Source organism: Cynocephalus volans, chromosome 11 (genome assembly GCF_027409185.1).
Source record: "Cynocephalus volans isolate mCynVol1 chromosome 11, mCynVol1.pri, whole genome shotgun sequence".
NCBI lineage: Eukaryota > Metazoa > Chordata > Mammalia > Dermoptera > Cynocephalidae > Cynocephalus > Cynocephalus volans.
The window spans coordinates 118542319-118686127 of record NC_084470.1 but is presented as its reverse complement, the minus strand read 5'-3'; the positions used below and the strand labels follow the sequence as shown (position 1 = coordinate 118686127).

General features: G+C 41.9%; 5 protein-coding genes and 2 pseudogenes across 11 annotated transcripts; 4 read left to right on the top strand and 3 right to left on the bottom strand.

The window, feature by feature from the left end:
• Window positions 1–15612: 15612 nt before the first annotated feature.
• On the bottom strand, window positions 15613–21710 carry C11H1orf116 (chromosome 11 C1orf116 homolog). The gene is made up of 3 exons (XM_063115062.1): window positions 21606–21710; window positions 18963–19140; window positions 15613–17533 (listed from the first exon to the last, which is right to left on the bottom strand). Exons 1-3 carry the CDS (start codon window positions 21708–21710, stop codon window positions 15867–15869), a joined length of 1950 nt encoding a protein of 649 aa, XP_062971132.1. The 3' UTR covers window positions 15613–15866.
• An 11813-nt stretch (window positions 21711–33523) lies between these two features.
• Window positions 33524–34234, top strand: LOC134390241 (isopentenyl-diphosphate Delta-isomerase 1-like; annotated as a pseudogene).
• Window positions 34235–43272: 9038 nt separating this feature from the next.
• On the bottom strand, window positions 43273–49871 carry YOD1 (YOD1 deubiquitinase). Its single transcript, XM_063114548.1, has 2 exons — window positions 49289–49871; window positions 43273–48277 (listed from the first exon to the last, which is right to left on the bottom strand). The coding sequence occupies exons 1-2, from the start codon at window positions 49629–49631 to the stop codon at window positions 47574–47576; spliced, it is 1047 nt and encodes a 348-aa protein (XP_062970618.1). The 5' UTR covers window positions 49632–49871; the 3' UTR covers window positions 43273–47573.
• A 1270-nt stretch (window positions 49872–51141) lies between these two features.
• Window positions 51142–76045, top strand: PFKFB2 (6-phosphofructo-2-kinase/fructose-2,6-biphosphatase 2). 7 transcript variants are annotated; one of them, XM_063113648.1, is made up of 16 exons: window positions 51142–51478; window positions 52582–52686; window positions 58802–58927; window positions 59451–59547; window positions 59958–60024; window positions 60166–60240; window positions 60601–60657; window positions 61550–61674; window positions 63532–63739; window positions 64176–64322; window positions 65132–65236; window positions 65959–66088; window positions 66867–66929; window positions 67203–67267; window positions 67904–68083; window positions 74406–74461. In XM_063113648.1, the coding sequence occupies exons 2-15, from the start codon at window positions 52599–52601 to the stop codon at window positions 68069–68071; spliced, it is 1521 nt and encodes a 506-aa protein (XP_062969718.1). In that variant the 5' UTR covers window positions 51142–51478; window positions 52582–52598; the 3' UTR covers window positions 68072–68083; window positions 74406–74461. The 7 variants fall into 7 exon arrangements, with proteins under 7 accessions (XP_062969718.1, XP_062969717.1, XP_062969716.1 ...); XM_063113647.1 differs by lacking the exon at window positions 74406–74461 and adding an exon at window positions 68600–70332; XM_063113646.1 differs by lacking the exon at window positions 74406–74461 and adding an exon at window positions 68600–70332 and having other exon boundaries at window positions 67904–68095.
• A 4423-nt stretch (window positions 76046–80468) lies between these two features.
• Window positions 80469–87386, top strand: C4BPB (complement component 4 binding protein beta). Its single transcript, XM_063113460.1, has 6 exons — window positions 80469–80526; window positions 81073–81243; window positions 82390–82566; window positions 85523–85616; window positions 86560–86674; window positions 87243–87386. The coding sequence occupies exons 1-6, from the start codon at window positions 80469–80471 to the stop codon at window positions 87384–87386; spliced, it is 759 nt and encodes a 252-aa protein (XP_062969530.1).
• Window positions 87387–92379: 4993 nt separating this feature from the next.
• C4BPA (complement component 4 binding protein alpha) lies at window positions 92380–138905 on the top strand. The gene is made up of 12 exons (XM_063113459.1): window positions 92380–92452; window positions 102537–102703; window positions 103788–103970; window positions 106764–106863; window positions 113873–113958; window positions 114118–114312; window positions 122557–122739; window positions 129663–129857; window positions 131762–131950; window positions 136790–136960; window positions 138032–138207; window positions 138732–138905. The coding sequence occupies exons 2-12, from the start codon at window positions 102541–102543 to the stop codon at window positions 138903–138905; spliced, it is 1815 nt and encodes a 604-aa protein (XP_062969529.1). The 5' UTR covers window positions 92380–92452; window positions 102537–102540.
• On the bottom strand, window positions 126667–129538 carry LOC134390883 (uncharacterized protein C17orf80 homolog; annotated as a pseudogene).
• Window positions 138906–143809: the final 4904 nt, after the last annotated feature.

Sequence of the window (143809 nt, the reverse complement as noted above, 5' to 3'; positions counted from 1 at the left end):
CTTTGCCTTGGAGCTGGCTCAGAACTGACAGGCTCCAACCAGTTTGTGGCTTAGCCTGCACTTCAGAATGGGAGGTGGCTGCAAGATTTTTCCCTGTCCCCACTTCAAACCAGGCTGTCCAACTGCAAAGGAAGAGAGTGGGTGAGATGGGAGGCAGCAAGCACACGTGGGGCTGGAGGAGAGGGTGCTCGGGACTGGAGGCCGCGTCTGCTCTGCTGGGCACCGGCCCCCGAAGTCAGCTTTCAGACCCACAGACACATCGGTCTTCGCTAAGAGTCTCAGGCGTCGGTGTTCTTTAACTCTGTCCTGTTCCTGAACCTGCCCTTGTGCTTTCACCTGCTCTTCATGTGGAAGCCAGAGCGAACTTCCAAAAGCACAGATCTGATCGGGTTACTCCCCTGGACCAAGACCCCCAGCGGCCCCCCACCGCTCACCAAGTCCGCGTTCCTCAGCATGGCCAGCAATGCTTGCCTGCCCCAGAGCAGCTTCAGCCTCACCTTGCCGCCTCCTCACTGCCTGCCAAGCTAAGCTCAGGTTCCTGGAAAGGGCCCTGTGTTTCCTTGCCTCAGAACGTCTGCACCTGCCATTTCCACTGCCCGGAATGCCCAGGGGCCCCACCCCTAAGCACTTTCCCCATTCTAGCCCCACTTATATTATTCAAATCCTTCAGATCTGAGCTCAGTATCTTCTTCAGAGAAGTCTACCCCAACACTGTTCCCCACATTAGGTCCCCTTCTGTGCTCTCATAGTACTCCATACTTTCACTGTCTCGCACTGATCACAAGTGTAATCAACAACAATTGTTGTTATTTATTTAATGTCTGTCTCATATTTGCTGGACTAAATGCTCCATGAGGAGAGAAGCATATTATAGCTCTACTCACTACAATATCTTCAGTACTGTGTATAAGTGACTCACTGGAATCAATACAATAAGCATTTATTGAAGGTCTAATACTGAGATTCAGCAAAGTCTTGCTGGGTACCTAGTATGTGTCCAGAATGGTGTCCCTTCACATAAATTCTTGATTTATTTAATCTCCACAAATTTCATGCTGGAAGCTGGATTTTAAAGAGGTGAAATAACTTGCCCAGGGTTACTTACTCAGTTAGGAGCCAGAACTATGCTTGTGTTTTGTGTCCAAGTCCAGCAACCTTTCCTCTATATTACAAGGTACATGCCAGAGTTTAGCAACCAGGGCTAATGTTATCCCGCTGAGATTATGAGGATTAGAGGAGCTCATATGTGTTGAGTAGCACAGGCCTGGCCCATAGTCGGTGCTCAATATTTCTTCCATGGACAAATACATCAACAATGCAAAATTTCTGACGAAGAAGTTAAATTATTCTTTTTACAGCTGAGAAACACAAGATTCCCAATCACAAAGCTAGTAAGGGCTAGAGCTGGGATTGGGACCCAGGCCTGGAGGCGTGAGTCCAGCTCTCCTCCCGTTTTCCCACCCAGTTCTGCTGACTGGGGAGGTGGGGGGAACTCGGAGAGGTAAAAGCCCTTGTTCTGCCTTCAAGAAACAGTCAGTACAGCTGGTAACAAAAAGGCAGACACAAGAAACAACCTGAAGGCATAGTTTGCCTCTGATTTCATCTCAGGAAAATTGATATGGACAGGAAGTGTAACTGGAAATGAGAACAGGGAGAGATCTACGGAGCAGTGAGGGAAGCTTCTAGGGATGGAGAGTGGGAAGGGCATTCCAGGGGGATGAGGCCACAGAAGCAAGAGCAGAAAGGAGTGAGTGGGCATGAACGGGCACCCCACGATCAGACCATGCATGTTCCCAAGTGGTGGGAGATGAAGCGTTTAGGGCAGGTGAGGGTCCTGCACAACAGGCAGAGAAGAGATCAGACCTGGAAATGGGGAGTCATTCAAGATTGGTGATCTAGGGAGCAGCCTGATGCAAGTAGAGTCCAGGGAAGATCAGCCTGGGAGTATTGTGTAGGATGAACATTAGAAAAGAGAACAGAAGAGAGAAAGGCAGGGAGGGGAAAGAGTGGAAAGACGGAGGAGGGAAAAAGCAGTAGCATTTGTTGTCCATCTAGCAGGCCCTTTCAGAAAGATTGTAATCTCTAGACAATACTGAGTGGTGCGTGTTATTATTCCCTGTTTTGCAGATAAAGAAGTTGGAGTTTAAAGAGGTGAAATCACTTGCCCACGTTACTTCTCCAGGTAGGAACCAGAACTAACGCTTGGGTGTTTTGCCTGCCAGTCCATCAACCTTTTCTCTGTATTGCAAAGTACATCTGACAGGGAGCCCAGTGAGAAGGTTATTGCAGCAGCAGGAAGGCCCTAGGGTAGTGGCTTTGGGTGTAGAAAGAGACTTTTCTGAGCTAGAACAAGTGTGCCTATCTCTGGGGCCCAGCTCTAAAATCATCATGGTGGATGTGCTGAGGTGGGCCCCACTCTAACAAGTCTAGTAGCTGAGGTCAGGTGCAGGGAAGGGTCAGCCCTGGGAGAAGTGTCCAGTGTGGGGCCACATGGAGAGCTGAATCCAAAGCAAAGTCTCAGGAGATGCAGTCAGAGGCAGGGAAACAGAGTCCTGGGAACACCACTTTGGGACTTGGGGTCAGTCACTTAATCTCTTGGAACCTCAGCTTCCTCATCCATAAAATCTCACCCTCCTCCTCATCTCTGTCTTGAGACCCAGATGAAATTGTGACTGTGGATGTGTTTTGTTTCCTGAGAAATGCCAGGCTGCTGGGAGAGATGGTTGCTGCTATCAGAGGGCAGGCGGGTGTTGGCCAGGCTGACCCAGGGCTGACGTGGGGCAGGGGCAGGCAGGCAGGGGGAGGCATTTCTTCACTTAGGACTCGACAAACACACTCATTGAGCTGTTGCATTGCCCTGGGTGTTCGTCACCAACCATTTCTCCAAGACTTTGTCACTTACTTCCAGTTAATTCATCACTCATTTATGACGTTCCCACCCTGAATCACTGTGCCGAGCAGTTCTTAGTCCAATCCTCTCAACACCTTTCTTTTTCTTTTCCTCTTTGCTGAATATCAGAAGAGGTAGTCAGATCAATCCACTGTGCTTTTAATAGAAAGTGAATTACCTATATACAAATATTGAAACATGGTAAAGTACTTCTTTTATATTTTCCTCAGCCCATCCCCTTCTCCACCAAATTCATCATCAGTGGCACATTTGTGTTATAAATTATGGATGTAGCTCATCAGATTCAGTTGTAGAAAGAAGAAAAAGGAACAAAAGTGCTTGCCAGTTTTCATGGCCGGTTAACTTTAAGATGTGATTCATTTTATATGTTATGAAGGAGTAAGCAGACACTATGCACTGGCCAACACAAGGGCTTGTGAATTTACTTTTTGAAAATGCGTTGGTGGGGATAGGTATTTTCATTTATTTGTGCCAAAGCCTCTAAAGAAAAATAAAAGTGCCAGTGTATTGCTCAAGTGTGTACCATTCTTACAAAACAAAATGACCACAAGATGTCTGGATGTACCAGATCCATCCCAGTAGCCTAGGGCAACAGTACTCACAGGTGTCTGTGGGAATGTGTGTCCCTACAGACATGCTTGCTGGGGGCTTTCACACTTTTGTCTTGCTGTCTTTTGCCTGTGCACATCTGCTCAGCCCTGAACACTTTGGAGGCCAGTGTGGGGAGGATCCTAGATACAGGATCAGGCCCATGATGTGGGGAAAGAGAGAGGGGAGGCAGAGAGCTTCAGGCACTGAGAGCTGATGGAGAGGCGGGGAGAGAGCAGCCACCATAGAAAGATGGGCCTCGAGGAAGCTCAAAAGGGACACTGCCCTGGGCTCAGGAAGGAGAGATTTTTACTTCATTGAAAAGGAAACCTACTCTAGGGGAGCCTTCTAAACACCCTTGCCTCTTTCCCACCACTTTAGCCCATTTGCATATGAGCTCTTTGTTTGGGATATTCTCTGCTCCTGGAAGCTGGGGATTGGGGGGAAATGAGACAGTAGCAAGGATTTCCCAGGGGCAGCCAGGTGTTTGCACAAATGGCTTATGAGGAAGGCCACTCCTCATACATGTTAGGAATCCTTTCATTTATTCATCCAACATGCATTTACTAAACTCCTGTAAGATGTGAGGCACCGTGCCAGGAGCTGGAGAACAGAGGATAATGAAACCTGTTACCCCCGTTATCTGTGAAAGCCCCAGAAATGGTAACTAGGGCTCCTGCCAGCCAGGCTAGCCTGTGGCTGGACTTGAGGAAGGAATTGGATCTCAGAAGACTCCTCTGTTTCATGGTTCCTGCATTTTCTTATTTGGGGGTTTTGTCTTTGTTATAATTTTCTATAAAATCCTTTGGAAATAATTCCAGCCTTGGCTCAGCTAAACCAGGGAGCAAACAAGTATAGTCTGCACCTGGTCTGGGTTCCTGGAGGACAGGATGGGCAGACGCCAGGCATGTCGGTGATGATACCCATCCCGGCATAGCAGTAGAGGAGTCAGGAGAGGAGCCGGGACTGCTCAGTTTTGCTGGCCTGCGCCCTTTCTTTTCCTACACCTCCTGGGTGTTGTACCTCCAAGCCTCTGGTTGCTTTGTCCAATGGCTGGCAGCAGCCCTGATGGCTGGAACTGGGCATAATAGAGTGCTGAGTAGTTGTCGAGGACCCTTGGGCCCTCCCAGCCTTCAGTGAGGCCACCTTCTCGCAGGCAACACAAGGCTCTCTCATCTCCCATCTGCGATTGGTGTGTCACCTGGTGCCCGGCACCCAAATCAATCTGTCTACTCCCCTGCATCTCTGTGTTCATCAGATCCCATCCTCCTGTGAGCAACTTATCACACCCCCTCCCCACACACAGCCCTACAGGACAGGGGGTCAGTAAGCTGCCTGCCTTCTTCAAAGCCTGCTGGAAGCGTAGAGGTGACAAAGCAGCACTCACTTCTTGTTCCTGAAGGGGAGTGTGCACAGCTTTCTGAGGCTCCTTATCCCCCACCCATACCTCCCTTGCTCTCCTGCTCACTTTCCTGCTCAGCAAGAGAGGCAAATGACAAGAATTCTTCCTCCTAGTTCAGCCAATCCTTCTACTTTCTTCTCCCCTCCCCAGAGCCCAGATCCCATTGCCCCTCTTCCATCCACCCAAGTGCCAAGCCAGGCTGGTCCCGATTCCGTGTATCCAGGGCAGCAGGTGCAGAGCAGCACTGGGGCAGAAGAAGGGGCTGGCGCTGACGCCAAAGGTGCGAGAACAGAGCACATTCATTTGTTCCTACATGACCACTTTTAAAGGTGTGAGAGAAACAGAAGGGCTGCAACTTTCCTCTGTGGCCCTCACATGTCCTTGTCCCCCACAGCGGCTCCTCCCCAGCCCCTCTTGCACATGCATGACTTCAGTCCCTAATTGCTCTGCTCCACCACTCGATAAAATCCAAATTGTCCCAACCATGGCTGCCCACCTGCAAGCACAGTTTCTCCCTCTTCTGAGAATCACCCCTTTTTTTAAATTTTAAAATTTAATTGTACATATTTATGGGGTACAGTGTGTTGTTTCAATACATTCATATATTGTGCAATGATTTACTTAGGATGGATAGCATATCCGTCATCTGAATGTTTATCTTTTCTCTGTGGAGATTATGATCAAGATCCTCTTTAGCTATTTAGAAATATGCAACATAAGAGTATTAGCTCTAGTCTGCCTAGAGCACCAGGACGTGTTCTCCTATCTACCCATAACTTTGTTCCTGTTAATCCCCTCCCCCATACCCACTCCCTTCCTGGCCCCTGGTAACCATTATTCTACTCTCTGCTTCTACGAGAACCACTTCTTTCTTGACCCAAACTCCTGAAACCAGCTGAACTTTGGCTGAGCCCCTGCTGATAAAGTCCTATGACATTCTGCTCTTCTTCCCTAAGCGAGAGGGGAATAAAGGCCTGAGCTAACAGTGCTCTGGAGGATTTTTTTCCACAGTGGACTCTGCTGACGTTTAGGGTACAGCATTGCTATAAGGGCCCAGAATTGGTCCTGCTGGTTTCCTGGTGATGAGATGGCCCAATCCCTGAGAGGGTGTTCTGTCTGTCCGTCCCCCTACCCCCCTAAAAAGAAGTCCTGGGGGTATGGAAAACATAAAAAGGGAGGAAGGGAAGATCATTCTGTGGCTTTGGGAGGGGTGTGAGAGCATGTTGGGGAGGTGGTTCTAGAACGGGGTGCAGGGGGCCTGGCGGGTACCACCTGTGGGGACTGGCCCTGGGGCCGTCTCTCAGCATCCCTCATGGCTGCCTCTTGCCGGCCAACCCCAGCACCCTGCATGGACTCTCCCCACCTCATCCTCAGCATGCTGTGCCCACCTCTCCAGCCAGCTGACCTGACTCACAACCACCACTTTCCAGTAGAGCTGCATGACACCTGTGTAGTTTTCTCTTCTACTTTCTGCTTTGGAAAGGCGGTTAGCTTAAATAACTGAGTCACCAAGGGAATGGTTTTTCAGAGGAAAACAGGCTGCTGGAAATGCTGGCTCAGAGTCTCTAACCCAAGGAAAGATCTTGATCCAGGCACACGTGCTCTGAGATCCCCAGTGTCGATGCAAGTCCTTATTCTCTCTCCACATGGTCACCTGGCTCCAGTCCCATCTCTTTCAGAGCCAGGTACAAAACTCCTGGGTGTGAAGAGGGCCTCGTTGGGGGGATTAACAGAAGCTTGAGAGCAGGCCAGGGTATAGACGGCACCCCCATTCCACAGCCATATGCGTCTGAAAGGACAAGGGGTCACTTACTAAGCACTGCTTTCTGCCCGTGCGTCCCTGAATGTCATCCAAGTTTATTCGCATAGTGAAAGAGTCTGCCAAGGTCTCTGAACCAGGGTCCCATCAAAGGGCCTTTTGTCTCCTGAGCTAAACATTAGCCCATTGTTACCTCCCTACCTGGACCCTTCCAGAAGTGGAAAGCCACCCTAGGTCTCCAGTTTCGGTTTGGGCCTCTGAATGCAATGGTGCGGAGAGCAGGAAGGGCAGGCTCTGGGCAAGAGAACCTGGGACAGGCTGAGGTGATGCACTTGCCCAGGGCTTCCCGTCCAGGGATGAAGGTTTTACATCTTTTCCTCCCTCCCTTCTACGCCAAAGCCTACTGAAGAATGCTTTCCCCTGGCTTCTCAGGTTAAGCGCTTCATCCTCCAAAGTGGAGTTCAGCATCCTTTGCTCTCAGTCAGCATCCTTCCATCAGTCCCACCAACACTCCGCTCCCCGCCCACTCAGCAATTGCATACCCAACTCTATGATGTTCGCTTGCCCTTTTTCTGTGGCACTGTTCATCTGTCTCCCACTTCGGAATGCTTTCTGAGGGCAAAATTAGTGTCTCCTCCATTTGACTGGGAGCTCCCTTCTTTCCTGCTCAAAGCTCAAACACAACACAGCCTGTACTTTAAATGTTTGCTAAACACTGATTCTAGCCACACCTCTCCCAAGGACAGTGTTTGAAAAGTCTCTGTGGAGGAAATAATAAGTCATAAAAAGGAAAGAGATTTAGAGGAGAAGGTGGAAAGAGGCAACTCCCAACTCTGAAACAGCTCTCTCCCTCTCTCTCTCAATTAGACATAAACAGCTTGTTATTTTGCATAGACCAACCATCTACCTTTCAACAAATTACAGCTTCGACTATAGTAAATGATACAAAATAATGAGTTTAGTTGAATTCCTACAAGCCTTGAAGGCAATTCCTTTTTTTTTTTTTTTTTTTTTTGAATGATGAAGCAGAATTTTATTTTATTTTATTTTATTTTTGGTCAATGGTGTGGTTCTGAGGGCTTTTTTTCTCTTTTTCTTCCATCATCTTTATTTTATTATTATTATTATTATTTTAACTTATTTTATTTATTGAATCAAAATTGACTATACATATTTTTGGGGTTGAACATTGAGATATGTTGATTAAATCAATATTACTAGCGTACATATTGTTACAAATCATAATTATTCTTTATGCCCCTTGTCCAATCTCTCCCCTTCCCCCATTCCCTCTCCCTCTCCCCTCTAATTGCCCTAGGTTTCTTCTCTCCTTCTGAAAGAATAATGGTTACTCTGTTAATTTGTTGCCCAGATGATCTGTCCAATGCTGAGAGATGTGATCAGGTCCCCCAATATTATCATAGAGCAGATGCTTCTTCTGTCACTCTGAAATGGGCTTTGTGGAAAGAGACATTCTCTTCTTTTCTTTGTTTCTGCTGCATTCACACATTCTTGTGTGAATGCACTCCAGTGGTTGGCAGACCCTCTGCGTGGTGGTTGTGGTGTCTAGCCACTTTCATGGCAGCCATGGTTATTGTGGTGGCTGTGGTGGGCCACCCACATGGAGATGCTGTTTTTGGTATGCTCCTTGGCACTGGCGGTATGCCTGGTTGTGGGTGTGTTTGGTCCCCTTCTCCATACCCTGGGTACCTGGGTGGGCCCCGAGGTGCTGGCACAGTGTGCCTGGTTGAGGGAGGGCGGTCTGGTCCCCTTCTCCATGCCTTGGGTACCCAGATGGGCCCTGAGGTGCTGGCGTTTTGTGCTTGGTGTGGGAGGAGGGTCCAGTTCCCGGCTCCATACCTCAGGTCACTGGGCAGGACCTGAGGCACTGGCATCATGTGCCTGGTTGTGGGAGAGAGGTCCAGTCCCCTTCTGCATGCCTCTGGACCATGTGGGCCCTGAGGTGCTGGCATGGTGCACCTGGTTGTGGGAGAGAGGTCTGGTTCCCTTCTCCTTGCCTCGGGTCCCCAGGTGGGCCCCAAGGTGCTGGTGTTTTGTGCCTTGTTGTGGGAGGAGAGTCCGGTTCCTGGCTCCATGCCTCGGGTCCCCGGGTGGGCCCCAAGGCACTGGTGTGGTGTGCCTGGTTGTGGGAGAGAGGTCCAGACCCCTTCTCCATGTCTCAGGTGAAGGCTATCCCTGTTTTAGTAAGGCAGAGAGTTTTTCAAACCTAATTAATGGCTTCCTCTTCCCCCGACACCACCCACTCTCATTAAGAGAAGTGCACACTTGGGAGGGAAGAATTTACTCCTAGCTCCTGTACTGCTGTGCGGGTCCAGACTAGTTTAACGTTGATTCCACCTAGGCAGGGCCTCTGCCTGTGCCCAAAAGGAGGCCCGCGACACCAGCATTCCATTGAGATCCTTCAGAGGTAGGAGATAGGGAACTCACACACGTCCTCGGCATTTCATGGAGTACAGCTTCTGCCTCCTGCCCTAATTGAAACATGCCTCCCCAGCCCTCCCACCACCCCATGTCAGGGGGCTGGGATGATACTGAGAGGCCGCATCAGCTTTCTCTTACCCCAGGCCATTTCCACAACATGCCTCTTCTGCCCCTGTGACTGTAGCATCCTCAGTGCTTTGAGAGAGTGTCCTAAATTCCTTTTGAGATCCTTCAGGGACAGACAGTTCCTTCAGGTACTGTTGGATGCTAGAGTGCATCTCACAGGTTCAAGGAATTAGCAAGGATGGCAGCAAGAGCTGTGGATTTAGCTTAATTGTGTAGAAAACCAGGGCAATTGTTTAGAACAGTTGTTTCTGCTGGGGGAGTTTTTATATGGTAGGTGTGGAATGGCCAGTGAGGGGGCCTCAGTCAAAGGACCAAGGACGAAGATGATCGTGCACTTCCTCAAGTCTGAGTCGGTCCCACCTTCCGTCCTCTGCACCTCTGCTGTCCCGAAGAACACATAGGTGCTCTCTGACCTCATCTGCGTCTTCAGTGTCGCCACACATCCTTTTCTGTTATTGTTTCAAGTTGACTTTATTTCTCATTCCCACCCTCAATGGCTATGCTATACCTTCTCTCATCAAGCTCCTTACCCTAGATCTGCTTCCCTCACTCTCAGCAAGTCACATTGCCTCAAAATTGAAAGAGAAAATACTATCCATTAAGGGGGAACGCCCTCCATTTCCCACCCTCTGCTCTCCATCCTTTCCTTCTTCTCTCCTGGCCTGGAGAATGTACTGACCCTCATTACTAGAAGAATTCATTTTTGTTCACTGGATCTTACCCTCAAGATAAAGGCTCTTTCCTTCAAGAACCTTTCTCTGTAGGATCACTTTTTCTATAGACTTAATTTTATCTTTTCTCTTTCGTTTTAGCATATAATCAAGCTCAAAATCTCTTCCCTCTTAAAGCAAACAATATTTTACAATGGGCCTTTGATCACCTTTTGTTAATTTCCCCAGCTTTCGTCCTCCCTTTATAGCTAAGCTCCAGTCTACGCTCACTGTCCCCACTTCCACTGACTCTCCAACCTGCTAAAATTAGGTTTCCACACTCAACTCTTCAGCAAAATTGTTTTTGCTGAGATTGTTAGTGACCTCTCAATTTCCAAATCCAATGGAAATGTTCTAGTCATAGTTGATGCTTCTGGGGCATTTGATACTGTTAACCACGTCCTCTTCTAGAAACTCTTTTTTCCCTTAGCTTTCAAAACATTTCTTTCTCTTTCTCTCTCTCCTGTGTTTCAGAGAACTCCTTCCGTAATAGCCATTAAACAAATATTTGTTGAGTGCTTACTATGTGCCAAGAATTCTTCTACGAGATGGACAAAGTCCTTGCTTTCATGGAATTTACACTTTGGTTGAGGGAAAGAGAAAGTAAATAAAATAAGCAAACCTGTAAACAGGAAAATATAGTAGGCCCTCCACATCCGTGGGTTCTGTGTCTATACATTTAGCCAACCGCAGCTGAAGATTAATCCAATCCTCACGTGGGGCCCAGATGGCACCTGAATGACATATTAAATGATAAAAATATTAATAGGTACCATGTATTGAGCAGTGTGCTATGTGTTTTTAATATGTATTCTCTCATTTGATTCTATTTTCATAACTGCAAGAGGTAAGTAATAATAATATTGCCTTACTTTATAGGGTTTCATCCTGTTATAATGTAAGTTCATGTTTCCTTCATTTTTAAGATAAACAATAACTGTAGGAGAGCATGTTATTTTCCTGAACCACACAACAGAGGAAGTTACAGGAAGCAAACTGAAATAACTAAAAAGAAAACCAAGAGCAAAGACCCTGGCAACCCGACTTCCGAGCCTGTACTCTTGGCTACTGTACGTTCTCAACCCCTCTCCCTTCCCTCTCCTCTCTCCACCCTCCTCTCCGCTCCTCTCCTCTCCCATTCATCCACCCATCCAGCCATCCATCCATCTTTCTGAACACACGCACACACACACGCACACACACGCACACACGCACATGCACACGCACACACGTGCACACACGCACACACACGCACGCACACGCACACGCGCACACATGCACACACGCACACGCACACACACGCACACACGCACATGCACACGCACACACGTGCACACACGCACACACACGCACGCACACGCACACGCGCACACGCACACACATGCACACACGCACACACGCACGCACACACACGTGCACACGCACGTACACACATATATATAAATAAATATATGTACACTTGTGTATGTATGGATGTATCTATATCTCCACCTATAGACATAATTCCTCTTTAGGTGAGAGGTTGGAATAGAGAACCTAAAAGTTTTCTTCTAGTTCTTAGGTTCTCTGAGGCGTAGTTTACCTTAGACTATATTGTGATTATTTCTGGCAGGGTGTTGATCTTCCTAATTAACTTGTCTGGCCTGAATACATTTCAGGGCTGGCATGGATCTAGAAGACAGTCCAGTCCATGTCCCCTACCTTATGACTGAGATGAAGTGACCTACTAAAGTTCACCTTTATTATTTTGAACTCTGGATACATGACAAGTGGTGAATAAGGACAATGATATAGCTAGCTAGTGAGCAAGAGAGAATGACAGCCTGAAATTAGCATGTCACCTGTTTTTACCTCACCTGTATGCTAAGAGTCAGTGATGACTGTGGCGATAATGATCGTGGTCATGATGATGACTCCTGCCATTCAGAGGGCCCTATGGTCAGAAGGGATTTAGAGCAGTCATCCGATACATTTCCTGTCTCCTGATAACCGAAGCCTGATTCATTCCAGAAAGATGCCTACCCTGTTTATTTTTAAAAATGCCCCAGGAATCTTGAAAACTTTTCTAGCTTCTACCTCTTTCTGATTTTAGCCAGTGTCCTCCTGTTATATCTTTATTTTCCCCTTCATTTAAAAAATGAGTTATAAAACAACATGTAGCTCCCTGAACCACACAAGAAAAGGAAGTTAGAGGAAGCAATAATAAGTAACTACATGATCGGGGGCAGCAAGAGACTGACAATAAAGGGGAAGCTGGGTTTTGAGATACAAAAGTTGGAAACAGCTAGTTTGGCCTTAACCAAACATAAAAGTCATGTTCATTCTGATCTGTTCCTTTTCAGATTCCAGAAGTGACAGTGTGGGTAAAGTTGAGTCACCTGGAGGGTGTGCCAAAGCCTAGTTTTACTTTGGACTTTTATATGCAGTGAGTTCTCTTCTCTTTCCTCTCAGAGCTGAGTTAGGTGAGTTCTTTGGCTTCCAACCCTCTCTGCATTTGCCCCCTTGGAGAAGGAAGAAATAAGACCCAGAAGATGATGCTATCACTTATTCAGTAGCTACAGTGTGTCAAGTACTGAGTTTTATACATTTCATATCACTTATTCATCCCAACAATCTTGAAAGGATGATATTATTTTTCCCATTTTACAGATAAGAACTCTGAGGTTCAGAAAGGCAAAGTGACATCCCCAGGGTACCCGACTGGTAAATGATGGAGGTTGAATTTGAGCCCAGGTTTGTAGGCTCCACAGTCACTCCTACAAGGAAAAGAGCTGTCCGTGTTCCTCCTTAGATTCTGATGGAGAGGGACATGATGCCTCCTGTGCACCCCACTGGTCCCCACCTCCACTAGTCTGTGCAATTACAGCTTCATATGCTGACAGTAGGACCCTTCTGGGCCTACACATGCAATCATGGATCAAGGGAACGAGGGGTTCGTCCCACACACTCACACATCCTGTGGACTCTTCACTTTTCACCTCCAGCTCAAACCCAGAACATTAACCAGGGCCTGCTCTCCAGCCCTTCGCCTGTCATTCCTTCCATTGAAACAAACACCAATGTCTGCACACCTGTCCACCCCCAGGTTCCAGGATGACCTCTGCCAATCACACTTCCCACTGTGGAGGAAGGCACGTGAGACGTGAGCGGGTCTGTCCCCTGACCTCTGTGTAGGATAGCAGAAGCCCCAGGGTGGCACACGAGTGGTGATTCAGAGGAGCAGCTGTCAACACATCTGAGGGCACAGACCCACTGTGCCGGGCTGAACTCAGCAGACGGTTTGTGTCCAGTGGCAGTGAGACTGTGGCAGGATATAGCAAAGATCCAAGGACAAGTGGAAGAAGAGCTGACACTCTGGTTTTTTAAATTAAATGAATGAATGGTCTTTATAAATGTTCACCCAAAGTGCTTCAAAAGGGGACAGGAGCAACTCTAACCTCACTCTCACCCCACACCCCATCAGTTCAAGCTGAATCAAGAGCAATCCTGTAGGACACAAGAGGATGGATACAATTACCTCAGGTGGATCGAGCGTCACCTTCTGGGAGGTGTAGGTCCTCACTGGGTCCCCTTGCCCCTCTTCAAAATGGGGACAGCTGAGTTTGGATTTGCTTTTCTATACTTGAATCCCAAAGGCCATCCTTAGAGTAGAAGGACGAGAATGTGGGTCGATATCTAGAAGGATGGTCTCTTTAAATAACAGGGAAGGGAGTCTCTCTGATTAGGAGAATTGGGGACACGGCCATGTCCCTGGGGTGAGAATGCAGAGCGAGCAGGTGCGGGCTGTGTGTAACTCTATTTTGTCTGGGAGAGGAATGGCCTTTATCAGGGGGAAGAGATTTAGCAGGTGGTACTCCTGACCACCCTGTGTTGGTCAGTCTTGTGTTGATGCCAGCTTCCTACCAAGTCTCACCTTATAGCTGGTTCCAGGTTTCCCTATTAATCAGGGCAATTGATAAATAAGGAATAAAGTGATCATTCCTTTGGCCATGTCTTGAAATGTGCACGTGAAGCAGCTCAACTGAACACAGCATGTGGAATCAGTCCTCCAGGTGGCCTTCTCTCTTTTGGGGAGTCTGTAATAAGATACAGCTTGGCCAGTTGTGGGAGTCTGTCCTCATCAGCTGGGACAGGCCGGCTCCTCACCCAGGGCCAGGAATGAGGCACCAGCCTTTCGGGCGTGTGTATGCGTGAGTGTACATAGAAACTGCCACACCCACACCCCACATACCATGACGGGGTGGGACCGTTTGTTGTTGTTACTTTAACCTTCTCATAATTTTCAGAAATTCTGAGCTTTGGTGGTGCTGGGACATGGCCCAGAAATGCTCAGCAGACCTAAAGGGCACTTTTCCAACAGCAGTTCCTTTGTCTGCCCCTCACGTCTGGGCATCCTGGACTCTAGCCAGGCCACAGCCATGAATACGACTTCCTAAGGGGAAGTGGAGTCATGTCTAGCCATGTCGAATCTCCAAGCTTGTACTCACAAGCCCTCACCACCTGCCCATAACATCCTCTTCTGGCATTTGCTCAAGCTGCACGAGTTGGTTAGGGAATTTGGGGAGAGAGGTATTCTGGTTAACAATGACCTACTAGATCACTGCTTTCCAAAGATAAAATAAAAAACCACAACACTAAGTATTACCCTGAACATTTAATCTCTGGTGCTTCAGAAGACACGTTAGAATCTTGAAGGGCCTTAGGGTTGGGTCTTTGACAGTGACCATGGATCCTTAGGGTGCCATGCAGATGCACAAGAGCCCTGGTCCAGGGGAAGCAACAGGGTCTGAGTGGAAGGAGAGTCAGGAGCCCCAGGTCTAGTTTCAGCAGAGTGACCATGGATGAGTCACTTTCCTCCTCCAACAGGTCCCTTCCAGCTCTGATATTCTATGAACAGCCAGCAGAGAATGTACGGCATTGTGTAGATTTTCCAACATTGGAACTGAGAGAATTTAAAAACTACCTGCAGTAGTGTGGGCAAGGTATGAAACAGTTCTTTGGTAGTTATCCTCTGTTGGCCCAGCCCTGGGGTCGGTCATGTGCAGACTGAGATAGGGAGCAAGAGAGCAGAAAGAATGGCCATGCCAGAGTTGGGGACCACAGCACAGTTTATTATGGAACTTATCAAGCCCATGAACAAGGATTCTTCCTGTGGAGGTGCAGGTTTGAGTGTGTGGTCACTTATCTTACCTTCTCAGACCCACCGGAGCTGTTCTGCTATCAGTCAACCTAGAGGTTTGGTTGCAGGGATGTGTCCTGCCCTTGGGACTGGTGATACTGAGAAGTCTATGAGTGAAGAGACTACAAACCAACTCCTCTTAGCCCTGGGCCTTATCCAGAAGGCCGGGACTGAGAGAAGTATCCAGCAAAGTACAAACCAGTCACCATCCATTCATAGGGACTCTGGGAGGCCCACATTTCATGTGACCCTGCATTTGCCCAGTGTAACTTTTTTTCAAGGCTCTGGCACATCCATTGTCCCATTTGACTTTTCTTCTCAGGCTTGGCCACCCCTCTCCACTTAGTTCTGGCTAGGGTGAACTCTACCCAATGTAAGAAACTCTCCAACGAGAGCAGAGCTCCTTGTGTTACATAAATAGCTTCAGTGGTATATACAGACTATGAAACACACACATGCATGTGTACACACACTCACATGCATGTGTACACACACTCACATGCACTCACTCCTGGAAATCATCTTCAGGATGATCTGTGCAGGCACTCAATGGCACAACCACTCTGGATATAAGCATAAGCCTGGACTCAAATCTCTCCCTCCCCTCACTTCAGAGAGCAGAGAGCATCTGAGAGAAGCCTACCCCTGCCCAAGCCCTGAGCCATGAGGTGGCAAAGGCTCCTCAGTGGAGCCCTGGCTCTCCTCCTGTGTGGCAGGGCACGTGAGATCTGGCAGGGCGGTGGCTCGGGCTACTCCTTTAACAGTCCCAGCTTCTTCAGAGCCTCCCTTCTGTGTTCATCAGGGACTCCCTTTGGGGAGATCTTGACACTGACACAGGGGGGTCGAGGAAGTTTGTCACGGCTCTGTCCTTGGAAGGACAGGCGCTTAGAACTCTGCCTCTGCTCCAGGTCAGCCAACTTGCCCACCTGGATACCTGCAAAGTCCTTCCCTGTGCCCAAAGAGGCAGGTCGGGGCCGGGAGTTACGCAAGACGCTGGGTGAAATTTTGTCCAAGAGGGAGCCTTTTCCCAGAGAAGTGCTGATTTGGGGGCTGGGGTCTTTCTCAGCTGAGAGGTAGCTGCTCAGCCCCACGCCTGAACGCTCCAGAGTGTTGGACTTGAAGTTCATTTGTCTCAGGCCAGGGACATTGCTCTCCTGGAGAGCCAGCCCAGAATCTGGCTTAGGCGGAGTCAATGGACTATTTACCCTTGGGGTCTTAGGGATAGGAATTGGCATGGATTTGGCAGGGACGAACTTCCCTGGAGAGGATTCCTGGGCAGGAATCAAAACCTTGCCTGGAGGAGACTCCTGAGCTACAGCCAGAGCTGGAGATTTCATTGGCAAAGGTCCCTGAGTTGGAGCAGGAGCAGGAGCTGGAGCTGGAGCTGGAGCCTTCACTGGTGAAGCTCCCTGAACTACAGCCGGAGCTGGAGCTGGAGCCTTCACTGATGAAGGCCCCCGAGCTGGAGCTGGAGCTGGAGCTTTCCCTGTAGCAGGAACAGCCACTGAGACCTGAACTGGAACTGCAGGCTGAGCCAGAGCCAGGGAAGGGGCCTGAGCTCGAGTTTCCTTGAGCCTGATGGAGCTGGTGGGCTTATTTAAGAGGACGCTGGGCTCCTCTTGGTCCTGGGGTAGTCCCAGCTTCTCCAGTGCTTCTCTGCGTGCTTTCCTTTGCTCCTGCAGTGAAGAGACCAGGCCGGAATCTCCAGGGGCAGCCTCAGCATGGCGAGACAGCCAGTTCTGGGGATCGCCATGGAAACTGCTTCGGCTGCTCTTCAGAACAATATTAGGTGGCAGCTTCCGGAGCTTGGGGGCTGTGAGGGGTGCCAGTCGGGCATCTGGATCTCCCCTTGATGGGAGGGGAGTGTCTTCAGGTCTAGCATTCTGACAGGACACAGCAGGAGGAGACTGTGATTGTCTTGGGCCCTCTCTTGAGCCTTTCTCATTGGCTTTTTGGGACATGGCCTCTGAAGAAGTTTCCTCTCTCTTCTGGGCACTAAAAGGCGTGTGGAGCTGGGGTGGGTGGGTCTGCTGTCCTGGCCCCACAGGCAGGCTGTCTTCCCCACACTGCGCTGGCTGAGTGTCCTGGAAAGCCTCTGGTGGGGGGATGAGCTCCACGTCCAAATCAAGGGCAGCCTCCTGGTGGCTGGCTGGTGCCTGGCTGGGCTCACTGCTCTGGCTGACCTGCTCTCTCACAGGCTCTGGTCCAAGCCCCACAGAGTCTCCAGGGATGTGGCTGTTAGTCTGGGTGGTGCTTTTCCTGAGGTTCTGGTTTCTTCCAATGTGGATATTTCGGGGGAGGCTGTAGGAGCCAGACCTGAGGCCCAGGCCTTGGGGCTCAGGAGGATGGGATGAGCGAGACTGAGTCACTCTCCTTGGTTCTGGCCCTTGCTGAACAGTTGTCTCCTCTGGACTTCCTGTGAAAGCAGGGAGAACAGTTAAAAAAGACCAGGCAGAGGTGAGAGTCCTGCTGCAGATGGGAAAGCAAATAGTTCTTTTTAAAAAAAAATTTTTTTAAAGATGACCGGTAAGAGGATCTCAACCCTTGGCTTGGTGTTGTCAGCACCACGCTCAGTCAGCGAGCCAACCGGCTATCCCTATATAGGATCCAAACCCGTGGCCTTGGTGTTATCAGCACCGCACTCTACCGAGTGAGCCACGGGCTGACCCGGGAAAGCAAATAGTTCTTGAACTCTGATCTCCAACTAGCAATGGATGGTTTTATTTTATTTGTTTTGTTTTGTTTGCTTGTGAAGGGGCAGCACTCTTGTCTGGATACCATTTAGACTCACAGGGGTCTAAATAATAGCAGATTCTTTTCGACTGAGGATTAATTTTTCATGATGGTTGGGAAGAGGTTGGCCCCTGACTGCTCTATATCCTTAACTCAGGCACTCCCCAGCCTTCTATAAGATGCACCAGTGCTGGAGGTGGATTCAGGACAGCTCCCTCTAGCTACCTTGGGGATCCCAGGTGACTGAGCCCAGTGGAAGCAAATGAACAAGTGACTTGCTCTCAATTTGGCCAGGCTTCTGCCTTCTACTTTCACTTTCTATGAGCACCTTGATTCTGTATTAACCAGTGTCCCTGCACCAGAGAGTGACATGGCTTCTTTTCCTCCAGTGAGCTAGGCAGGTGCCTCAGGCCCACTGGGCCAGTGAATCAGCCTTAAGGGGCAGTAAAGCCCCCCATCACGGCTCTGTCTCCAGGGAGGGTCTAATGCATTGTCAATAAATATCTGCTAAATGAATAAATGAATGATTGCAGCCCTGATACCAGTGCGACTGTACTCAGGAGTAAAGTGCTCTTCATACCCTGGGATATATGGCCCCACACTCATGGCCACACTTGTGTGTCATCCTGTTCCCTTCTCCTGAGCCTGAACACCACCAGCTCCCCACACTCAAACAAGGGCCTCAAGGCACCACCCACTATAGCTGGGGAGCCCTTTCCCCCTCTTATCTACTGCAGCCTGTCCTTTGGGCCACCCAGATTAGCTCCCCAGACTGACTTTCCAGAGCCAGGCACCCAGCCTCCCTGACTCCCTCCCCCACCTCTGTCACATCTCTTTAGAACTTCTCCATGACAGGATGGGAGTTGCTCAATCTCCTTTCCCTCCCAGGCCTTTGACACTTCATAGAAAGGTATAGAAAGCTGACTTGTCAGTGTTCCTCCTTCCCTCCAGGGATGAGGCTTTATTCTTTCCAGGAGAGTGGTGGGGAGGGCCGTTGTTCCTTCTTCTGCCTGTGACTCTTGCAGCAGAGGGCAGGCAAGTGGAAAGAGGCCAGAGGACATGCTGATTTTCTGGGTTTTGCTAGAGGGGCTGCCCCAGACCATCTGTCTTACCCTGGAGAGCAGGCTCGGTTAGGGGCAGCACTAGGGAACCTCGAGGGGTTGTGGCTGGTTCAGACTCATCAGTGGACAGTCCACTGTCAGCCTCAGTGTCCAATGAGCCAATGGTCTCCTCCAGGAAGAGCAGACACTCCTTCTCTTCAGCAGACAGGAAGTCGTAGCTGCTGTCACTCTGTGGGGAGCAGGAGAGAACAAGGGGAGGGAGAAAGAGCCATGAGAGGGAGCTCCCTCCACAGAAACTGGCGGGGCCTGAGAACCACCCTGCTGTGGGGAAGGAATGCTGAAGAGCTGGAAACCTTTTCCTGGTGCTACTCTGCAAACCTGCTAGAGTTGCTTTCTGAAACTGGAGGCACCGGGGAGGGCAGAGACGTCAGGCTACTGGCCCACTAGCGCCCAGCTCTGGGGGCCAGGCAGGCAGATGGCAGGGGGCCTTTCTTCTGCTCAGTCCTGGGTGGCATGCTTAGGGGCACAAATCAGAAGCATTCCCAGATTCTAACGCCAATCCTGTGTGGCATTTGTCCAGTGTTCGAGCTTGTGTGTTTCTGATTTAGCTTCGAATTATATGGGCAACATAATGATTTGGCCTGAAACTTCAAGAGTATTGCTTTTACCTTTTCAAAGTACTTTTGCATACTTGATCTGGTGTGTCAAGGACAGTATGAGGACAAACAGGAAATGCAGCCAACTACTGGCTGCCAGGACAATGGGAACAGTGGCATGACTGGCCACAGATAAATTCACTAAATAATTTATACTTGACTTTGAAATGCATTCCATACAAGATTTTTCCCCTTATGTGTTTACTTTCTTGCTGGCATTTGGTTCTGGCTAACATTCAAATAAGTGTGCATTTCTTAAGCAAATATTAACTTGTGGGGGGGTGGAGAAACTGGATGGTATAGGGAGAGGGGAAAGCAACTTAGTATTAAATAGTAAGTACATATTAAAGTAGGTCATTTTCATTATGAGAACTCACATAGGGGTATTTGGAAGAAAATGCATGACCATATCAAATGGTTACTGCCGTGCTCTACAAGCCAGGAAAATTGAAGGAACAGTTGCTTGTCAAAAGAGGTTGAAGGGAAAACCAAAAGGGCAAATGAGAATATATGAAATTTGGCCTGAGTCTCTTCTTGACATCTCTATCCCTCTTTCTAATATTTTGGATGCTTCAGAGTTGTACAAGGGTACTTCAAAAAGTTCATGGAAAAATAGAATTAAAAGATAAGATGAATGAATCTTCATGAACTTTTGGAAGACTCTTGTATGTTCTCCAGACCCACTCAGATGGCCAGAAAAGATTTCAAGACAGCCCTAAAAATATCCTGGGGGAGGGGAGAGGATTGTTGAATTACCCTTCCAGTTGCCCCTGCCCCTTAAAGAGCCATCTGTCAGCTGATTGACTGGGGCCTACATGTCAAGGGAAGCCCCAAATACAGCCCTCAGAAGCCCTGATGCCAACTCAAGGAGTTACTTGAACAAAGATCTTTTTTACTGCCCTCTTCTCCTAAAATAGCCTTGCTAAGAATAAGCCAACTCTGAATTTCTCCTTTATGGATGATTCACGTTGAAAACCTTCAATCCCTGTTATGTTCTGTGCCCAATGGTATGCGACTATTCATACTGGCCTCAACTTAACAGAAACAGAAAGATGTCTCTGTGGCCCCATCATCTAGGGTCAAAAAGAAATTATGTATAGGTTGTTTATGCTTTGGATTCGTGTGTATGTGTTGTTTTTTGTACCCCATTTTTACATGTCAAAACCCTGACTATATTAAACATTCCTGATATTAACTAGACATCTTCATAATACTTAAATATTCAAATACCTCCACAGAATATAAAGCAATAAAGTATAACCTCTCCAGGCTTATTATGCATATGATAAGTACGAACAACAAAAGAATACTTTCATTTGGACATAGGACAGGATTACTCTTTCACACCAGCCTACAACAACTGAGATTTAAATACATGCCACTTGCAAATAGTTAAACCAGTGACTTTGTAACATTCTCTGCTCCTAGATAGGTAGCTTTTTTCCTACATAGAGGCCTGTGCTAAGTGCTTTATATGTATCTATCTCATTTACTCCCCCAAGAACCCTATGAATTAGGTGTTAATATCATCCCCATTTTAAAACTGAGCAGACTTATGCTTAGAGAAGTTAAGTAATTTGCCCAAGGTCATACAACTTATAAGTGGAGAACCCAGACCTGTTTGGCTCCAGAACCTAGGCTCTTAATAACTCTATTCTCTTTGATCTTTGTAAAAGGCTGGAGGGACGCTGATCATTGCAGAGAACTTCAAGAATCCTTGTGCCACAAGGAGCTACATTCCACTTTCTACCATGACCTCCGATCACAGGCCTGCTCTCTCTCCTCAACTGAACCCCCCCACCTAACGAAAATTGGGGAAAAAAGTCTCATTGGTCCTATTGCTCTTGGAGGTTATCCTGCCCTATTCTCTACAGAACCAGGGGTGACTCAGAGGCAGAAAGCACCCACTGATGTTGTGATTCACTCCATGAGGAGGAAGATGAAAGAGAAGGTGCAGTGAGCGAGGACAGGTGGCAGGGTGGGCAGGGCAGGGCAGGTGTGCAGAGAGCGGCCAGGCTGCGGGAGGGAGAGTACGTACAGATCCAGAGCGGGTGGAGGTGGCGCTCATCATGCTGTCACAGCTGCCGATGCGGGTCACGGGTTCCGAGCCAGGCCCCGCTGGCCACAGCTCCCTCTCGAGCATCGCCCGAAGCAAGGTGCGGGGGTGGCGAAAGGGGCTCCCAGAGGGGAAGCGAAGGGAAGCGAAGAATGTCCCAAGCTGGGCCTGAAAAGAAAAGAATCAAAGCCACGTGTGAGCCGAGGCTTCTGCAAGGCAGCGTGGCGGCAAGGACACCAAGCAAGCAGAGAGCTGGAAGGGGCACAAACAGCCACTGCCCGAACCCCCGGCTGGCACAGAAGGACACACGAACCGGCTCAACTACATGCAGAAGGACGGACTCGGGTGGTGCAGAGGCAGCCTAGTCAAGAAGGAGCTTGTGTCACTTCTCTTTGTTATGTTATTCTCTGAAGCAGGGAGCTTAACCTACATTTTCATTACTGTACACACTAAACATTACAGAGCTCAATAGCTCGGGTTCTGGAGGTAGTTTAGTCTGGGTTCAAATCCCAGTTCAGCCATTTACAGTTATGTCACTTGAGGCAAACTACTGTTTGAGTCTGTTTTTCCTCATTAAATAGGGTTAATGAAAGGATTAAATGAGAGAACAGTTAGCACAGTTCAGTTGGTCGTAAATACTCACTTAATGAATAAATGAATAATTACTACTGTTCTTGTAGTAAGAAAAAAACAAGATCCATCTAGGATCAAACTAAATTAAAGCTAGGGAAACAAGACTTCAGAAAAGAAGGGTTGTGGCTAAATAGAAGACTACGGGCTTGAGAAAAGGAACAGGGTCCCTAATAGTACCTACCTCATAAGGTTGTCGTGAAAATATAATATAATGAAATACTCCATGTAAAATGCTTTGCCCAATACATGGCCCAATAATCATCAGCTGTTCTCATGGTCAACATCACCAACATCATCATAACTACATCTCCCTAGCCTTGGAGACATGAACATGGCACCCGCCGCGGTTGACACAAACCCAATTTCCCTCTGTGCATCACCTCCTCCACAAGAATTCCCAATGAGGTTCCCTAGCTGTGTTAAGTGAACCAGAGAAAGGCTTATGTAGCCTCCTCCCAACTTCAACTCCTTAGGGGGAAAAAGTTTCAAGTTCATGGTCACAATAGTAGTAGCAAAAAAAGGCAGTGTCGTCTTTCTTCCCTCTGAAAGTACAAGGATTTTTTTATACGTCTGATTGTGGGCAGTACTGTACCAGAGCTGGGCAGGCCAGGGGTAACTCTCCTATGTTAAAAGGAAATCCTAAAAGAATGAAGGTTAAAAGAAAGCTCCAAGTCAAACAGAGAGTTGGGGGAGAGCTAGAATTAGAATAAAGTTTGATTCTGAATCCATATTTTCCTCATAACACCATGCTGTATTTTCCCACCATCTTTTCCGCCTTACCAATACCAAGTAAAATGTCCTTGAAAAATGTGTTCAATTTGAAATCTGGGTGCTTGAGGTTTGGATACCAGAGCAGATGTGCCTTTGGCCACTGCCAATAATTGCTTCCAGTGTCAAAGTCAGATTTGGGCTGGGTTGGGTGAGTCAGCCTTCCAACCCTGTAGAGCTGGCAAGTATAGGCCATGTGGAGCTCCTCTTCTGCTTGGGAGGAGTCCCTCAAGTGGGGCAGGAGGGAGGGGGCAGGCCACTGGAGAAAGGGAAGGGAAGATCCCTAGTGAGACAGACACACGTAGTTCATAAGGGTCCAGAGCCTCTCAGGAGATAAGGAGGGGACCAGAGGGACAGAGACACCAAAGAATACCAATGATAAATCAACATCGGGTGAGATAACTCTTAGGGTTTCTTCATGAGGTTAGTTCTCCACTACCCAGAACCCCAAAGAAACAGGAACATGAGAGATCATATGGATGACGTTCAGTCATCTCAGCTATGCACTCCATTAATGACTGTCCAGGTTCAGAGAGTACCAGCCCATTCCTAACGTTCTGTAGGGTTGAGGGCATTATAGCGAAGACACATAAGCCTAGACAAACAGAGGCACTCAAAAAGTGCTGAATGAATAAACTTGTGATCTGTTCTAGTGTCTGTTGGTTGAGCTGTTGGAAGACTTTTCCCTGGCATCCAACCTATCACTGTAACTTTTTCCTTAAATATTTTATTTCTCAGAGAACATATGGCTCAGTTGAATTTGGGCAATCTTTTCAGTTAAACTAACATTTATGAACACTTGATAGGCACTGGGTTACAAAGCTGTATAAGACAAAGGCATTGCTTTCAAGTCAGTGTAGATCCAAGGGTCTAGTTTTTTTCGTCTTTCAGAGGAAATTACTACCCTAGTTCTTCCAAGTATGCTTCAGACTTTACAGTGACTTGCTAGCCTCGCTTTGCTCCCAGGGAAGTCTATCACACTCTCGTTTCAGAAACAAGGATGGCCTGAAGCAGCTGGCAGAGAGAAAAACAACAGGACAACAGGAGTAACACTGCTTCACAAGAACATAGCATGCTCTAGCTTAAAAAGTGTTCTCAGATAGGATAATTCAGAATAACCTGGTAACGTAGGCAGGATGTGACATTTTCTTCACTTTACAGATTAGAAAGTAGGGGATGATCCAGACCCCCATATACAGGGAAGCCTGTGGATCCTTGCCCCTCCAGAGGGCATCTCAGGGACTGTCCAGGTGCAAGAGGGACATGTACCTAAAGAAGGGTCCCTGATCACCCCTCACTAAATACTAAAAGCCCTAAGATCACCCTTCTTTTTCTACTTCATACCTTGAACTCCGTAAATTATCTGGTTCAACTTTATACCTTCAGGTCAGTTTATTGCACCAACAGCAGATATTTCCAGAGTAAAGAAATAACACCAAAAGCTACTGAATATCATGTTATCAAGCACTACATAATTGCTGCAGAGGTAAATCTGGACCCGAAAACAAAGCTGAGTGAGTTCTCAGGTTCTGGTACCTCATCTCCACACCTAGTTTTCGGACCCCAAGAGTCTGAATGGCAAAAAGAAGTCTCTTCTTTTTCCCACCCTTGCTCCCTCCCTTACCAGCTTGGCCCAACCTGGATGCTGCATTTCCTCTCCCCAGCTTTATAACCTTGAAACTTGGGCACTGTTACAGGGCAGTCATTGAAGCCTGTGGTATTTCTGCCTGATAAGAAGCCTGAGAGACAAGCAAAACACTCAAGGTGAGAGTTTGGTATCTATTAACCCTTGATCTCTTTGGGGAACTCAAGAAGAGGAAGGAATGGATTAAGAAAAATGCATAGTCTATACTCAGGGCCAATCATCCAAAGACACATTAAACATTAACTACTCCACTAAAACCAGCCAAGCCTTGGAAGAGAGTAAATAAATAGCATGTGGAGTTCTGGCATCTGGAAAGGCTGGGGTGGAGAGAGGGCTCCAGCCCCATTCCAGGTTGGCTTCTTCAAACCTTCTAAACAGACACAGGTCCCCCTTATCATCCTTCTCCCATGTCCACCCCCTTATCCTCCAAGAGCTCAGCCTCTCTCCGAAGTAGTCAAAGAGATTTCCTAGTTTTCTCTGACTCATGTCTCTGCTTTTTGTTGATCACCCAGAAATGTGCCTTGGGCTGGAGAACATCTTAAGAAAAATGCCAGGAAGACCAAAATTTGTACTGTGTGTGTATCCCTCTCCATGAGCACATGGGCAACACTCTGTATGTGCTCAGACAACACTATAATCTTCTCTTTCACCAGCGGATTTGAGGGAAGGGGCTGTTAGAAATACCCTCTGCACAAAAGAGCTTTGTTAGACACTGCAGGCAATCTGTATTGCTGACAGGTTCACGGTCTATGGCAGCCCCAAGTCAGTGAGTGTAGGGGGCTGGCTCTGCGATGGGGGAAGAGCTACAGCCTAAATCTTCAGCTATCAGGACTGAAAGCCCAGTCAGTCTATTCACTCAGGGTTGTGTGTGCCAGGCCCTGGGAGCCTGGCCCTGATGTCTTCCTACTTCCCTCTTCTCTACAGTAGGAGGCAAAGAGGCAAAGGTAGGAGCCAGAGCATTAACCCCAAGATGGATAACGGAGAGAGAGCTGACTTGCTACTCTGACTCAACTTCTATATCCAGCTTCTTTGTGTGGGTAAACCTGCCATGTAAACTGCCAACTGGGACACCTGAAGGAAAACAATGCAACACCACTACCCTGGTCTGGTTCTCCTCTCTGGGGACTCTGCCATACTACCCTGGCCTGAGCCCTGCTTGGAGCTCTAACCAGACTCGACATGCTGCTGTGAAATATTAATGTGGGTGAGGCTTGGCATAGCTGAGTAGCTTTCTGTTTACCGGTCTCTGTATCTAATAATAGCAAAGTTGGAAAAATAAATGAGTTGAACCCAAATAAACTTGTCTTTGAAGCTACATCTTCCATGGGTTTTCCAAAGATGAGCCAATAGCCTGAGTTGAAGTTTTCCCAACAAGCCCAAACCTCACATTCCCTTACAAACAATCTTGCGCAGCTCACACCTTACACACCTGTGCACAGAGAAGTCCATTATCAAACCACCATGATCAAACATACACACACTGCACCCCCTATTTAAATAAAGATAGACATGGAGTTGATAAAGCTATGGGAGAATTTCCTGTTACAAATGCAATGAGAAACCAAGGCACTCTACTCACCTGGGTGATCCCCCATTTTGACTCCCTCTGCTCCAACTATTTTCTTTCAACATCTCAACTCAATTTCAATTGCTCAGAGATGGAAATTTCCCAAACAAACCTATTTTCTTGTTGTTTGCACAATATGCTTATCTAATGTAAAGGAGTAAATAAACAAGATGTGTCCCAGCCCTGGTCTCCACAAATACTCCAATCTCAAGAAGCTATCAATCTGTTCTGATCCCAGCCTGGACTCAGAGAATTGAGGAACAGAGAGGAAATCTCCCTAGCTGGGGTGCAGAGAGATGCCCCCCTCTTTCTCCCAAAACCCTGTAGCTGAGTTCCCACGAAGCCCTCCTTCTGGTGCAGAATAAGCAATAGTTGGTTAGTGATTAACTCACCTTCACTGGGTTGGGGGCTGAAGAGAAGAAAGAAATACCCTTTTCTTTCAAAGGGCAGAGACAGAGACAGAGACTGCTTCCCCTGTCTCCTGCTGTTTCTTCTTTTGACCTCCTCCTGACTTACCTAGACAGGTAAATGCTTCATCTGTGTAGCCTGCCCCCACCCTGCCACTGACTCAGCCAATCCTAGCTTCCCCTCCCTACTTCTCATTCCAGCTGTTTCTCCAGGGAGGGAGTGGGAGGGAAATGGGCAGGGCTGTGCTGCTCTCACTTAGCCAATCATCCCTTGCCCTCCCCTGCCCCGTGTACAGCCAATAAAGAGCCCTTAAATGAGAAGGGCTGGAAGGAAGACGAGCTGGTTTGGGCTGACACCGGAAGAAAGGAGAGTTGGCAGGGAGGGAGTAAGCCAAAGATATTATTGTTTTCTTTTAAATCTTGATATAAAGGAACCCAGACCACTGGGCAGTATGCTTTTCTAAGGGTCTGTTTTAAACTTGGTTTCTAGAACAGCCTTCTTCCACTTGGAGCTAAGTATTCCCCTGAATTCTCCAAGCTAAAATCCTTAGTGGCCAGTGTTGCTACTAGCTTTTCTAGCTGTTCAGAATCACTTTCATCCTCAAGCCTTTTCCTAGCAGCTCATAATCCTAGCAACTCCATTCATGTCCACTGAGGAGGGGTCTTAAGGCTGTAGTTGAGCCACCCTTGCCCTAACGCTTGCTGACAAACTGCATGGCCTCATTTATTTCTGGGGGAAATGAAACCATTTTCTCCTCCAAAAGGTGCCTGTCCTGATGAAAAAGTGGCCAGACAGCCTTAAAGTAGGGAACATGCACTCTGTCCTTTAGGTCTCTGATCTCTTTTAGCTGATCATGGAAGGTGGCAATGCGTATTAAGAAATAAAAACAAAATCAGCTACCAACCAGTTCAGCAACTCCTGTCTTCTTTCATAGGCAGATTTTTTTGGCACCTGTAGGGAGAGGAGAGTAGGTGGAAGAATCTATTGTTTTCAGAAAAAAATATATCTCCAGGTACAGAGGCCACTCTTACCAGATGTGATTTTTGCCTGGAAGCTGGTTTTTCCTGGATGTAGGATATCCTCGATATCTATCAACTTTTAAGGTACTTCACTTGCTAGCATTAAAAGGACAGGAACATTAAAATCAATGCACACAAAAATTGCCAAAATTTATTAAAAACTCTTGCTATGTGCTAGGTATTATATTTCCATGCAACATTTCAATTTATCTTTGTTTCAATTTCAAAAGTTAGGCACTATTAATATCTAAATTTTACAGGGAGGTTAAATAATCTACCCAAGACCATTGGAGCTAGGAAGTGTCAGAGCAGGGACTTTGATTCAGGCAATATGACATCAAGGTTGCCATGCATCAGCATGATGCCAATCTGTCTTTTGAAGAAAATCCCAAGTGGGAAACAGGAAATACTCAGATAATGCGCAGGTCTAATTCTAACAATTGGAGTCACCCTTTCCTATTTCATTTCTGACTTCTAGCTACTCATATATTTTATAACAAGATGACACATGGCTTTTATCTTTTCTCTTTCTTGATTGTAGTTGGGTGGGAAATAAGAAGTGCAATGATCCTGGGGTCAAGGTAAAGAAGAGGCAGGGCAGGAGTAACAAGCAGGAGCGAGGTCTGAGGAAACTGGGATAACTCAGTAACATATCAGCAGCATATAGATAACAGAGCTGACTGAGCACTTCAGGGCTATGACCTCTCTTCCTGGTGTGTCATTCAAACATGTGTGATGTCATAATACTAACAAAGCAGGAAGGGCACCTCCAAATCAGGCATACAATGCAACTAGAGTTACACCCATGGATGAAATCACTGAAGCTGATTTCATTAGGTGTGTGATTTGAACATTTGCTAAAAAGACTAATTGACTTACTAGCATTAACCTCAAAAAGTATCGTAGGCACAGTCTTGTTTGTGAACAGACACAGCTTTTCAGTTTATAATAAAATTTAGATAATCCGGAGGGGCCCCTGTTTTTTCACAGGTAGAGGCAGAGCCATAGACTAAATAATATTTCTCTTCCTCTCCTTTCAGGCATTTCTTTTTGAAAATTATAAAATTTTTCAGATACCCTGGCATAACAAACACTACCATACCTAACATTCGGTTCAGAAATAAAACATCAATATTACAAAGTTATTTACAAGCCTCTACCCCCCACCCCCACCCAAAACACACATACATCCTAGCTGAAATAAATCACTATCCTGAATTTGGTATTTCCCACTCTCCACATCCTTAAATGTTTTCACTGGAATCGATCTTGGTTTTGCTTTACCTTATTTTTGCTTGGAAAAATGACAAGTCTCTAAGTTTCCAAGAGAATTTGGGAAGGAGGCTTAGATTGCAGAAAAGGGAGGAATTCCAAAGTCAGAAATACCTGAAACAATGAGGCTCCCTGGTTGATGTAGGTCCTGGCGGGATGAGGGGGAGTGCATGTCGTTGCTCTTTGTATATGCATTTCTGATTGATGACCTGACTCTGAAACAGCCCAGATCAGTTGACTCATCTATGTCCTCACCCTTTTCCAGCCCTGTGTGCTGTCGTGTGCTACAGTCAACTCCTTGACTGTCAGAGGCTATATACTATTTCCTTTCTCAGTACAACCTTTCCACTGAGGTACCTCGCTTCCCCTACCCAAGTGTAAACACACACACACACACACACACACACACACACACACAAACACACACACACACACACACACACACTTCGAAACCGAAATAGACCACAGACAGTCACTGGTCAATCTTCCCTCTTTGAGCCCCTTGTAAAGCTGGACTGTCTGCAGAGTAGTTGTGGACCTCCGTTCTAATCATTCATGATTCTTATTTATTCACACTAGTCACATCCCATCAGTGTCTTTCTTCTATCTTTCCTCTCCAAAGAGACACTAAATTACTTTGAACATATGTTATCACCATCCTTAGGAAACATTTTAGTGCCTACTATGCTCATGTTATTGGGCATGATATGCTGTGACCTCTGAAATACCAAGGGGAGATAGGGGTTAGGGAGAGAACATAGCTAGGTAAGATTCCAGAGGAGGGTAATTATAATTTGGCTGTAAGACGTGGGACTGACAGGTCAGATTAAGACATAAAACAGATCATCATGTTCTCCCCAAAGTGATATTAGTGTTAAGCCTAAAGTAATCAGATGGGAACTAAAGTGTGTAATTAAGTGGATTTCAATGAAGGAGTTCTGAAATTACTTAATTGTTAAGTAGTTTCTGGAAGTAGGTCTTTCTTCTTTTCCTTTTTGAGAACAGTGCTTCCTTGGCCCACCCACCATGGAAACTTAGAGAATTCAGCTCTCCTTTTCCTCCAAGTGCTAATCCAATTTTGAGGGCCGAGATCATCTGTTAGTATCACAGCATTTTGTAAGGAACACCAAATCTTAACACGGGCAAAATTGAACTCGTGTTGTCCGTGTGCATAACTCAATCCTGTCCTCTCTCCTCTCTCCCCATCCCAGCTAATTATATGACGATACCTCCTCTCAGCCAGGCTCAACACCCCACAGCAATCCTTGAATATCTCCTGTGAGATAGGTCTCACGTCTGTTTCCAACCCTTCATTCTCTCTACTCTGGTTCGGGACTTCACTGTTTGTGGAGGATCGTGGACCATTAGAGATGGAAGAGACCACAGAAATGACTTGTTAACGCATCTTCCATTTACAGATGCACATCTGAGTTGTTAGGCTGCTCCTTGAAATACTTCTTCTTAGCACTCGGGATGAAATTCAAAGACCCTATCATGACATAAAGGGACCTCACGAGCTGGCTCTACATGCTTCTCCTAACACATCTTCATTTATACTTTTCAATACAGCCACATCCATGTTTTTCTGAAACTGCCATGCTCTCACACTTCTATTCCTTTGCATGGGCTGAACCCTTTGCTTGGATTTCTTCCCGCTCTTGTGCTCCTGGCTTAACCTTATCCTTCCTTCAAGGTTCAGTGCAAGCACCACCTTCTTTTGTTAGGTGCTACTTCACTGTAATCTCTTAATCCTCCTTGAAAGGAAGTAACTGTCCTCTTCCTTTCCCTGTAAATTTTGAATTCATGAAGGGCACCAGCTTTTTCTACAGATATCTCTTCTATTATCAGACTTATATATTAATGCCCAAACTGATGATGAACTTTTTGCAAGCGAAGTCCCTTACTTAAGAAACTTGCCCGAAAAAATTCATTCTTTGAGATAGTGTTGGTAGATAATCCATATGCTGCTACAATTTTGCTTGTTTTTTCCTAAATTTTATCCTCTGACACTCTCTTAAACTGAGCTTTGTTCTAGAAGTAATGGGCATTGGCTTTCAGGAGTTTCAGAGGTTTTTGGCCTTTTGATGTCATAAATATGCCTGTGAGTCTGAGATTCCTGTTAAGGCCCTTAGTTGATGGTGCTGTACTTGGCAATGGTTTAACATGTATCTAGCAATAGGCTGACTGATTCCCTTTATCTTTCTTAAAATGCTTCTAACATCCTTCATGTTCTTTACTCATGACTAAGGATATTTAAAGTTGTTTAATAAATAAGAAACATCAAGTTTAATAGTATTTACAAAGAACTATAGTTTATAGCAAATATTCAAATAGTGGAAATGCCAGGGAACATTACTGGATAACATTTGGATTTCCTAGCAAACACCTGCTAGCTCTACTCAGAATCACTTGTTGAAATGGCCAATCTAAGAATGTATCTTGCTTCTCAAGTTTATTTCTTGGAACACTTTTCATAGAATTTGCATAAAATACACTATCAGTATACATTTATTAATATTTATTATATTTGCTATAATGACTCTTTGGCAGTAGACAGGGCCACGGCACACACACTTACAACATGGCAATAACAATAAGCAAGACACACTGATTAGACGGTAAGCACTTGTCTCCCACCTGCTCTGTCCTGATTCCCAGAAACGCCAACTTAAACCTTCTACTCCACGTGTCAGCATTTCCTGCTCTTGCTTTTGATTTGATAATTATTGGATTCCTTCAAGGCACTAAAATCTCTATGTCGATCATACTACAGGCAGATTGGTATTATTCTGAATTCATAAGTACAACCTCAGATGGGTACCCTATGCTGCCAGGCAATTATCACATTTCTCTAGGAAGCTGGATAGGTTATTCTCTAGGCTGTTCAATGGCTGTCATTTTGATATCTGTCTTCATCCATACTACTGGAAAAATCCTTTCACCTCTCTCTTTTATAGGATTATCTGGATCTCATACCTTCCTCTTTCTTCAGCTAGCCCTCTTCTTTTGGCAGAACACATTCTCCAGTAGTTTCCTGAGAAAGACTGCATGAGATTTTGGATGTCTGAAAATATCTTTACTTTATCTGTACATTTTATTGATAGTGTGGCTGGTTATAGAATTTTATGTTAATGTCTGCTAGATTTCAGCTGTTGAAAATTTTTTAAAAAGTATTTCTGATTCTAAATTTTAGGATCTTCTCTTTGTTTCCAGTATTCTGAAATTTCCATGATGATGTGTTTATGTATTTTGGTATAGATCTATATACTGTGCTGGGTATCCAATAAATCTTTTCAATCTAGAAGCTCAGGACCTTCAGTTCTAGGGTATTTTCTTGAATTATTTCTTTGATGAGTTTTCTGCTCTCCATTTTCTTTGTTCTTTTTTTAGAACTTCTGTTATTTTATTTATTTATTTATTTTAAAAAGATGACCGGTAAGGATCTCAACCCTTGACTTGGTGTTGTCAGCCCCACACTCTCCCAAGTGAGCTAACCGGCCATCCCTACATAGGGATCCGAACCCGTGGCCTTGGTGCCATCAGCACCACACTCTCCCAAGTGAGCCACGGGCCGGCCCATAACTTCTGTTATTTTGATGTTGTATAGTCTGGACCTCCATCGCTCTCTTTGCTTTGCTACTGGGATATTTCTAAAAATGTATCTACAATCTACTATTGCTTTTTCTTTCTGCTATTGTATTTTTTAATTTCCAAGAATTATTTTTTGTTCTCTGAATTTTTATTGCATTTTGCTCTAGTTTCATACATGCAAAATCTTCTGTTATTACTCAGAGAATACATACGTAAATATATTACTATTCTTCTTTCTCCATAGTCTCTGTTTTTCCAAGTTACTTTTCTCTGTTTTGGCTTTTGTGTTTTTTATTAAAGGATCTCTTCAGATGTCTGATAATTCTTGGCAATCCACTAAAATTTAAGGATGTGGAAACAAAAAGCTAACTAAGTAAGTCCTTGCCTTGGATGGAGTTGATTGACTATGGATTTCACTGTAGAGGGATCTTGTAGGGATGTTTGTTTAGGAAATCTTTTATATTGATAACTTTAGTCTTTTTTGCTGGCCTGGTTGGAATCCTTGGAGCAGATTCCTCAGAGAAGAGTTTATCAAAATCCTGCTTGAAGGACATAATTCTGGCTGTTAGCATTCTAGGAGCCTAGTGGTGAAAGAAGGTTGTCAGTCTCAACATCCGGTATGTAAAATTTCAATTAATCCTCTTAGTTTTAGTACAGAAACCTCTGTTTTACTCTCCCAGTGAAGGAATGTGTCAAGTTCTTAGTTGTTCAGAGTGTGAGAGGAGATCTAACTGCTTCTTAACCAGACTCTTCATCCACCTTCCTGATTTTTTCTATCCCTGTTTTCACTAATTCTTGAACTTTTTAGGGGAATAAATAGGGTGGCTGGCTTAGAAGTCAGCTTTTTCAAATCTGCTGTCAGTTTCCACACATCCAACTTCTTGCCAACTTTCAACATTTGGTTGCTTTGTTTGTCCTACCATCTCTTTGTCCTTGAGAGTTTTTATGACTTTTAAAATTCCATTACTGGACCCAGAGAATTAATATACTAGGTCAGATCAGACATTTATAACAATGCCTGAAATAAATACCCACCATCTCGATGAGCAATAGTTTCAACTCCTAGCAGAGATGTGTATTCTTATTGATGCAAATGAGAATAAAATTGGAGCTGAGACCAAGAACGTCACCTGAATGAAAACACTGAGAAAGGATTGTTGCATCGAGTTTTCATGCCTTCTTATTCAACACGGAAAATATGCCCCTGCTATAGCAGAGATCAGATGCTAAAATTACCTTTCCGGTTTGTTTTACCAACACTTGTTGCAGCCGTCCATTAAGCAATACAGGTGGGTGTGAAGAAAGTGAAGCCATGGGAATCCGGAAAGGGACACAGAGGTGCTTGAAAGCCGAGTTAGGGATCGCCTTGGAAGAGGTTCCTCCAGGAGATATTAATTATCTAACAAGAATTCACTACAAGGCTCAGTCTGACGGTATCTGGGGTGAACATGAAATTGATTACATTTTGTTTGCAAGAAGGAATGTAACTTTGAATGCAGATCCCAATGACATCAAAAGCTATTGCTACATGTCAAAGGGAGAACTAGAAGAACTTCTGAAAAAAGCAGCCAGTGGTGAAATTAAGATAACTCCATGGTTTCAAATGATTGTAGAGACTTTTCTCTTTAAAAAGTGGGATAACTTAAATAATTTGAATCAGTTTGCTGACCATGAGAAATATTTAAAATGTGAATGTGGAGCTGAATGATGACCGAAAAATTTCTCTACTTAGTAAATCTAGAATGATTATTTTTTGTTTTTAATTTGGTTCCCTATTAGGAGAACTTTCAAATAATGAATTGATACTTTATAACTTGTGTGGAAAAAAAACTAAGAATTTTATATCACACACCCTGTATATATGTACTGCCGTTTGCAAAAGACGTTTGTGAGAGATTACTGTAAAATGGGAGAGAGAGCAAATGAAACTTAACCTGTCCAAATACATGGTTATGACAAATTTGAATAAGCAAAGCTCTTCGTTTTTGATATGTTGTTATAAAACTTTTCAGAACACTTGTACAGCACTTTGCTATTTGCTAGGTGCTCTATGTATCGTGAAATTTTTATCATAGTCCAGAACAATGTACAAGGGAAACTATTTGCTTAGTTACTTCATTTCGAAACCGTTCTAGTTAACTTTCCATATTAACAGATTAAATGGGAGAGCAGGTTCAGGGAAAATTAAATGGTATATATCCTAATTTCTATCATTCTAAGTTGATTTTCTGGTTTAATCATTCTGGAAGTACCATTTTGATACTTACAGTCAGCCATTGTTTTGATAGAGATATCGGTTAGGTTAACTCTTCTTTGAAATAGCATTCGCCAATTAGCAAAGTCTGTGTTTTCAGAATTATAGGGGGCAGAGAGGCTATTCACACAATGGGAATTGAGTCCTATTCTACAACAGGTTTCTTAACCTTGGCACTATTGACATTTGGGCTGGATACTTCTTTGTTGTGGAGGCTCCATCCTGTGCATTGTAGGGTATTTAGCAGCATCCCGGGCTCTGCACACTAAATGCCATTAGCACCCCTTCTCCCATGACAACCAAAATTACACCAGATATCACCAATGTCTCCCGGAGGGCAGTTACCCTCAGTTGAGAACCACTATTTTACTAAGTCAGACCATACGGTCGGAGGGAAAAATAACAGTGAGATAGGCTAATGTTCATGTTACATAAGTTCAGGCTACGGAATATGTGTATATTAATATTGAAAATTGTACCTCGATTAATGTACTTGTAAAAACTTGCCATATATTTCTCAACTTTGAAATCTTAAGACGGTTTTATTATTCTTAAATGCTATATAATAATGAATAATAAGGAAAGAAAAGTGTTTCTTACAAAGCTAAATGTTTTATAAATTCAGTAGAATAATTCATTTCTTGTTAACCCTGAACAGGTAATTTACAATTTTAGGTAAGACTATGTAGCAAGTATTTATTTTATTGAAAAGTAAAAACAATGAAAATTAAAATTACCATATTTTAATACTGTTGTATTTTAATTTGCCTATAGTAGTTTAAAAATGATAAATGCCAAATGGCTTCAAATATGTTTTGTTGTTGTTGTTCTTTTATTTCAAGTTTATTTATAATACTTTTTCTAGTTCTTTAGTTTTATTCTAGGAAGTTTTAGGCAGAAAGCCACACATAATAAATTACTCAGTAGCTACATGTGACTAGTAGCTGCCAAATTGGACAATGGAGTCTTAGACTGTTACCTGGCACTTTGTAAGTACTTAGCAAGTTTTATATATCACTGTTGTTACATTACTAGAATGCCATTCCAGAACATATATAAGCATGAATGTTTTTGACCTGATAAACTCCCTAGAACTCCTTCGTCTTTTATAAAGAGTAATATTCCTCTCCTGAAATACAGCTGATTCTGACCCCAAAGGCAAGAACTTAGACATTTGGTTTTGAACTTTAAAGCTAATTGAAACTTAGTTTTTTGTTTTTGTTTTTCTTAAGCTGTTTAAAAATCTTAATCTCCAAAATATACAACTTTGATTCTGGCCAAACAATTGCCAACTCCTTTAAGGACAAAGCGGAGGCGGCCTTTTATAAAATTGCTTATTCTGTCCCTGTACCAATATTATCTTAAGAGCAAAAAAGAAGATATTGTGGGAGGAAGGAAAGCAAATTATGTTTTTCTTACTTGGCCCTAGCAGATGGCATTAGGCACAGATGATAGGACAAGTCCAAGTAGCTCCCCGAAGCTCAGAGGCCCATTAGCAGGCAACTGGGTCCTGCTTCAGACAGCTCGGGGGGTTCCTTCCACCTGCTCCCCTGGGGATGCTTGTTGAATGGTTTTATTCCCTCAGTTGAGTCAGTCCCACCAGTTGGACCCTTACCAGGGTTGGGAGTCCCCTGTGGGGTGAGGTACCCTGCATCCCTTCTCTTGATAGATGGGTGGGTTTTGTTTGTTTGCTTTAGCATTTCAGATATACCTCTTCCTCACCTTCCTCATTGGGTGCCTTTTCAGCCCTAAACATGTACTTCTCACTCAAGTATTTACAGAGTGAACTTGAGTGTGTATTTGTGTGCATTTAGAAGTCCTGACAGATAACTTTCTACTTTACAATTTTCACATATACTGTATACTTATCATCTGCATGCTTTAGACTCCCAAATTTTAATCTCCAGCACAGAATTCTCTCCTATTTCATATTCATATAGGCGAATGAATAAGTAAACTGGTACATCCAGACAGTGGAATATTCAGCGCTAAAAAGAAATGAGCTATCAAGCCACAAAAAGACGTGGAAGAAAGTTAAAGGCATATCACTAAGTGAAAGAATACAATCTAAAAGGGCTATATTCCACATGATCCAACCACGTGACATTCTAATAAAGAGAAAACTGGACAGAGTGAAAAAATCAGTGGTTGCCAGGGTTTAGAGGGAGGGAGCATTGAATAGGTGGAGCGCAGAGGATTTTAGGGCAGTAAGACTACTCTGTGTGACACTGTAATGGTGGATACAAACCATTGTACATTAGTCCAAACTCACAAGAATGTCTAGCACTGAGAGTGAACCCTAATGTCAACTCTGGACTTTGGGTGATAATGATGTGTCGATGTAGATTTATCAGTTGTAACAAGTGTATCACTCTGATGCAGGATGTTGATAACATGGAATGCTATGCATGTTTCCAGGGCAGTGGGTATGTGGGAAATCTGTACCTACCACTAAATTTTGCTGTGAATCTGACCTGGCTTAAAGAATAAAGTCTATTTTTTAAAAATTCAAAAAAAATTCTATTACTATTATTTTATTGCAGTTTGGGGAGAGTGGAGACTAATAAGTATGTGAACCTGCCATCTTTAACCATACATCCCTATTTGCTCTTCGACTCACTTCCACCTGGTTACTTTCTCCACTACTCCCCTAAAACCGCTCTTGTTAAAGTCATCAATGAGCTCCAGGTTGCCAAATCCTATAGTCTCTTCCAATCCTTCTCTGACTTGATGTTTCTGTAACATCTAACATAGGTGGTCACTTTCTGTTTCTCAGAAAACTATTTTCTCTTGAATTTCATGACACGAAATTCTCTTGCATCTCTAACTTCTTCCAAACTCTCAGTTATCTTTACTGGCTCTTCCTTCCTTAACTGACTTCTAAATGAATTTAGAAAAACATTCTTTACCTGACTTCTAAATGTTGAGAGTTACTTGCAATTTGGTGCTGAGCCTTTCTCCCTCTACACACTCTCCAGTTAACATCTTCCATCCACACAGCTTTTATTTACAGGTCAACAAATCCAGAATTTAGATCTTTACCTTTAGATGCATCTTTTGAACTTCAGACCTGTAGATGCCTACATGACATCTCCTTTCAGACGATTCACAACCATCTCAAACTTAACGTGTCCTAACTCTTATTTTCTCAATTTTCTTCAAATATCCTCCCTCTAAATCTTCCATGAGTCAGTGCATGTCACTTTTACCCACAAGCTACTTAAGTAAAAACTCTGGGAGACATTCTAGAGTATTCCCTCTCTATGACTCCCCATGTCACCAAATCAGGGAGATCCTATCTCCAAAATATATATTTCATCTATCCTCTTTTCTTCACATTTACATAGTCCAAGCCATCATCCACTTATTAGCTGTGTGTTTTTGAGGAAGTAACCTAACCTCTAAACTCCTCAATAGCCATATGTATAAAAAAAGATAATAATAGTATCTATATTATAGGTTTATTGTGAAGATTACAGCAGTAATCTCCTAACTGAATACAGTAATAATAAAAGTCTCTGCCCTTGTGGAGCTTACAAACTAATTGGAAACACAAATGTAATATAAGCAAATAAAACCTGGTAAATATGAATTAGGGTAAATGCTTAATATAGCTTACAGGTGCTACAAATCTGGGTCTTTGCCCACTTCTAAAACTTCATCTCTTGTTCCTCTTCCCTTGCTTACCACACTAAAGCCAGACTGGTCTAGAAAATATTTCATTTCCTCCTGAAAGATTTTGTTTGCAAATGCTATACCCCCTACTTGGAATGCTTTTCTTACTCTTCAACAGACTAAGTCATATTCAAGTTTCAGGTTTTAGCTTAAATGTCACCTTCTCAAAAAGGCTTTCTCAGATCCACCAATTTTAATTCAGTTCTTCTACCTCATTATTCTCTTCATAGAACCTGTATTTTAAAAAATTCCTTTGTATAATTTTCTGTATTGTTTCCCCCCCGCAATGTATACCCAGCACCTAGGGCAGTTCCTGGCATAACATTGGCATCCGAAAATGCTTATTAAATGAATTGGTATCTTTGTAATCCTGAGGTATTTGACACTATATCTTGCAAGAAGTAAATGCTCAATAAAGATTTATAAATTAAAAAAAAAAACTGTTTAACAATTTATCTGAGATAAATGATTACTTAAGCTTCTCCTAACCAAATTTAAGATCATTCTCTCTCAGTCTTCATTGTAAGAGTAAGAAAAACAAAGCTGGATCTTTGGATGTGAAAGGATGGATTAATGGGGGGGTCACTTTGGTAGAAAGTCAACATAATTCGAAGTCTGCTACTTAGTTTTGTAAGTTTAAAAACTAGATTTGCTCAGTTTACTCCATACTATTCAAGCTCAATTAACAGGGAGAATTAACTCAATCCATAAAATTCATAAAAGATTTCTCAACCCCAATACAAAGTAGTTAAGTAGAAGGAAGTTTGGAATTCTAATAGCTGTAAAGTTGTGTCCACAATTAGGATGAATAATTTTGTTAAATATCCCACATAATAGACTCTCAAAAATGATTCTTATTACATGATAAAGAACACATTTCTATTTAATTTGATAAAAATTCCGACAGGATGGAAATGAACTGTGCCATAAATATTCATGGTTACTTGATAAAATGCCTTTTCTTTTTGGAGAGTTCTAAATAAACACTGATGAATTCTTACTAATCCCTCGGTTCCTCCATTGTTGACAGAAAAACTGTTATTAAATCATTTGCTTCATACCTGATAGTTCCATTTCCAAAGTTATCTTTTCTATAAACTTTATGGTAGTTGTTTCTTGATTCATTCAGAAAAGTGTTGCTAAGGACTTCCATTTCCTTTAATGCTGAACTAGGTAACTCAAACAAACCCTCCTGCTGTTGAAATAGAGAGCCAAAAAGATAGAGAAGAATTTGGGAATTACAAGGCCTGGATCAGGACAAGGATAGAGGTCTGGTGTGGTGTGCCTAATATTTGGGGGCCACTTTTTCCTTTGGAGACATTTGTCTATTGCAGAATGGGTGGCTAAGAGTCTGAGCAGTGCTTCTGACAGCTTAACAAAGGAAACAAGGATTAGAGTTCAGAGTCCACCAATGGATGGGCCCCAGTGAACCATGATTACTGTAGGTTGAGACCTTAGAGAGCTGCACCCCAGGAATGAGGATGAACTCGTCAAACACTGGGGTGGAGACTAGCTATACTGGACTCACTAAGTTATGGTAATGTTCATATAGTTTAATTTATGAGACAGGTAAGGGGTTATCAGGAATAATTTTGTCTATATTTTGCATTTAATTTCAGCAATGATTTCAAACTTGACTCCTGAGTAAGCTGCAACTCCAGGCAACTCCAAATTATAGCTTTTAGCCTGTTGCGATATTCCAGACGACCATGTTTAGGGTTTTAGAACATGGCCAAGTCACTGTGACACCTGCTTTAATGAAGCCCTTCAACTGAATACAGAGAATCCCATGACAGTAAGATCAGAAAAGCAGGCCAGAAAGGGAGAGAAGTTGAGAGAGGGAGGGTGCTACTAAGGCAAAGAGAGAGAGAGCTATTCATTCTCTGGGAGCTGGTTTCTTATGATTTCTTGATTTTTTTTTTCTTTTTTTTTTTTTTAATACTCACACATGAGGAAATCATAAAAGGTTTTGTGAGCTTAGAGAAATAACATTTGTGATGACCTGGCACTTGATTTCACCCGATAAATACCCTCAAAATCTATAAACACAGCAGAGACAAAGACAATCAAAGTCAGAACAAAACTTGAAAATAGAAAATATATTTGCAATGCCTGCTTTTCTATTCTTGAATGTCTCATTTCAAGCTTAGAGATACAAGAACATAAGCATAGATCTTTAATCATCCAACAAGTATATACCTTGTCAAATATGGAAGTCCTGCTTTGCAGCTTCCATCATATAACTAAGAGCACAGCCACCATTCCAAACTCTAATATAATAGTAAAGAGGAGGGGAAAAAATAACCACAGGCTTTTCTACTTTTTGTGTGATTATCATTTTATAATTAGCATTGGAAACAGATTTCTCAAGATGGCAAGGACCTAATGACTACACTAATGACTACCTAATGACTACTGAAATAATAGAAATATTTCTATTTCTACATTCTCGCAGTGCAGGAGACTACATCACAATACCTGAACTTGAAGCAGCCTTTTCCATTCTTGCTAGGACTTTGCATTATTCACCCCTTATTGGTCTGAGTTCTTTCGTGTAGAGCTCCAGAGAACAAATCTAATTCATCCTTCACACATTTCACAAAATTTTAAGTTAGGTATCATGTCAATCTGAGATCATTTTTCTCCAGTTTCTTCAGCTGTCACATGACAGTTGCCAAACCTTAAGTTTTTCATCATGTTTTACACGTAAAACCCACACCCCAAACCCCAATGCAACATGACTATCAACACTACTGCTTCCTTTCTTCTAATCATTTAATTATTATCATGCGGCTATTTCTGCAGCCAAATCATATCACCCTGTTGGGATCCAAATTAGAATTAAGTACTATTGCTACATCTTTGTCAAATCCACCACAAAGTCAGGTTTTTCCCATGACGAAATCCTGTCCTTAAGTTCTAAAACAATGATGGATAAAACTCTCTGGAGTTATCTGTAAATTTAACAACTGTAGTGGAGGAACATGAATTGCATGAGGCCAAGGACACAGGACTGATATTAACCATCACAGGTCTTTCAAAGTTGATTAACACTCCATTTAAACAACTGTGATAACAGCCATGGTTCTCAAACTTTATCATGCATCAGAATCACCTAGAGGGCTTGTTAAAACTGATTGTTCGGCTTCATTAATTTCTGATTTCTTTTTGAGAATTTGCATTTCTAACCAGGTAATCAATGACCAACTTTGAGAAAGACTGCTTAATGGGAACAGTTATTATTCAACAAGCTGCCATCACACAGCTCATGAGACTCCTTATAAGCTTTTTAATATGAGGTTTGGCCTGACTTATTTTTATGTTGGATTTAGGCTGACTCCAGAGATATATTTTGTCCTAGTGTACAAATGGATTAATTACATTATTATGGTCCCATTTCAATAATATTTAAGCTTTCAATGAGGAAAGCATAAATATTTCAACGCAGTTAGAGAGCTTACTCTGGCCAATAACCCCAGTGTTGTTTCAAATAAATGTTTAAATGCTGACATTGTCAAAGATAAAATAAATTCTCCCACAGAGATGTTGCCATTTTAAAACAGATCTAAGTTCACACAGATCTCAGTCTATTATAAATGAAAGGAAAATTCAGCTCTTTTATTTTGACAATTTGGCAGCAGCAGACAGTGAATTACATCTTTCAGGAGCTGACTCAGAAAAAAAAAGTTAGTCAATGAAGGGAAATTTCAAATGCCCTCTGGTGTTAAAAAGGAGAAACACTTCAGCTTCTTGTATAATTCATTTAGAGTCCACCTAAAGGGTAAGATTTAGCTGATTTGGGTACACCAGTTAAAGGTGTGGTCTATTAGTTTTTGATAATAAATAGGTAACTTGAGTGTAGTAGCTGGTCTTCTGCCCTGATCCCCAAATACACTCAAACAACGTTTTCACTTCATTTATTCCTTTAAAACAAGTCACTTCATACAGCATTTAAATATTTAAAATCGTACACCTCATAAATAAAGTCAATGCATCTTAATGACAATGGCAAAAATCACATAGAAGTTGTACAAAATGAAATTAGACATCTTCCAGGTAGCAGCAGTGCATTAACTTTGAAAAAATACTGGCAACAGACAAAAGAACATTTCAAAAACAAGAAAACACTATCCATCTTAAGAAAAAATATTTTCTTATGCCAAAAAACCCAGAACTTTGTTCAGTTTTGCCCTTCCCAACAACTTTTTCAAGTCAAGTTCTAAAGTTCTAAATCTGACAATCTTAATTTGTGGTTTTCTTCTTGCTTCCGGAACCTCTGCCTCTACTACTGCATTAATATGGGAATTATAGGACTATTGTTATCCTTTTTGACAAGGTATATATATATATATATATATATATATATATTTTGTATTTTAAGCTGAATTCAAATTTTTTATTTTTGTCTATTTATTTTTTGGCATCTGGCCAGTACAGGGATAAAACCCTGGACCTTGGTGTTATTAGCACCATGCTGTAACTGAGCTAGCCAGCCAGCCCCAAATATCTTAAAGGAGAAAAATTACTTTATTAAGTACATATTTCCTGTAAACAGCTTGAGTCCTGAATGGCACCAATGTGAATTGGAAAACTGACAAGAATTAGGTCCCCTGGTCCTTTAAGTAGCTTATGGGCTATAATTAACTACATATTCTATACCAGTTATAATTGTAATCTTGGTAGAAATTCTAAACCTAAGGTTAACTTTTCTGTTTACCTACGACTTAAACAAATCATATCTTTACTATTCCTAAACTCTTACATAAAGGTTATTCTTTTAAAAAACATAACTATAAAATAGCATCACTGCAAAATGCTTGTAATTCATGGTTTTACACTTTAATGACAAGCTTTTCACCTATGGCCCTACTACATTCTATGCCAAGAAATGGGGGGAGAGGGGGGTTGAGGTTACACAAAGGCATTGCTTGCAAAATTTTCTGAAGAGCTTAATTCATGACTAGGGATGTATCCATTCGACAATCTCTCCTTTTTTAATGGTACTTTATCCTCATTCCCCTTCCTAACTTCACTCTAAAATACAATGGGAGGGTTAGCAACCTCCTTTAAATACATATGAATCAAGACCTGAATCAGTACCCCACAATTCAATTTTGATGTGATAATTTTTTCTAAGTCAAATATTCAAAGTACTGTAAACACAATGCTAGCTAATTTTTGGAGAAGATAAAATAACACACTTTCCCACAATCAGGGACGTTTTATATTCTTTTCAGGTTGGGTAAAATGTGCTGAATATTACAATGCTTAATAAGAAAACATCTGTAGTTAATATAAACATTTCACTTCAAGTGTTTCACTTTAGACTTAAAAATGATGTTGCTTGTATATGACAATTTTAAGGCCTCTGACTCAAAAATCAGCTTCCTTAAAATAAGTTTGCTTAGAAACAAATGAAGGGTTTTAAGAATCTTTTAGAAATTGTCAATCACCTTTGTGCTACAAGGACAAATTTGAATACTGCACTGTATAATGAATGATAAAGGACAATCACATTATAGTAGTAACATTTTAATGCTAGGGCACAGACCATGCTCCTAATAGTTACTAAAATTGAGTTTTAAGGTTATCAAAACACCAGAATATTGTACCACTAGATACATCATACACTGATGGCAATAATTAAGAAGAGTTGATGGTTAGCAGCTCAAGAATGGTTGTTTAACGCCCTTAACAAAATTCCTAGAGAAGGCTAACATGTAAAATGTTATTTCATATTTTTTAAAGTGCTGCAAACAATAATGTGTCTCAACACATAAAAGAACATGATTCTTAATATATGTAAGTTTAGGAAGGTCACCTGATTTGTCCAAAAAAAAAAAAAAAAAAAAAAAAAAAACCACTCTGTTGCTTAATCTTGCATACTCCCTATTCTATTTTTTTCAAAAAGACATAGAAAACTATGTTTAGCCAGGGCAACTGACAAAACCCATGTTTTAATCCCTACATAGGACAGAAGGAGTAAGCTAGATAAGCAAATTAAGCATGAGCACTTAGGAGCATATAGAAAGATAACGTAAGTAAATTAATTCCTGATTATGATTTTGCTTGGACTTGAACTTCACGGAATAATAAAGTGGCATGACTACATTAGTTCTTAAAAACAGTATTAAGCTGACCAGCAGTGAAGCTTCAAGGGTACCACTTGACTTTGTCCATTTCTCATTCATAGGAAACAATTAAGAAATTAACCATGAACCATTATTAGCAAAAGAAGTTAATATAATGATGTCTTCATATGGCTATGGCATCACAAAATTTCCAGGGATATTAATTTTAACTTCTGAAATCACTCTAAGAGTATATCTTCACAGAACTACACCTAATCTTTAATCCAAAGAAAAGTAAGGAAAAGGAGGAAGAGGGATGATGTGGGAAAGCAGTCTTTATTCAATCTGCCACTAATGTAAACTGTCCTCATTTTAATTAAAAAAAAAAAAAATTCTTGTATGGCAGGGAAAAACTGAATAGGAAGAAGGATTTCATTTTGCTCCAGTGCAAACTTAAGACAGTTTCTTTTAATCCTGCTACAAGGACTAAATCCACATATTCTTAAAGTTCTCAAGATGAGAATTTACTCACATAAATTACTAGTTTCAAGTTTAATATTTGCGGTAAAAAAAAAAAAAAAAAAAAACTTTAAACTCTGTGAGGCTTCCAAGGTTGAGTTTAGAATGAGCAGAAGTTTAGGTTTTTAAGTCTTAATAATTAAATCAAGTAATCTGAAAATAATGCTTCATCTTGAATTTTCCATGATCAGAACACTATTTTAAAATACTAGTGCTGAATTTCAGCAGATGATTACTTTAAAAGGTCATTTTTGAAAGCAATTTCACTGAGTATCAGTGTACAATTGGTGAATGGACAACCTAATAGCAGATAAACTAAGATCCCCTGAATAAATACTTGATATTTATTAATATGTAAACAAAACACTTAAAATGAAGGGGTTTAATTTTGTAAAATGTCAGTGTTCTATTTCTTTCCATTTGTTCAATTAATCCACTGTAGATAACATATACTCAATTTTAAAGTGACAAAAAATTATGTTGTAAAACATATCAAAACATGCCTGGCACATTATAAATTATTCAATAAATATTTGTTGCATGAATAAACTTCTAGATCTAAAATCCCAGTAAGCAAATGTTAAATTTGGCTCCTGAATTAGCAAGGAAAGGAAGGCAAGCTTTCTGAATAGTGATGCATAAAGGTCAATTTGATGGATGTTACCTAATAGTATAGACTTAATTTACAGTTTTAAATTTAATATTTTCTGGGGGAAATAAGAGATACCATCTAGACCAGATGACAGACAGATATGAAAATATTTTCAATCATATTCATTTGTACATATTATGATTGCCAAACATTAAGTATCATAAGCTCACAAGTGCTATTTTTAAGGCTCAGGAAAATAGAAAATTAAACACTTTAAGTTATACTGACCATAATAGCTATAATGCCTAAAAAGCTATGCACACAAAAGGTACTCAAGAAATGTCATCTGATGATTTCAAGCATACTCTGTGAATTGTTCATTAGAGGTACTTTTTCCCTAAATTGCTCACATTTTCCTTAATTTTACATGGCCACCTTCATCAAGTGAAAGTGCTAAAAGTAAATCTCAATTTTAAAACATTTGCCAAGAAGATATGCTGAAAAAGATATAAGTGCTTTAAAGTACACCACTGGTTTTCTAAGATAACCAAAAATTAGACCAAGATAACAAAACTTCACAACATTAAGCCTTTTCACATTATGTGAGAAAATACATAACAAATTATAATTTAGCATCCCTGATCTTTAGAAGAATTAAGAAAAGAGGTAGAAGACTTTATCTGGAAGATCTTGTAGTGAAGCTAAATTTTAGAGGTTGTGCCTTGCGGATTAGTCCACCAAGCAAATGGCTACATATTTAGTATTAGGAAGAAGCAGAATTCTGAGATCTGAATAAGGCAAGGATTTGAAAACTTTCATATTTTGGAAAAGAAACAAATTCATTCAACAGTATTATCCCAATTACTTAAAAATTCTTCAAAAGCCAAAGTAAAAAGATCGCAGATAAGCAAAGTGCTAATTTGCAGAAATGTGGAATTATTCAAAAGCGCATTAGTGGAGAGATAAGGCTACCACAAAAACAAATACTGTTTAGGTATGCAATAGAGTGTACCAAAACCAAACCAAAGCATAGCATTACCACTTTACATGAATATTTTCTTTTGGAAGAAGTGCTCTTACAAAAAGCTGAGGAAATCAAATCCCTTCAGACAAATATTCACGTAACAAAGCAAAAATCAAGCACTCAGATTTCAAGGAACTTCAATTAAAAAAAAATACCCTGCTTAATTTAAAATTTTATGCAATGTGACTAAGATCAATACATAAATTGCATTAAAACACGAGGCCAATGGTCTTTTAAAGCTTCAGTAAGCTGCTTCAGGCACCTTTTCCCTCACACATTCTACTTTTATACACTAGAAATTTTAAACAGGGTACTATCAGTTCCTGTTTAAAATTCTTAAGGAATAGACTTATCCTTGTAAAAATTGCTTGTTATATACTTATAAGTGGTTAAGTACACATTTATAAAGTCTACCAAATTGCAATATAAAATCAGTTTTACAATTCTGAGTATCTTCATTTGATCAATCAATTCATGATTTAGAAATATTAACTCACAGTTATTATTAAAAGAACTCAAATTACTGGAGACACTGTGGTATATGTCCAGTGGCCCCATGAGGCATTCCATATTACCCAAAATGTGATGTTTTTTTCTTCTACAAGTTAAAGCTGCTGGGTGCCAGTTCATAATACTACAACTCAATCTTCAGATGTCCATAGGTGGTAAGACCACCTATTCTGTGACCTCAGCAGAAAGAGGGCATGTATCACCACCGTAGACACACATCTGTAAACTTGCACACTATTTTTAATCTTAACAAGGAATTTCAGTGTCTTAGTGATTTTAAGTTAAAAGGATGGTTTCAAGCATTGTGTCCTTTTGTTTTTTCGGATTATGAATAGCTTATTGGAAAACCCAGAGCCTTCTGGATCTGTGAGGTAGTAGGCTTCAACCCTCATCATGCATAGATCACACTTCTCCGAAGTTGGTATGGCCTGTCTCCTTGGCATGATCCCTTGCTTCTGCTTGTCCAGTTAATCCCTTCTGACACACCATGCATCTCAGGGTGAAGCGGTTTACATCAGTAAATTGTCTCTTCCTTCTAGCTTCATCTGCTAATTCCAGTGCTTGTACAAGAACAATATCATCATTAGTGGAGAAAATGGTCAGAGGAGGAGTATCTGGATCAGGGAAGTTACGCTGAAGTGGATCATAGTGGATGCCATCATAAATAAGCAGGACCCTTTTAGTATACCCCGCATCTTCCCCAAAACGATCAATTCTTACTGTCTGTGTATCCACTACACATATTTCACATTGATAAAACTTAGACAAAATCGATATCTCAATTGCTCCTCCCCAAGTATCATCCCTTCTGATCCAGTCACAGTACTCTTGATTTGTTTTTCCCAGTATTGCCTCACTATAGAAGTCTGGATCACTTGATACAATTTGTGCTATGAGGCGTCTCATCTCAGGGGCACAAGCTGGATTCAAAACTCCTCCTTCAACCACATAGAATACGCTGGTAAAGAGGCAAGAGTTGTCTGCTGGGACCGCGGATCTAGTAAGCACAGGCAAAGTTTCCCTGACGTAACTAGGAGCACCATGTTTTGTAAATGCAGGTGAAGTTTTGGGCCTGGTTTGGTCTTCTTCAACGATCAGCATGTCGCCTGTCAAAAATAAAACAAATCCAGAACTGCAGAGAAATTGCAGATGATACTGGGTGTTCACTAGCCAAGTCTATAAATTATAAACAGGAGTTGAAGCATAAACTGGGATTACTAAGAAGAATACAGTTTTACAAACAAGTGAACAGTAACACTTTTTGTTTACTTTATCTTCATAAAGATGAGAACAGAACAAAGAACTCAACACTTTAGGTTGCATCCCAATTTAGTGAAGGGGTCTGAAATATACACCTTTATACTTACTTAAAAAGATACATTTCAAAACCAAAATTTCTTTATACTTGCTCCCTGCCTTTTCAGAGCACTTGTCTTTCAGAAGGTGCTCACCATAGATTAGGCCACTAGGGGGTTCACCTCCTTCTGAAACTAAACATATCTACCCTTTGGCGTTTACAGGGTGCTTGACACAACAACAGAAAGCTTTTAGTTACCAATGTTGACGTTCAAGTTTTAATACTGGACAGAAATACCTGCCGTTGGTTAGAACTCGAAAGAGTTTTTAGAGGCTGGCTTAAAAGCTAACTTTAAGATGAATATACTGTACCTGTCAAACTAAGTATTTATGAAAGGAACTGCATAATCGAACCAGGAAAGCCAAAAAACAAACAAACAAAAGTATCCTGCACCCTTCAGACCTGCTGATCAGTGATATAAGCAAAAGGAGCCACCGGGATAGAGAAAATAGGGCCTACTTTTTTATACTTTTGTGGATGCAGAGGGAAAACAAAATGAATATTTTCAAGGTAAACCAGAAAGCAGATTGGGAAAGAGGCATTCCAAGCCTTTGAGCTTCTCTTTCAACCATGTGTAAAGACAAGGAATTGTCAGACTCCTGTCCCGGTCTCCGTGAGGGTTGTCTGTTCTTTAATCAACCCTCACCCTTATTCTCAGAGTCCCCCACTGACCGCAGCCGCCTTGCCTTGCCTCTGTTCTCTCTTACGCCCCTCTCCGTCCTCCCAGGACCAACTCTGGCCCCAGCCCTGATTCCCGTACCTGATTGGATGGGCAAATCCTCCAAAATGGTATCCGCGTTGCTCAGATCCAGGCTCTCAGGCGGGAATCCGACGAGGATGCGCTGACCGCCGGGGGCGATCCCAGTGATGGCGGCAATTTGGCCTTGGAGTTCCCGCACCCGGGTGCGACTGGACAGCCCCTGCAAAACATGGGTGCCATCCTTGGCCTTGCAGCGGAGCCGCCACATCGTGTTGGTCCGGCCGCCCACAGGCCAGACACCGGCGGGGCCAGCTTTGGTCCCGGCAGCAGGTTGAGAGACGCCGCCGGGGCAACCAGCCGCCGGATGGACTCCAAAATGGCCACCCTTTGCGGGGCCAAACATCGCGAGAAGTCGCCGGTAGTTACAGTTCTCGCGACACTTTGGTACGGCTTCCGCCTCTACCCTTTCAGAAGAGCGAACTCTTTTAAAGCGACAACTAATTTTTCCTCTCACCCTCCCAAGCCAAAGGGTGAAGATTTGTCCGTATCCCTGAAGTACTACGGGTCCTGCTACCTGTCGAGCGAGTGAGGTGCCCTCCGCGTCGGTGACATATATGCTCAAGGGAAGAGGGCGGGCGAAGGAGTTCCTGAATCAGATAGAGTGGAATGTAACCTTGCACTTAGCGAGGTCGGAAATTATTAAATCGGAGCTTCCAAACTACACCCAAACTACACCAGCAGTAACAGAATCATAGTTCAGGACGCAAACGAATGCCAGGAATGGTCAGTGAGTCAAAGGACCCATCGAAAACAATCAGGTACACGTGACTAGACTCGTGGCTGCACCAAACATTGACTCACTGGGGTTAAGGGGGTCGGACGACTGGCCATTCCACCTCCGTGGGACTGTAACCTGAAAACGTCAATTTGCCACATCAGAAAGCACAGTATGAGGTCAGCATCTGGCACTAGGGCAATTGCCTCATCCAGGTGGTGGCAGGAAAAGGAGGAATGAAGAAGATAACGCGTGTCATCCGGATTCCAGTTCGGTTCTTGGGTATACAAATAGAAGATGACTTCATTCCTGCCTTTAGTATAACAAGTACTCACTGTAATCGTGAGAGAGGATGGGGTGTAAGGGACATAACCACTGAATTTCACAGCAACGTGATAATGCTAGATTATAAGATCGTTTTCAACCCTGTATGCCTAGAGCCCAGCACTGTGCCTGGCAAATAAAAAGTGTTCAATAAATACTCGCTGAATGGGTAAAGACGGAGTTGTATAGGCACAGAGAGGGCAACTGTAACACGCTGGGAGTTGTTAAAAGCTTCAAAGAGGAGACAGTTATTTAAACTTTGAAGGATGAATTCCTAGATGAAGGAGGAATCAAGACATCCCCGACTTTATCTCTCTCTTCCAAGAAATCCTTACTTATTGTTATTTATCTATCCTGGATCCACATAGCAAGTCCTATCCTGCCTAGAATGGGTGTATCAACAGAATCAAGCATCAGTCGGGCCTGCTGGGGCAACTGTGAAAAGTGTGCTTCACTTGGAACGTGCAAACTCAGCTCCACTGTAAAAGCCTCCATCTCAATAAATTTTATGGACACTTTGCGTCTTTTCACGTCTTTCACGACACAATTTTCGGCTGGTGCGATTTTCCTCCTTGGTTCTTCAAGGTGACCATATCAGATGATATAGCTTGGGGGGCAAGAAGAGGAATAAAGAAGGGGTTAGAAGAAGTTCACTGGAGAATGCGGATGGGTCCAGAGAAAGTCCTGGTTCAGCAATGCGACTAAGTTGACTTTCTTAGAATACAGTGTCTGACCTACGGGACGGATCTGCAAACACCCTAAGTCACAATCGGCTTGAGTACTGTGGTAGCTTACTCTAGCAAAGTATCTTTTAAAGCTTACGTTCCAATTTATGGGTCTAACGAGGTTCCGCTGGGACTCAGGAACGAAAGCGTTAATCTTCGCAGTGTTTTCTGTCACCAGAAGGTCACACCCTCCTAAGACGGCTACTTAATATTCCACTCTCGCGAGACTATGAAAAATGTGAGGCTTTCGATTAACCCCGCCCCCAGCCCTATTAGTTACCGAGCAACGCTGCAACCAACCTCCACAGTGCTGAGAAACGTAGGAGCTCGTGATCTGTCCCCTTCAGGAGCCGCTGTCGGTGATTCCGACTTGAGCCCCGCCCCCTGGATCCTGCAGGTGCTTGATTGGTCCATGGTTCTCTCCAGGTGAGGACCGACGCGCGGGTGGGCGGAGCCGGGCAGGACGCCAGTGCCGCCCCCCGGCCACAGTTAGTCGGCTCGGGTCGCAGCGTTACAGGGGAAGCTTCCGGGCCACTGCTCGGAGGGATCTGAGGAGAGATTATAGGGTGAGCGAGAGCTGCGAAGCCCCGGGAGGGTCTGGGCAGGCGGGATGAAGGAGGCACCCAGATGAGGTACGGGCCGATGATGCCTCCCCTTTTCGGGAAGTGCCGGCCCCGGGCATTGCCGGGACTGCAGACGTTCCCGGACGGGAAGCTGCAGCTGGTGTTCGGGTTGTGTGGGTTTGTGGAGTGAGCTGGGGTCTCTCCCAGCCCAGTTCGAGCCAGGATTTACCGCTTATTCTGTAGGTGACCTTGGGGAAGTCATTTACAACCTCTGCGTCCCATTGTTCCTTCTTTAGACGAGTCCCAGGGAATGAATAAGGAGAGGGTGCGGAGCAGGGTTTGAGAGAAATCAGGAGAAATGGTGACGTGCTAGGGCTGTCTCATGGTCCACTTACAGTTTTTCCCTTAGGGAACATGTTTGAGATTTTCCCACTTATCTCATTTTTTTATTTTTCAAGACTGAGTTCTACCATTGGATTGTAATTACTTTCTTGACGATGAACTTTTTCTTTTCCCTGTCCACCCTACCCCCGATTGCCACCACTACTCTCCCAGATTCTTAAAACTAGAATCTGAGCTTATGACAATACTTGGACAAGCCACTTAATCGGTTAACCTCATTTTTTCAATCTGTAAAACGGGAAGAAGTAATAATGGGAGCAAAATCTGACCTATTACAGTATTATTGGAAGAGTTCAGGGAGATAGTAACATATGGGAATGTAAACTCCAAAATCATCAAATAAATGCAAGGTTCTAGTGCAACTCTTCTTATATGTGAGGAAACAGAGGGCTAGGGAGTTTTATGACTTATTCAAGGACAGGTAGTTATTAACTGGAAGAAAGAGGGCTAGGCTTGATTCTTGGCTCAGGAATCTTTCACTTATACCCTGCTGATCCTCTGCAGTGAGTGTTTTGAGGGACGTCTCTTCCCTTCCCTTCCTTACATTCCTTTTCTCCCTTCCAGACATCTGAAGAGCTGCCATGTCTGAGAATTGTGCATCTTCCTCAGAACAGAACAACAGCTATAAAACTAAAACCTCAAATCTTCGAATGTCAGAGAAGAAATGTTGTGAGTTCTGGGAAAGAGGAGGAGCTGCTCTCTTCCAGGATTTTCTCTTGGGAATATTTGTGATCTTAGACTCTGTTGCTCCATGGGAACGAGAAATAATCCTCTGACATGGGAATTTAAAACAAAGTCTCCAGGGAGCAATTTCCTTTCTAAAACAAGTGGACTCAGTGAAATGTCTGTCCTTGGGGCTAGACTGCTGGTGTAACCCCACGGTCTCTTATTGCTTTATTTAACAAAATCTCTATATCTTGGGGGTATCCTCATATTCACTTGATGTTGGAAGTTAGAGCGAGCATTATTGTACACACAGTGAGTAAGGCAGAGTGGCAGGATGCAGGAATTACTTGGGGCCGGTACTGTTAGCAGTTTCCCTTATCTGCTGGGCTGAGTTTTGGGAGGGCATCGGTCACTGCAGTAATTGGACATACTAGCTAGTGCTGCCTTGCCCCATTCCTATAGGCATCAGGGGAATGAGCCTTGACATTTGACTTCTCACAGTGTCTTGGGCACTTTACTTTCACACAGGTTGAGCTTTTGCACTTTACAAACTGTTTTCTCTCTCAGGAGCATTTCCGGGCTGATCTTTTAGGAGAGACAGCAGGAGATTTGCAGGGAGAAGAAGCGGCATTTCCTGTCCCTATGCATCTGCATTCCTTAGCAGTATCATAGACTGCATAACTTCCCAAAAGGTCTGGGACACTGGTCCCATATGTTTCGGTGAGCCTCAAGGAATGCTAAGTCTTGCCCGTGTTTCCAGATTGCACCTTTCCTTTGAAACCCTATCAGTCAGTTCTTCTCACTTCAGTGGCTATATATAACAGCAGGTGGAAACAGCCGACCAGCATGAGACTGGGAATCGGCTCATGTTCAAAGCTTTCCCCAGATCCTCGACCTTGATGTCATAACCTTGTCAGTTTCATGATGAATATGACAATGTCTCTTCACCAAGCACCAGTGAGGCCTGCTGGACAGAAGCAGCTGGTTTGGATGTGATACTGGGGTTAGCACACCTCTATGGTTAGGGTCTCCTTTCTCTGCCAGGGCAGGAAGCCAGGTACCAAAGACAAAATACCCCATGACAGATAACTAGTACAGCACAATGTTTGAGTGCAGCCTCTGGAACCTGAATTTGAATCCCGGCTTTTCTACTTCCTAGCTGTGTGCCCTTGAACAAATTGCTTATCCTCTCTATGCCTCAGTTTACTTCTTTTTAAAGTGATGTGAGATTTAATGAGTAAATATAGGAAAGTACTTAGAAGACTGTTGGGCACATAGCTAATGTGTGTTATTTTTCACAGGTGGCTCTGTCTGCATGTTGTATTTATTCCTGAAACATTGTATATAAATTGAATTACACTCAAATGCTGTGCTGGGAGCTCATTATTTAAAAGAGCTCTCTGAAGTATTATATTTTCAGTAAAGAATATTTTCTCCTCTTGTTTGACAATAGTGTGACCTAGATTTGGGGATCCGGGATGCACCTCTTAAAAGGGGGTACATTTGTGTAACTAGGATGCTTGATCCAAAAGAGAGTGGAGAGCTGGGGTTGGGGGGTAGAGTCGATCATTGTGGGACTCTGCCCAATGCCAGGTGTCAGTCCTAACTCTGCTTTATTCTCTGCTCTAGGAATCTCTCCTACCTGCCTTCCTAACTCTTCTCCTGCAGTTTTTCTGCCTTGAGAGCTTTTGATTAGTTGAGGAAGCAGTTATCCCAGTTCTCTATCCTGTCTGCTAGACTCTAATTCCTGCTCTGGGATCTGATTTCTCCTTTCCAAGCTCCACCTTCTTCCCCAAATGGCTTTTTCTTCCCTGCTGGAGGCCTCTGGGTGTCCTAAAACCACCTCATTTATTTATCCCACTCTCTTCTCACCTCACAGTTGGACTGTGAGACTGTTGAAACCATAGTCAAAGGTGAAAGTAAAGTTATGAGAATATATGTTCATTTATTTCCATTTTCTCTTCTCACTTTGGAACAAGCTCCTGGCTCCTTAGTGTTCACACCAGCAATTACTTTATTAAGAGCTCTGCTGTTATTCCCTTGCTGCTAATTACACCTATGTTGGCTAACTTTGACTTTGGAAAGTGATTGGCTTGAGGACTTCAGGGCTGAAGCATGATTTTCAGGAGCCAAAAGCCAAAACCTCCAAAGGAGCATTACTGGAACTTCAGCTGCTCCACGGATGGGGGTGAAGAGGTGGTGCTGGCTAAGGTGCCTTTAGGGTGCTTAGATGACTGGTTTCAGGGGTCTGTGAAAGCAGGAGATGGGGGGGTGTACATGCTTTTTTTGTTTGTTTGTTTTATTTATTTTTTGATAGTTTGAGTAGATCTGAAGCAAACAAGTTCCTACATGTACCTTTCCCTAAATACAAAAGCAATACATGTTCATGAAAAATTCAAACCATACAGAAAGAATACAGAAAGAGAAAAGGTAAAAAGTAAAAAGCTCTCTCACAATCTTTCCTGTCTTTGTGAAGTTTGATTCTTTTAGACACTTTATTCCAGCGTATCCTATTAATGACAATAGGTTCATACGGTACATATTCTGTTCAGTTGCCATTTCCTTTTTTCTAAAAACTTACTATATCATGGACATCTTTTTCATGTTGTTAAATCCAGATTTACCTCATTCTGCATTGTATGGATAGGCCAGTTTCCCTCTGAAGGACATTTGAATTGTTTCCAATTTTTCACTGTCACAGAGAATGCCACAGTGAACATCCTTACACACTTGCCAGCCACTTCTCCTGCAGAAATTACAGGGGAAAAGATAGACAAATTGGAATGGTGATCAGTATTACTAATTTGCTCTCCTAAATTCTATATTGTAAGTCATTTTTAATATTTCAAGATACTTAAAAATTAGGCATTGTTAGCTATAGCTACACTGGTTAACTAAAATATCAACTTTCCTAGTGTTTGGCTGCAGTTATGTGAACTTGACTATTTTGTGCCTCTCTGTCAACCAGCAGGGGATAATTGGCAGTTTTTATGACGTCTGATGAGTAAAAATAAGATATCACTAATGAAGCATGCTTTATAGGTGGCATATTTCAAAATGTTAGATCTATTTAGAACAAATAATGGAAGAAGACCTAGGTCATGAAAAGGCTGGGAACCTTTCATGAAAGGCTCTGCTAGACCATCTGTTTCATTCTGACAGATCCACAGCTAGAATTGCCCCAAAAGTAGCCCCAGGGGAGTTCCCACAAGGGGGTGCCCCAAACTGTCCTAAGATGGGGCCAGCTGGGATTCCAAAGAAAGAAGCACTAAATAACAGGGTGACCAGTCCAAAGCATTTGTTGGGGGAACTTACATACAGAGTGCTGCAGCATGTCCTGACAACAGACAGCCAGAGAAAAGGGATGTTCTACCTAGGTATGTCCTCACTGAGGAGTTCAGGGTGTGGAGTTTATGTGAAGATTTAAGGAATTTGCCTCAGGGCCAGGGCCACTTTCTTTCAGTGTTGTGGGCAACAACCTAGACACCTTTATCAGTGCCTGGGAGTGTTCAAAGCTGGGGTTTTGTTTCAAGCCTGCTGGTAAATACTTGCAGCTGGCTGGGTCACAAAGGAGGCAAGGAACTCTGATTTTCGGTCAGGACACAAAAAGCAAGCAAGGTAACAAGGGGTCCCTATACCATCCTTCAGGATTAGGATGGAGTGCATAGTTGTGTTTACTGTGGGGTACCTTTGTCAAGTGCTAACATGAGGCACAAGGGCTCATGTCAAGCTCTTAAATTCTCTGCGCTTGAGTTTTTCTATTTATACAAGAAAAGTTATCAGTCCCTCATTTTGTCTAAGCACTATTATGAAGAGAAAATGAGTTTGAGATTGAGGGTGAGTGAAACCTTACCTAAAGAGAAGAGAATTTCAGGATTGAAACAGCTTCCCATTGTATGTCAAGTGATGCATTCCATTGTCTCTGAAATTAATCATTGTGAAGTATCTACCATTCAAATTAAGGTGGCGGTGGCAGTAGTGGTTCTGTTTTTTCACAGGCAGGACAGAATGTTCCAAGTTTTGACAGCTTGGCAATTTGAGATAGTAAATGTGGTTTCGTTTTGTACCCCAGAAAATGGCAAGCCTTGGTTGCAGCAGGTGTGTGGGGGTGTGTGTTGGGCAGAGGTGCGAGGTGTGGCACTGAAGGGCATCTTGCGGAGTCCCTAGTGGCCCATGTTTTCCGGTGTTTTCTTTTCTTCTTAGCATTCTCTGTCCAGTTTGGTAAACACAGAGCAGCTGCTTCCCCTTTGCCTTCAGAGCAGCTCCCAAGTGTCAGTTCATTTTAAGCTTTAGGGAGGGTAACAGGACCTTTGGGGGAAGTGCCTAATGGGCTGTAAGGTGTGAACAAAGCAGGCCTAGAAGCACAGGTAATGAGCCAAATCATGCGGGATGGAGGAGAGTGTGGCGCTGAGCCGAGCCGGAGAAAGTGAACACTCAGGGGATTTTACTACTTAAACCTGAGGCAGCTGATCCCATGCAGAGTCTATCTGGCTCTTAAGGGTCAGTGATTAGGTATTAATGCCAGCCGAGGCCGCAGGGTTCTGTTTGCTTGCCTTTGAGCTCCCTATTTGGACAGAGATGAAAATCACTTATGTTGCTCCATTACCTACCTTGTTGGAGGCTCCTGCCCAGATTAAGGAATTTTCCATGAGCACGGTGGGTAAAGGACTAATAGCCATGCCCTGGCCCCGAGTCTGAGCATACACCCCTCCCTCACCAGTAGGGCTACTCTTTGGCTTCCGAGTACTTCTTGCCCAACACCCTTAGGAAACTCTCTTCCTTCCAAGGTCGGTTCTCTACCCGGGCCCTTCTACCCACTTCTCCTCTGAAGTCTTTTTACATTTCCTTGTCAAAAAGTGAAAGACAAATTTGCCAACCAAGTACCTCCATTTTACCGAATTGTTTCTTAGTCATGAAGGGTCACCTTGTGCCTTACAGAGAAGAAGGAACAACTTGCAAGCACCTTCCTGAAAGCAGTGCCGAGAAGCAGAGGGTGAAGGGGTTTTTTTCCTTCAGCCATTCCTGTGCAGGGCATTCCCTCATCAGAGCTGGCAAAGCCCAAGCCCTCCCAGATGACCTCAGTTTGGGTGTTGGCCCCAGGAACATGGCTGGCAGCAGTGCAGGTCTTTCCCACCTCTCCTCTGTGGCAGGATGGGCAGGGAGGAGCCAGTACCTGTGAATGAGCTGAGGAGGAGCCTCTTTTTTATGGAGAAAAGCTCCTGAGGAAACACAAGATCTGGATTCCAGTGCCAGCTCTACCCTTGACCCATGTGTCCTGAGGCAAATCACCTGACTTCTGAGCATCTATCTAGTTTGCCCCAACCTGTGAGACTTATCTCTATAAATGAGCATCCCTGACATGAAAGTTTACTAAGGAAGTGTTGACTAATGGCTCTTCCTGCTTCTTAATTGTCTTGCTTTTATACGGGCTATTGAGGCAGTCTGGGCCTGATGCCTTTGTGGGCTAACTCTACCTTGAAGCTTCCTGAGGTCTATACAGAACCTGTATCAAGTAGGCTTTGCCTACTAAATTTCACTACAGTTTAGAAATTCTGGCTTAAGGAGGATCTCATGGCCTGAGTACAAAGGCCAAAACAGCTTGAGGCAAATCTGTTTTTGCAGTGGACAAGCTAATTCTTGCCCCTGGCTCTGAAGGGATGGGTGGGATCCTCAGGATAGAAACTCTGTGGGACTTATTACAGAAGCTGGCTCAGTTCTGCACTGGTGGAATCTCCAGGCACAAGACCTTCCTTCACAGTGGATATCATTTTTGTGCTACTAGGCATTCTCATGTTAAGGAGGGTGCCATGGCTACTTGCTTTCTAATCTTTGCCATTTTTCTCCCTCTTTCCACCTTGGGTACCTCTGTGAAGACCTCAGACATATGAGGAAGACATGTCTTGGTTTGGTTACTCTCTAGAAAGAAGTCTGTACAACCCTTTAAATCTATTTCAGGAGGGTCTGCCTGTTTCTCTCTTTTGCCTTCACACTCTTCCTGGACCATTTTCCTATAGGTTTATGAGGATTAAACGAGATATGACTATGCGCTTCCTAGCCAGTGTATAAACTGTACTTAGCCCCTAGTCATTTAGTTCTGTTTTGTTTCATTTCCCTCTAGCATGGGCCTCCTACATGACCAACTCCCCCACTCTCATTGTTATGATTGGTTTGCCAGCCCGGGGTAAAACCTACGTATCCAAGAAACTAACACGCTACCTCAACTGGATTGGGGTGCCCACCAAAGGTAGGTGTGGGTCATCCCTTGGGAAGGAAAATGGTTAGCTCCTGGGCCTCACAGGCCTCTGGGAGACTTATTTTCCCTGGCATCAGGTTATAGGGTGCTTCTGGTGGAAATACTAGTTGCTTCTTGATTTACTGGAATTATTCCCAGACTTGGTTTCCTCCTGGCCTTGGCAAATTGGCCTAATTTTGAGGGAATGCCCCTGATAGGAGTATTAAGAATTAAGTGGGCGTAGAGCTTTAAGTTTTCAAAGCCCTTGCCTATGCATCATCTTATTTGGCCTTAGCAGTACCTCTGTGAAATAGACAGAGTGGCTGAAGAAATTGAAACTCAGACAGCTTAGGACTTGTATAAGGTCTAGTAAGTGAAGACTTGACAGCTGTTTTGACTCTTAATCTGGTATTATTCCCAATGTCCCACGGTGCCTCTTTCATCCCCTTGGCCACTCTGACATTAGGCCAAGAAGTCTCCTTTGGTGGGGGCATCATATTGCTTTGCTGTTGAGAGATTTGGGTGTCTTCTGCAGTGTTTAATCTTGGGGTGTATCGGCGTAAAGCAGTCAAGTCCTATAAGTCCTATGACTTCTTTCGGCATGACAATGAGGAGGCCATGAAGATCCGCAAGTAAGTCTTGTTTAAGGCCTGACCTCCAGTCAAGTCTTTCTCAGCTGTCATAAGACTGGATGTGTCCGGGCTTTGTTTTCCTCCCATTAAGTATTGTGTGGGAATTTTAAGTGGAAGTTATCTGATGGGCAGGTCATCTTGGGCTTGGGTGGGTAGAAGGACAGGGCTCAGGGAGATGCGTGTATGCCTGTAAGCTAAGCCTAAAGAGGGATAAGATATATGCATTGGGGCAGGGGTAGGAGGAAGATGTAGGATGGTGTAAAAACCTCAGTGGGAAAGTTGAAAGATCTAGTTAGGGAAAACCTTTGACCAGTGGGAAGGGATGTGGCTGCTATAGCAACCCATCTGTTTGTGCCTCGGGCATGTTTGAACCTAGCTCTCCCTGCTGGTTTCCTTTGCTCTTATGGCAGACAGTGTGCTCTGGTGGCACTGGAAGATGTGAAGGTGTATCTCACTGAGGAGAGTGGGCAAATCGCGGTAAGCCTCACCTGCTTCTTGCCTTCTGAGTCTCCACCCTGTCATCAGCCTGGCTGCTCAGCCCCACCTTGGGCCTTCCTTGGTGGGGGGGGGTTCCATTTCTCTGTCCCCACTCATTCATCTTGTGTGCTTTCTTCCCAGGTGTTTGATGCCACCAATACCACCAGGGAGAGAAGGGACATGATTTTGAACTTTGCCAAGGACAATTCTTTCAAGGTAGGACTTTGACTCCATGCTGGAGGAAAAAGAGTGAGTGGTGGTGGGGAGTTAGGAGGGGGGCATGGATCTGTTTGACTCTGGGTGAGGACAGAATTGGATATCTGATTCTCTTCTTTTGGGGCATGCCCCCAATCCTTGAGTGTTTTTTTTTCAGGTCCTTTCTCAGACCTTTAGCCTGTATGTTTGAGGCCCAGGGGATGTGGTAAGAACTATTTTTAAATGAGGAGGCCTTGAAGGCCACTTTGATGATGAAAATCCTGGGAGATGTGGTGGCTGGGTCGGGTAGATGAGCACATGCTCTTAGGTAACAGCATGGCATTTCTGATTTGTTTCTCACTGCCTTCTCTCCATGGCCAGGTATTCTTTGTGGAATCTGTCTGCGATGATCCTGATGTCATCGCTGCCAATATCCTGGTGGGTGACACCCCTACATGCTACCTCCTCTTCACCTTTTGTGCTCTGCGTGTGCATGTTGGGGGAGGGGGTTCTGTTTATTAAAGAGAGAAATACATGTTTAATATCACAGAGATCTTTTCTATCTGTCAGTGTACCATTTTGTACCTCCGCACTCTCCCTTTGGGAGAGGAAACCAAGGCTTTGAGGAAAAAAGTAAGAATTAGTTGGTGAATGGCGACCAAGACTTGGACTGTAGGAGTCCTTGCCCTGTGTTCTGGGTACCATCTGGATGTTGAGACCTAGAAATTAAATAGATCAGAATCTTCATTACTTGTCAGGGCCACCTTATAGGAAGGTCATCTGCCTAGCAGTTGTTCTATATTCGGTCGGCATTCTATCCATTGAGCTTCTCATGCTGTGTGGGGTCACAGCATGAGACAGAACCCATTTGATGGGTTGTGCTGTGCTGCGCCAAGTAGATATCTGTGCATGGTCTTCTGGGGATGTTCTCCCAGCAGCATAGGAACTTTGGATTATCTGAGAAAGAGGCATCTGGTCCCAAGTCCGGCATTGGGTCACACACCCTACTGAATGGTAATAGGGAAAAATTAGAGCCCATATTGTCTTCCCAGGAAAGTACATAAAGAGATTGGGCCCAGGAGCAGCTTCAGCTGCATGACTACCCCTGTCCTTCAGCCAAGGGCAGACACGTGACTCCCCCGATGTCTTTCCCTTCTTGGTTGCCAGGGTCATAGGATGGGGGTGGGGGTGCTCAGTGAATGGGAGTGCCAACACTCCAGTGAAAGGCCACTTTTATGGACTTTTTTTTCTTTTTTTAGCAATGGCTGTTTGTAGGAGGGCTGGTGAGGGCAGACCTCTGACTAGGCCCTTACTGTTCCTGTGATTTCAGGAGGTAAAGGTGTCAAGCCCTGACTACCCTGAAAGGAACAGGGAGAATGTAATGGAGGATTTCCTGAAGAGAATTGAGTGCTACCAGGTCACCTACCGACCCCTTGACCCAGACAACTATGACAAGTAAGATTTAAGGGTGTGGTTTGAAGGGCCTGAGGCAGGGGTCTTATCTGGGAAAAGAGCCTTTCTCCCTCTGCTGCCTAACTTCCTTCTGGTAATCCAGATCTATAATTTTTACATCATTCCAGAGAAACAAAGTATAGGTTTGTGGCTTTTATGTGGGTTGCATCTTATATTTGAACACCGAAGTATTTTTTAATCAGTAGTTTTTCCTCTCTATTCTCTGGAGCAAGATTTCTCAATCAGCATTACTGACATTTTGAACTGGATAATTCTTTGTCGTAGGGGCTGTCCTGTGCATTGTAGGAAGTTTAGCAACGTCCCTGGCCTCTGCCTGCTAGATGCCAGTAACACCTCCAAGCTGTGACAACCAAAATTGCCTCCAAACGTTACCACTGTCCCTTGGGGAGGGGGGCAAAATTACCCCTGGTTGAGAACCGCTGCTTCAGATTAGTAGTTATGAACTAGGGTGTGTTAGGACACCCCTCAAAGATGTGTCACCAGTTCTGGATAAATTTTTTAAAGTTTACTATATATATATTATATAATATTATATGTATTATGCATATGTTTATCATATATATTATAATATGTTATAACACACTATATATAATATATTACATATTGCATATAACATATATGTATATATGTATATACATGTGTATATATGTATATGCATATATGTAAATATAAATATACTGTGTGTGTGTGTGTGTGTATGTATGTATATATTAAAAAAAAAAAACATGGAAAGCCCTCAGGGACATTCTTGACTCAGAGAAATGTCAGATCAATGCTAGCCATCATTACTATGGCAGCGTTTCTTGGCAACGTGGTATAGAATCTGGATTAACTTGCCATGCGTGAGGTATAAGAGCCATAGCAAAATGTCAAGTTTGTGTTGAAGAAAGATGGTGTGCACATGGAAACCTGCAAGAATATGGCCTTGTGAAAGAGCTTACATCCAGGACAGTTAACAGTTCTATTCCAATAAGGATATAGACCTGCAGCCAAGAAAATGGTGAGACAGGTGTGCGTGGCACACTGTTAATTTGCTGCCGTGGTATGTTTAACATTTTGAACCTTTCCATTCCTTCAAGTGGGTTGCCCAGAATGGCAGTATTTAGAAAAGTGTTCCCTTAATACAGAGGTTGAAAACCACAGCCCTAGACATGGCATAACAGTGTATTCTTCAGTTAGACAAAAGTCCTATATAGAAAAACACTTCAGAAGGGTGTGTGTGTGTGTGTGTGTGTGTGTGTGTGTGTAGATATATGATACCTCTGGTAGAAGTATTCTGAATTTGTTTTTGGGATAAGCATTTATTACTTTTATAGTGTGAAAAATCCCGTGATGGCCACAAAGCAAGTAGTGTGTAGAAATGTCTTTGGGAAGGGCTTGCTTCGGTAGATGCAGGGAGTGCGTGGCCATCTCTACCTGTGATTCTGCTGCCTCCCCCCATCACCTCGTGGCTGGTGGAACCACATTCTGGCCAGTTTTTGACCACCTCAGATGGGGCCTCTGCTTTCACCTTATTTTGGGTTTAATAAAATCTTCAGGCCATCCAGTCTAGCCCCTGATGGGAAGCCTGAATTCTGTTGACCATATTTATCTGTATTGCATGGCATAGTATAGGCACTGAGGAAATGGTGCAGACTGACTAGAAGTTCAGGAAATTGTACTTCATTTTGGTTTTGAGGGGGAATCTGTCTCTTACCATTTGATTCCATAAGCAGGGTAGAAGAGGAGGAGAGGAGGAGCTCTGTGAGCCTGTAAGTCACTGTAGAAATCCTTTCCCCTCCTACTCTTTTTCTCAGACTTTCACACACAGGGAATTTTTTTTTTCCTGCTCTGCCCCAGGGATCTTTCTTTCATCAAGGTGATAAATGTGGGCCAGCGGTTTCTAGTCAACAGAGTCCAGGACTACATCCAGAGCAAGATTGTCTACTACCTCATGAATATCCACGTCCAGCCTCGCACCATCTACCTTTGCCGGCATGGAGAGAGCGAGTTTAATCTTTTGGGGAAGATTGGGGGTGACTCTGGCCTCTCGGCACGGGGAAAGCAGGTGAGTAGTTAGCCAGCAGGCTGGATCCCCTCGGCTTAGAGTAAGAAGGGCATAGCAGAGGTCATCTCTTCTATCCCCTTCTTTTAAAATCCCACTTGGGCTTAGGCTGTGGTTTCAGAGAGTCAAGCAAGTGCTTAGGATTTTTCTTGCTCACTGCTTCTAGCTCTGTACTGAAGTGTAGATAACTTGGAACCATTTCCTTTCTGCTGTGATTATTCAGCCATCAGATATTTATTGGGCACGACTTGTGTTCTCAGCACGGCCCAGGTTGCTCCAGCTGTGGGTCATTTCCTCTTGGATTTCTATTAGCTATGCAGCACCTTACGGGTTTTGACCGTGGCTGTACACGTTGCCCATTACAGGCCAAGTTAGCAGCTTTTGTGTGTGTGTGTTGTGTGTGTTCTTTCTTTTTTTAACTTTTATTTTCAAACCCCAGTTTGCCCAAGCTCTACGGAAGTTTCTTGAGGAACAGGAGATAGCAGACCTCAAAGTATGGACAAGTCAGTTGAAGAGGACTATCCAGACTGCTGAATCTCTTGGGGTGACCTATGAGCAGTGGAAGATTCTGAATGAGATTGATGCCGTGAGTAGGAAGCTCTGAAGACCAAAAAGCCAATAAGAGTCTCATATTCAGGCAGGAACTCTCAGAAGTCATGATTTTGGTAGTTTTATCTAGAAAACTAGAACCACCAAGTAGAAACTTTGAGGAAGCTGAATCTACGGCCAGTTCGGAGGTGGGGGAAGGAAGTGGGGACAGTTGCACCCCCAGTTGGGACTTCCTGTCTGCATCAGTACCTATGCCAGTGGTGGGACCCAAACCGATTTTTGACCCAGCCATTCTGGTACCTGGAAGAGTGGGGCTAACAAGGACTCATTTTGTTCCTTTGTGTATTTTCCTCCTGGGAAAAAAGAAATAGCTAACCACCCATGTCTTTAATCTCTCCTTAGAGCATTTCGTCAGCTATTCTGGAAGAGTCCTTCCCAGAATTTTTCTTGGCTTTTTCTGTCCTTGAGCACACAAGTGGACATTTCATTTTCTTTCCTTTCTCTCTACCCTTTTATTCCTCCCGCAAGATCTTCAGTCCCTTCAGTTTCCCTTTTTCCCTGCTTCCTCTTCCTTCTATCTTGTTGACTTTTCTTGACCTTTAAGTTCCTCACAGCAGTAGGAGAAAGTGGCAGCTTAAGCTAGAGAAGCCACCTCCTCTCTGGAGTCCCTCACCCTGGGAGTCCCATATACCTTGTAAATACCTGGTCACAGTCAATTGCAATACATGAAAGGACCCGATGCCTGGTGTGTAGTAAGAAACTAGTGCTCTTCAGTGTCATCTTTCTTCTTTGGGATGGGGCTGGAGAGGATCAGTCTGCCTTTTCACCCAGTGTGACTCCTTGCAGGGCGTGTGTGAGGAGATGACCTATGCAGAGATTGAGAAGCAGTACCCAGAAGAGTTTGCACTTCGAGATCAAGAGAAGTATCTGTATCGATATCCTGGTGGGGAGGTGAGACTCCCCTCATGTGGAATAACTGCCTAGCCCTTTGATGGGGGGTTGGCCTTAATTTGGGGAAGGCTTGAATGTGATTTGGGGATCTAGAAAGGGTGGTCTAGGCATTATTTATCTTCTTATCCTTGGGTCATACTGTGTTTAATTCAGATTAGGCAGTCAAAGATCTCCAGGGAAGAGGGTGACAAGATAAACTCTGTGTTGAATATGTTGTAGAATCAGCACGATCTTTTTTACTTCTTTTTTTCATTCTATTCCCCCAATCCCCACCGCTATTCAACCTGGTAGAGTCACCAAGCAAATATATGGGACATGCATTATTTCCCTATCATCTAAGGTGTTTTAGGCTATTTTCTGGTCCAAGTGGTTTCATACTTTAGTGATGTGCAAGGCAAAATGAAATAAAACAGAATGGCTGAGGTCCAGGAAACTCCTGGGAGTCTTTTGTCACCTTACACACTGCCGGTTAATCTCTGGGAACTGAAACAACAACGGAAGATAAATTCAGCTTCCACTTCTTGACCTGTAGTTTTCTTGACTGAATATTGCTCTTGAAAGATCTGATTATTCTCAGGAGATACCAGTCTAGGGGCAGTTACTAGGTGACATAAAGTTGCTGAGCCTGCAGGAGGAAAGCCAGTGGGGGGAGAGGAAGTGGCTTCTTGACTCTGGGACCCAGCCACTGACTTGGCTGCCAGCTTGCCCCACTTCCCCCACAGTCGTACCAGGACCTGGTGCAACGGCTGGAGCCTGTCATCATGGAGCTGGAACGTCAGGGCAACGTCCTCGTCATCTCCCACCAGGCCGTCATGCGCTGCCTCCTGGCCTACTTCTTGGATAAGGGCGCAGGTGCCATTTGAAGGAAGGGCTAGGGGACACATCTGTGGGAGGAGGGCTGGACTCACAGTGGCACCAGGATCCCTGGCAACCAGACGTCCCCCTCTTCCACTCAAATTTGAGTACATTCTTCAGGCAACAGTGTGGGGCTCCCAGCAACCACTGGGACAACTACTTGCTAGATTATCTCTGCTGCTACAGCAGCCCTCAGTGCAGGTGGCTACTGCTGGTGCTCTTCAACCCTGCTTTGATAGAGGGCCAGCATCGAGCTGACACTCATGGCAGCAGCAGGAAAGTGGTTAATATTCCTAGCTTGTCATTCTGGCTAGTAGGAGGGAGGTATCTTAGAAGCATCTTCAACCTTTGGATTTGGGGCAGGACAGTTGTTTCTGGGTAAGAGCAGTAAGGAAGTGCTGCTGCCTACACTGACACTTCCCTTCCCTTCGAGATCTACCTGAGCTGCTGGGAAGCCTGCAGATTGGCCTTTGATGTAACCAGGTGGGCCGCAATCTTCCCTCCCATGGGACCTTGGCTACAGCACTTACCTCCTGTTTTGCCTGCATGAAAGGATCTAAAATGGCCTTATTTCCTTCCTTAGGCACTCAGTACCTTGGGTGACTGCTTTAGTCATGATATGATAATTGTCTGGGGTTTAGCGGAGGGTTTAGGAGCTTTGGTGGTCAGGGTATAAAGAGAACTCATTATGACTGCCTTGGATTCTCTCTTCCACTAATTTGACCTTACTCCATAACTCTAAGAAACTTCCCTCACCTGGTCTTTTTGCTTTCAGATGAGCTGCCGTACTTGAAGTGCCCTCTCCATACCATCTTTAAACTTACTCCTGTGGCCTATGGTAACTATGAGCTTAGGGGCTGGCACGAGGTGGGAACTGAGGAAGGTCAGGATATTTGCATTTTCTCTGAAGTTTGTCTGGAAGTTGAACTTCATCACTCTGTATATCAGGGAAGTTCCATCGGTGCCTTCCAGTTTTCAAGGGATGTATGTATGGATGGATGCATTTGGGAATATATATATATACCTTTGTGGTATGCTTTCCCATAATGAAACTAAGGAATTTTCTTTTGAGCTTTTTTCCTCAAGGCTTCTTCTCTCTCTGTTTTCTCAGGGTGCAAAGTGGAAACAATTAAACTGAACGTGGAGGCTGTGAACACTCACCGTGACAAGCCAACCGTAAGTACTTTCCCATGGATGAACATGCAGTTTCCCTGCCACCTTGAGTCTTTGAACCTTTGGCATCAAGAGACGGGGGTTTCTTTTATGTATAAAAGGAAAACAGATTTAGAACGCATGTCCTATGTAGTCTGCTTACTTCCAAAAGGAAGAGATGTTGGGATTATTATTTCTTTTTAAAATTAGTGCCTCTTTCATGTGTCTTAACCTTGAAAGTTGGCTCTTGGAAATTCAGTTGAGTATGGAAAGTGTTTGGCTGGAGTGAAATGCAAAGTTTTCCCTGAGGCAGGTCTCCCTTTAGAAAGCAAAGTCCAGAGGAGCGTATAAGGTGGGGTCAGGAGGTTGGTTCATTCCTTGGTCTGTCCCTGGCAATCTGTGGATCTTAAATAAGCCCTTCCTTTCGTTGGGCCTTTTTCCTGCTTCGGATTATGATATTCACAGAGCTTCTCCCTCTACAACCCTTTTAGCTCCCTGGGGCTAAGAGGCCAGACCTTGTCCCATGTCCCATGTGCAGAGACCCTGTGTGCAGAGGAACAGGAGTGAAGAAAGCTGTTGTGGTTACAAGCATTATTTAACCTTATGAGTGAGCTTTGGGTTTGGCTTTCATTTGTGTGGTGTCCCTCCATTTCCAATCAGAACAACTACCCCAAGATCCAAACCCCTGTAAGGATGAGAAGGAACAGCTTTACGCCTCTGTCCAGTTCGAATACAATAAGGCGTCCGAGAAATTACAGTGTTGGGAGCCGGCCCCTCAAGCCCCTCAGCCCTCTTCGTGCCCTGGACATGCAAGAAGGGGCCGACTAGCCGAAGACCCAAGTCAGCATTCCGGTGGTGTAACCGTGTGTTTCCCTCCTGCCCTTGCCACTACTCACCAAGGAGTCATTTAACTTCCACCTGCTTTCCCACTCCTGACACCTCACCATCAATCTTAACACAAACACGAGGTCATGTGTTTGCAGACCAACAGTAGCTCTTTTCCAGTTTGAAACATCTCTCCACTCAGGGTCACGTTGGCAAGGTGGGACTTTTAGGACAGGCCCTCAGATGGGGTGGCCTGGAGGAGGAGGAAGAGGATACATTCCCCTGGGACTAAGCGTGCTCCATGCACTTGGTTCTTCTCTCTGTTCCCTGGTGTATAAACTCCTCGTGTTGGTGAAGTGGAGGTGGGGTGGGGGGTGTCAGTGGAAGGGGACCCAAAAGCCCATTTTTGCCTTTACCTTGGTTTGTAATGTGTGTTTTACTCACAATCCTTACTTGACTGCTTTCTTCTCCCTCTTTCATCTCCCCTTCGGATTGCCCAGTGTAATGTGTGACATTGTGGTGTCTGTCTAGGAAGGAAGGGGCGGTTGGTGAGAGAGAAGTCCAGGCTCTGCTGATTCTTTCTGCAGTGGACCTGAATGGATCTGGACTGGGGGAGTCTTTCCTTCCCTTCTCCCTTCCTCTCCAGCCAGGTCCTGAGGGTCATCCTAGGCTACAGAACATCCACAGAATGCTCTGGAGCTTGCAAGTGGACTTAGGGTGAGAGTTCTTGCTTCCTTTCATGAGAAACAATTCTAAGTCTTGGATGCCCTGGGGGAAACCATCTCTGAGGATGTGGGAAATAGATTGGTTTGTATTTTTAACTTGAAGAGCCAGGCATAGGTCTTTTGGTGGCAGTGGAGTGGGGTTGAGGACAATAGGGTGGTCTCTAGCTCTTGCAGGGCTCTCACAGCACAGTCAGATCTTTTCTTCAGTGGCTTCCAGGTTCTTTGCCAATGACAGCAACTTCCCTGCCAAAGCCAGTGACCTGTGGAGCTGTTTAGAAGGACAGAGTTAGATTCATGGAGTCACCAATTATGTTTGAATTGCTCAGAGCAAAAGGCAGAGAAGAGTTCACTAAAGCTGCTTATTATTTTCCAGTAATTTTCAGTACACTCTCCTTCTTAAGCTAAAAAATTAAAAATTTTTTACATGAACAATTTTTTCCCCCAAGTGTGGAAAAGCTTGATGATGAGTTTAATCTCTCTCATTGGGGTATTCTTTTGTTCCTAAGGATGAACTATCTCATTTCGATGTCCAGAGGAGTCTTTGAGACCCTGTGGGTCTAGCTCTTGATAGCTTGTATTTATCTATTCACTTCTATCATTTTGTTGTCTTTGTTGTTTTTTAAACAGGACATGTTTAGAGAAGGGATTCTTAGCTCCTTTGGTCACACGTGATGGATTACCCTCTCAATTTTTTATGCAAAATATATGAATATATGTATATTTTTCTGAGAGGCAAGTTTAGAGTTCTCATGAGATTTTAAAAAGAGATAAGTGCCTCTCCACCTTGAGGTTATCAACCTGTCTTTTAGAGGTAACCAGTGGGAACAAGTTACTTTCCAAGGGCGTTTTTATTTTGTTTTGATTTTGTTGGTAATAGAAGGCCATTTGTCATTGTTCTCATTCACACGTTTTCCTTAGAAACCCTTCAGAACTTTTGAAACTCACACATGCCCATGTTCACTTTAGGCTTAATACCAACTCAGAATCTGTCGGATTGAGGTCTGGATGTGCATGTATTTAAATAGCTTCACTGATGATTCTGATTCATACCCCAGGTCAAGAACTCTACCTTATGAAGTTGGGTGGAAAAATACTGGGATAGTAGTTCCTTGGACAAAGTGTCAACCTAGAAATTCTGAATTCCTCATGGTTCCAAAAGGACAGTTCTTTAGACTTAAATGTTCAAACAGATCACAATATTAAATGAAATAACCTCCTTGAAGGCAGGGTGATGTGCTTTAGAATGTTATTCTAGGTTCTAGTTCTGTCTTTAACCCTTTACATTGCAGGGTGGTATGGGACAAATCACTAAATGAAATAAATGTCCTTGGATAGTAGCTGGGAATTTTAAGCACCTGGAGAGGTACTGAGGCAGAACCTGTAGGGAGATAAAGGTAGTCATCACAGGCAGCTCACTTCTGACCTTGAGTCCTTTACTCTTACATCCTGAGTAGGGTACCACAGCCAGTTTCCACAGGCTGCTTGACATTGCATCCAAGATACAAGGTAACTTGCTATTCCTGTTAGCCATTACGTAATGTGTACTTAGTGTCTTTGTGGGGCTTTGGGCTGGGTGGGGGCGTTGGTGGGAGAAGGACACACAGAAGTAGAAGAAAAGATCCTTGCCCTGAAGAAGAGTATTTTAAGAGACATGACATGTAATTTGTAACAAATGGACATTTGCAAAAGAACAACACAGAGAGGGTAGAGGTGCTGACCATTACAGTGGTGCACACGTTGCTTCTCCTGACTTTTCTCTTGTCCAATGGCTATGAGACTAACAGGGTTGGGGAGTGGGGATGTCCCCTCATTCCCAACGGTGTGAGAACGAGATGTGCTCTGAGAGGTATGTGTTCCACTCTTACAAGGTTGCTTTGTCTACCTTTGCTTTGTTGGTGGTGTCTTTAGCCTAAATGGGCATTCAGTCTTTTCTCCTGCTGTGAGGTCAGAGTAATTCAGGGCTAATAAGTGAGAAGAGGGAGTACTTTGATCCAAAGACTGCATTTAGCTTGCACCTACTCTTAGTGAGAGGGGACTTCTCTCACTAAGAACCAGCATTGTGTTAGCCTATTATAAAGCCCTGCATTAGAGATGGGTCACTGGGATGTTGATTCTGCCATTTATGCCTCCACTCTCCCCCTGTGCTAGTTTGCTTTCTCAGAAGAGGAGCTGAGGTGGCCTTACTATCCTCAGGTAGGATATGAGAAGTTGGAATTTGACAACAGCAAGAGTTTCAGCATTCTTCAGTTTCTAGAGCAAGATACCTTCTGAGAAGTTCAAGCTAGGAGAATATAGAATGGACCAGAAATAGAACTCTTGCTCTGAATTTTAGAGAAGTCCTACTTCCCACCTTTCCTTTCCTTTTCTTCTCTCCCCTCCTTACTTAAATGTGTATTGGTAGAATGTACACGTTACTGTGATTGTGTCTATATCACAAGTCCTACAAAGAAAGAATGGACTCCAGAGTACCCTTTGTTAAGGCTTTAAGATTTGTTATGGGAGAAATAAGTGAAAACATTAGCATTTAATTTACTGGTATAAAATGTGGAAAGGGTTAAAACATTACGTATTCTTTTTTCTTGCTTCAAAACTGAGTGAAGAAGTTCATGACAGATTTGAAAGAGGAATCTAAAGCAGATTTAGAGAACCCACTTTTCTTCCTATCTCCTTATCTCCTAATTGGAATTTAGCTCTTACTTATCTGTATTGTCTTTTGTTTTGTTTTGGTAAAGGGATGGTTTTTCCTGAGTTGGAAAGTAGAATAAGATGATTGTTTAAAAATATGTATTGTGCTAGGGATCTGCCCTATATTGTTTTCTTTGGTGTTAGGTTTTTTTGGTTTTTTATTTGTTTCCCAAGAAGTTAGAGTTAGGGATACAATATATTTGTACTCCTAGACTGAATGGTTGCATATTTCATGTGAGAATCTCAGTAACCCATTTTGCAACCCACATTTGATTTTGGAGGCACTCACATTTAGAATAAACATGATATAGCTGTTTGGAAATAAATCAGTCTTATGGGTTTTCTGTGAGCAGGTGATCTGAGCTGCAGAGAAACTCATGGGTGCTTTGGGTGGCCAGTGGACAAGGAAAAAAGTGTCCAGTAATTGAGAGAACTGTCTCTGGGTTATGTCATCTTGTGCATATTCCATTGTCTTTGCCAAGCCCAGAAGCCATGTTGTGTTCATTGTCAAGAAATTTGATAGATATACCCAGCTTTTCTAGTATGCCTTTTGTCTTGTTTGTGTTTTAAAATATTTTTCTTTTAAAAATATATAACAATTGAGTCAGGTTGCAATGTTGGTAAGGAACTCTGACTTCCCTTGGAGGTGACATAGACATTAGAAGTGTGTCTAGGAATTTAAACTCATAGTGTCTAGAAGATGGTCACTAGAAGGATCTGTGTGCTGACTGACTGACTAGCAGACCTCAGTAGGGCTAATGTGCAGACTGACAGGCTCTTATTAGGGCCTGTAACCGAACAGTCTGCCTGTTTTTTGATTGTACCCATTGGTAGTATATACATATTATTGCAATTCTGTCTATATCACATGTCTTACAAAGAGAGAACTAAACACTCCACGTGTTTTCTTCATGCAGAAGTTCTGTACACTGTGATTTTTAATAGACATTTCTTGTACAGTACCAGCCAATTTCTCATTGTTTTGTAACAGATGAAAGTTATACATCACTTGTACTGTATTTTGTGAACTCAGCTAAGGGAAATTCAGAGCCTGAATTTGTTACCTCTACCTGAAGTTATCTCATCCAGTCCCTTGTTTGGGGCAGGCCTTCACTTTCACCGTCCATTTCTGAACCTTTGATGTCCTCAGCTTACCCTGTTAAGGAATGTGGCATTCCATTGAATAGTGCTGCTGTTTTTAGTCTGCCATGCCTTTGGCTTTTACTCGTAATAAGTAAAAGTGCAAGGGAAACTTTGCATTTGAAAATGGATTTTTAAAGATAGTTGATTTTAAGAGTTGGTAAAAGTATTCTTTCCAGTAAGCCTTTCACTAGATATCTGTGACAAATATTTATCTACTCAATGTTTTTGTATCTGAATTGCTTGTGTACATTTTTTATTATGTTGAAGAAACAAGATCAATTCATGCTGATATGGTGGTGGTTTTGCTATGGCAAAAGCAAAGGACCAATCACAAATGGTGCCCTTTGGAGGGGGATTGGAGTGGGGCTGAGCATCACTGGGTTGAATGGGAATGGGCTGGATTGGGAAGCCCGGAAGTAGAGTTCTGCAGATTTCCTAGGCCTAGCTCTGTTGAAAATAGGAATGCAAGCCTTTAGCAGCATTCTGATTTAATCTGGTGACAATGATAACAAAATGTGCTAATCAGATCCACTTAAGATATATATAACTGTATTCAAAATGTGTTTTTGTGTGTGTTTAGAATGGGTAAATAAAATTGTTGAGTAACTTGAACCTATCAGAAGGCTTCTGGGTTTTTTGTTTTTTGTTTTGGGTTATGTTCCCCGCCTACTCTCCATGCCTAAAACTTTGCCTCAAGCTGCACAATGATTGATACTCAGGCAAGCCAACCTGAGTTCTCTGTGTGATTGGAATTTGTGGTGTAGGCATGGCTGTCTTCTACCCCCTTCTGGGGAAGATGGGAAGGACATTATGGAAAGCACTTGAACTTCAGTAGTTGTGTGTACATGTTGGCTCCTATATTCATACAAGAATTAAGAAAAAATTACATTTGACCACACTGTGCTATAATGACTTCCATTACCAACATGTAACTTATGCATTACGAAGAAAAACTTTTGAGCTCTTTTAGAATTTAGTGGCCTATTGCTTCTAAAATATGACCTGCCTGTTTCTAACAAGATTATAGCTAGTGGTGTAAAAAATGGCATTTAACTTCTTCTGGGACAGGAAATACAGGTGGGATTGTTTTGCCATTCTTATGCCTTGTTCCTTGTTACCCTACCAAGGACCAGGAGCTCATTAGAAATGCAGAATCTCAGGCTCCATCCCAGACCTACTGAATCAGAAGCTTCAGTCTAACAGGATCACCAGGTGATTCATATGCACATTTAACATTTGAGAAACACTGTTCTAGGGGGAAGAATTTCTCACATGGTAAAACATTAAATCCTAATTTATGGGAAGAAATTGATCTGCTCTGATGACTGATTTCAGAATGGACTGGGATAACTACAACGGTAGGGACCCTCCTCAGACACGAAGTAGCCCCTGACTACAATGTCACTTTCTTGGCTTGATCTTTCTTGGCTAATGTAGCCTACATACTCTCCTTTTACCACAGGGATCCCTACTGTTTCTGCTTCATATCTTGGGTATGTAGCTTATGGTCCAGGTTTGAAAGGAGTGCCTGTTCCACCATGGTCACAAGGTCGGCTTCTCAGGGGAAGAAGCCCATGGCTATGCCATTAGAGTGTGCCTGATTCCCCAGAGTCAGGGTGTGTGTGCAAGCACACCAGTGTGTCTTTGCTGGTGTGGGGATGCAGGGATAAGGTGCTGGGCAGCGGTGCAGGAGTTGTGTTGGGGAGAGATCCTACTCTACTTTTCTTTGTTCGTCTTTTGGTGGTGGGGTAATGGTTCTGTTTCTCTTCCCCTCTGACTCCTAGGCCTTGGCAACTGAACACAGATCCCCCTCCATGGCGTCCCTCACCTTGCTCTCCTGATGATGTGGAGGCTGAGGCCAGACCTCTCCAAGGAACTGGGATCTACTGGAGAGCTTGGGATGTCAGCTCCACAGAGGCTAGCACAGGAAGTTAAGTGGGGACTGGACATTTGGGGCCACAAAAGTGAGGCCTGGAAAAACATCACCACATTTCTTCCCCTCATGCCTAATGGGAATATCAGTCACACTGAAAAACAACTTGTCTGTGCCTCAAAAACATCTAACAGCCTGAACCAATTTTTATCCTCTCTTTACTGAGTTCAGCCCAAGTTGGTCTATCTCCTTCCATTTAGGCATTTAACATCCTACCTGTGACTGTCCACATCCATTGCTAGCTATTTGCCTGAAGTGCAGATACACCACTGCATGTTTAGTTTCCAAGTGAGAGGGCCGAACCCCAGAAAGTCTTTTCTGGGCAATAAGAGCTGATCTCTGCATCCATTCCAGGTGAGCAGGCTAGAGCCTAATGTATGTATGCAAACAGTCACCTTTTGCTGCATTAGAAATGAGAAATCACCAGGTGAAGGGAGGGTATCTGAGAAATTCAGTCCCTAAAACATCTTTTCTGCAGCAATGGAAAAGCAGTAGAAGTAGCAGTATTTCTGTTTAGAGAAGTTCTTGTTCCAGATTCTTTAGGGCAGGATCTGACTGCAAGACCCCCCCCAAATTGATATCCATCTTCTCAGTTCTCTTTTGTAGCTACTGCATTTTCTACCTGATGCATGTGCCTCTCACAGCTGAAGAGGGCTAATGTCGTTCTCCTGGGTAGTTGGGAATGAGAGTTGGAGAGAAAAGTAGGGTGCTGTTTATATCATATGAAGAAGTAAAGAGGGCTCCTTGGGAATCAACTCTGCCAGGGAGTTTTTTGGCTTCAAAACAGGCCCATCTGTGGGGTCTGTCACCGTGACATGGTCTCTAAGAAAGCTATGGCAGTGACCTCAAGAGCAGCGGTCTCCTGATGCCTGACTCTTAGCAGGTTGCCACTATTGTGGTCAGCTGGTTTCTCATATAAAATTTTGTGGGAACAGGGGAGAACCAAGGCCTCAGTGCATTGGTCATTTGGTTTCCCTAACAGATAAGCCAGATAACTGTTCCCTAGATCAGCGGTTGTCAAATGTACAAATATGTCTCTGTGAATGTGATTTTAGTATGTCACTACTCCTGAAGGAGAGTGTGGAATCTCCAAAGGATATTATGTCTTACAAGCAAAATCTATTTTTTTTTTAAAGAATAGTACATTTTTAGCCAAAAAAAAATGTTTTTTTCTTTTCACTCAGATGCCCACTTGCTGGGCAAAAAGGTGAGTAGCAAGAAAAGTATGAAATGCAGCTTTTCCCAAATGGTTCCTTTATACTGTGGATGATACGGGACTCTGTTACCTAAGATGTGATGAGCTGGGCTGCAGGCGGCTCAGCATCCAGCAACTAGGAGCTTACTTTATACACACAAGGCTACCTTCAGAACGCCTCCTTACTCTGCTCTGTAGCAGATGATTTTCATCTGGCTGCTTGTAGCATGCTGTACTGTAATGATTTTGTTCTTGTGATGCAATTTTCTTTCTGCATCTAAATACAGTCTTTTGATGATCAGATGATGTTTTTATTTAGTTATTTATTTTATCATATCAATGTTTGCATGTATTTAATTAAAATGTAATGTAATTTATGTTGTCACCTTTTTGGTAGAAATTTAGGTAGCTTGAGCTTTTAAGTCTAATGTCCATAGTATTACCTTAAGTTAAATTTCTAGAATGTGGATATCTGTCTTCGTGAAAGGATAATAACTATGTTAAGGCACAGTGAGTTTTTTTGAATACATTTTTCTCATTGATTTTAATTATAAGTTTAAACCAAGAGATGCATTTCTCTGGAGAAAAGTTTATCTCCTGGATAAATAAAATCATGCTAAAATATGTGAGTAATATGTATTGCTTTTGTAATAAGAAAATACAATAAAAGTTATTTTAATTAAAAAACAATTTTTATATTACACACGAAAGATAATATTTTGGTACATTATACATAACACAAAACATTAATGACATTGTTCAAAATGTGTTTGAAACTAGCTTCTTCAAAATCATTTTTAAATTGTTATATTGTGTATATATTTCCAACTAGTTTTAACTGGTACTACCATTTTTATCATGTTCTACTAGCATTTCAAAATGATATGAGTAGGATTGTTACTGCCATGCATTATTGACATTCTAGAGTGTTATTCATTTAACAAATGTTTAATGACTACCTTGGTTGCTGGGCAAAAACTGAAACAAAGTCCCTGCCCTTTTTCTAGAGTTTATTATTGGAAAGAAAAAGGTTAACAGCATGTATGTAATGCATCCCTCCCTACTGGGGATGCTTTTCTCTTGTGAATACCCTTGACCAAAACTATTATAATGGTTGCATAAATGTGTATGATAAAGAAACTTGGAACTCTTGGGGCCCAGTAGCAACGAGAATAAAATGCAATGTTCGTAATAATAGTAGAGCATTTCCAAATTCTGTAAGTTCAAGGGTTCTTCTGATATAATGAAAATGCCTTATGAATTCTCCAAGTTTGAAAGTAGGTGAGAGGTAGTGGTTGTAAGTATTGATAAATGTATTGAGCTTTAACAACAGTGAGGGTGTGGTGTCAAGGGTGTAACTTCCTTGGAAAGATCTCCACATGCTTTTCCAAGCGTTATCTAATTCGGCATCAAGCCATCATTTGTGAAATGCTGGGAGTGTCCGGAATCATTCTGCCTGTTAAACAGATAAGTGAACACCCATATTGAGTAACATGTTGGAATTTTTGTCAAAGCCAGTACCTCAGAACAAGATGCTTATCTCCCATTTGCCAAAACTAAAGTCAAATAGCTGTATAAAACTGTAAGGCAGGCTAGGTTCTTTTAATTATTATTATTATTCCAGGAGCCTTTGTGCCAGCAATAATTGGGGCTTAATTACCAAAGAAGGGTAAAATGGATATTGGGGAACAAATAGCAGTCTGCCTTTGTAGGTAATTGAAACTTTGTAGCAAGTCTGAAGGATATAAGAAGGTAAATAGCAGCTTTTATAGAGGTAGGTTGCCATGACTTTGAAGGAAGGAAAAAATTCTTTTCTTCTGCTCTCTTAGGTTCTATAGCTGGGGCCCTGTAAATTAGACTAGCAAAAGACAGATCAACAAGAGAAAACCAAACAGTTTACTAACACATGCAATGCATATCACAGAATCCTCATAAGGAGTAACTCAAGGGAGTGTTTAGAACTTGGGCTGATATAGCATCTTTACAGAGCAACAAATTTGTAGGAAGTGACAAAGACAAATGAAAAAGACTTTGAGTTTCTAGGGCTGCAAATTGTGGAAAGGCAAATAAATGGGGGAAACTAATGGAGAAGATTTGTTTGAATAGGTCTGTCTTGGCACTGACTTCTTCATGGCCATAAAACTTCCTCAGGAGGGGACTATGGCAGTCCTCATTTTTCAGAAGTTTCTGCTTTTAGGAAGATAAAGGAAGCTTCAGAAAGGATTCTTCCTGCATCTGTTGATTCTCATTTTGAGAAACACCCTCACTCGTCCAAGGCCAAAGGATGGACAGGGAGACACGGGGTATAGCAAAGTGAGATTTTACGGCCTTGCAAGGTTCGGGTGTCTGACAGGCAGGTACATGGAAAAGGACTGTAGCAAGTAATTTATTCCCTAGTGCGCAAGTCCCTGCCTCCATCTCCTCATTGGTTGGGGTGTACAATCTTCCTGGATGATGTCTAAGATTGCCCCGATTTATCACCCCCTTGTAAGAAATTTCTTTGAGGGCTCAGGACAAGCCCGCAAAAAAGGCCCCCGGAAACCCTGTGAAAGGAGAAACATTAGGAAATGAAGAGAACAATAAATGGCCCCATACCTGGTGCTGTCCCCTTTCCAGGGCAGCCCTGGGCTGCCTACTACTTTGAGCACAGCCCAGCAGATTTCTTTCTTTAATAAAGCTCAAATGGTACCCGGCATCTTGGCTCACTTTCTTTCTCTTTTTTGAACCAGTTGTAGCATCTAAATGGTTCCTCATTAATTAATGAGTTGAATAAAATCTTCGATATATATACATTTTATATTTAGTGTTAGGAGGTGCTTACACATAGTAACTCACACATTAGCTGAGAAGGGATAAGATATAAAAAGACCATAAAACACTATACAAAAGTAATAAATGATCAGGATGGATTTCGGAAACTGTGGTACAATTCCTGGATGACTGTGCTTTTTTTTTTTTTTTTTTTTCATTTTTTTTCCTATGTTGCTTTTATTCATTTAGCAGACAAATGAATATGCTTTGAATATGGGGCCCAGTGGAAGAGAATACAAACACAAAGGAGACACAAACCCTGTCCTAGGGTTGTTAACATGTCAGTGTGGGAGTGTAGGAGAGGAAAAACACTTTCCTCTAACCTCCTATATTCAGTGACTGGCAACTGCAAATTTAAAAGATTAACAGAAAAAAAAAACCTCAAAAACCCAGCGTTTACTCACCCCAACAATGTACATACATATGGGAGAACTCAGTGATGAGTGACTCAAAGAGGTGGTTAAAATTTGGGGCTTATACACCACCTTAATAGGTAAAGAGGAGGAGAAGAAAGGTATTTACAGAGAAACAGATGACTTTTGGAAGGATAAATGGGTTTTCAGGAAAACAAACAGGAGATAAGAAGGTTTGTAATAATGTTTGTGTATATAGTTATGAGCTTCTTTCTGTCTCCTTCAGGGCCATAAAATTCCCCTGGAGAAAGAATTTGGGGTAGGTTTTATTTACATTCTCCCTTCGGGAGGTAGATCTGTCTGCCCTGAAGAGAGATTTATGGCAGCCTAATTTCCCAGAAGTTCCTGCTTTTAGAAAAGGGAAGATCCAAAAAAGCTTCCCCCCCTCTGCATCTGTTGAATCTCAAATGTCTTCAGCTCAAAATAATCTTTATACCAAAGTGGCATATTTTTGTGTGGCATATTCTGATCCCCTTCAGTTGAAAGACGTAAATCATTACGAAGTAATAATAATGGGTGGAGCAGAGAATCATATTTGAGACTGTACTGTGTTCTTAAATGCTTTATATTTATTATTTTATTAAAAGCTAAAACTTTGAAGAAAATTTACCCCCATTTTACAATTGGAGCACAGAGAACGAACTAAGTGCTATAATGGTTGTAAATAAGATGCTGTGGGAGCCCCAGAGCAATTTTACATGCTTTAGTTCCTGAGAGCAAAGTGTTCCCCTCACTTCTCTCTTCATTCATTTGGTTAACTCTGGACTGAGGCCAAAATCCTGTCCCAGGAAGAGCCACAGAGTGGGAAGCCTGGCACAGGCCTGGCAAATGAGGACATTGTGTGACTGCAGGACATTAGAACTCTGAGGTTTGGAATCAGTCAGTAGCAGCTCCTTGCTGGGCAGACATTGATCTGGCGGGACAGAAACAGGTAAGATTAGTTTACTTTCTTGAGCTTTCAGTCTTCAGTGCTGCTTGTGGTCTTAGGATATCTGACACTTGGGAAAGGGGAAGGTAGCACTCAAGAGTTGGGTCTTACCTGGGAAAGTACCGGGGGTTGGCACCCCATCCTTTACCCCAATGCTGGAGAGAGTTGCAGAACGAGGACAGTGAACACTGGCAAATATTGACAGAAGTCAAGGTCATGACAAGACCATTTAGCCCATATCTGTTGGGGAACGATAAACTGGCAGTTCAAAGGGACTGATGTAACTCTGAAGCTGAGTTTTAAAACTGGCAGCTCTTCTACCATCCTTTGTGTTTTTGCAAAGTCCCTCCCTGTACCATCTTCCTTACTACTATTCTTGTTTCCTGTTATAGGATTTTTTTTTTTTTTTCTTTTCATTTTCTCCAGAGAAGGGAAGTCAATTTAACTCCTTTCTCTAAGAGGGAAGTGATTGGACTGGTCTTAAGCAGTGTTAGAAGATCTATTTTGATTCGAACCAGGTGTCTGGGCTGGGTTAATTCCAGCCTGGGTCAAATAATTGATCGCCAGATGTTTTTTCGGTTTATGTGCTGTCTTGTGACTGTGTGGCTGATCTCTGCTTCAGATGGTATGTATGCTTTCCTTAAACTCAGCTTCCAAGGTACTTGATACCAGTTCGTGGGTTATGAGGCATTCTGTCTAGGGTTTTAATAAAATTTAAATTTATGAGTTTTTTTAAATTGAAAATTCTCAAATTACTTGGCCTAATGCTCTGCATTCAGTAGGGGCTTAGTATGTATTTAATGATGATCCTGCCCTCTGAAGTGGGTGGTTACTGTTTACTTTTGTGTTCTGGGAGCCAAAAAAGTACTAATTTCAAAATCCTGAGTGGTCTTACCTATTATAAACTCCAGGACTGCTATTTGGGAAGGGGATCGTTCATTTAGGAGTGGATAACTTGTGGCTGAATTTGAGTTAAATTCCTGTTATCCTTTTGGAAATAAAAGTTTGAAAATCCTTGGAAAGGGAGGGACATGGATGTACATGGACACGGAAAAGTACAAAGAATCCAAATCAACAATCCAGGTAAAAGACACTCGGGCAGGTGAATCTCATAGGGGCTTCCTCACAGCAGATGATTGCCAAGTGGATCTCTTGTTTTTCCTTTCAGAAGGGACCTGTCCAGAATTTCCCCCAGTAGACAATAGCATACTTGTTACAAAGGAGGAGGAAGGACAGATTCTGGGGATTTACTATTGTATCATGGGCTTCCACCTGGTAGGAAAGAAAGCCCTGTTTTGCAATGCCTCTAAGGACTGGAATTCTTCCACCACCAAGTGCCGCTGTAAGTTGGATCTTTCTGCTTCTTTACCTATATTGTCATCCTGCTATATTCTTTCATGGCCTACTTCCTGTAGGCCATGTCAAAACTTTATAAGAAAAAAATTTCCAATTTATAAGAATCACCTTTTAAAGCACTCTAGTGGTGAAACTTCTCTTGGAAGGTACATAATCAGCTCTCGATCAGTACTAATTTAGTTGAATTAACAGAATCAAATTACCCGTGGGGAAAGGAAAGCATTGCTTCCATATATTAAAACTACTTTTTTTTTTTTTTGGCTGTAATTTGTTTAATCTTATACTGCTTTAAAATATTTATAGTATGGATAATTTCAAATTAAGTCATGTGCTCATCACACAGCTTCATCAGTTATCAACACATGACTAACCTTGTTTCATCTGTATTCTCACTTTATTATTTTGAAGTAAGTACATCATATCATTTTATTTAACCCATCACATAACTTTTGAATTGGGAAAAATTTTATGTTCTCAATTTACAAATGTGATAAATGAGATCCAAGTGACTTGCTCCAGGTCACAAAATTCATCTGTGGTATCCTGTGTAGAGATGGAGAGTAATTAGTCTATATCCTCTTTATTATTATTATTTTAAAGAATAGCTGCATTAGTTCTTCTTTATGCCTAGAGTAAAGCACACCAATATGACTATTCTTTTTCCATATGACCAAATTCACATCCCTCTGCATTCTCTTCTGTTTTTCCACACTATGGGGGGTGGGGGGAGAAATGAAAAATAGTGAATAAGTGTATATTTGGCTGGATGAAAGGAAAGGAAAGGCTTGCCTCAAACATAGGCTCAAGAATTTTGAGCAATGCTTAATATAACAGGATAATGAACATACTACTGGTAATTTCTAGTTATGTGCTTAATTATGTTTAGTAAATTCAATTGCCAATTGATGTCACTGTCGTGCATGACCAAAACCATTTCAGCTGTACTTATGGCAATCTCGTCGTTTCTCATCCTGCATTGATATGATTTGGCACCATGTACTTGTCCCTATTAAAAATATGCCATCTTAAGCTCTAATTTGCTACTTTCTCACGGAAGCCTGAGGAGGTCTGGCCTTTTCCGTGATTGGCTTTAGCCATCCTTTCAGATCACCCTGGCTGTTTTCTTCTTCAGTGGGCCACTGTCCTGACCCTGTGTTGGTGAATGGCGAGTTAAATTCTTCTGGGCCTGTGAATGTAGGTGACAAAATCACATTTAAGTGCAATGACCACTACATCCTCAAGGGCAGCAATTGGAGCCGGTGCCTAGAGGACCACACCTGGGCACCTCCCTTGCCTGTCTGCAAAAGTAGTAAGTACAAGGGAAATAATTAGGAATCCCAGTGATACTGATGTCAGCCTAGACATTTGCTACATCCCTGCGATGTTTTCCTCTGTTTTGTATCTGGGAAGAGTTTAGGATCTAGCGGACAGCCAGCTTAATCTATCACTTAAGCTGAGAACCAAACCTCAGCTTAAGTGATAGATTCCAAGGAAGTGAACAGCATGCACCTTTTTCTTTCCTCAGATAGGATTCCTGTTCTGCTAGGTCCAATGCAGGGTAGTTTGAGGCACTGACAATTTTATTTTATGTTTTCATTTCAAGATTTAAAGTTTTTATATGAAAAATACACAAAAACAGAGAAAAAAGACTATAGCTCATCTATTGCAAAAATAATTTAAAAAAATTTTTTAATTAATTAAATTTAATTTATTAAATTAAATTAAATTAATTTAATTTAATTTTTAATTTCTTAATTTTAATTTTTAATACAACAGATGAAATTCTTTCTATTACTATAATACATACCTCTCAGAGATAATGAGTTGGATATGTTTATTTATGACTTTTGCTTATGTTTATGGAGACATTTAAAACAAACACACACAAATGTTTAAATTAAATAAATATTCAACATTGTGTGTGCGTGTATATGTATGTATATAAATATCCCTATTAAAATGTGATCTTGTACATATTTTTTAAGTTGTTTTTTTCATATAATAATATACACGGTCATTTTTTCCAGGCCGGTACATATCTCTTGCTTTTTAATAACTGCATATGGGTACATGATAATTTATTACACATCTGTCATATTGATGGACATTTATTTTTTATTTCCATATTTTGCTGTTATGAACAATACTGAAATGGATGTTTTATACACATGCACACACACACAGATACACACACAAATATATCCTTATATGTATACTATTATTTTTATAGGATAGATTCCTAGAATGATTGCTGGGTCACAGGATGTCATTATTTGCAGAATATACTTAAAAGATCCAAGAAATTCTACTAAAAATTTCAGTATGTACTTGGATACAAAATTAATATTGAAAAAGCAATGGTTATACTTTCCATTAATAATTATTGTTTGGATATTGAAATGTAAAAATAATCCCATTCACGAGATCTATATGAAAATTTACCAAAGGACATAAAACAAGACTTGAGTAAAAGAAATGGTATGCCATGGTCTTGGATGGGCAGACTTAGTATCACAATGCAATCCCTACAGAATTTTAAGTTAAAAATATATAGAAAACAAAAATTAATGTTAAGATCTCATTTGGAACAGTACATACCTAACATTGCAAGTTTATTTTTTTGAAAATGATGAGTAATGTATATATTTGGCTGGATCAATGGGAAGGACACTTGCCTCATTAGGTAGTAAAATGTACCACAAAGTTGCTTTCATTCATATGCCATTAAAATAGCAAAGTAAGGGCACAGAAAAGTAGAACAGTTTATATTAAATCCATGGGAAACATCTGTATTTAGTGGTAATGAGATAATTACCTATTTGGAAGAAGACCAAGTTAGGGTGCTAGCTCACATTATATTAAAAATATATTCCAAGTGGATTTAAATATATAAATATAAAAAGCAAAATTATTAAATTATTAAAAGAAAACATGAGACAAGAGGTTTATTATCTTGGGATGGGGAAAGCCTTCCTAAGCAGTAACATAAAACTCAGAAGTCATAAAGGAAAAGAATGAACAGATTTAATGAAATATTTAAAATCAAAACTTCATCAACTCATGGAAATTCTTTTTGCTTTTCTCTACTCCCCTTTGAGCTTTTAAAAATTATTTATTAACTGATCAAGTAATACATCTTTGTTGTAGAAAGATATAGGGAATAAAAGAAGAAAGCAATTTCCTCCAAGCCTATGACCCAGGGATAGGGTTGTGAGTACTTTGATAACTAACTACTCAGAGTTTTCTTTGTGTGTATGTTTCTGTGTAACTGTTTTACAAAAACAGTATGTTATTACAGATGCTTTTTTATTCTTTGCTGTTTTTACTCAACCATTTGTTTTGAAAACCTTTATGTTTCAGTAAGTATACACATACATAATCATTCTTCATTTAGGTTTTAATCTTGATCAACATGTTTAGCTTCAAACAATCTCAGAGCTGAAAATGACCTTAGAGATAATATTATTTAATGGCTTATCTTATAATAGGCTTAGAATGGAAATCGAGAGGGACAAAATGGTTTTTCTTTTTTTTTTTTAACCTTTAAAGTCCATCGTATAAAATAAGTCTTTTTTTTTGTCAAAATTAATCTGTATTATATTAGAATCATTAGTGACTTTTTTAAATGGACCTCAAATTGTTCTGAAATAACTTGTATGGTTTATAAATATATAAATTCACTTTATTACCTGGGTTACTTTTATCCTTACTAGATTGACTGATAGATAAACAGAAAATTCAATATTTTACAAGTAATTTCCAGGTATATTGTACAATTCAAAATGGTTTCTTTAAAAGATGCCACGTAGTTAGTGGAAGAGCAAGAGTCAAAACTCACAACTCCCAGTACTTCATCCAGCTGTCTTTCCACAATCCTATAGACTCGTCCACTTCTCTCCCAGCTCGGTTCTTCCTTGTTTGTGAAGCACTCCTATTTCACAACTCTGTCCCTTGGGAGACGTCAACCTTCACTTGAGCTCTCTTCATCTCCTGTCTTAGGGAGTTACTTCTTCCTTTTCTTGTACACTAACAATTCACAACTCTACAGCTTACACTTTCTTTCCTCGAGCTCCTGCCCATCAGTACTACCAAATCTTTAATAACTCAGAGGATGAGCTGGGAGGTGGAGATATGACTTTGATGAGAAGGAAATGAATGGAGAATGTGTCCCCAGAGCCACAAGTGCTGCTAGGAAGATGGCAAGTGCTGGTGTAGACAGCTGCCCTCAGGCCTCACAACTGTCACCCTATACTCCTTTCTCTCAGGAGACTGTGGCCCTCCTGGGAATCCAGCTCATGGCTGGTTTGAAGGAAGAAATTTCACCTCAGGGTCTACCATTACTTATTACTGTGAAGAGAGGTAAGCGCACACAGCCTTTCAGATACAAGACGTTGCCCTTTGGCACCTTGTTTCCGGGAATGACCCAGTCTGAGTCCACCTATCCCCCTGATTTCCTACATCTTCAGGATTCTGAGCTCATTCTGATTTCGAGATCTGTGTTAACCCACTGCTAGCCCTTCTCAACCTCTAGAAGACAGACTGATGCTATCAAAGTTTCCAATTTATCCTAATTAAATGATCACTTTTTTCTCACAGTTAAAACAAGATAAAATATTAAAAGTGTATATTTTTCTAGAGAACCACAGAACAACAACAAAAATGCAAAGAAAGACAGAAATGAAGAAATATAAAGATTTAGAGTATAGACCCTTAAAGCATCCTAATTAAAGCCTAATCTTAATTTAGTCTGCCTGGTCACCCACCTGACAGATGTCTCAGGCTTTTCTTTCCCTTGCCTCAGTCTTATTAACTCAGTTATGTGGCCTCCCTGGTGCTTCCATTTCATTATACAGATACGTCCAATGGACTTGCAGTCAACTGTCATGTTTTCTTGATTAAAAGCTACTGCTCCTTTTTAGCCTTTCACTAAGATTTATTTAAGGGGTATCTTTAACTTTCTACTCCTTTTTAGAGCTTAGATGACAGATGCCTTCTTAGGTTATCAAATAATCGGGCGCTTCATTCTCCACCCTCCCCACCAAAAATCTGCGTGCGTAAACACACTGATTCAGGATTTTTCACTTCTCTTTTATGAGTTGACTCATCTTAAAAACACCCCAAAGAGTGGATTTACTTTATAACTCCTTTGTCATACTGAGATAACTTAAGCACACATTAAAGCTTAGGGGCAGGGAGGCAGATTCCATCACAGTAGGAAATACTGAAATACAACAACACAAAATCAGCCTCACTTATCCAGGACAGAAGTCAGAAAGGACAAACCTTGCTCTATTCTGTTCAGGTACCACTTAGTGGGCACACGGGACCAGCAGTGCATTGATGGGGAGTGGAGCAGTGCACTTCCAGCCTGTGAGATGATTCAGGAAGCTCCCAAGACTGAGTTTGAGAAGGCACTTGTAAGTAAGGAGCTCATGTCTATCTTGTTCACAGCTGTTTCTCCAGCACCTGGCATCGACTCCTGGCACAGGCTCAGTACATATCTGTTCCAATTAAGATAGAGTCTTTGAATGGGTTGGCCTTGGCCGGATTGTAGAAGGGGGATCATAAACTGTCAACTCACATTCAGCGCCATCATCACAAATGCCTCATACAGCCCCATGGGGAGGAGCTGTTGTCTCATGTGCCTTAGGAGCAATGTTCATAAGCTCAATGCCTGAGATTGCTTAGTACTGATGTGAAAAGTCTCTAAAATTCTTCTAGACTCCAAAAATCACTGAAAAGGTTTATTCTCAGTGGGACTGTCCTTTTTTTTTTTTCATCCATATTTATTACTGGGGTAATATTAATAAGTATACTTAAGCCAAAAATTGTTAATGATCCATCATGCTGAAGACCCAGATCCCTACTTAAGCTAGCCTGGGTCTGAGCCCCTATTCAGGGACCTAACTGCTGCTTACTGGCTTCAGAGTGTATAGCTGGGTCTCAGTCCTTAAGCTGTAACTTAAAAAAAATCTCTCTCTTTAGCTTGCCTTTCAGGAGAGTAAAGACCTTTGCAAAGCCATACAGAACTTTACGCATAATTTGAAGGAAAGTGGCTTAACGATGGAAGAAGTAAAATGGTCTCTGGAGATGAAGAAAGCTAAGCTGAAGGCAAAAATGTTGCTGTAACATTGTAGCTGAGCAGACTGGTAATAGAAATACATCTATGAATAAATATTCCTCTTGGTTCTGAAATTGGTTTCAGATTTATCTCTTACAGGGCTGGAATGCAACTTTATAGTTACCAACTGCAGTTGTATTACACACCGTGTGTGTGTGTGTGTGTGTGTGTGTGTGTGTGTGTGTGTGTGTGTGTGTGTGTGGGTTGTTGTTGTTGTTCTCAGAATTTGACAAGGCTAAGTGTGGTGGTTGTCTAAGACCAGAATTAGCAACACATTAATGAGAAGTGGAGGGTTGAATGTACTGTCTGTAGGGAGAATGGGGAAGCTCTGATCTCAGCTAAGAGTGCACCTCATATTTTAATATGAGACACGAATTATTAGGCAAAAATTAACCTTAAATTAACCAAAATTTATGAGGCAAAAATTAACCTCTGATTTTGGGAAAATAGACTGAGAACAGTTACATCCTTAAAATGACCTAGTGAGACAGAAGTAGAGTTAGGACCCAAAGTCTTTCCCAGGCACTCTCGTTCATCCAGTGTATGAAACCATGTTTCTAGATCTTCTGCAGTGATATTTTTTATGGCCTTTTAGATGAAACCCAACCATGCATGGTCGATTTGAGATGGTGTAACACAAATGAATATATTTCCTTTTCCTATTTTAGAGAGTAGAAGAAATAAGAATGCCAAGGCTTTCTATCAAGATGCCATACTGAGCTGACATGACGAGATTCTCCCATCTGTCACCCTGACCACCACCTGGAACACAGGAAATCTGAATAAAATGTAAACAAAATATATAAGATAGCTTGAAATGTCAGGAAATCTCTAGGTGAAGTTACAGGAGAATAAGAAATAAACTCTTAAGTAGCCCACAGTCTATCAGTAGACACAGGACACGTATACATCCAACATTATTTCAGGGTGGTTAGAATGAGTTGAACACCTTTCAGAGAGCAGTGTATTATGGAAGCTCAGATGAGAGGAAGATCACTTCTGTCTGGGAGGAGGAGGCAGGAAAATTGCCAAGGAAGAGGTTATAGTTATTTGGGCCTTTAAAAGTGAGTAAGATTTAGAGACAAAGAAGAGGACATTCCAGATGGAAAGATTTGAGAAATGAAGAGAGTCATAGCTTTTTAACCAAGTCAGTCCACTCCTAGGATTAATTTAACTGGAACAAACTGATTTTAATTTGACGCTATTTAATATGTTGTTGTCTATATTGACCATACTAACAAGCCCTTGTGAGTATTTGAAATGTCCAGTCACAGGAAAATTTTTAATAAGTTATAGTACATCAAATGTAATGCAGCCTTTTACAATGATTATTATGAAGAAACAGAAAATCTTAAAAATATCGTCTAAAGTAAAAATAGAAAAATATGAGTATTTATGATTGCATTTATGTAAAACCTTTGTTCTTGTGGAAAAGGACTGGACAATAACAGGCACAGATAAAACTGTAGTCTTATAATGTAAAATTATAGGTGTTTATTCTCTTAATGTTCTTTAATGTTTTAAAATAAATTTTTAATATATATATTTTTAAGCACTGCACAGAGGCAAGAAAAATGGGACATGTCTGGGGAACAGTTCATAGCCTGGACTGGCCTGGATGAGAGGGAAGGCTGAAAAGATAAGCCAAGGCTGGTTTATGGAGGCTTTTGAAGGGCATGTTAGAAAATTTATACTTTCTTTTGGTAGGCAATGCATAGACATGGAAGATTTTCAAGCCAGGAAGTGATCAGGACAGAGCATAGAAGGAGATTTCTCTCACAACAGCCTGTAGTATTGATTGAAGTGGGATAAGAATTGAGACAGGGAAACCCATGAAAGGACTTCTTCAACAGTCCACCCAAGAGACAAAGATAGCCTGACCTGCTTTGATGGCAGTGGAAAGAGAAAGGCAGCCATAGACATGATGAGGGACATTTCCAAACAACTGAACATTGATGGGGAGGGAAGGGAAGAGTTGAAAAGTGTCTGCAACTCTATTCCTGAGAGCCTAGATTAAAGCTGAGGCCAGAAAGTGAAGATTCTGGACAGGAAATGAGAGGTTCCTCTTTGGGTGTGCTGAGTGTGAGGTGCTTGCAAGATGTCCAGTGGGCAATAAGAAATGTGAGTCTTAAATTTAAGAGAGTAAGTAGAAATGAAGAGTGAGGTAGTCATCTTATTGGGAATAGTTAAAGCCATGAGAGTAGCATAGATAATTTGAGTTGTGAAGAGAGGAATTTAAAAACAAACAAGGGCCAGCCGGTGGCTCACTCGGGAGAGTGCGGTGCTGATAAAAACAAACATAAAACAAAAACAAAAGGACCTGGGATGTATCTATATTTAGGGATGAAAATAAGGAAGAGGAGATAACAATAACTAAGAAAGAGAAAGCAGTAAATTAGGAGAATCAGGAAAATTGAGGGTAATGGAAATCAAAGAAGAGAGTTTCCAAAAGGAAATGGTTACCAGTTGAAGGCTACAGAGAAATCATAAGAAATGAATTAAAGAAGTTTTGGATTGGCAATAAGGGCATGCCTGAGAGAGGTGTGTCAGAAGAAGGGTGGACAGAAGCTAGATTGGAAGGCAGCAGGAGAGGTAATGAGAACAGGCAGGAAGCATTGGATGCAGCTTTGAGAAGCATCACACTAAAGATGAGAAATGGAATTTGAGGTTTTGGCAAAATTGAGGGAACATTTCAGGGTGAGAGACACATTGAAAATGATGTAAGAAAAGAAGAAATAATTCTCTGAATCAGGAGTGAATAGGAGGAAAAATTTGACATGAATGAAGCTAATGCAAAATGATTTTTCGTAAACTAGGAGGCAAGATCATCTGCAGAGAGTAAGACAATTTGGTTACCTTGAGAGAAAAATTACAGTAGTCACTGAGGGAAGTAAAGAAATGGACTCCAATACATTGAGAAATTGTATTTTGAAGACCCTACATTAAAGGTGGTATTTCTTCCAGCTTAGCTCTCAAGAATTTGCACAAACTGGAATCCTCTTCTATGTTCATTCTTGTCCAGTCTCCCACCTTTGTGACCATGTTTTCTGTACCTCTAAAATCCTTCTCGCTTTTATCTAATAATTTCTACTTCTCAACTAAAGACTAGCCCAAATCTTAAATCTTCTGTCAAAACTTCCTTGATTAGCTCAACCTGCTGTGGTTTAACTCCATCTTTCTTGAATCTTTGTAGGACTTTTAGGGTTTATTCCAGAAAAAGTGAAGTTGTGAGAAAAAATAGCTTTTTGCGAGGGAGAGGGGGAAGAGCACCTGGTCGGTATGGGGAATCCGAACCCTTGACCTTGGTGTTAAAACACCACGCTTTAACTGACTGAGCTAACCAGCCCCAACTCTGTGTGTGTGTGTGTGTGTGTGTGTGTGTGTGTGTGTGTGTGTGTGGGTTGTTGTTGTTGTTCTCAGAATTTGACAAGGCTAAGTGTGGTGGTTGTCTAAGACCAGAATTAGCAACACATTAATGAGAAGTGGAGGGTTGAATGTACTGTCTGTAGGGAGAATGGGGAAGCTCTGATCTCAGCTAAGAGTGCACCTCATATTTTAATATGAGACACGAATTATTAGGCAAAAATTAACCTTAAATTAACCAAAATTTATGAGGCAAAAATTAACCTCTGATTTTGGGAAAATAGACTGAGAACAGTTACATCCTTAAAATGACCTAGTGAGACAGAAGTAGAGTTAGGACCCAAAGTCTTTCCCAGGCACTCTCGTTCATCCAGTGTATGAAACCATGTTTCTAGATCTTCTGCAGTGATATTTTTTATGGCCTTTTAGATGAAACCCAACCATGCATGGTCGATTTGAGATGGTGTAACACAAATGAATATATTTCCTTTTCCTATTTTAGAGAGTAGAAGAAATAAGAATGCCAAGGCTTTCTATCAAGATGCCATACTGAGCTGACATGACGAGATTCTCCCATCTGTCACCCTGACCACCACCTGGAACACAGGAAATCTGAATAAAATGTAAACAAAATATATAAGATAGCTTGAAATGTCAGGAAATCTCTAGGTGAAGTTACAGGAGAATAAGAAATAAACTCTTAAGTAGCCCACAGTCTATCAGTAGACACAGGACACGTATACATCCAACATTATTTCAGGGTGGTTAGAATGAGTTGAACACTGCACTCTAACCAACTGAGCTAACCAGCCAGATGTAAGAATTGCTTTTTAATAGCAAACTTTTGAGTACAGAAAACAGAAATCTTAAGCTTTAGGATTTTAGCTTAATTCGACAATGTCAGGGCTTGGAGTCCTTCCTAGATCTATGTGATGGCAAACATGTCTGCCCTTCACTACGTTCTTCTGAGCAGCACTCAATGATAAACCAGCTTCTGGAGGTCCTTTGGTGCCTGGCACGTAGTAGAGGTGGTGGTGGTAGTAGTTAACATTTGTTGAGCCATGAACATGTTGCAGGCAATTCAGCACACAGCAAGAACTCAATGAATGTTTGATTAATTTTCCACTCCTAGTACTTCCTTGGGGTGGGATGGAGACCAGCCGGAGGCAAGAGCATCAGTCCCTAAGCCCCAGGAAAGCCTGCCGGACCTAGTGTCTTGGAAAGTGGATCATTTTTGCGGAGTTTGTCTGCATCCTGCTGTATCCAAGGTTCCCAGGTTGGTGGCTTGCATAACCCTCTTGTGTTTATGAAGAGAAAGAAAGAATTCTGGCATCAAATTCAAATTACCTTTCTACTTAGGGGAAATGGTTGGCAGAGGAGAAAATAAACAATTGCAACATGTTATCAAAAATGAGGACTAGTGAAGGAGGAGATTAGATAAACACTGCTGCTTATTTCTGTTGTTAATAATTCACTGGGACAGTGGAGAGTTTCTCCCCACCCATATCCATTTAGCTATCCCTGACCAGCCAACTACATGGCTGGAGTTCAGGGACTTTTTGGTGGAGTAATTACTAGCCAGCTTCAAGGTGTTATGGTCAGTTCTGATCTGGGGAGGAACTAGGACTATAGCTGTCAAGGCAGTTTTCTTTCTTGAGAAACTACCCAAGGCACCATCATAGAGTCTCCACTTCTTTCTCAGCTACTGCAGGTCAGTGGACTGCTAAACACTTGGGGTAACTTGGAAGAAAGGCTGGTGGTCTGGCCCTTTAATGCATGCAGCATTAGAAGGATAAGACAGAGACAAAAACTTGGTGGTGTTTTCAGCAGAAATCTTTTCAGGAGTACTGCATTAGAGGGTTATATGACTTGAAAAATAATTTTAATCCCTTCTGAGCCTCACTTTTTATGATAAATGTGGGAAGAATAATGCATACTAATAAACTAAAGCAGAAAAGGAGTGTAAGATGTGGCTCTTGTTATTGTATCTAAAAGATGAGTGTGTTCAACAATTACAATTCCTTGAAGTTGATACGACAAGTGAACAGATATGAGGTTGTTGGGAGGGAGGAGGGAGAGAGGTTTTGGTAATGGGCCACAATAATCAACCACATTGTATAGTGACAAAATAAAATTAAATTAAAAATTAATAATAAAAAAATAAAAATAAAAAAGAGGACCTAGAAACAGGAAACTAATGCACATAATAGTGCTTCACAGACATTTGACTAATTCCATTTCATACTCTATTATTCACTATTTGTGAGACCTCCGAGATTCACTTTTGAGATTCACTTTTTTCCTCTGTACTTTTGAGGGAGTTGTTTAGAACAGTTGTTAAGATACTTCTGGCTCTTCAATTACATCCTCAGTAGCAGCCTAAATAGAACAGGTTGTATATAGCTGAACACCATCTGATATTTATTGAAAAATCCCTAGCTCTTTTGAGAATCCTTAAGCATGATATTTTTATGTATATTTTTTCTACGGCTTAGTAGTGTTGGCTTGAATTTTAGAAGTTGACTACTAAATAAATGTACCTCTTTCCTTCTGTTTCTTCACTTGAAAAAAAAAAAAAGATGAGTGTGAGTGTGTTGGTTTGCTGATCCTTTGCCATCTATCCTCGTAGAGGCAGGAGATAAGCCAGGCTTCGCAAAGCGGTTCACAGGAGACCTGATTTTCATAATTAGCACTCTGAAAATTGGTGCAATTTTCTCTGGAGATTTTGGAGATTTGTTTAACCCCTTCAAACCTTCTCCACCATTGACAGCAAAGACCTTTAGATTTAGTAACAAGGAGGACATTCGTCAGCTCCAGTTAGTCTCTGAAGCTAGAAACCTCAGTCGTCCTCACCTCCTTTCTCTCCTTTACTTTCTGAATTTCACAATGTTGGTCACACTTCCTTCTTGAAATTCTCTTCTCCCTTGGTTGGCCAGGACACAGTACTATTCTGACCCTTATTTTAATTCTTCGACCACTTGTCTCTTTGCTGATGCCTATTCTGTCCCTAAATATTGTAGTACCAGAAGAATAAAAAGTAGAGTATACAGAAGAGGCAGCAACAAACAATCAAAGTAGGTTTGTATTAAGCTTAGAGATATATTTGAATGTAAAATGAGCACAGGAAAAGGATCTGATAGATTAGGAGATTCTAGGAAGGGAGGGCAAAGTGTGAAAGCAAGATCATTCTGGAGTTTGCGAGTGATGTGACTGAGAGCCCAGTGTAAGGAAGGAGACACTGTGCCTGAGACTGGAGAAAAATATTATCCTTTCCAGAGGTATCTGAATTTTAAAAGGAGAATTTAGACAAAATAAATATATTAACTTGAAAATAATCTCTAACAGAAGGAACAATTTGGGGACTGAAGATTTTCCCATCGTCTCTCAGATTGTACTTCATTGGCAAATGCTGACAGTATTTTTCACAAGAGACCTGCCACATTGACAATAGTTCTTGAGTTGGTTTCATTTCTGCAGGAATGTAAAAGATGATGATATCACAGAAACGTGAGGACATTTGCTAGAGTAGTCCTGGCTTTTCGGTGGACAGCTACAGAATTGCAGGTATTGAGGGAATAAAATAGATCATCTAAATATAATGCCACCATATCAGAGATGAAGAAACTGAAATCCATGAGGCTGATATAGGTTCTTCAACATCACAGAATTAGATTGTGAAATGGCTGGAACCCAAGCTCTGTTCTCCTCAGCTTGCAAGTCCTAGCCTCCATCCGCATACTCTGGTCAGTTGAGTTCTGTGCAAGTTCTGCTGAGGGACCAGAAGTAGTTATAGCACTCTGCAACACAAGTCAGGTGCATCGCACCTGACAGTTCATGAGTGAAGTCTGATCACAGTATCATCTCTCTTAAAAATCAGGAAAGCACTCACATACTTTATTTCATTTATTTGGTCCTTTATTTGGTCTTCAGTAAGACAGTCATTCTCACTCCAAAGATAAAACTAAATTGAGTGTCATTTATTTTACATGTATGGGATAACTATACACACCAGTTACAATACCAGGTTAGAGATAGAAAGTTGAGTAAATGCCTGTCTTGTCTTCAAGGAATCCACAATCTGTTTCACGAAGGAAAAGTAAATAGTCACAATGTGTTCTTATTAAGCTGTCAGCAAAGCACTAAGGGAACGTAGAAGACACTGGCATTGCTTGGTGGAGTTAGGCAATTCTTCCCCAAGGAGGTGTCATTTGATCTGGAAAGTTAATAAAGAGGAGGTTGGAAGTAAGAGAATGCAAGCCCAGGAGACGTTATGAGCACATGCTTGCAGGTGTTTTAAAAAGAGCCAGGATGTGTTTTGGGAAAGGTAAGCACCTCACAAGGTTGAAGCACAGTGTTTTCAGTGAGAAGGAAGGGGAGACTTGGGAGAGGTATGTGGTCCTATGGGAATTAGTGATCATGAAAGTTTTTAAGCAGAGTGACATTTAGGGATATAATGGCATCAATATGGAAGCTGGCTCACAAATATTTGGAGGTGTTCGCAGTTGGTCTAGGGTGGTGTGAAGGGGACTATATATGAGAACCTAAGCCCGGACTATGGAAACAAAGTGTAGGAGAAAGTGGCAGATTCTAGTGCTATTGGTATGAGCAACTTGACAGGACTTGGGGACTCTGAATATGAAAAGGGGATAAGAGAGAGGAGGAGAGGAAGACCCAGGTTTCTAGTCTGGAAGGCTGGGTGGAGACTGTTACTTTAGCCGAGGAAGAAAGCACAGAGGGCAAGTGGTGTTGGGGAAAGACAGTGAATTTAGTTTGTGATAAGTTGGATTCAAGGTGCCTGGGAGATTCAAATGAGGTAGTTGGAAATGCTGATCTGAACCTAGGGAGTTGTAGCTTACATTTTTTAACACAATTTTAAAAAATTTTTTCTTAAAGAAGAAATCTAACAGAGTCAAAAGTTTTAGTTTACTTTCAGGATTGCAGGTGAAGAAAAAAGTCTAATAATTTATTTTTGGATTTGCAAAGAAAACTCACAAATACTTATAACTTTCAGAAAACCAAAATGTTCATTTAAATATTATCCTTGACAAAAAATAATTTGCTAAGATAACCAGTCAGAATGACAGATTTTTCTAAGGTTAAAGATTACTTTCAGGTGACACAGCAACAATCCCTAAAGTCCAAGAATGACTTCTTTGTTAGAAATAACAATTGCAACATCAGTTTTATGATGCAGATATTATGTATCCGCTTTTCCTCAGCTCTAGGGAAAGAGAAACTATTTCCTCCTGATTTTGCTGAGATTTCTTTTACCAACTTTAGAAAGACCTATAGGTTTAAGGCCAAGCACTGGAATTCCACTAGTTAGCAACCAGAGTAAAGAAGACAGGCCTGGGTGTCTTAAAACTCACGTGTAGATGGGAATAGGGCAGAATAAGATAATTATCAACAATTGAGTTTGTGGAGCATGGAAGTTTTTGCGTGTATAGGAGACAATTATGCCCAGAGGTCTAGAGTGATTCGTGTATGATAATCAAAGTCATGGATGTGGATGCGTTCCTCCCAGGAAGACAGTTGAGGGTGAGGGAAGAACTCTCACGACAGCCCTGGAGGTACCAGCCTTTCTGCTCCAAGTGTTGCACTGAGTTTTATCTGCCTTGCACTGTGGCTGCTGTGGAGACCAGACCAAGGGCTCCTGGTCCTCAGTCCAGTGGACTTTCCTCTACACTGAGGTGTAATTAAACTCCCCTGGTGATGCAACCACCCATTATTATTATTTTAAATCATTGCGATGATGATGTTTTGACTTCTAGGAGTTCTGTTTCCAGTACAGTGACATTCCAACACCAATTCTATCAATCTCTTCCCTAACATTTCTTATTTATTTATTTATTTATTTTGTTTGTTTGTTTATTTAATCATAATTGATTATACATATTTTGTGGGTTCAGCATTAACCTATGTTGATCAAATCAATATTATTAGCATACATATTATTACAAATTATACTTATTCTTTATGCCTCTTATCCAGTCTTTCCTCATCCCCCTCTGCCTCCCTGCTCCCACCTCTGATAACCGTAGATTTCTTCTCTCTTTCTGAAAGAGTAATGCGCCCCGTGGCACAAGTGGCCTGCCTGGTTGCAGGAGAAGGGGTTGGTCCCAGGTTCCATCTGTATTTGTTTTTACATTCTAAGTTGTTGTGGAGCAGTTGGGTGGGAGGGGGAGAGGGGAAAGGGGAAGCAAATAGGGTGGGGAGAAAGGGGAAGGCGGGGGGCAGGGTTGAGGCCTGTGGCACCCCCCTCATTCCTGCAGGGGAGACCGGGGGGCTTCCAGCAGTAGTTCAGTGGTCATCGCTTGGCTGGTTGCAGATGTCGGGAGGGTGTGACTGAAGCCCTTGGCCCCCCACTGCCCTGGCTCGGGAGCTCGGGGTGTTCCCTGCAGTGACTCAGTGGTTGTCGCTGGGCTAGTTGTGGGTGTTGGGGATGTGGCAGAGACCCTTGGTCCCCCAACACCTGGCTAGGGAACCTGGGGTGCTTCCTGTGGTGGCTTGATGGTTGTCACTGGGTTGGGTGTGGGTGTTGGGGGGTGTGTGGCCAAGACCCTTGGCTCCCTACCATACCAGTTCAGGAGACAAGGGTGCTTCCTGCAGTGGTTTGGTGGTCATCGCTGGGCTGGTTGTGGGTGTTGGGGGGCATGGCTGAGGACCCTAATCCTCCCCACTCCCTGGCTTGGGGGCACAGGGGGCTTCTGGTCCTTCTAGGTTTTATAGGTGTTCTTTGCTTGGGCTCTCATTAAAATGCATAGGTACCTTGCTTTAAAATCAGTTTAAATCTGACCTTGACAAAGCAAACACCATAAGGTTAGATATGGATATGGAACAGTATGATTTTTTTTGAAACATATTCTATCACTAGGTGCTTTTGGATTTAAATTTAATAAACATACATTGAGCATTTTAACTTTGTGAGGCCCAGTGCTAGGTACTTTTGTGGGACAGAAATGAATAGAAGCCCACTCTCTGACTTCAGGATCTTGTGGTCCAGTGGTGCAGACAGACTTCAGATGTTAGTTACAAACCAAGTCAGAGTTAGGGTTGTAAATAGGAACCTCTGATTGGTAATATGGAGGCTGGCCTTGGAGAAGGTACTGGCAGAATGAGTAGGAATTAAAGAGGAAAGGGAGGGAGGGTGGGTAATGTGGGCAGGGGTAGGAGACAGGAAAGTGTCTGGAACTTTCAGGGATCCTGGTTGTCCAGGACAGCTGGAGCACCGGGCTCAGACCCAAGTATTGAAAAGTTAGTCACCAAAAGCCAGTGGATTAAATGACAGTTCCTGAAGGATCAGTTCACTGAAATCAATTTGCTGAATTTACCAAATTATCAATTTACTTAACATTATTTTAAGAAATATTCATTTTGAATATATATAGTAATTATAAGCATATACATATATTTCAATATAGGTACCGAATATATTCTTTTTGCAGCATTTTAGATACTTGTTCAATTTCTTGAAGCTAAGGATTTAATCTTGTGGCTTTATTTTTATAAATATAGCCATGAATATTTTTCTGAGTATATTCAATATATATATTTTTCTGGTGAATATTAACAACTGCAACAACTCATATAGAAAATTATTATTTTATGTTGTTATTCTTTTCATTTTTCATAGTCAAATTCTATCTTGCCAATACATTGGTACTTTTAATCTTTCTTCAATTTCAATGAAATTCAATAAACATTACAAATCTTCTGACTTGTCAAAAATTAGAGAAACTTATTGTGATAGTTTTAATAGTTCCTAGCAGTTTTTATTGTGTAGGAGAAATTTATCACATTTTGTAAATTTCACAGCTGATTTAGTGGGTTGGTTGTCATGATAGGCAACTTGCTTTACTCTCAGCTGTCTCCAGCATCACCAGATCGCTAGGGCAGAAAGAGAAGAGACTAGAAATAGGGAGGGGGAAACAGAAGGGAAATGGGGAGCATGCAGACCCAGAATGTTTGTTCTGCCTACCCCCGTCCTCTTTAGACACTGAGATTCATTCAGTACAAATTTTGTTGGCACATTTTCAGTAAGTGAGTACATGTTGTAAATTGTTCATAAGGAGAATTTATCTTTTGGCAGAATTGTCCTAGTGGATTCTGAAGGCTTGGAGGCTTCCCAGGAGGACCATAGGGAGAGGGTGGAGAGAGGCTGCCTGTAGCTGTACTGGGTGTGGGGCTGTCTAGGGAGAGGTTCAGAAGAGGCTGCGGGTTCCAGTCAATATAGTGGAATAGACGGTCGCCAGCGTCACCCTCTCCCACAAATCAACCAATTTACAACTATTAAAAAGCAACGACGGCCAACATGGGGCTTCTACAGCTCAGGAGAAGAGGAGGAGAGACCTACAGAGTGCATGAAGGCAGGAGAAGCCACGATGGGAGAAAGAAAGGACCGCTCCAGTCATTTTGAGTCTGTCAAGCTAGGACTAGGGCTCACAGACCTTACAAACAAGTTGTACAGACTGGGTCACAACCGCCTCACATGCAGATCCATGAGCTAGGTAATAGGAAAAGATCCTGGGAACTGTGGGTAAAAAATTAATAGGCTTTATTCAGAGCTAGGAGGAGCCGCCCTAGTGGCCTCCTGGAGTGTCCCAAAGGGCACTGTGTATTAGAGCAGTTAGTCCTTAAGTCCATAACCCAGGACACCTGGGTGCCCACACGCAATTACATTAGATAATAACCAAGGGACACCTGGGTGCACGTGGATATTTACATCAAATGCTCGGCAAGATTCTGAACATCTGAGAGGCCCTGACCACTTTCCCATATTTTCCCTACAGACCCCCAGCCGCTTAAGGGCTGGAATTGGTGAATGCACAGCATGGGAACTGGCAAAAGCGACAGCTTTGCCGTTCATGTGGGGTTGCTTGGAGGCAGCAGGGGAGAGGAGTGTCTTGGTGGCCCTCAGGCCAGCAGGACCACTAACAGGGTTCCCATGGACCCATACAGCAGTGAGGATCAACAACTGATAGGGGTGCTGCTCAGAGGCCATTGAGTCATGACAAGGGACCAGCACATGGCCTGTCCCATGGGAAGTGTTTGGAGTGTGGGCAGTGGGGTAGATGGGTCCACCAGGGGAACATTGGGGCACAGCATGGACAGCTGATCTGTCCCCTTCCCCCCGGTTGGTGTGGGTCCACTTAGTGGAGACTGGTCAGGAATACAGAACTGCAGGGGGTGCAGTTTGATGAAAAGACTCAGGCCCAGACCATTGTTTCCACACAGCCCAGGTGTGCCAGATCTCATAAGACCCAGAATTACCTACAAAGTCAACCATTAAAACCTGAGCTACACCAACAGCCTTCCTCAGGGAATCAGCAGCAAAGCAGCAATTTAGTTCAACACCAGGGTTCAAGTGTTGGTCCTCACAGGAATTTCCCCCATTTTAGAAGTAAGCAAAGGACAACAAATTAGTTCCTGTGCAGAGTTTAAGTGATGGGAACAGCAAATAATCCAGCACAGAACTGAAAGAAAAAACAAAATACCCACAGACCAGAAACAAAGTTTGGTATTAACTAGTAAAGGTCTCACATAACCAAAGAAGACCTATAAAACCTAGAAGGACTGGAAGCCCCTTGGGCTCCCAAGCCAGGGAGGGGGGAAAGGAAAGGGCTTGAGCCATGCCCCCTGACACATGCAACCAGCCAAGCAATGACCACTGAGCCTCCACAGGAAGTATCCAGGCTCCTAAGCCAGGACAGTGGGGGCCCTTTGGCCTCAGCCACACACCCACTGACATCTGCATCCAGCCCAGCAACAACCAAGCCACCGCTGGAAGCCCCCTGGTCTCTCCCCTGCAGGAATGAGGTGGGGTGCCATGGGCATCAACCATACCCCCCATTCCTCCTTCTCCCACCCTATTTTATTCCCCTTTCCCTATCCTCTTTCCCCACAAATGCTCTGCAACATCTTAGAATGTAAAAAAATAATATTAATAACAACTTCAAAAAAAAAAAAGAATTGTCCTAGTGGCTATGTATAGAACTCATGGGATAGGACGTATGTGACATGAGGGTGTCCACAACTGACAGCAGGTGGAGGAATGACTTTATCAGAACTGAGTTTTGGAAAGAAACAAAGCCTATATGAGTCTTTACTCAAAGAACATAGGCCCCTCCACATAGTGTGGAGGGCCACCATAAACTATAGCCCCCCGATGTGGGACACAAACATCTTTGAGGGAAACATTGAGGGGATTCCCTTTACCTAAATGGATACAGGTTTAGTATGAATTATGGACACATGGGAGTGTCAAACCATCTGGACCTAACAGAGGTATCAGAATAAAAGACAAAATTCAGTATTTCATTGGGAGTTAATTTCATAATCTTTTGAGGACAAGGACCTTTTCCAATGTAGACTTAGGATGCACACTGTGTTCTTCTAAGGGAAGGGGAAGTGGTGGTTGATTGAGTTTGGATGTGTTGTCCCCTCCAAAATTCATGTGCAAATTCGATCTCCAATGTGGCAGTGTTGGAAACTGATTGAGTCATGGGGGCGGATCCCTCCTGAATGGATTAATGTTCTCCTTGGGGAGGAGGGGTAGTGAGTGAGCTCTTGCTCCATTAGTTCTCGTGAGACTTGATTATTTAAAGGACGCTGGCACTTCCTCTCTCTCTCTCTCTCTTGCTTCCTCTCTCTTGCTTCCTCTTGCCATGTGATCTGCTTGTATCCACCAGCTGCCTACTGTTTTTCCGCCATGAGTAGAAGCAGCCTGAGGCCTGTGCCAGATGCAGCTGTCCCAGAATCGTAAGCCAAATAAACCTCTTTCCTTTAAAAATACCCAGTCTCAGGTATTTCTGTCATAGCAACACAAAACGGACTATAACAGTGGTGAAGTATAAAAATGTCTTTAGTGATTTTGCTTTAAATAAGTCTTAATAGTCTGATTAGAAAATGGAAGTATGTTGACATACATATATATATATAACCTTGCATTTTTCCAAAACCACAAATTGCTTCATAGTAAATTGCCTTTGTCAACAGTTGTCTCGAGGAACTCCCAATACTATATATAATGATGTATCTCCTATTCTCTGTCTCATCATCTTTCTGCCTGTTTTGTTTTACATTTGTCCCCTTTTCTCTAACTCCTCTGCCTTTCCTTATTCAGATCATCTTCGCAGCTCATCTGGCTAATTGCAATAGTCTTCCTAATAATTGACCTCTCTGCCTCTTTCATCTGTCCCCTCTAATCTAGCTTGTACACATCTGCCATAGTGATCTTAAAGCACAGTAGTTGTGTCACTCATGAGCTTAAAGACAAACACATAAAGCAAAAGCAAAAGCCAAAACAAAAAACAATGGCTCTTTATTTCCCAAAGAGTAAAATCTAGAAATTCCTAAACTTGACCCTTACATCCTATTTAGACATACCTATAAATTGCCCTGTCTTTAACAACTATCTCTCCATCTCAGACACTTTACTTACCAGCCAAATTGAAGTATTACCTACTGTCCCCCAGTATGTCCTGCGACCGTTCTCTAACTTGTACAACTTACCCAGCTCAGATGCAGCCTCCTCTGTAAAGCCCACTCCTTTTCTCCTCTTTATATTGACCTTTTTTCTGAGCAGAGTACTTCTGGAGGCCAACCCTCACTGTCTTGTGCTGTGGCATTTATGCTCAACTCCACTCTAGGCTGTAATTTCCTTGAATTAATTGTAATTTCCTTAAGTTTTCCACTTCAGGCTGTAATTTCCTTGAAGACTGGGATCCCATAGCATTATCCTTGTGCTTTATGACAAGTGGGAATTCAATGACTGTTAAATTGAGTTCTTTCTACAGAAAAATGTCAGAAATGGAGCAAGTCATGCAACCCCCAAGAGCTTCAAATGGGACCCTTCATAGAAAGAGGGAAATAGCAGCCTGGCCCTTCTTTAGGCTATGGAAAGTCTCTGATCCAACTCTGTTCCAGATGACCTTGCTTGCTGCTCTGTTGGCTATTGTTGTTGGTGAGTAATAGGAGACAAGTTCAGAACGGCCCTAGACAATCAAGATCATCCAACTGTTCACCGTTAAGACTAAAAAAGTGATGACTAAGCTTCTAGCAGAAATCCACTTTCAGCAACAAAGGGACCTGCTGGAATTTAAGAGAATTTGCTTTACACAAAAAAGAGGCAATTTTCTAGATATTTTACCCTAGAATTTCTTCTCTAGGAATTTCCAAAACAATCTGTCTCCCAACCATGACTTGAAACAAATCTATATTATCTATCAGTCTGGCTGAACAGTTTTCACTGCCTGTGGGTTTATCCAGAATGGAGAGGTGAAGTATGTATTTCTAGTGGGACTCTTAAAAGGTAAATCAGTTCTGTATTTAATTCCTGCAAGGAAAACAGGATTAAGACTTTTATATTTTCAAGGGCTCCACACTTCCTGCGCCATATCATTCAAAATCCAAAAGGAGCAAAACATATTAATTAAAAATGTAGTTCCTATGCATTTCCCAGCCACCCAGTCTCCCTTCCCTTAGGCAACCAATGTTACATAGCGTTTATTTTTATTTTTATTTTTAATAAAATAAAAAAAAAATAGCAGCTGGCTTGTAAAGGGATCAAACCCTGGACCTTGGTGTTATCAGCACCATGCTCTAACCAGCTGAGCTAACTGGCCAGTCCTGTAATGTCATTTTTAATGAAATAATAGGTTTCTGCTGAAGCAAACTTGTAGGGACTTCTGGCTTTGCACATGTGCATCTGAGTCAGCAGAAAAGGGGAATCTGATAAGCTGATGACATCCATATCTTTCATCCTTTCTAAGTAGATTATCTCATATATGGTAGAGAAGGGATACAAATTTATGCCTTTTATCATTATAATTTATCATTATTGCTGATAAATTATCCTAATTTGTCATTTATCAGCAAACATATATTACTAAGTGATCACTGGATTCACTGAACTGAGGGGATAATAGAAGTTACGATTTTTCTTGATTAGAGGAGAAAAGAATTGCCCCTGCTCTAAAAATCATACCAGTGAAGATACTGTGTCCCATGATATAACTTTTGTTGCTCCTTGTCATTTTGGTGTCCAGGTGATTGTGGTCTTCCTCCCAATTTACCATTTGCTTCTCCAATAAATACATTGAATGAGACAAGATTCAAAACTGGAACTGTTCTGAAATACAACTGCCGCCCTGGCTACAGTAGGGCCCTTTCAAGTCAGACTCTTGTTTGTAAAGTTCGAGGCCAGTGGGAGTACAGTGACTTCTGTGTCAGTAAGTATCAACATTTATTTTTCTCATTTGTGCTTTTTCCATTTTTGGAAAGTTGTTTCAGGAACTAAACTTCCTGAATCTTTAGACACCAAGAAATCATCTAGTTTGTCAATTACTGATTTCAACATACACATGTGTGCCACTTTTTAAAAAATGAAACAAAACTAAATAAAGCAGAAAAATTAGTAGTTAGCTAATTGCATTGAAAAAGAAGTCTATTCTTTAGAAGTAATTCACCAAATACTTCATTCAAGAAATAAACCACAAATTCAATTTTAATATATTGAAAACGAGATTCACTTTTTAAAAATTATAACAAGCTTGTGGCTAAGGGCTCCCTGGTTACTCAGTTGGTTAAAGTGTGGTGCTAAAATTAAAAAAAAAAAAAAAGGTGTGGTGCTGATAACACCAAGGTCAAGGGTTTGGACCCTTTACAGGCCAACTGCCAAAAATATATATATATTTTTATACATATATATGTGCGTGTGTATATAGTATGTATATATATATGTACACATATATATGTATGTATGTATTTACAGCCAACTGATCTTTGACAGAACTGCTAAGAATACACATTGGGGAAAAGACAATCTCTTCAGTAAATGGTTCTGGGAAAATTGGATAGCCATGTGCAGAATAATGAAACTAGACCCCTACCTCTCACCATGTACAGAAATCAGCACAAAATGGATTAAAGATTTAAATGTAAAACCCAAAAAACTATTAAACAACTAGAAGAAATAGGAGAAATGATCCACGACATAGGGCTGGGCAAAGAGTTTTTAAATGAGACTTAAAAAGTGTGAGCAATAGAAGCAAAACTGGACAAATGGGATTACACCAAACTAAAAGACTTTCACACATCAAAGGAAACTGTTAACAGAGTGAAGAGACAACCTACAGAATGGGGGGAAATATTTTCAAACTTTACATCTGACAAGGGGTTGATATAAAGAATACATAAGGAACTTAAACAATACAACAACAGCAAATAATAACAATAATAACAATAACCTAATTGAGAAATGGGCAAAGGATATTAACAGACATTTCTCAAAAGAAGACATACAAATGGCCAATAGGCGTATGAAAAAAATGCTCAACATCACTAATCATCAGAGAAATGCAAATCGAAACAGCAATGAGATACCACCTCACTCCAGTTAGAATGGCTATTATCAAAAAGACAAAGGAAAACAAGTGTTGGCAAGGATGTGGAGAAAAGGGAACACGTGCACACTGTTGGAGGGAGTATAAACTAGCACAGCCATTATGGAAAACAGTATAGAGGGTCCTCAAAAATTAAAAATAGAACTACATAGCATCCAGCAGTACCACTACTAGGTACACACCCAAAGGAGATGAAGTCAGTATGTCAAAGAGATATCTGCAATCCCATGTTTATTGTAGCACATTTTACAATAGCCAAGATATGGAATCAACCTGAGTGTCCAACAGCAGATGAATGGATTAAAAAAATGTGGTATATATACACAATGGGATACCATTCAGCCGTAAGAGAGAACTAAATCCTGTCATTTGTGGCAACATGGATGGACTTGGACGTCATTATGTTAAGTGAAGTAAGCAAGGTACAGAAAGACAAATACCACGTGACCTCACTCATGTGGAATCTAAGGGGGAGAAAAGTTGATATTATAGGGGCAGAGAATAGAACAGGGGTTACTAGAGACGGGGTAGGGAAGGGCAGGGGGAGGGAAAACAGGGAGAGGCTAGTCAACAGGGACAGAATTACAATTAGATAGGAGTAGTAAGTTCTACTGCACGGTAGGGTGACTATGGTTAACAGATAAGTTTTGTATATTACATAATAGCTAGAGGAGAGGCTTTTGAATGTTTTCACCACAAAGTAATAATAAATGCATGCAGTGATCGATACATTAACTACCCTGACCCAATTATTATACAACATATTTATGTATCGAAACATCAGATTGTACCCCATGAGTGTTTACAATTAAAATGTGTAAGTTAAAAAAAAAAAGAGAGAGATAAAAATAAATTTCCCCTCTCCACCAAAAAAAGAAGAAGGCATGATCTTTATCCAGAATGAATGGCCCATAAATGGTGGAAGACAGGCCTGTGATAGGATAATCGTGTTACCAGAAATGAACTAACTGCTCCATGAACTCAGAATGAGAAGAGAGTCCTTCTGAACTTAGAAATACATAAGGAACATTTAAGATCCACCTTAATGAACAGTTGGAATTAAAAAAAAAAAAAAAAAAAAAAAAGCCATGTGTCTAGTCCAGAAAGTGGTAATGCAGTTTCCAAAGTAACCTTACAGAAAATTTCTGCTGTGTTTGGAAAAAGCAGCTATGATTCACTGTCAGTAGGGAATGCATTTGGGGATGTTTTCCAATAGCAAGGGTATACAAAAACCTGTTCCTTCTCTTTTCTGTTCCTTTTGTGACCATGCATTTTGAGTGGCCTAGATTCAAAGTACATGCTGCCAACATAGAATGGAGCACAGATCCCAGGTCCTGGTTGGTGAATTAAACCCTGGATGATAGACTCCATTACCACAGTGATTTAAATGAGCATTTTTCTCTAATGGTAAAATATACATACCAGAAAAAAAATGAAATCAAACTTTGTATTCATTTTTCTTCCAGAATCAAAATTCAGTGAGTCAGGATCAGAAATAAGTTTGAATCTAGACTTTTGGGTGTTTCTGGAAGCAGAAATGGAACTTGATCAGTAAGTCTTCTTTTCTAATGCCGTATTTGTACTTGGAATCACTAATCATCATTTAAAATTTTCTCACAGAAAAACGATGCAAAAACCCAGGAGATTTACCTAATGGGCAAGTGGAAATTAAGACAGATTTGTCTTTTGGATCCAAATTAGAATTCAGCTGTTCGGAAGGGTGAGTGTGAGGCAATCTAGAAACCATTTTTTCAAATCAGTTTTTTAATCAGCTAATGTGTTCATATATTTCAGAATTTAAAATGATGTAAAAAGGTATACACTGAGAACTCTCTCTTCCATTCTCTGTCTTTATACCCCATTCCTTGCTGTCCTCAAGCAAAGATCCATTTTTATTGGTTTCTTATGTACCTTTCTAGTGTTTCCTTTTATAAATACAAGCTAAGAAATTAACAGGCATTTTTATTTTTCTCACTTCCAATAAGAGACATAGTTTTGAATCTTGCTTTATTTTTTACCTATCCATATATACTGGAGATATTTCCATGCTTATGCAAAGAGAGTTTCCTCATTCATTTACTTTTACAACTGCATAGAATTTTATTGTGTTAATGTGCCATGGCTTAAAAATCCCTTTGATGGATCCATGGATATTTCCAATCTTTGCTATTCTGAACAACGCTCTGATGCATGACCCTGTACATATGTCATTTTGTACATCTGTAGGGTAAATTCCCAGAGGTGACATTTCTGGGTCAAAGACTACATATATTTAGAAATTTAAAAGATATTGCCAAATTACTTTTTTAAAGGGTGACATGGTTTTGCAGAGTGTGCAAATGTCTGTCACTCCATAAACTCTCCAGCTTTGTTGTCAAACTTTTGATAATGTGTCAAATTTTGAATTTTTTCCAATTTAAGAGGTAAAAATGAAATCTCGCTATGATTTCAATGTACATTTCTCTTATTATGAGTAAAGTTGAGTGTATTTTTATATGTTCAAGAGATGTTTGAATTTATTTGCGAATTATTTGGCATGTCCATTGCCTATTTTTTCTCTTAACTAGTTGATCTTTTTATTCTTAATTTCTAGGATACACACACACACACACACACACACACACACACACACACACACACACACACACACACACTCAAGAGCCTATGCATATCAGGGTTCTGGCTTTGTTTCTGACATGAGCTGTAACGTTTCCCTCCGGTGTGTGTGTGTGTGTGTGTGTGTGTGTGTGTGTGTGTGTGTGTGTGTGTGTGTGTGTGTGTGTATCTTTGACTTGGCTATTCGTGTTTTTTCCTTCTCAAGGAAAAATTATTTGCTTTTACGTTGTCAAATTTATTAACCTTCCTTTTAAAAATAGCTTCTGAATTTTATGTCCTAATCAAAAACACTCTCCCCAATACAAAGTTAAAAAATAATTGCCTATATTTTTTCTACTTTTTTATTTTCATATTTTTTAATGATTAAAGCTTTGATCCATTTTGAGTTAATATATAGTATACAGTACAAGGTACAGATCCTACTCTCTCTTTTTCCAAATGGCGTTTCTGTTATCTCCACATCATTTGTAACAGTTCATCTTCAATCCAGTGATTTGAGATGCTCTTTGATACTATATTAAATTCCTGTATTTGTCTGGGTCTACATTTCTGGACTTTCTATTCAATGCCATTGTTTTGTCTATATATTCATGTACAAGTTTCATAGTCTTTTAGTTTAGTTACTAAGGCTTTATAGTACGTTTTAATAGGCAATATGGATAGTCCTACCTTATTTCTCATCTTTTAGGAGTTTTCCTGAAAATACTTTTTTTTTTTTTAAGATGACCGGTAAGGGGAATCTTAACCTTTGACTTGGTGTTGTCAGCACCATGCTCTCCCAAGTGAGCCATGGGCTGGCCCTAAAAGTATTTTTTTTCTTAAATGAACTTTAAAGTTAGTTATATTTTTTCATTGGTTTTGGATTAGTTTTTCACCTAATTTTAGCAGAATAGATATTTTTTAATGTCAGTCTCTCTAGAAAAGAATATGTTACTATAAGAAACACAAAACTTTCTCTACCCTGTTAGGGTCTCTGTTGGCCCTAAGTTGACATAAAACAGATTAACAAGAGAAACGCATACCAATTTTATGTTTACATGCACATGGGAGCCTTCACAGGAAAATGAAGACCCCAAAAGTGGTTAGGCTTATATACCAGGTTGAACAAAGAGCAGTTATTTTGAACAAGTAAATAAAATATATGGAAAGGCTGAAGAAAGATAAGGGTTATTTTAACAAGGTTTGTTTGTACAGATTTCTGTTGGCCTCAACTCCCTGTCTCTGGTGATAAGAATGTTCTCTTTCTCCTGGTACAGGGAGGGCATCTTTCATGTGGGAATTTTATCTCCTGCTTTCAGGAGGAAAATGGGAGTTCAGAGCGTGCTTCTTGCATCTGCTGTTTTTCAAGTGCCTTTAACTCAAAGCAATCTTTGGGCTGAGTGGCATGTTTGGGGGAGGCATGTTCTGCTACCCTTTATTATGTTTTCCCCATTCATTTCAGTTTTTTTTGGCAGCTGGCCAGTACAGGGATCAAACCCTGGACTTTGGTGTCATCTATACCACACTCTAACCAGCTGAGCTAACCAGCCAGCCCTGTTTTAGCCCTTTATGTTGTTTCTTCAGTAGTATCTCAAAGTTTTCCTTATATACACTTTGCATTTCTTGGAGTGTTTGAACTTAGGTATTTTATTTTTGCCATTTTAAATGGATCTTCCATTACATATTCTAAATGATCGATTATCTATCTATCTACCTATCTACTATTGATTTCTCAATAGTTAGTTTGAGATCTCAGCTAATTTTCTGAATTCTTTTATTGTTTATAATAGTCTTTCAGTTGAATTCTCTTGCGATTATCTGGTTTGTATTCATATCCTCTGCAAATAGTGGTTGTTTTACCTCCTACTTTCCAATTTTAAATTTCTGATTTCTTTATCTTGTCTATATACATGAGTTAATTATATCAGTCAGGATTCACTCAGAGGAATAGAACCACAGGGTTTATTGTAGGGATCTGACTTGACACAGTTGTAGGAGGTGGTTAAACAGTGTACAGGAAGCTATTTCTTCGTGCTTGGTGCTGTGGCCTGAAGCCAGCAGGGAAGGGGGTCAGGAAGGGAAGGTGAACGTGGACTGAGTGCTGCAAGGACAAGCTGGAACCTGCAAGGATGAGTAAGGGGCCCACCGTCATAGACCGGACTTCACATTGTTCTTTCACTGCCTCTTAGCCTTCAACTTCAAAGATGTGGGTGTCCCGTAGGAGAAGTTGTCTTCCCCACAGTACTAATGTCAGAGTACATGAAGGAGGGGATCCTGCACCTGCTGGTTCTGCTGTGGCCTGGCTATGTCCTCTGCCAATAAGGTGATAGAGCAGAGAGGCAGCGCTGTGTGTGAACTGCAATCACATCCTGTGCTCTGCTTTCAAGTGTGTAAGGAATACGGCTACTAATTCACATTCACCCTCTCCTGTGGGCTATACAACCTTGGCATTATGCATGCAAGAGAATTCTGGGAAACAACTCCAGCTTAGCCAAGTTGACACAACACAAGTCTACCATAGTCCATCCCTTGTCCAATTGGTATTCATGTGCATTTATTTTAACCATACTTAGCTTAACTCCCAAATAAAGGCAATAGCAAAATTATGCTCCCACCTTACATAATGCAACTATCCCTCATCTAACTGAAATCATGCTAACTCTTTCCCCAAGGAGGACCCTCTTTGAGCTGAGTAATATCTCCTCTTTGATATCCTGTAACTTAAATACTGAGATGTAAGGTAAACCACTATCAACACATCTTGCATTGTATAGTAAGAGAATGAAAGAGGTCAAGAGAAAAAAATTCAGTTTATGCTAAATGTACTTGTACTGAAATAAGAAAAATATTCATAACTATCTGGTTCCTCATTTCTGCATCTGGTTATGTGTAATAGAACTGCAAGCTTCTATTACTCATTCCATATTCTTTTTGCCCTCAGCAAGCACTTCATCTGATTTTGGTTCCTTGCCCAATGGGGTCACCTTCATTCTTGAAGGGTCTGGGCCATTAGCAGTCCTGCCTGTTTTGGGTTGTATAATTTTTCCATTGATTTTAATTATAGGGCATGGAAGTACAAAGAGGTGACCCAGGGAATCTGCATTCCAGACATATTTGTCCTTATCACCATTGTGCAAAAGTAATTCAATTTCCCCTTGATAATCAGGATTAACTACCCCAACCACCAGGGTTACACCCTTCTTTGCCTGTTCATTCACTTGCATGAGGGTCCGGAGTTGAGAGATCTCAAATTCAAGTTTAATTTGGGGTTGCCAGATAAAATACAGGATGATCAATTAAATTTGAATTTCAGAATAACAATGAATAATTTTAATATAAATGTGCTCAGTGCAATATTTGAATCACACTTATACTAAAAAAAAGTTTGTGGTCTACATGAAGTTTAAGGTTAATGAAGCACCCTATATTTTTATTTGCTAAATCTGGCAAGTCTAATTTTGGGATTCCCATGGTAGAAGCATACCTCCATTGGTAACTAAGACTTTTTGACCAACAGAGAATGTTACTTATTTCTACTTTTTAGAATTTACTGAGGTTTTAGGGTGCATCATAATATATGGTCAATTTTTGTTAATATTCCACAGGCACTAGAAATAAAGGTACATTTTTTATTATCAATATATAAAGTTTGATATACACATCAGATCTACTTTGCTGAGCTCTTTTAAATATTTTATTATGCTTCTTTTTATATGCCTTAAACATAAATATGGAATTAACATAAATGAACACTTTCATAATCATTTTAAATATTATAAAATATATTTATGATAATTAATAGCATATTTTGACCATTTTTTTCTTATATCCCACATATTTTTGTTTTCTTGAAATTTCTGCTACATATTTTGGTACATAAACATTTATAGCTCTTCACAGCAAATCAAAATCTTTAACTTTATAAAATACCCATCTTTGTGTAATATAATAATGTTGGTTCTGATGTCCAATTTATGGGATATTTAATATCATTATCTCTTTTTTTTCTTTTGGTTTGCATTTGCTTGATATAACATTACCCTTCCTTTTATTTTTAATCTGCCTGAAATACTTTTAGGTTCCTCTCTTATATACAACATAGAGTTGAATTTTGCTCCAATTAAAAGCTCTTTTTCTTTTAATTGGAGACTTAAACCTAATTACCTTTATTGATATGAATGATACCTATACGCCTGGTTTTGTCATATTATTTCTATTTTGAACTATATATATATATGTGTATATTTATTTAATATTTAAAAATATATTTTGATATTCAAGAAGGTTCAAAATTTAAAAATTTAAAATTTAAGCTACCTTTATACATTTACATTTATATTATATCATTATTCTCCTTTATGGAGACGGTTTAAATTTGTTCCTTGTTACAAGAAGCAATAAATTTGTCTAGTAATTGCTCCTCCAATCCTGGCCCCCTCTATCTTCTCTACCAGTAAATTTATGTCATTTGCATTATCTAATGTCTACTTTGTATTTAACATTAATGTTAAACATTCATGTATGTCTACAGGTTGATTTGACTCCCAGGTCTTGCAGATGAGGCAATGTGGGAATTTGTTTTGTTTTCTATTCTCTTCCTCAGCTTCTATTTTTTGTTAGTTATATCATTTCAGCACTAAGTGTACAATATTTATATTTCGCTCCATCACTCTTAACCGCAACTTCATTTAGGTCTTAGACCTATGTGTTCAATGCTTACTAGTACCATTTGTTTATTATTATTATTTTTTTTTTTGGCTAATGTTACCTTTGTTGTATCTTGGTTGGCTATAATTTTGTCTATAGGACTTTCCAAAACAAAAAAAAGCCCCACGTGAAAATTACTCCTTGAGTACTTGCAGGTTCAAATAATATATCTATCTGAGGCATTGATTCTTAAAAGATAATGTGGCTGTATATAAAATATGTGGGTCATACTTTTTTTCTTAGATATCTTATAGGTATACTATATCACCTTTGGTTAGTGAATACGGCTGATGTGAATTTCTTTCTCTTGTACATGACATAGTCTTTCTTTGGCTGTCCAAACATATTATTCTTTAAAATCTAATAGTTTTATTCTTAGTTGTTTTGATAGGGATGATTTGGTTCATTTTTTTGCTGCTATGTGATGTGCAATTTTATTATGTACATTAAAGTATTATTTTATTTCAGTAATATTTACTTGAAATGCATTTTAAAATAGTTATTTTGTTCTCTCTTAGGTTCCTTCCTTAGGTACTCCAATTAAGCATATGATGGTTCTACTTTCCTTACTGTCTGTATCTATCATTTTTTCTCTAGTCTTTTTTCTTGTTAGTTTTTTGTTGTTGTTGTTAATTTTCTCATTTTCACCCTCTGTTTCCCTTGTTATATATAGCTCTCAAGAGGGAAAGTGAGAAGATTCAGAACTAAGGTGCTGTTGGAACACTAAGGTGTTCATGTTGGAACAGCCAGAAACAATGCTTTTTGCTTGGTCTCTTGGCTAGGTTAGATAAACTATGTTTTAAAGAAATTTCCAAGTAAATGCTTAATTCTAGCTGTATTTTATCTTATTAAAAGTTACACTTTTCTTTAAATAAGTATTCAGTAAATTCTAGAGGCTCTTAGATTGCTGAAAGTGACATTTCCTTAGTGTTCTATCACATTGTAGGTTTATTCCTTGATAGTGCTACAATTAGAAATCAGTAGACTTGTCAAGAGGGTGGCAAACAGGGAGTTAATGGTATATGAGAGTAAGCCAAGCACCTGGAAGTCAGAAGGAGGCTTCAAACCGGAGATCGCATGAATTTGGGGTCAGTTATCTAGCCGGTACTCTCGCCCAAAGAAAACTGCAGGACACACTCAGGTGAGTCTTTTATTGTCCTGTTTGAGTTCTGGATGAATAACATGCCGATACCTAGAATATGTTCAATAACAGACCAAACAATGAAAGAACAAGTGAAGAAACACACACATCTCATTGCAGGGATGAAGTTTTACTAGATGGAGTGCTCAATGGGAAGTCCTATCCAAGAAAACATTATTTCTGCATTTTAATATTGAGTAACAGTTTTATTTGTTCAGACCCCTTTATCTAATTTAATTTAGGGTGAGAAGAATTCCATTATAGTCTTTGGTCCTGTCTTATTCAGATATATCTTAATTGGCTCAACCACTAGTCATTGTGAGATCCAAGATAGAGGAGTTGAATGGAGTGACCCTCTTCCACAATGTGAAAGTAAGTAAAGATTTTTTTTTTAATATAATTACAAACCTAAACCATATTAGGAAATAACATTCTTTGTGCAATTTTGATTAGAATTAGAATTTGCATGAATTTTAGATGTGTAACAATGCCCTCCCTGACTATTTCTTTCTCTTCACTCTCTCATCTCAGTTGTCAAGTGCGAGTCACCTCCACACATCAGCAATGGGAAGCACAGTGGTGGAGATGAACAAATCTACGCATATGGGTCTTCAGTCACCTACACCTGTGACCCCAGCTTCTCACTCTTAGGCGAAGCCTCCATTTCCTGCACAGTAGAGAATAAAACAATAGGTGTCTGGAGCCCAAGCCCTCCTACCTGTGAAAGTAAGTCATAAAGATGAATTCTGCTTTGAATTGTTTGTTCTCTTTTGTTTAAAAGAAAAAGGAAGGTGAATTTATTGGGGAAATGGAAGAATGCCATCATTTATTTGACGAGCTTATACTTATTGCTTGCTGTGTTAGAATATAGTAACAAATGACACCAATATCTCATGGGTTTGGTGAAGTAAAAGTTTATTCTCGTTCATACCAAGTCACCTGCACGTTCAGGAGACTCTCCAGGGCAGCTGTAGTCTATGTGTTAGCTTAACAACCAGCTCAGCAAACCAGGTTGCTTTGACCTGATGACTCCTCCATATCAAAATGTGCCTTCACAATCTCTTCAAAAGAGGAAAAGAGAAAGACAAGTTGTGACCTGGCTATTAAGAGCTCTGGCCTGGAAGTGACCACATATTATTTTCCATTGCAGTCCTTTGTTTGCAACTAGTAACATGTAGGCACTACCTACCCTCAGAGGACTGGGGAATATAGTATTTTGTCTATTCAGGAAGCAAAAATAGAAATATTGATAAGCACTTGTAATGTCAGCCATATATACCTATAGGGTAAACAAAACCTACTAAATACCAGAAGGTCAGCAGGACAAAGCAAGCAATGATTGAGCCAGAAGATATATTAGGCTATTGCTAGTTTGCTAGCGTAAGGCATCTTCCTTTATTACTTAGAGCTTACACAGTATTGTTTACTCTTCTGACTAACCAGAGAACACAATCAAACCAGGGGGACTAGAGAGTACGATACTGCAAACACTTCAAAATTCCCGGAGTCAGGTCTGCAAAAGGTGGAGATGGAAGTAGCAGGGGCTGGAAAAGTAAGAGGTTATGTAGGGCCTCATGTGTCACGCTCAGGAGTTCAGAACAAACATGAAGGTGGGATATTGGAAGGCTTTAACCGGGGTAGTAAATGTCCTGTATTTTAGAAAGAAAACTCTGGCTTCAGGATGGACAACAATTTGAAGCAGGACAAAACTTAACTAAGAGGTACCTGCGATGGTCTATATGTGTCCCTTCAAGTTCACGTTGGAACCAAAGATCGATCAGTCATGAAGGATCCACCCTTGTGAATGGGATTAGTGCCCTTATAAAAGAGATTGAAGGGAGCTCCCTGATACCTTTGCCCTTCTGCCATGTGAGAGCATAGTGTTCAACCCATCCTCCATGGAGGATGCGGCATAAAGGTGCCATCTCAGAAGCAGAGAACAAATCCTTACCAGACACCAAATCTGCTGGTGCCTAGATCTTGAACCTTCAAACTTCCAGAACTATGAGAAATAAATTTCTCCTGTTTATTAACTACTCAGTCTAAGGCATTTTGTTATAGCAGCAGGAACAGACTAAGATAGCACCTGTTGCAAACATCCAGCTGAGAAGCGAAGGTGTCTTCAACTGTAGCCATGGCAGTAGGCCTGGGGAGAAGTTGAGGGATTTTATAGAGAAGTTAATGCAGAAGGATTGACAGGACTTGATGACCAACTGGACGTGGGGTGGGGAATGGGGGTTCATTTTTCGCTTGTGAGGGCACAGGTCTTTGATGCCCTGGCTGCCTCTTGATGACCACCATTCTATTACCATGGGCTACTGACCCACAACCAAAATCATCTGGGAAATTAGGCCATTATATTGGAAGCTGGAAGAAAGTGAGCCGAAACACCGGGTACTGATCAAGCTTTATTAAAGGAAAAGAATCTGCCAGGCTGTGCTCAAAGTGGAGGGCAGACCGGGGCTGCCCTCAAAATGGAGGACATCACCAGGCGTGGAGGTAGGAGAGCTTATATAGGGTGCCAAGGGCTGGCTGATACTATCAAGGAGGCGCATTATACTAATGCAGAAGCTGTGCAACCAGGTTGGAGAACTGCACCCTTGTGGAAGCAAAAGGGTTTCTGTTTCTCAGAATCAGGAGGTTTCTTACAAAGGGAGGGGCTGGCAACTATTTTGTGCTGATTGTGTGCAAAATGGTGCTGGTCATGTCCAAGATCCATCATTCCTGCCTTTTAAGTATAAGGAGAAGGGAAAAAGGGGTGAAGGTCTCATTCTTCTGAAGCTACTTCCCGCTGGAGATGGGTGAAGATATGGAAAAAATAAAAGATTTATGTTGGCAGGTAAAACAATTAGGTGGCGGGGTATTGGTCTTGTGTGGGGAGGCTGTATTCTTCTGGGGAGGGGTGCTGATTCTGAGGAGCTGATATCCTCCTTGCAGGAACAATTCAGTGATCTTTTGGTTGGTGAAAGTCTGCATACATTCCTGCAAGAAATTAGAGAAACACTGAAAGAGGCAGGGACCAAAGAGTAGGATGAGTCCCAGCACAGTTAGGGGTTCTAGTAGGGGCATACGCCAGGGTATCCAAGGGTTCAGTGACTGGGGCCACCCCCAAGGTGTGTCTGTGTTTTGTAACCCTTTGCTTCAGTGATCAATGCTTGCCTTTAAATGGTTTAAGTTGTTTTGGATCACCCCGGACTCATTTACGTAAAACAGCATTTCTCCCCCAAGAAGAGGCAGGTGCCTCCCTTCTCAGCTGTAAGGAGGTCAAGGGCCAAACAGTTCTGTAAAGTGACTGTTGTGAGTGAGGTGACCTATCGCTGGAGGGAGGAGATGCTATCTATACTTAGTTCTTCTGAAAGTTTTTTATAGAATTGAGAGGCAATAGCAAGGCCCACCATGCCAGTCCCAGTTGTAGGAAGGATCCCTGCCGCAATTAGAAGGCACAATTAGTGCCCTACAGGAGCGGGGAGCACTTCCTGAGAGGGGGGGCAAAGTTAGTCCCAGCCCCATCTCCATCTGTCTGGAGGGTGATGTCAGGGATGAGCCAAACAAATATGCAAGAAATCAAGTTAGGGGGCAGGCAACAGGATAATGTAGTTTTACAGAAGAAATATATTCCAGTTTTAGGGCATGGATGAGAAGGGGGCAAGTGAGCTGTAGAGTTTGGTGGTGTTAGTCAGGCAGAGTGTGGGCAGGTCCCACACAACACACAACACTGACAGTCCCCAGTGAGGTGAACTTAGAGGAAGTGAAGAGACGGTTGTGGAAATGTTGTGGGCTGCATCGATGGTGGTGGTGGTGGTGGGGTGACCACAAAAAGTTTCTCATGAAGTGGGATACAGATGAGTCACTTGGGGACCTGTCTGATTCACTGAGGACTGCATCGTCCCTGCAGACCTGGAACCTCCATGTTCCAGGTAAGGGGGAGCATTGAGATAGGAGGAAAAACATGGGAAGGATGCGAAGGGTGAGGGAGCCAAAAGAATTTAAAAGGTACATTGCCACAATGAAATTGCTAAGAAGCATCCAATCCTGTAGCAAGTACTAGAACAGATAGTATAATAAAGGTTAGGGACATGGACTGGCATATACTTATCATGTCCCATGATGGCAAACCCACAATAGCAGGTCAGGACCAGTCTTGGAGTAGCTCTTGTGTGAAGGACGTGAAGCAGGCCTGCAAGAGTGAGAGGATAATCACCGGCAGACAGATCATCCTTCTTCTGGGATTGGGGGAAGAGTGGATGTCCCGGAAATTTTCAGTTTTGTGGGTCCTAAAATGGATGAAGTGTGAGGAGATGTTGGGTTGGGGGTTGAGCAGGGGGACCCCTCTGGCTTGGTGTTAACAGATTCTTTGAGTAAAGTCTCAGGTGCTAGTTTTACCAAGGATAAGTGATACCAAGGGACCTTTCCTAGTACTTTTACTGCCATGGGGGTGGTGAGAAGTGCTGTATAAGGCCTTTCCCAACATGGTGAGAGGGGTTTTGGGATTCGGGTCTTAATATACACTTGCTGTCCTGGGCTCAGTTTCAAGTCTGAGAGGGTGGTGAGGAAAGGATGAGGTAATAGAAGGTTGGCCTGTTTCCGAAGATCCTTAATGAGTGAAAGAGTAGGGAGACACTGGCCTAAAGGTGATGAGCTGGAAGGGAGAAGTGTGAGAGTGAAGGGTCTACTGTACATAAGCTCAAAGGGGCTGAGGCCTCTGGGCTTGTGGGGAGATGTATGGGAAGGGATTGAGAAAGAGGTAAAGCCTCCATGCAATTGTGTTCTAAGGGTCATGAGTGTTTTGAGATGAAAGTGGCTGGATTTAAGGGAGGGCGAAGTTTAAAGGAGAACTGGGAATTTTCAGTGAAAGTAAGGTGGATAAGTTGTAGGCAGGAAGGGGAGAGAATTGACTTGGCCTTATGGCTGAGAAGATCTTGACTGTTTGTTGTCCAGAAGTTAGTGTAGAGCTTTCTTGTGCGAAAAGGGTGACTGCAGCCAAGGCCATAATCAGGGGCCCATTCCCAGGCTGTGGTGTCTAGCTTTTTAGAGAGGTATGCAACCGGGGAAAAAATATCTCCTGCCTCCTGTCCCCAAACCCCAACCACCAATCCGTGAGTTTTGGTGATGTATAGGATAAAAGGATGAGATAGGTTTGGGAGGGATAGAGCTGGGACTGCGAGGAGAGTGGCTTTTAATCACTGGAGGGGAGAATGAATGGGCTTTGTGGGATCTGAGGGAATGGCAGGATCCCCTTTGGCTGCCCCATAAAGTGGCTTTGCTGGCAGGGTTTTGCACCCTGCAAGTCCCAAGAAAGATAGGCTTTCACACTTTGTGGTAGGAGTAGGGAGTTCAGAAAATAGAGTCTTGAGATCCACCATTATTTCTCTGGTGTTGGGGGTGAGGTGGACTCCCAAATAGGTGACTGAAGGAGAAGAAATTTGGGCCTTCCTGGGGACACTCTGTATCCTTGGAGGCCTGGAAATTAAGGAGAGCAACAGTGTGGGCCTGTGAATCCTCATAGGAGGGGCTACAAAGGAGGAGGTCGTCCACATATTGTGTTAAAGGGCTAGAGGTTGGGGGAAGTTCAGATAAATCTTGAGCTAAGGCCTGGCCAAAGAAGTGGTGGCTATCCTGAAATCCCTGGGGCAAAACTGTCCACATATGTTGTTGGGAATGGCGTGTGTCAGGATCAGTCCTGTACTAAATGGTACAAGCTGTTAGGCTTTATAACCAGAAAGATGGGTGTATTAAAAGGTGAGTGGGTAGGCCATAAGAGATGAGAAGAAAGGAGTTTGTGTATGATGGGTTTTAAGCCTATTAGGTGTTTGTTAGCAATGGGGTATTGTGGGACATTAGGGAACAAATAGGGGTTCCACAGTTTAACAAGGATAGGGGAATGGTGCATAGCAATAGAGGGAGAAGAAGTGTCCCCTACTAGGGATTAACCTTGTCTGAGGCAGAGGGGAGGGTGGAAGCCCCAAGGGCCAGGTCTGGGTGCAGCCTGTAACAGGAGTATTGTAGTTGGAGTCAAAGTGTTTAGGGTAAGAGTAGCTTTGAATTTGAAAAGAATGTCCCATCTCAGTAAGAGGGGTTGGGCATTGCAGCATTATTAATAATTTGTGTGTGAATTGGGTATGAAGTAGGGTGCAGGAAAGGGGTTGAGTGCCCGTGACCCATACTATTGTGATAGGGGATGGGGTTGTTGGTCCTGCCTGTTCAGGAAGGGTAGAGTAAGTGGCCTCTGTATTGATAACAAAAGAGATTGGCTTACCTGCTACAAGGCAAGTTACCGTGGGCTCACGTGTGGTGATCTCCATGTGGGCCTCAGGCCCTGGGCATCGTCAGTCCTCCCCCTGGGCAAAGCCAAGGAGCTCCAGTAGGGATGGCCATGAAGCCAAATGCTGTGGGTTGGGGATTGGGCTACTCCCTCTCTGTCAAGTGGAAGAGTCAACCCCCCAGTGATTTGGCTGTTTGCAGTGAGGACAGGGCCTGGGAGAGGGCCTGGGGTTATGACAGGCCCATGCCCAGTGGCCTAGCTGACTGCATTTGAAGCAGTTCCTGGGTGGCTTGCCCCTTGAGGCAGCCAGCTTTGGAGTATGTGAGCCACAGATGGCATTAGCCAGGAGTTGGTATTTGGCCTGATCTCTTTTTAAATGATCCTTCTTTTCTCCTCCTCCTTCCTATTTTTAAAAACCTTGAAAGCTACACTGAGGAGGTCTTGTTGGGCTGTATTTGGACCATCCTCAAGTTTTTTTAGTTTTTTTCGAATATCAGTTGCTGATTGGGTAATGAAGTGAGAGTGTAAGAAGGCTATGCCTGCAGGTGAGTTTAGATCTATACGTGTGTATTTATGTAGGGCCTCAGAGAGGTGGGTTAGGAATTTGATGGGATTTTTAGTGTGATTTCTCTAAGCTTGTCATAATTGACTGACTTGTGAGTAGCCTTTTGGAGGCCATGAAGTAGGTGTGTGATCATGTTATCCTAGAGATCCAGGTCCCTGTGGCCAGCCTGGTAGTCACAATTTGGGTCCATGCAAGGAACAGCAACAGCTTCCACAGGCCGCCTGTTACTCTGAGCATGTACCTCATCTGTCTATTGTTGGGCAGTTACCCAGACCTGTTTCCTGTCCTTAGGGGACAATGTAGTAGTGAGAATCATAAAAATATACCAGGTGAGATCATAAGACTGGGTGAGATATCTAGATTCCTTAAGATATGTGTCTAGGTTGGACTGGAAGGATCCCAGTCACTTTTCAATTTGGGAAATGTCCAAAAGAGAAAAGGGGACATGGACTCAGACAATTCCTTCCATCCCAGTCACTTCACAGAGGGGGATATAAAGGAGCCAGAGCTGAGGTGGGGTTTTTACCTGATGAAGGTGAAGAAAAAGAGGGGTTGGGTGGCTGAGGATGAGCATCTCAAGACCAGGTAGGGGAAAGAGAGGGAAAAGGTGAAGGCTGATGGATCAGAAGATTGATCTGAGTCTGGGAGGGGAGTTCAGGCATGAGCTAGGAGAATTTGAGACGTAGGATAGTTTTGACAGAAAGAAGGATTGTAGTTGGAGATAGAAAAAAGGCTGGAACATAAGGAATCTCTCCAGCCTTTGCCGTTTCGGTGACAATAGCTGTCTAGGTCTCTGAGAGTATCTAAATCAAGAGTGCCATCTTGTGGCCACTGGGATCCATTGTCTAGTTTGTACTTAGGCCAAACCTGATTGTAAAAATGAGGTGTTCAAGTTTTAATGTCTCCCTAGATGCCGAGAGATTGTCCAGGAGAAAGACTGGAGGCGTAGAGCATGGAGTACGATAGAAAATGAAATGTTTAGGTTTAATGTCTCCCTGGAGGCCAAGGCGTAAATTGGCCAGGAGACAGCCCAAGGGCATAGAGCATGGAGGTTTGGATTGTGAGGATCCCATGTGAAGGGTGAGAAAGGAAATGGGCAGTTGTGGTAGAAGAAGGGTGCCAATAATGAGCGTCCTCTTTGCTGTGTACCTTCTTTTTGAGAGAAAAGCCACTGACCAGCTAGAGGAGCATCCTCCAATAGCTAGCAGCATGAGAGGGATTCCCTCAGCTAGGCACCTGGGCTTCATAGAGACCATAGCCATAGAGAGTAGTCGGGGGAGCCCGTAGAAGCAGGACAGACCCACTGACTCACCCTGAATTAAGGCCGATGTTGGATGCATTGGTCTGAAATGGCAAAAGGAGAGAGTCCCAAATGTACCCGGTTTGGCAGGTCTGGGAAGAGTGGCCAAGGGCCAATCAACCCAGGTGGGGATCATCCAACAGCATCGGCCAGAACACTTCCCAAGTTTAGGCTCCAAAATGAAAGAAAGTGAGCCAAAACGCCAGGTACCAATCAAGCTTTATTAAAGGAAAGGAATCTGCTGGGCTGTACTCAAAGTGGAGGGCAGACCGGGGCTGCCCTCAAAATGGAAGACAGCACCAGGTATGGGGGTGGTAGAGCTTATATAGGGCACCAAAGTCTGGCTGATTCAATCAAGGAGGGATATTATGCTAATGTGGAAGCTATGCAACCAGGGTGGAGAATTGCACCCTTGCAGAAGGAAAAGGGTTTCTGTTTCTCAGAAAACATGAGTTTTCTTACAAAGGGAGGGGCTGGTGACTATTTTGTACTTATTGTGTGCAAAATGGTGCTGGTCATGTCCAAGATCCATCAGAAGTTTTGGGGGCTTTGGGGATATATGTTTCTTCTGGGTTATATATGACTTTTTTATTAGTGAGGAAGTTGGAGGAGTTATCACAATTATCTTAAAGAATGACTAATGTGATGGGACCTCATTTTACAGAGGCTTTTAAAAGCTGAAATTTATATATAATTGTATATTCACTTTAAAATGTTTCCCTGTATCAACTTGATATCTACTTATATCAGATATTCATGTTATACTCATAACCAGATTAGCAGTAATATCCTTATTGCCATTTCTCTTTTATAATCCACTTGTCTTTTCTCATGATTCTTTAGAAATCACTTGTTCTCAGCCAAGTGTTCCACATGGAAGTGTTGTTTCTGGATTTGGACACACCTATTCTTACAAAGACTCTATTGTGTTTAAATGCCAGAAAGGTTATATCCTCAGAGGCAACAGTTTAATCCATTGTGAAGCCGGTAACATGTGGAATCCTTCTCCTCCCATTTGTGAGCCCAGTAAGTATGTATGAGCCATGAAGGAATTTCAATGTGTGGCATCTAAAAGCAACCAGAAGTGTTGATATGGGCATATTTGTATCACATAGTTCCATCACTTTAGATTACAGTAAAATTCAAATTTAGACCAATAATTTTCTTTGGTTTTTTTCTCATTGGAAAGAAGAATGACATTAGTGTACTCTACAATGTCACATATCATTACAAAGGCTGTCATATACAGTTGAGCATGTTGTGCATACTCCAAACCTAAGGGGAGGCATTAATATTGTAGACATTGTGGATTAATATATTTATTTCAACAATTTTCTGGAAGTTGATAAAAAATTGTCTTATCCTAACAAAATCATTATATTATGATAATTATTTTGAATGATAATAACATGTCCTGAGGAGAAGTGCCTTTTTCTAACTTTCACAAAAGTACTGCATGGACAAGCTACAATTCTGACACTCTGAAACTATGAACTCATGTGGATTACTAAAAGCAGTGATAACAGTAATAATGATAACCTGGCACTGGACCAGGTGTATAATAAGAATTAACTCAACAAGTCCTCTCAATGATTGGGAGCACTATTATTGTCCTCATTTTACAAGATGAGGAAAGTATTCACAGAAGCCAAATGACTTGCCCAAGGTCATAAACAGGTAAGGAGGGAAGCCACTGATGTCTTGTGCTCTTATTTTTGCCCTCATGACATGTCAAGAACCTTACCCTGGGAACTTCTGGAACAGTGTAATGAGGAGTTTGAGGAAACCTCTCTCCTGGAGAAGTATCTGTTAAGCTGGTCAAAATTCTCAAAGAAAACCATTCAAGGTTTCTAAGTACTGATCAAAGGGCTTACAACACATTGAGAAGCATTTATTCAGCAAATCTATGCAGACTTGCTGCAAACAGTGGGACCCCATTGCATTGGAACTAGGGGCTGCACCCAGCCCCCAACAGCTCTACCTTGTGGGAAAACTGTTTTCATGAACTCATAAGTGGCAGTTCCCATTTCCCCCACTTCCCTGGGGTGTAAGAGGTATTTGGGATGGATTTGGAAGCCAGCGAGTATTGTGTAATAGCATTTTCCAACACTCCATGCTGTGGAAAACTGTATCAAACAGGTGGCAGCAGCCAGACATCAGTGTCTGTTCCTCTACCCAAATCCCATTATGTAGGGAGGTTTTAGGTGAGGCATCTGGTGGAGAATTCAGTTCTCCTTTCCTACACAGTTCCATGTTGTAGGAAAGCTGTTCCGGTAGGCTCAGCAGCTAAGTGGCATCTCCCATCTTCCCTAGCTTCTTAAGACAGAAGAACTATCATGTGTGTATTTGACAGCTAGTAAATATTGACAGACCTCATTCCACTTGGTTCTGGGCTGTGGAATATGTATACTGGGTGGTGGGCACAGCTGGGTTTCAGAAACAGTTCTACTGCACCCCCTTTCTCCCTACCCATAGCTCCTACACCATAGGAAGGATTCTGCTGGGGCATCTGGTGAAGAGTGAGTTCTCTGATTTCCCCCAGCTGTTGATGTATAGCACAGAGATTATTCCTGGGAGATTTAGAGCAAGCTTCAAACACTGTCAACACCCTACCCCTGCCAAGAGGTGCGACTTTAATTGCATCAGACTGTGAGGCAATTTATGCCCCAGGGAGTTGTAAAAAGAAATGGAGTAATCAGGTTACAGTTACTGGAGGCTAAGAGTTGTATGTAATACCAGTAGATGCAGACCAATGTAAAGCTTAATGAGAAAGAGACAGTCAAAGAGAAAACCATATCATCCCTGGTGGTCAGGAAGACTGTGTGCATGGCTTTGCCCTCTGAGGATGCCATTAGATGTTGCACATCTTGGGGGGAAATCAACATAACTGAACTACTTGTCACTAAAAAAACCCCAAACAAATGAGGACAAACCAACAACAGGCCCTGAAGGTGGTGAGGGAGAGTCATTATCCATGCTGCTACAATGTATGATCTGATATGTCCAGTTTCAATAAGAAATTATCAGACACATAAAGAAATACAAAAGAATGATCCATACAAAGGGAAGAAGCCAACAATAGAAATTGTCCTTGAGGGAGCTCAGAGATTGGATTTAGCAGAAAAGTTCAAAGCAGCTATTATAAATATGTTCAAAGAACTAAAGGAAACAATATTTAAAAACAAAATTTAATAATATTAATATTAAATTTAATAATAATATTAAATTATTATTATTATTATTATGTCACATCAAATACAAAAATCAATAGAAAAAATCAATAAAAATTCAATCAATAAAGATTGAAATTATTTTAGAAATCATGTGAAAATTCTGGAGTTGAAAAGCACAATAAATAAAATAAAAAAATTCACAAGAGGAACTCAACAGTAGACTTGAGCTGGCAGAAGAAAGAATCAGTGAATCTGAAGATTGAGATTATGCAGTCTGAAGTATAGAGAGAAAAAAGAATAAGGAAAAATGAACAGAGCATCAGAGGAATGTGCAATACCATTAAGTGTACCAATGGGAGTTGCATGAGAGTTCCACAAGGAGAGAAGGAAAGCAGCAGAAAAACTATTTAAAGAAAAAATAGCCCAAAACTTCCCAATTTGGCAAAAAATACATTAATCTTCACATCCGAGAAGCTCATTGAACTCAAGTAGGCTAAATGCAAGCAGATTCAGATCTGGAAATAACATAGTGAAAATGTTGAAAGCCAAGGATAAAGAGAAAATCTCGAAAGCAGCAAGAGAAAAGAAACACATCACGTACAATGAAATCCCAGTAAGACTAACATCTAACTTCTCCTAAGGAACACTGGAGGCCAGATGACATAAGCAATGTGTAGACAAAAAAAGTCAATCCAGAATCCAGCAACACATTTCACATCTATATATGGTACAAACTCCACCATACATTGTTACAATTATTGCTTTACGTAATTTTATTGTTTCATGTATTTTACAGTGACTGAGGGAAGAAAGGAGAGCAACTATATATTTATAGAGTCTATTACATCAGCCTTTTTATTCACTATTTCTGGCTCTCTTTATTTCTTCCTGTGGATTCAAGTGACTACCTGCTGTCATTTCCATGCTCTAGGACAGCCCTGTTCCTACCCCTATTGGTTCGTTTCAGTTGCTTATAACAAAATACCTGGAACTGAGTGATTTGTAAGAAAACAGAATTTATTGCTTACAGTTTCAGAGGCTGGGAAGTCCAAAGTCTTCCTTGGTGATGACTTCAGTGACACAGGGGTCTCACATGGCAGAAAATGGCAGAGCAGAGAGAGAGAGAGAGCTCCTCATGTGCTCTCCTTTTAAAGCCTTCAGAACCACACTCATGACTACCATCAAGCCATCTACTTATTTCTTCAAGGCCCCACCTTTCAATTACCACAATAGGATTTCCCACTCTCAACAGTTACAATGAGGCTCAAGCTTCTAATGCATAAAATTTGGGGATCTGCCCACCTTGGCCCACAGAGCTCCCACTGCCACATTGGGGGTCAGATTTTGACATGAGCTTTAGTGGGGCAGCATATCCAAACTCTATCACCACCTACATCCTTTGTGATCTTATTGTCCGATAGACTACATTGCCATATGTAGGCTTAACAATGCAATTATATGCATGTAGTTTTATGCAATTGCTATTTAAATCAGCTAAGAGAAGAAAGGAGGTGAAATATGCAATTTTAATTACTTATATAAGGACACAATGACGTTTGCTAGAGCTTGCTGTTTTTCTGTGTAAATTCAAATTACTGTCTGGTGTTACTTGCTTTTAGCCTGAAGAATTTCTTTTCCTTTTTTTTTAGAATACAATAATTTTATTCTTTTCACTCCCTGTCCCAGATACAATTTTAAATTATTAAATATGTATTGCAGTTATCTTCACCATCCTCTCCTCATAGTTCCAGAGCTTTCTTAAGTTATGTCCGGGTTAACATTACTTACACCAATGCTGCAGCTTTAGATGCCTGAAACTCCAGCTACAACAAAGGGATGAAGTATCCTTTAAAGAGCATTGAGATGCCACCAACTCCAGTTTACTTTATGGTGGTGTTGCACCTGATCCAGCCTCTTTTGCATAGCTCCCAAGACCCTTATTAGAGAGAAGCTGGAGGTTGTAAACTTTGTCAGGGGTTCCAAACTCCTTATATCAATAGAACTTCTTTCCAGCAAAGGAACTTGTCTTCCCCCCTTGGGGACTCTTCTGGGCCATTGCATTCCAATACAACGGCTTCCCTGGCAACACCCCTAGTGCAAGATGACCAGGATAGAGCTCTGGAAACCATCCTAGCCCTGTGGAGCTGAGAAGGGTCTTCCTGTCAGCAGCAGCGACATGATTCATGAAGGGGCTTTTAAAATGTGATGCTGGGCTGAACGTGAAGATCGCTGGCAACCAATGTGCAATGCTTGGGACTGACAGCCAGATTTGGGCTCCAGCGAAGCTTGTCCCTGATTCTTCATAAATGCCTTTACATCAGGAACAGGATTACGATGTCAGGCTTTCTCTTCTTGAAGAAATTTTATAGCCAAAGAGGCAAGACTTTGATTACTTGACTGCTATACAGGAAGAAACTCATAAATTGTCTCCCTCAGAGAGAACAGGTTTAAATGTGGACCTTCACCTTGAGATTTCTTCTCTATAGTTGCATCAGCAGTACTGGAGTTCTTGGGGGCATCACAACGCGGAAGTCCATTCATGCATTTTTGTTGCAGACATGCTTTTCTGTGCATTTCCATTGCTCCCACACACATCCACTCCCAGGCTAAGTTCTTTTTCTTGGTACGCCCTGCCTCAGATTTTACCTCATGGGATAATTTCAAGGCCTAAAATGAGTGATTCTGTGTTCTTTCCCTGAGTCTCAGTGTCTCTAACATCAGCAGGGACTCCTGAGAGGTGATCCCTACCTTTACTGACAATGATGTGCTTACTCTTTTAACCCCATCACTGAGATTCTTTGAAAGACTATGGAAATCACCAATAGGACATCTAGTAATTTTCCTAGAAGCTCCTGTCTTTGGAGATCAATCTTGTCCAATTTCAGATTAACAGAAGTGGTTTGTGCATCATTTGGTATGGCTGAGGAATATTTTTTATCTTGATTTGACAAAAAAGTTTCCATTGAGCCAACTAGTAAAGATTCACCAGTTTCTGAAGAAGTAGATCTACTTTCCCCCAATTAAGGCAAATCTTTGGTGTGTTCTCTTTTAGGAGAGGTTCTCTGATGCATAAAAGTGAGATTCAGCTTATCCATGGAAAGTAACCTTTGATTCAGTATTTTTTAACATTTTGAAGGAGAGCTGAATTTGATTCTTGATGTCTTTATGTGCCTTTGCAGTACTTGATGTTTCCAAACCAACACCTAGTAGTGGAAATAATTTGTCTGTTCTGGTTTGTGTCTTATCAACTTAGTATTTCTTTCTTTACTCTTTTTCTCTAACTCTCTTTCTTTAGCTTTAATTAAATCTTTGATTGACTCCTTCATTTTTTAGCACGTGGGGGTAATTGTAGCTGGCTTGGACTGATAAACTTTGTGATAAGCAGGTACGGCTGGTCTTATCATCTTACAGTGTGGCAAATGGGATTTAAATCTTTTAAATGACTTCTTACAATAAGAACACACTTCCATTATGGGTGGAATATCCCTTATTCTCTTCCAGAGCTCCTCTAGGATGATACTAACTTTGTGGTGGTTTCTCCTGGATCCCCATGTTTCCCAAATACAGTACCCAAGTTTGGCAGAATGAAACTTTAATGTCAACCTTGGATGATGGAAATGTACAGGAGCTCCAGCCCCTGTGGTACTTCTTGGAAGGATGGTCTTCTAGCAACAATAAGATACCGTTTCACACCCAGCAGAATGAGTATAATAACAAAGATAGACAGGAACAAATGGTGGTGAGGACGTAATAAAATTGGAATTCTCATACACTGCTGGTGGGAAGGGATATTGGTGCAGCCATTTTGGTGAAGAGTTTTTACAGTTTCTCCAAAGATTAATTGTAGAGTTATCATATGACCCAGAAATTACCCTTGTAGGTATCTACCCAGGAGAAATAAAAACAGATGTCCACACAAGAAAATTTTACACGAAGATTTATAGCATCACTATTCATAACAGCCAAACAACCCAAATGCCTATCAACTGAGTAATGGTTAAAAAAAAAAGTAGTATATCCATACAATGGAATATTATTTGGCAACAAAAAAATGAATGAAGTACTGATATAAGCTACAACATGGATGAATCTTGAAAACTTAATGCTAAGTGAAAGAAGCCAGCCACAAAAAAAAAAAAAAAAAAAAAAGTACGATTTCATTTATTTGAAGTGTCCAGAACAGGCAAATCCATAGAGAGAAAAAGTAGATTAGTGGTTGCCAGGACCTGGGGGGAGGTGGGAATAGGGGGTGATGCTAATAATATGGAGTTTCTTTTGGGGATGATAAAAATACCCTGAAATTTGATAGTGGGGATGGTTGTACAACTCTGTGAATACACTAAAAACCATTAAATTGTGCATTCTAAATGGGTGAATTTTATGTTATGTGAGTTATATCTTAATAAAGCAAATAAAAAGTAATCTTACCCTACATACCATTTCAAATGTTTGAAGATAAAGTGTAATAAATGTCTAACTTGATAGATGTTTGCATTATATTTCTGAGGTATGATGAAGAGGAAGGAGGATTCATATTACTTATAGTTGACAACACACAGATACTACTTGGTAGTGGCCTTAGTGAGAACTTCTGTGGTACTGCGCACATTTGGGCGAACATCCGTGTGCATTTTCTGGTGTGGCTGATACATCGGCTGTGGCAAGCTGGATCCTGGCTGAATGAACGCATGGCTCCTTTTGCTAGGACAAGCTGATTGATGGATGTGGCAGTCCTAATAATAGTGTCCTTTCTCCTGGTTCTTCCTTTATGAGCAGACAGTTGTATTGGCTTACCAGACATTCCACACGCTTTCTGGGAAGGATATCACAGGACAACAGAAGGGGACATATATGATATTGGGACTGTGTTAAGGTTCCACTGTGATGCTGGCTATAAACCCATTGCAGATGAGCCCACAATTGTGACTTGTCAGAAAAATTTGAGATGGACTCCGTTCAGTGGCTGTGAGGGTGAGTTTTTTTTTTTTTTTTTTATGTTTTTGTATATTAAATGTCCAGTATGTAGGATTCTCTATCTTAAATGAATATAATTTTGTCATTCAAGGTAAATTTAGAATTATATTAATTCAACAGGATAGTAACTGTTATTGCCGGAAGGGACCATAAAATTCTTAGAGTTTGAGATGTGGAGAAATTGTGACTTTCTTTATCCCAGTTCAGAATCAAATGACAGAGAAGTCAAACATTATGCGGATTAAGTACTACCTTCATTACTGGTAAAGCTAGAATGGAGAATACAGGCCAACAGGTGTCCAGTCAGACCTCCTCCACAGCCCTTACCTCCCCAGTGTAGACACTGGGCTGCTTTGCAAAAGGAAAGTCTATGAAACAGCCATGAATTCAAGCAGCTGCCAGATGACTTGTGTCTCATGCCTCTCGAGGCATGAAATGGCAGGTCGCTAGAGCTGGGCCTCCTGATCTGCCTGTAGCCGACAGATCCCAACTCCTACCTGAGGAGGCTGGAAAGGAGTCTTTCTCCAGTTTCAAAAAGAAATTAGAAGAGGCACCTCCTTCTCTATTTGTGGGAATGAGTGAAGGGCTGAAAGGTGGTTAGATGCTATTTCACGGGCTTCCGTCGAATTGGCAAGAGAGAGAGAAAATGCTGCCTTCTCCCTGTCTATCAGGACTTTGCCATATCAGAGGGGAAGACACTGAGGCCCAGAATACTGGGAATTTTATGCTACAGATCAGAATTTGAAAAAATGTGTGAAATGCGCAAGTAATGAAAAGTCTCTCAATCAACCTATCAGAAACCATTTATTTCATATTAAAATTTAACCAAGTTTCAATTGCAGTTATTCAGACTCATTCGGGGGAAATAGAATGAAGGTTTTAATAAAAGGACTGAATTAAAGATATATTTAACAAAACTTACTGCCACTACATAAATAACAAAGCATTGCTTATAGATGTTTAAAAACCTATTTTTCAGTTACGTTTATTTTCCCCACTATGGTCTTATTGATTTCATTGTTTATTAAATAATACGTTTAGCCATTTAAAAAGCAGACGTGAGATGGTATTTATCCAAGTTATAAAATATGATTAAATGTGAATTTAGACTCATGACTTACATATTTATGTGTCTTCTACACGAAATCATTACATAAATACTATTGTTATTACAACTTATGTCATAGTATTTGAGTATGCGTGAAAGATCCCATTGTAGTGCTGGTGAAGCTCTTAATATGGAAAATAAAGTATTTTATTCTACTTTGATGTCTTCTCTTATATCAAACAATATCAAGTTCTATCTTAAAGTATTTCTACTAATGAATGAAAAATAATCTTATATCAGCTCCTATTGTATTAAAAATGAAGATTTGAATAGCTGTTTCTCCCAAGTTTTGCATCAAAAAAGAAAAATCCTGGCCATAAACAATAATTTCAATTTATTTCTATGCATTCGCTGTCAGGTGGATATAAACTTTTGAGAACTTTCTTCTTCCTCATGACTTGAAAAGTGTAAATTAATAAAGGGCTTAATAATGATATAACCCTAATGAAGCCATAAGTAAACGGATGTTATTTGTCATTGCTCTTGAAAAATTTTGAAAATTTACATTTTCATACAGGTTTAATACAACTTCTCATTTTGAAGCCTCCTAGTGAAAATGCTTAATTGGAGAGAAATGACAGAATTAGAGTACTTTAGCAAATCAGGGGCAAGGAGAGCAGACTCAGAGTTCTTGGGTCTTCTTTTCTGTTTCCCCAACCTCTCTTCAGTGGTGGGATCTTCCAAACGTGGAAATTAGATTGTCAGGCATAGGCGCCTCCTCACGGTGAGGAGGCTAACCATTAGCCTCACTTTTTTTTTTTACTAACCATTAGCCTCACTTTTTATTTTTTAGAGGTGTGCTGCCCAATACCAGACCCAAAGAAAATTAAAATCACTCAACATAAAAAAAATCGTGCTGCCAATAGCTGTGCCTATTTCTATAGAGACAGGATTTCATATACATGTGATGAGAGCTATGAATTTTCAGCTACATGCCAATCAGATGGCACATGGAGTCCCCAGACACCATCATGCAATCAGGGTAAGAGCTTATATGATTTTGTTATTGTGGGAGTTTCTTCATATCGATATGATGAAGATTATTAAGAGAAGGTTTAAAATTAGGTAAAAGAATTTATATACCCTGCATGATTCTTGGAGTAGATCCAACTTTCTCTTTTTTTTACCCCCATTATTTCTTACCATTCTCTTGGCCTTTATGATTTCCTCTTCTTTTCTGAACCAGTGAAAATAGACCACCAGATAAGCTGGACTTTTCCATTAGTGCTTTTCGTTTCTTTGTATTTATCCTCTTCTCTTCCCTTACTTCTGGTCCATATGTCTTAATCTTCAGAACAAGACCTGCACCAATCTACTTGAACCTGCCTTTCTGAGCTTGCTTTCTTCTTCTTTCTCAAATAGCAACCATCTGCTGCCTCCAAGCCCTACAGTCAGACTGTCACCCCAATGTAAAGTGCCTTCCTTTCCCCCACCATGAGGCACTCAAATGCTAAGCACATTCCTCCCTTCTCTCATTGTGTTTGATAGCCTTGTCTATTAATTACCAAGAACAATTACCTCTGACCAGATTTTCCTATTTTTGCCTTCTGGGCCAGAAGACCAAAGGAGCCCAAAATGGCCAGGCATAGTCACAGCTTATAAATCGATGGGAAAATTCCTATCTCTTCTAGTGGAAATGTTCACACTTTGCCAACCAGGACTTTTAAACCTGCAGATCCCATAGTTTCGGGGACAAGAAGCACAAATTTCCCAAGTAGATCACTTAGAGTGTTGGAAAAAGGGGCCATTCATGTTTCTATCCCTTGGTTTCTGGGCCCATGCATTTATTTTATTGGGGATCCAGCTCCACAAAAGGTTGATCTTTGATTCAAAGTGAATACTTCATTCTGGAATAATGTCCCGTCATTGTAAAGTATTGCCTCTCAGCCGATACTTCATCTGTGTCTTTAACAGGCCATTTCAATATTCTAGTAGGTCGGCAGGTTCTGGTGATGCAGTATGTGATCTGAGTAGTGGATTTCATTACCATGGTCCCAATACCACATCTTTTTGGCTGCAAATGGGTCTTCTAATTGGACATAATATATTCTATGCCATTTGTTCAAATGCTCTATAAGCCTTCAGATAACAGTGCTGAGTGAGATCCTACATGCAGGAAAGGCAAATGAATATCTACAATACCTGTCTATTTCTATCAGAATAAATTGCTGTTCCTTTCAGGATGAAAGGGATCCAATATAGTCAATTTGCTATCAAGTGGCTTTTTGATTGCCTCATGGGATGTTATCATATCAGGGACTTAGCATTGTTGCCAGCAGGTTGGAAATTCAGTGAAAACAATTAGCCTTGGTGAGTGGGAGTCCATGCTGTGGGGACATGCCTATACTTCATCCACATCCCCATGGCTACTTTGCTCTTCTTCCTCTTGTACTAGCACCAGTGAAGCCAGTGACAGAGGATGGCTGACTTCAACTGGGTGTGACATTTTTTCTACATGATTGTTTAATGCCTCTTCTACTGAGGATGCTCTGGTGTTAACAGAGTAAAAATCTTCACACTTCCTGCCCTCTCCCATATGTCCTTTTACCTGCTTCTACCCCAGATCTCCTTATGCCCAGTCTTGCAATCTTTCTTCTTACAGGACCCTGACCAGACATGCCATTCATTCTATGCCATAAATCCTAATTTAGTCTTTCCTTAGGCCACTTCTTTTTGGGTGTACTACCTACAGCTCTGCCTATCAGGAAGATTTCTCCTTACACTGTCTTTTGAGACTACCCCTGATGAGGCTGTAATACAGCTTCCATCCATTTTAGCTTGTACACACATACCAAAAATATTCACACGTAACCAAGCTCAGACTTTTCCCTGTTCTGCCCATTGGTTATAGTGGATAAGTCATGTAGTCCTAAGTTTGAGCTAAGTTTGTTCAACAGTGGCTGGTCACAAGTAGGAACTGGGCTTCTTGTCTGTGAGGTTTGGCTGTGCCATCTGGTCCCGCTCTTGCTTAATCCCAGATGCACCACTTCCATCTTACAATAGATGGTTGCCTGCCTGACCTTATAACTTGATGGGTCTGACAGATAATTCACAATGAGTGATTCTGGCTGCATGGTCACTTGATGACTCAAGGTCAGGAGCTTTGTTTCTAGTTTCTATCAGGACCAAATAACGTGCCAGGAGTTATATTTCAAAAGCATATAATTATCTGCTGCAGTGCATGGCCTTGCTTCAGATCTCAAGGGCCTATGGCATGTTTGTCCCATTGACATTTGCATCTTTTCCAACTACAGCCACTTCCAATACACTAGGCTCTGCAGGGTCCTAAGGCCCAAGCAACAGGGAAGATGTCCCTGCTGACTAGACCTTCTGCAGTGCCCTTTCCTAACATGGTCCCCACTCAACCTGGTGATCTTTTGTGTCACTGAGAGTATGAGTTGGAGCAATATTTGCATGTATTGATTATGCTACTCCTAGAATCTGAGAAGGCCTCCTAGGTGCTGTGCTTCCTTCTTCGTGGTGGGACGTACAATTTGCAATAATTTTACTTTAGTTTGTATGGGATATCCTACTGTTCCCTGAATCCTGGACCTCTAAAAATTTTATTAGTCTAGCAAACTCCTGATCTTTATCTTTTGTGCTCTGGAACATCATCATCATGCTGGCTACTTCTTGCTCATTCAGTAGAATTAACATGATGCCGTTCACTCACAGGATCAGTGTGATGTTCTGTGGCTATCCAGATGGGTCAAGATATCTTCAGACTCTATCATGACAGGGTCAGGAGGGTTATCATAGCCCAGGGCTAAAACTGCAAATGTGTGCTTTTGACCCTTCCATGTGGATGCAAACTCTTTCTGATTTTCTTTTCTGACAGGCATGGAAAAGTAGGCCTCTGATAAATCAGCGGCTTTATTTACCTGAAGCCACATTAATCTGCTCTAGCAAAGATACCACATCTGGTACAGTAGCTGCAATAAGTACAAAAATGTTGTAGAGTTTTCAATAGTGTACTGTAATTCTCCAGAATCCTTCTAATCTTTGTAGAAGACAGACTGTTGAATTTTAATTAAGATATTATGGGGTGACTTCTCCCACATCTTTAGATTTTTAAGAGTGGCACTAATTTCCCTGTTCCCCTCCTACCCCTCATATCCTGATATATGTGTGTGTGTATATATATATATATATATATGTATCATATTTTATATATATGTATCATATTATATATATATGTATCATTATTTTTATATATATATATATGATATATATTTCTTTTACTTTCTTTGCCTTAGGGAGAGGGCAAGGTGTTATAGGCCAAGGACCCAATATTGGGGCTGTGCTAACTACCAGTCTGTGTATTCTGATTACACTTTCACAGATTATGTAAATGACCACCAAGTGATCTTATAGAAGAGCTGTGATGGTTCCAGGTATCAAAGTCAACTCAAGTCCCATGTCTAATAATCCTTGGATTATTCTCCACCTTTTACCAGTACACATTTACCCACATAAGTAAACATAGGTCCTCTTGGAGGACTAGGGAACTCATTACTGTGCATATTTTCCAAGGTGTTGTAGCATCTTCACTCCTGGAAACTGGATGCTTCTTCAGTCAATGATTGCTTAGCCTGAAAACTAGTCTCGGTCCAGAAACTGAGCAAGGGATTGTAACTTTTTGTTGGGCTAAATACCATCAGTCCCTTGACCATGCATCCTTATTTCTTTTCCTTGTACAAATTAAGCTGTAGTCCTTGTTGGCTGCTCATCTATCTTCACGCCCAAGAAAGCAGTGGTCTACTAATCTTTATAATTCTCAGGCACCCCTGGTTGCCTCTCTGATCTTACAATTCATTATAATGGTGCATTCACTTGGCTTCTGAGACACATGAACACCTCTCTGGCTATTGTTATTAGTGAACCTTGTTCTTTAATGACCTTTGCTGTCATCAGCTGCAGCCTTTGATGCTGGTGCTGCTCTTGTTAGGGAATTCCTTATGGCCTTGGTAAATATTGTATTCTCCAGCTTTCCCATTGTAACATAATTACCTGGTAGATTTTCCAGCATACGTACTATATCCACTCTAGCATGTTCACTTCCCTGAGTTATTTAATCCCTAATCTTCCACCTGCCATGGCAATTCCAACATTTCAATCTTGCTTATTGTGGGCCATCACTTTTTCCATGCTTGTAGGAGCATCTTAGCAGTGTAACTGCTATAGTCCACAAGTGTAGTACTTCGTCTGACGTTCCCACTGCTCCATTTATTTGACTTTTTCATGCACTGTTGGTGGACCCTGACAGAGTTCCCTTGCAGAGAGGTGCTCTGCACCGTGTCTTCTCTGTTATTTCAATGTGCAAGTCACTATTTTTATTCTTCCTGTGAGCTCCGCTCTGGAATATCTTACAATGCCATAAGTGTATTCTTGGTGCAGATGGATGGACCATTTGATTGAGGTGTAATGACTCAGAGGTGGTGGATTGACTTAACATCTTACAGTTTCTCACAGATGCGCATCTCCACGTTCAGCCTGAAATCGATTAAGTGCACCACTAGCACTGTGTGGCTTAGGGCTGTGTCCAGCCTTCGGCCAAAATTGTCCCTGACAGTGTAAAGTTGAGTGGACTTGTCAATGTAGTGAAGGGAAACCTAAGGGTTTATAACTCAAGGCTTCCTACAGCTCCTCAGCTGAGGTCTCTAGGAGGGCAGCACAGGTGCCTAGGGCAGGCCACGTGACCTTGTGGGCAGAGAGGATGGGAGGACAGAACGGAGCCCCCACACACCACACGGATTCTGGGGTGTGCTATTTTATGCAGACTGCAAGCTCACCTTTCTCACTTTCCTGTCTCACCGTCAAGGTTGCAGATTTCCTCCTAGCATTGCCCATGGACATCATAGACGGGTTACTTCATACATTATTCCCAAAGATGAGTTTATATACGAATGTGATGAAGGATATACTCTGGTCGGACAGGCAAAACTCTCGTGCAGTTCTTCAGGCTGGTCACATCCAGCTCCTCAATGCAAAGGTAACCCCAGCTCCCTTTTCAGCCCACGGCTAAGTCATGAAACTGTCATAAAAGGAATGAGAGCAAAGTTTCTTCTCTGACAAAGGAGCACAAAATAATTTGATTTAATTTAAATAATCATAAATACAGATGGTAACCAATGCAAAAAGTACAAAGGGCTGAATTAATCTTAATCTGAATCTGAATCTGAATTAACATCAACCTCCATTTCTGTCTCACCACCACAAAATTCAGCCTTCTTGAGGTGATATTACCAGTTTCTTGTATATGTTTCCAGAAATATTCTAAATGCATCACATTTTATATGAGTGTACATGTGGGCCAGAGGCAAAATTTTCACGGAAAATGGCCTTAGTATATACGCAGGCTCTCCTGGGCTAACTCCAAATATCATGTTCTGTGACAGGTATTTTCATCAGAGCCTGGGGCTGGGCACCACCTGGTATGATGTACAGGTGTATGTATGCTGGGGCAACAGAGTGATCCCAGCTTGCAGCCTGTTGTGGGGACAGGAGGAGTCAAGATCAAGTCTGATTTTTACATACATCCATACAGCTTGAATTTCACGTTGCTAACAAAAACTACAGGATTTGTTTGCTACCGTTGTGTCCATTGCCTGTAGGGGAAAAATAGGCAAGAGGGAAAATTTCATACCTAGAATCTTGTAGAGATCCGGACTTTGAGTGAGAGTTACTTTGCTCAGTGAGAATCTAGGGTCACATACCTTTTTGAAAAACTACCCTGTCATGCAATTTAAAACTGCTATGACCTCGGGCAAGTTTCCTAAGCTCTCTTTATCTCAACTTTCTCCTGGATAAAATGGAAATAATAACAGCACTCATTTCACGGGGCTATCTTGAGAGATAAATGAAGTAATCACAGAAAGTGCTCAGCTCAAAGTCTGATAGGTGGTCATGCTCAATAAAAATGTAAACTAATATTATTGTTATCAAAATGAAAGAAAAGAACAATCAACAGCACCTAAATGTAGTTCATTCTTATTATCATTCTAGACTGTTATGTGTTTTCTCATAAATTTACAGATTGCTTAAAAATTTGTTTCCATTACAGCTCTGTGTGTGAAGCCAGACATAGTACATGGAAAACTGTCTGTGAATAAGAGACAGTATATTGAATCTGAAAATATCACCATCCGTTGTGACTCTGGCTATGGTGTGCTTGGTCCCCAAATGATCACTTGCTCAGAGAACAGAACCTGGTACCCAGAGGTGCCCACGTGTGAGTGGGTAAGTGTCACAGTTCAAAGAAGTTATGTGCTATTAACCCCTAAACCTGGCGGCCTCCCCCAAACTCTGTCCCAGCCAGCAATGGTGACATCTGACTTGTCAGGATTGATTTCTGACCCACTCAGAGGAACTCTCTCTTTTTGCCTTGAAGTGTCTGCTGAGTTAGAAGTTTCCCTAACAGGAAAAACTGAGCTCTAGAGAGCAGGGTCCCATAGACCCGGCAGCGCTGACTCCAAACTTTTCTTTTTCTGGACTTTATAGTATGCTGACATTCTATTTCTGGATGGTCAGCAGAAATAGTCCCTGTCCCCACTGAGGCCTCTGGGCATCTGTCACAGAACGATCTGTGTTTTCTGGGGAAGAATATGGTGGGACCCAGTGATTCCTCGTTTTCTTGCTCAGCCACCAGTCTGAGGACAGTCTTGGTCCTGATCGTGTAGGACTTCCCTAGTCGGCCTGCATCCTCCTTCATTCTCATGTGACAGATGCCTCTCAACCTCTCCCACCGCCTTCATTTCTTTTAGGAGGTTCCTGAAGGCTGTGAGCACGTGCTTGCAGGCAGAAACCTCATGCAGTGTCTCCCACGCCCAGAGGATGTGAAAATGGCACTGGAGTTGTACAAGCTGTCTCTGGAGATTGAACTACTGGAACTACAGAGAGACAAGGAGAAACTGTCCACTCTGGAGTTATTACCATAATTTTTGCCAAAAGAGGGAGAAAAGGGTGCCTTGCTGGTTTGGTGCCTTCAATTCAGGAAGGATCACTTCAGTTTAGCATGTCTACTGCCCCTTTGGCATTGATATTTATGGTAATAAATATCCAGAAAGGATAATTTTTAAAGTTTAGTTCTTTGAGATTGTGGAACTATTGATCACCTTGTGGCTCATATTTTTGCTTTTCTGAACATATAGTGGACATTTCTAATAAAAAAACGTATTATAAACTATTTTGTCTGTATGGTCACGCTGTGACAATAACCCCCTCCATAATTGTCATGTTATATCTTTTAGGACTCTGTGAAATGAGGGTCCTAAACAAACCAATTACATATGTTAATATATTTATTTTACGGTATGGGATGCAAAAGTCTGAACTTGGGGTCAGAGCATATGAGTCCCTGGCCTGCTGCACTCCACAGGACCCTGTGCGATCACGCAGGTCCTCAGGGTTCAGATTACAGGACGACACTCCCCGGAAGTCTTGTCCTTCTCTCCGTTTCAGGGAGTCACACCCTCTTCCGAGCTCCTGAGCACGTTGCCTCTTTCACTCACGCACATCTCACTGTCGCCTCCATGAAGGGGACGTGCATTTGTGTCTGACCTCGGTGCTCCAACCCCAGAAGGAACTGGAGAGGCCAATAAGTGTGGAGCCCACGGGTCAGCCACCTCATATTCCCAAGTCTTCCCCAGATTTGGTGACCAGTTTCCTTCTCCCACGTGTGAGAAGAAACCCCTTGTTGATCCCCTTATATCTCGGGGTGCTCTGGAGGCTTCTATTCCTTCCAGCATCACTTCCTCCAACTCCTGCTTCCTCTGGAGTCTCCTTTCACTCACACCTCGGCTCCTCTGTCTCTTCTCGGCCTGGACACAAACCCTGCAGGGAACACCGTCCTCTTTGGTGTAATTTCCCTGAACATTGTGCAAGGAGGCGACGGTATGCAGCAGCTTTCCCTGAACTTACATGTAACAGAGGGGCTGCAACTGTCGGAGGAGCCCACTCATCATGGAAGCCACCTGTCCATGATCTTAAAAGCCATTCCTTGCTCCAGCTACTAGGAACTGCTTCTGGTTGATATTTCTTTTGGTTTTTCCCTGAGACAGTAACTCGTCTTCTTGGGAGGGGTCCCAGAAAGCACTGTGAGCACGTGGGCAGTGAGGCGGGGGCGGCAGGAAAGCTAAGGGGGGAGCACTAAGGAGGGGTCAGTGCTCCTGCCGCCAGGGGCCGTTGTGCTGACAGCCTCAGGGAGCACGTGGGACTCAGCTCTGAGTTGTCCTCCTGACGATGAGAGGACCGGGCGTCCTCACCCACCTCTCCCTTCCCTGCTCCAGCAGCACTGACTCCCAGGCACAAGGGACCACACTGTGGGCCGGCTGAGCAGGCCCCTGAGGACGGGGATCCCCATCAGGGACAGAGACCCTGGTAGCCAGGGGTGCCTATGGGGCTGTTTGCAGTAACCTCCAGGGTAGGCCAAGGGCACAAGGGTGGGGCACACATAGCCTCCCTAGAGTCCCTAGAGTCACCTTTTCTGTGTGGTCCTACCTGTTGACGTGCTGTTCTAGTCTATCACTCTCTCCCTGCTCAGATCTCTCATTTCCCCATCACATCCCTGGATCTCTGTGTTTCTCATTGCCCTGAACACTTGTGCCTCCACTTCTCTGGAGTGAGCTGCTCAGTGCTCCATGTGCCACTGGGCTCTGGGCCTATTTGGGTATCTCTCGTTATTTGAATTCTCACAAATTGAGTATCTGCTCACACTGCCTGAAAAACAACTAAAATTCACCAAGAAATCAACAATCCACTACAACTAATTTCATTCCCTTTTCGATTCAGGGCGTGAAGATACATCATGAGGCCCAGTGGTGCCTCAGACATTCTGAGAACAGAATGGTACCTTTGCTTTCACTGTTTAAACTCCTCTGCATCATACCTATCATCTTCTCTACATTATTCACCAAAAATATGATCTTAGAAAGTGGATGAGAGTATTAAGAATGTAGGTTAGCCTAAGGGGACAAGAAAAGCCTTATCGGAAGTATTTACAAGAGAGAAACTTGTTCAAGCTACAGCTCCTTAATGGTTGGCTGAGAGCAAGAAAGGGAACATGGATATTTTAGATTAAATTAAAAAAAAATTTTATCGGCCCCCGCTCCCCCACCCCTCCTCCTCATCCCTTCCTCCTCCCTCTCCTCCTTTTTCTCCTCCTTCTCTTCCTTCTCCGCCTCCTCACCCTGGTCCGGGTCTCTGCACTCCCGCCCGGGGCCCGCAGCCTTCCCCAGCCGATGCTGGGGACTCGGACCCGCACCCTGAGAGCCTTTGTTAATGGATGTGGTGGCCCGAGGCACCATGACCAGGAGGAGCAGGTTGAAAAGATCTGATGGCAGCACTACTTTGACCAGCTTCATCCTCAGACAGTGCGCACAGAGCGGGGAGACGTCCGGCCAGGGAGGCAGAGACTCGACAGAAACCACACACCCTGTGGGGCCGCCACTGCGTGATCCAGCAGCCCCCAGCCAGAGCGCAAGGAACAGGGAGAAGTCCTGCATGGGAAGTGGAAGCTCAACAGAGACCACACACACTGTGGTACCACCCCGTGATCCAGCAGCCCAGCAGAGTCCAAAGTGACCAGAGAGGTGGCTCCACGGAGAGGCCCAAGACCCGAGGCAACCACATACACAAGGCACTAGAGGCCAACTGGGCAGTCACGGAGGTAGCCATACCAAATTGGCAACCACAGCAACATCTTAGTTAGTCAATAGTCTCAAACCGGTGGACTGTGAAACCCCCTGCCACAATGAATAAACATTAAAAAAAAGATACCAGAAATACAAAAAATCAAGAAAGTATACCACCAAAAGTTAATAAATCTCAAACTCTAGATCCTATAGACCAAGAAGCCCTTGATGACTGACAAGGAATTTCGAGTGATAATTCTAAGGAAACTGAATGAGATACAAGAATACTCAGCTAGACATCATGATGAAACAAGGAAAAGTATACAAGACCTGAAAGAGGAAATGTACAAGGAAATCAATGTCCTGAAAAAAAAATGTAGCAGAACTTGCTGAACTGAAGAAGTTATTCAGCGAAATAAAAAACACAACAGAGAGTTTAACCAGCAGCCTTGTCGAAGCTGAAGAGAGAACCTCTGAACTTGAAGATGGGCTGTTTGAAATAACACAAGCAGACCAAAAAAAAAAAAAAAAAAGAATCAAGGACATTGAAGAAAATCTGAGAGCGATATCAGACAACCTTAAGTGCTCAAATATCTGAGTCTCGGGTATTCCAGAAGGGGAGGAAAACGGAGATTGCATTGAAAACATATTCAACAAAATAGTGGCAGAAAACGTCCCAGGTATAGGAAAATCACAGATCTTCAGATCCAGGAAGCTCAACGATCTCCAAATGTATTCAACCCAAAAAGGCCTTCTCCAAGACATGTTATAGTCAAATTGGCAAAACTCAGAGACAAAGAGAGAATCTTAAAAGCTGCAAGAGAGAAGCATCAAATCACCTATAAGGGAGCCCCAATCAGGCTAACATCAGACTTTTCATCAGAAACCCTAAAACCCAGAAAGGAATAGGATGATATATTCAAAATACTAAAAGACAGAGATTGCCAGCCTAGAATACTCTACCCTGCAAGGCTATCCTTCTGAAATGAAGGGCAAATAGTATATTTCTCAGACAAACAAAAACTGTGAGAGTTCACTACCACACGACCACCCTTACAAGAAATCCTCAAGGGAGTACTGGATTTGGTTCCTGAAAAATAGCTACCACTGCCATAAAAACCCAAGAAAAATCAAATCCCACTAGTATAATAAAAATGGCATTCATGAAGAGAAAACAAACAAAAATGCTATCTACAATCTAAGGAACCAACAAACACAGAAAACAAACAGTAAATCAGAAAGCAAGAAACAAAAGACACCTAAGACAACCAAACAACCAATAAAATGCTAGGAATAAATCAACACCTTTCAATAACAACTCTTAATGTAAAATGTTTAAATTCCCCAATCAAAAGACACAGACTGGCTGACTGGATTAAAAAGGAGGACCCAACTATATGCTGCCTACAAGAGACCCACCTCACCCATAAAGAATCACATAGACTAAGAGTGAAAGGATGGAAAAAGATTTACCATGCAAACAGAAAAGAAAAACGAGCTGGAGTAGCTATTCTTATATCGGACAAAATAGACTTTAAACTAAAAACCATAAAAAGAGACAATGAGGGACACTACTTAATGATAAAAGGACTGATCCATCAAGAAGACATAACAATCATACATATGTACGCACCCAATGTTGGAGCAGCCAGATTTATAAAACAAATTCTATTAGACCTAAAGAAGGAAATAGACACTAATACCATAATAGCAGGGGACCTGAACACCCCACTGTCAATATTAGACAGATCATCTAGGCAAAGAATCAGTAGAGAAACACAAGATCTAAACAAGACTCTAGACCAATTGGAATTGGCAGATATCTACAGAACATTCCATCCAACAACCTCAGAATATTCATTCTTCTCATCAGCACATGGATCATTCTCCAGGATAGATCACATATTAGGTCACAAATCAAGTCTCAATAAATTCAAAAAAATTGGAATTATCCCATGTATCTTCTCAGACCACAATGGATTAAAACTAGAAATTAATAACAAACGAAACTCTGGAAAATATACAAACACATGGAAATTAAACAGCATTCTACTTAATGACATATGGGTCCAAGAAGAAATTAAGCAGGAAATCAAAAAATTTATTGAAACTAATGAAAACAATGATATATCATACCAAAACCTGTGGGATACTGGAAAAGAAGTATTAAGGGGGAAATTTATTGCATTAAATGCTCACCTCAGAAGAAT

Bases quoted from the DNA above. Each gene is read 5' to 3' on its own strand.
- C11H1orf116 (XM_063115062.1), bottom strand. From the start codon at position 21,710: ATGCTCGAGAGGGAGCTGTGGCCAGCGGGGCCTGGCTCGGAACCCGTG. The intron at 19,141-21,605 runs GTACGTACTCTC...TGCTCCCCACAG, and splicing joins CCTCCACCCGCTCTGGATCT to AGTGACAGCAGCTACGACTT. The intron at 17,534-18,962 runs GTAAGACAGATG...CTGCTTTCACAG, and splicing joins AACCGAGCCTGCTCTCCAGG to GAAGTCCAGAGGAGACAACT.
- YOD1 (XM_063114548.1), bottom strand. From the start codon at position 49,631: ATGTTTGGCCCCGCAAAGGGTGGCCATTTTGGAGTCCATCCGGCGGCT. The intron at 48,278-49,288 runs GTACGGGAATCA...TATTTTTGACAG, and splicing joins GGATTTGCCCATCCAATCAG to GCGACATGCTGATCGTTGAA.
- PFKFB2 (XM_063113648.1), top strand. From the start codon at position 52,599: ATGTCTGAGAATTGTGCATCTTCCTCAGAACAGAACAACAGCTATAAA. The intron at 58,928-59,450 runs GTAGGTGTGGGT...TGTCTTCTGCAG, and splicing joins GATTGGGGTGCCCACCAAAG to TGTTTAATCTTGGGGTGTAT. The intron at 64,323-65,131 runs GTGAGTAGGAAG...GACTCCTTGCAG, and splicing joins TTCTGAATGAGATTGATGCC to GGCGTGTGTGAGGAGATGAC.
- C4BPB (XM_063113460.1), top strand. From the start codon at position 80,469: ATGTTTTTTCGGTTTATGTGCTGTCTTGTGACTGTGTGGCTGATCTCT. The intron at 85,617-86,559 runs GTAAGCGCACAC...TATTCTGTTCAG, and splicing joins ACTTATTACTGTGAAGAGAG to GTACCACTTAGTGGGCACAC. The intron at 86,675-87,242 runs GTAAGTAAGGAG...CTCTCTCTTTAG, and splicing joins CTGAGTTTGAGAAGGCACTT to CTTGCCTTTCAGGAGAGTAA.
- C4BPA (XM_063113459.1), top strand. From the start codon at position 102,541: ATGTCAGAAATGGAGCAAGTCATGCAACCCCCAAGAGCTTCAAATGGG. The intron at 114,313-122,556 runs GTAAGTCATAAA...ATGATTCTTTAG, and splicing joins AAGCCCTCCTACCTGTGAAA to AAATCACTTGTTCTCAGCCA. The intron at 136,961-138,031 runs GTAACCCCAGCT...TTTCCATTACAG, and splicing joins TCCAGCTCCTCAATGCAAAG to CTCTGTGTGTGAAGCCAGAC.